Genomic DNA, 144,179 nt, shown 5'->3' on the forward strand with positions numbered 1-144,179 from the left:
CACAGCTCCCTCCATAGGCTACACGACAGGATGGCTTCACAGTCTGTTGTGTCTTGACTGTCATGTAGTCGAAGAGTCCTCTGTCCACAAGTGCCACACAGAGAGAATCAAAGTCACTCTCTGTACAACCTTTGAGGCCACAGGTGGGAGATGTTCTTCCGGAACTCGTGGAACCCCGAACCACTGTAAGGGAAACACCGGTTAAGTCACCGGTTAAGTATCAAGCCAAAACAGCATCAACAACCAATCAACAAGTAAGTGAACAGTCTTACTAAGAGGTGTCCGTGGAGTATCAGTTGTACCTATAGGGGAGGTTCCGAGACCCAACAAGGCTGTTCCTTCAGCAGTGTAGCGATCCCAGCAGTGTTGCAAGAGGGTGCCAGAATCCGCACAATGAAGGCGGAACGTAGTGGATAGAAGTCCGAGAGGCAGTCCGTGATCGTAGCAATGAATCCAAGAAGCAGAAACCAGAGCCAGGGGTAATCCAATAACAGTCCGTAGTGAAATCCGAGTCCAAAATCCAGAGGTGACAAAAGATAGGTATAGCGCCGTACAGGAGTCCAAGAGAACAGCTGTGAAGCACCGAACCCTTACGATGCAGCCGTTTAAATACTAGCGCTGCTATTTCCTCCCGGTCACATGAGCCGCAACCGCATCACGTGAGCGTAGCTTAGAAACACGTGAGCGGGAGGCGGTGGTCATGTGACACGGAAGAAGCCGGTCTCGCAACCGCCAGGGAAGACGCCAATGGAGCGGGCGTCTGCGTGAGCAAGCAGCATGCCGAACCTTGAGCTGTGGCATTTGGCGCCGTGGCACCTGGGGATTCGAGGAAAGCACATGTGAGTCCCGGAACCAGGCCAGAGGACGGAGGGAAATGGAGGTACGGGGGCGGGAAATGGGAACCCTAGAGGAACTGACGGGAGAGTGAGTGGAGTGTGTGACAGTCTTGCAGGAGATTGTGAAAAGCAATGTTCTCCTTGCCCGCCACCCTTGTCCCCCCTCCCTTTGCCAACCAGCAGTCCAACGCAGGGCCTGCCACCGAGTTAAAATCCCCCCTAGAATCGTGGCCCCCTCTGCCCAACCTTCGAGCAGTGCAGCAAATATCTGACTCTGGAATCTCATTTGCCCTGTGTTGGGGGTGTATAAAATACCAAGTGTGACCTATACCCCCTCGTAGACACCTTTAACCCACAGGAACCGGCCTCCAAAACCCCTCTTAATCTGGATTTCCTACATCCCGAATGTCTTTCCTATTAAGATACGCACCCCTCCTTCTTGCGGTCCTTATGGGAAGCCCAGTAGGTTTTGCCTATATCCTTATCCTTTATTTCAGACTCCACCAAATGTACTACATCTGCCTCCCTTCCTCCCCTTGGATTGCTCTTGTCTAAATCCAAGGACCCCTCCATATCGGGTAAATCCCCTAAGAGCCCAAATCCTGTTGCACTCGAAAACCACAACTCCCAGAATCCCTGTTTTCTGGCTTCCTACCCGAATACTCCTCATCGTTCTTCTCCACATCCCTCTGATTATTATTTCCTGAGTACCCCGTTTACTTTGACAAAACACTAACTTCCCCACAATACCCACCCTTTTCAATTCACAATAATAATCCCTGTTATTCCTGTTTGTGTCACAAACCCTACACTGTAGGATACCTGGAAACCATATCACAACCCTTTTCCAATACAAACACCTTCCCATACCGTGAACACGATGGACTAACCACAGAGCCGTTTACCTAACATGTCCTATCACCAGGTTCAGGCAAAGTCAGGCAATTGATCCGAATCTCACACACCTGACGGCCCTTTCCCTTCCCCACAGGGATAAAAAGTGGAGAACAAGCACACAATGCGAGCAAGGCAGGCTGCACAATGAGACAGCTATCCAAGCACAGCAGTTCAAGAGGAGGGTAAAGACAGTAAGAACCAAAGGGACAACAAGGAGAGAAGCGACCTTGCCCTTTCAGACCCAGACCCGCAAAGCCTCAGTGAAAGGAATCGTAAGACCGCAAACAATAACCAGTGTGTGTTGCAGCAGTTGTCAGCAGTACACAGAGCCCACCTACGCTGATGAGCAGGACAGAGAGAAACGCCTGCTACCGTAGTACCGTCCTTGACTCAAGATACAAGAAAAGCCAAGCGGTCCATCACAGCCGTTGAATCAAGGGGAGAGCCGATAAGAAACCGAACTGTGTTGAACGAAAGTTGCGAAGTGGCAAAATAAGAAAGGTTCAAAGAACTGTTAACATTTAGAGAAAACCAGCTGCAGAGGGGTTCAGCACCGCGTGGGTGCTCACTCGAGGGACTCTGGTTGATCCCAGATTTATGGAAACTACCGATAGCAGAAGGCCCTACGAGAACCGTAAGGAAGAGTTCAAAGTGGTCATACAGGGGTCTAGCAAAACCCCCTGTACAGTCGAAAGTCTTTGACCGGCACGTAATTAGAAAGCTAAGGGAAATGAATCCTGCATAGTGAATTCAAGAGAAAGAACTGTGTGATTGGCAAGAGTTGTCACAATTGAACCCGACAGAGGGATGCTGATGGAAAGGGGTGAAGTCTGAAGTCCTGATGAACAGTGTGTTGACAGGAGTAAACCCGACAGAGGGATGTCCATGGTGAACTGTTTAAAAAGACATTAAGCCGTACATTATTTTGGATATCAAAGCCATAGTGAACCCAACAGAGGGAGGCAAACATTCGAGAAGTGTCTGAGCAAGGAAGAGGGGGATCCAGCGGTGAAAAACCCATCACCCACCGAAAAAAGCTGCAATTAACCCGACAGAGGGAGACCGGAAGGGTCTGAGACCGGAAGAGGGGGAACCAGGGGTGAAACGCCATCACCTAACGACACGTGAATATAGCAGATGAAATATTTTGAATTCAAGCCGTAGTGAACCTGACAAAGGGAGACCGACATTTGAGAGGGGTCTGAGCCCAGAAGAGTGGGACCAAGGGGTGTAGAATTATCACCCAAGTACAATCGGAGAGGAACTTTTGTTGAACTTTTATTTTGAACCTGTCGGGCCCTTGGAAGCAAGAACCCTAACTACCGAAGGTCCTGCTATCGCTAAGAACATATGGGGGATCTGAGCCCAGAAGAGGGGAGATCCATGGGCGAAGGGTCATCACCCAACATGCATACATCAGGTCCTCGGCGGCAAGAGAGTTTTTGTAGAAAAGAGACTTAACCACTGAAGGTCCTGATACCTGAGAACTGAACTGTCATCTTGTGCTGGGAAAGCTCGAAAGTGTGTTATGCTCAAGAGTTCTGCCTTGTCCCATGCTCAAAACATGGGGAAGGGAAAACCCCGGCTAAGACATCCTGATTTATCATTTGTGAACACTTCTTTCTTTCTTGTCCCACACTTTTTGTATTTAGTTGTAAGGATTGGCAATAGTTTATTTTACTATAGGCCCTTTTATTTGACAAGACGCCACTAGGACTGCCTTATTATTATTTGATGGTCGTAGCTTGTTCCCATCTTAGATTTAGGTTTAGATTAGGTGTTTTCCCAATCTGCCTGTACAGTTTAATAAACACCCTTGAACTGTGATCACTTGTATCTGTCTTTACTGTTGCCACCATGAGTTCCTTACACTTGCGGGTGGGCTGAGAGGTCCTGGAAGATAGCCACCCTAGGGTCTCTGTAATAAATGTCCCACATACGTCATGCCTTCTCCAGGATTCTTGCCTTATCACTGTATTAGTGCAACTGTGCTAAGCTTGTTTATAAATAATTTCAAATTCAAATTGTTTTGGAAACTTACACTTTTTTTCTATTGGTTTGGAAATTTGCAGCTGATGCAAGCTATGAAGAGGTTAGGCCCAAGGACTAAATCAGAGGTGGTGGCTTGACGCGTCGTGAAGTAATAGTCTTTCTGACAATATACCCCTCAAGAGTACAAAAGGACAGATTGAGGTGAGTATTGCCTGAAAATTGAGTACACCCTGGTACAACAGCTGGCTGCAAAAGAAAGCAAAGGATTAGTATAATGTCAGTGAACAACACCAAAGACTTAAACAGGGATAGGAGACAGTACTCACTAAAATAATGACTGATGTGTCTAACGTTTCCAGCAAGAACGTGATGAGTAACCCTGGGAAAAAGAACAGAATGATTACAGAGACAACAGAACTAATCAAAGAAACTTGATTGCTGCCGTGCAATCTGCTTACCTATAGAACAGTGTCAAGAGTCGTGAAGTGTCCCAAGGAGAAGTAGTCATAGCAACAGAAGTAGAGGTTCCAGGATAACAGTATCCTTCTATTCCCGCCGGCACGAGGACGCCTAAACCAAAAGTACTTGATCCTTATGCCGATGCGCCAATGTCCCCCAGTGTCTTATAAATCCCAAAGCCGATGTGTATAGTCCCAAACACCATAAAATTGAAGAGACGTGAAGAAGCGTGGCAATCGGGTGAGCGTTCTGAGTCAGCAGCAGGTGAGAGCAAAAGTACCAAGGAGAACCGTGACGATCCAGCAAGCGTTCCGAGTCTGCAACAACGAGAGCAAAAGTACAAAGGGGAACCGTTACAATCCAGCAGCGTTCTGAATCAGCAACAGATGAAAGCGGAAGTACAAAGGGGAACCGTAGCAGTCCGTTAAGCGTTCTGAGTCAGCCAGTTAAACAAAGTAGAGCCAATTCAGGAGACAGGACAGGAAATCCGATATACAGACCGTGGAGTAAAGAAACCAGGTATCAAGCGTTTCGAAACGTAGAGCAGCTTTCAGAAACAAATTCATAAGTGGCGCTGTGCAGGATGGGCAGAGTTATATCATGAACAACTGACAGCATGCACGACGCCCTGCCGTAATCCAGGAGGCATACGTCTGTGCATTGGTAGCCAGCATTTCCATGACAACCCATAGCGTTCTCTGAAAGAACGAACACTCTTAGATGAAGCTGTAGCCTGAGGCTTTTGCAAACGGTGTTTAACTCTCCAAGATTCGGACACGATAACAGAGTTGCTGGGAGCACGGGCCTATTTCCTTCCGTATATGGAATGTCCGAGACGTGGGGAAGAAGATCTGACACCACGATGGAAATTTCGGAACAGAACCCTGACTGAAGACGAGGACTGTGAAGCTATGGTTCTACAGGCGGCGATGATAGCGGAGAAGGATTTCACCCCCCGGGGCCTTGATGAAAAACAGGGGCAGGTGTGGGGGAATGAGGAGAAACAGCCTGCGGCAGAGACTATTAATATTTACTGCACTTGCTGTTCCAACCAACTTGAAAACACTGGGTATTCTGAAAGTAGCCTAGGTAAGGCATGTCCTTCCCTGATGGCGACCGATAGCCTTAAAGACAAGGCTATTGTGCATTGTGCTGCTTGTTCAGAACAAATTTAAAGCCCGGGGGATAGCAGTCTGTGTAAGGAATGTGTTGCGCTAATGGAGACCGATATGGACATGATGGCTCCTCTTCGTGCTGATATTCATGCCACCCAGGGGATTATGGCCACTGTGACTGGGGCGTGTCTAAAACAATACTTTTAAAGATGGTGATACGGACATAAAATTAATGATCCCCAGCAGGATGCTCACAAATCTTTGGAAATATCTTACGGGGATAATTCACTACATAAAATATGTTTCGTGTTGAGCCCTAAACACATTGTAGAAATGATGCGGCTGACACAGCTAAGGATTGTTGCAGGAACTAAAGAATATGTAGCTTAAACATTATGGGCTTTAAAAGCAGCAAATAACCCTCGTTTGAAATTGAAGCAGTTTAGACACACGTGTCTGATTGGTGTTAGAAACATCATTGAGAAAAACTGTTCCCAAATAGGTGGGGATAAAGTTTATATAGCTGAGCACCTAATGGAGTGTAACATGCTTGCTTAACGAAGCGGGGGCATGCAATGTGTTTGTGCGGTATTCGCATGTATTAGGAAATCTATAACCGGACCGATTGTGTTTTAATGTGAATATATTTTGCATAAAAAATGTTTTAAATGTGAATGAAAATCTGTTATTTATAAAAAACGGACTGTCTTTATGTTGAGCTGTTATGGGCAAACATGTCTGGTCAGAAGCTGTTGCAAATATATTATGATGAAAGAGATGTCGGCAGTTATGAAGGGCCGTAAACTGCGAAGCAATGGTGATAAGGTATCACGGGGAGACATTAACACGTGACTTGCAGGGGGAGGAGGTTTATACGCTGCATAAGCCGGCCCGTAAACATATTAAATGGCAAATGACCGCAGTATGTGACGTTGATCAACAATGGCAGGGAAATATTATGGATTTGAGTCAGTTTCACGAAGGTAACAATGGTTTTAGTTATATTCTAGCCCTCATCGAAGTTCTATCAAAATACACCTATGGTGAGGCTTTGAAGAACAAGGTGGGCCATAGCGTGGTGATTGCTTTTAAGCACATATTTACCAAAGGCAAATTTCCTGCTAAACTACAAATGGATGCTGATAAAGAGTTTTTAAATAAGCTGATGCAGAATCTTCTAAAGCAACACAGGGTGCATCACTTTGTTACACACTCTGAAGTTAAAGCCTCTATTGTAGAGCATTTTATATGCACCTTTAAAGCACGGGTCTGGCGATTTTTAACTTCTAAAAACACCCCTAGATATGTGGAGATGCTACCAGCATTTATAAATGTTTATAACAACACGCATCGCAGATCTATTAAAACCACCCCAGCCGCTGTAATACCACTGAATTCTCTGGAGCTCTGGAAAAAACTGTACGGCGTAATACTTTTTAAAAAGACAAAACGTATACCCCTTAAAAAGGAGGATCATTTGCGTATTTCAAAACACAAGGCCGTATTTACAAAGGGGTATGAGCAGAACTACAGCGATGAGATCTTTTTTATAGATGGAGTGGCACATCAGGAGGGTCTTTATATATACAGATTAATTGATTATTTGGGGGGTGGGTGTTCAAGGTGTTTTCTAGCGGGAGGAGATCCAGAAAGTCAGTAAAGACCAGGAGCATATTTATAGAATCAAAAAAGTCATACAAAGTAAAGGGCGTGGCGCCAGAAAACAATATTTTGTTAAATGGCTGGGATGGCCTGACAAATTCAACAGTTGGGTGTCAGCGAGATCCTGGGTGTGTAACAGTGGTTGAAATGGCGTCTACATTCTTTTATATTATGCTAACCAGCAAGGCTTCAGCTGAGACATTTCCAGGGAACAAAATATCCAAATTTACTGTGAAGCTGGCCAAACCCATAAATCTGGAGGGTCAATGGACGGTGGCACTCACCGAGGTTCAATATGTACGATCATGAGACACTCTAGTCCCGGGGGAAGCTACGTTTATCATAAAATGAACAAACCCTCCGAGGCTCTGGTCGGGTGGATTTCCTGAGGGGCATTATTCAAATATACAGGAACTTGTTAGTCATCAACAAGGCTGCATCATATATACCTGAATATGAGGACCCAATGCTACATCTACAAGGGCCAGACCCATCAACGGGGAGACTGCGCAACATATTGTGAACTGTGCAACACATCTAAAGTAAATAAACGTGGGTCAATACTTGCGCTGACATTAATAGAGGTTTTTATAGCTTATTGCTTTATGGCAATATCGTGGAATATCAATGGGTGGAGGATAGCTGTGCTCCACTGCTTACAACCGTGGGATTAAAGGGAACAACAACGATATTCTAAGCATTCAATACAACAAACCCGATTACGTCCCTGTGTGCTAAAAACATTTTTAAACCATCAACATAGAGATAAGAGATGATAGGTACAGTTTGTATCATTTAAATATGGAAAACTCTGGCTGTGGTTGCACTTCAGACCACTCTGGCTAAAAGACTATTAAAATCTGCTATATAGTGGCTGTGATGAAGAACTATGGAGATCCGGGGTCTTATATGGAATGTATGGGACGAGCCTCTGCTGTATCTTTAAAAGTATTTTTAGACGTGTGATGCCCTTTTTACATCGCAGCTTTGAATTAACTAAACCACACATGAAAACGGCAGCCAGCAATATTGGAAAAGACGTTGCGCGAAACGTGACAACTGCGGTTGCTGAGCGGCTCGACAGAAAGAAAAAGGAGGGTCAGGACGGATCGGCATCATTTATAAACCACATAGGAGCGTTAAGAAGAAGAGGTCAACATCTCTGCTGCGTGGCTCCCCAAAGTCCACCAGGAAAAGCATATATAAACCCTGTTGCGCACAAGTGAACACTAAGAAGGAAGCATGTTATTTCCAAAAGACACAAGGGCTGTGATATTTTTTAAGAACAATGGCCTTATTACACAGAGCCTCGGGGGAATGTGTAAAATCAGAGCGTGATCTCTTTGTCATACCCCCGACCCAGACCAGCGTTGTTAAGTTTCTTTATCGAGGTCTCGCCACTTGCGACTCCAACACTGCTAGCCCCCATAGAATTTGTAGTATCGGGCTTGACCGACATGTATCTGAATTTGAATGATACGCTGCTACATCTAACCTGTAAAATACCAAAGGCGGATGGAACCGACATCACGGCCACAGCACGAGTGGGCACGATCGCTTACCCGATAGCCACCATGTTTTACCAGGTGGACGTGATCCTATGCGAATGATAACACAGAGCGATAATATGTACGTCTAGAGGGCCTATATAGAGAGTCTGTTAAATTATGGCCACAATGTCCTGGATAAGCAACTCTCAGCAGGTCTCTTTTATCACGATAGCGCAGAACATTTTGATATAACCGCTCTGGACAGTGATAACAAGGGATTTGCGAAGAGAGTCCTTCACACCAAGACCACTAAAGTATTTGATTTACTAGGCTACGTACACGTTGACCTTTTCAAAACTACTAATTAACGGCCTTGATCTTAAAGTGAAACTATCCAGAAGCATGGATGCTTTTTGCCTCATGAGCAGGGCTGCATAGCAATACAAACTAGTCATCGTATTGGCCAGTTTATTCATTAAGTATCAGCATTTTGCCAACTATTCGACTGAAGCATGCAGAGTCGCTGTAGATATCTAACGGAAAGTATCCTGTGGAGCAAGTCGCTCTCAAAGTCTTCAGCATTCCTACCTGCTGCCACCTTATCAATCGGGTATGTTTCTGGGGCAGCTCCCAAAAATAATCATCATGGGAATTGTTGAAACAATGTCTCTCTGTGGGGCATACGATAAAAACCCATTTGAGTTCAAACACTGTAAGTTGAACTATGCGACGCTGCGTAAGGACGGAGTTCTGATTCCTGCCAAAGCATGTACCCAAATGTTGGACTTCCGAACATAATCGGAGAATACATGGGGGGGAGGGGTGGCTGTCACAGGAAAACACATGCTGATGTACCGGTTTTATTCACACACGAGTATGCTCTCAGCTATACCCTACTGGACTTTGATCTAAGACCCGATAACGCATCAGTGGGGCATTTAAAACTCATGAGGACCGGACACCAACGCGCTTAAATGAAGTTTGAAAGAAACCTAACCGCCGCACACTCCCTGCTAGTGTGGAGCATTTTCTATGCCGTTCTCGAGATCAACGCACAAAGAAACATACTTTTTGATATTTAATGGATACTCTACAGATAAATGGATTCCTCTGCAAGCATAGACACGCTTGAAAAACATTTTACAGTCCGTATGCCATTTATTCATGTCGCTGACGCCTACCCAGAAATTGCCCGATTAGCCTGGTGGTGAATACCGATCCGCAGGCCCGGGGTGGAACACATTGGATATCTCTGTGGCTGGAGGGAGATGTGCTGACGGTATTTGACAGTTTGGCGCGGTTCCTGCAGCACCCCATATACTCAAGAGTTCTAACAGACTATGTAAGAAACATAGCAACGTAGTTATGCTATATTACTTTACCAGTTCAAGACTCTAAAGCCATGACCTGGGGTCAACACTGTATATTCTTTATCAGTCAAATGTCAGATTGGAAATCGCTGTCGGCTGTTTTGAAAATGTATTCGAGCAATTCCATGCAAAATGATAAAATGGTAACCAGATGTGTTAACAAGATGCTACATAATGTGCATAGATCTCACACATTTTTTAGTGTGTCAAAAATGTTAATATGGATCATCGATTTTTTTTAAAATTTATTTATAGTGTGACTTAGAAGAAAATCAATCTTTATACACATGTAGTCAACAATACATACAGAATAAAACACAGTTAAAACAGAGAGATTTCATTCAGTGATAAAAGCAACTTCAAAATATTGGATACATTAATTGACAGCCTATCGTTTATCGTTTGGATTGTTTAGCAGATTCCACCACAAGTCAACCCTGGTTAAAAATGGGCGAATACTAAAATACCCTTTAAAAGAACAGTTAAGACCAAACAATCAGTAATTAGGTGTTTCAAAGTTTCAACTCTCATTTTACAACAATGATATAAACGATCAGGTTGGGGTACACCAGAATGGCCACCTATAATATAATTTGTTAAAAGGAGATTTAATTTAATGTCTAACCAGAGAATTCTGAGGTATTGAGAAGCGTGCTTAGTCAAGAATTTCTGTAAAACGTTGCATGGTTTGATATCCATAGAAAAGTGATCAAATACTTTGTGTAGTGAAAACGTATCCCTATTTTTAATCCTGTCTGCCTCAAATAACAGCTGCTTAACCTTACCTGGATTACAGTCCAACTTCCTAAGGGAAATAGATTTCTCAGTCAACATTAACAAGACAGATTTGACCCAATGTTCAAAATCCACATAGTTCCACTGGTTGAAGAGTACATTAAGTTGAGTTGACAAAGTAGATACTGAGGGAAACAGTACAGATTGCAAAAGCAAACTTATTTTCCAATCAACCTTCGAGCTCAATGAAGTGATGCCCAAAATATGCTTTATTAGAGGAATGGGATGCCACCCGGAAGCTTCAAAAACATTTCCACATGAAAGCCTCCTCCTTATCCCAATCTAATTTAACATCTGATTATATAGTTTTAGAGGAGGGGTCATTGAAAAGCGACCATATTTTCTATTTAGTACACAGAGTTGAGCTGCCGCTGCAATAGTACTCAATCTTAATTCATTGGTCACCAGCAACCTTGAATGCTTGGAGCTAATAATAACTCCCAAGTATTTAAACTCGGGGACCACCTGTAGCCTTTTACCATCAATGTGACATATAAAATTAGCTCTACCCGACACGCTTTTTCTACGGTGAAGATCAGGAGCTTTGATTTCAGGACACTAATCTCCAGGCCCAATTCCCTAAAAAAGTTATGAGCCTGCAGAAGAGACCAAATGCTGTATGGTCAATTAACACAAGGTTGTCTGCATAAAGAGGATATTGGATTGTGACATGACCCAACCTCGCGGGATTAACCCCTGGCACTTCAATGCAGCCCTAATACCCAGAATATACAGATTGAAAAAAAATAGGGCAAGAACACAACCTTGTTGTAGACCACGGTCAACCGAAATCCCCCCTGAATAACTACCCCGCTTGTCTAGCCTGATCTTGATCCTCAAGTCTTTGTGTAAAAATTCCAACATTGAAACAATGGGCTCCGGGCAACCTCACAGCCTAAGCATCCCCCATAGCTTATTACAATCTACACAGTCGAAAGCTTTGGTTATATCGAGAAAACAGAGGCTAATTGTCTGTTTCATTTGAAACACCTGATTTTTCAGAAACTGAAGAATAAGACAGTTGAGGGCTGTACTTGTACCCTTACGAAAGACGGATTGATTACAGTCCAACTTATTTGCAAGTGTAGCCCATCTCTCCAAGGCGTGCAATAAAAATCCAGAGAAGATTTTATACGACGTGTCCAAGAGGGAGATAGTTCCCCGGATTTGCCCTTTCCCCATTTTTGTATGTTACAACAATGATGGGCTCTCTCCAAGTCTCAGGGCACACATTCCCCTCTACCACATTACGGTACACCTGCAATAAAATAGCAGCCCATAGAAGGGGCTCAGATTTGAGCATTAAGTTGGATGTGCCATCAGGACCAATTGAATTTGAGGACTTAGTCTTCTTGATAGCCTTTAAAATTCCTGCCAGATCAATGTCTAGTAAGTCCCAAGCATATATGCCTCAGGAGACATCAATTGTGTTGTTAAACACCCATCCTTGGAACCTTCTGAGATAGACTGGTGCTGTAATGAAAATTGCCCCCTCCCACCCCCTCGAATAAGGGTCCAAAAATTGGCCGTCTGACAGGAGGACAATGCTCTAACATAGTTTCTGCATCAGCTTGAAGAAGGGCTCAATGCCATCTTAACCAATTTCTAAAGGATAGTTTACGTTTAGCAATTGTTCGTTCAACGTTCATGCCCGTTTTTAATGTTTTCCTGATGTTCCCTCTCAACTCTCCCTTCATGTCACAAACGTCTGCCTTGTATCCATGTCTTATGGTTGTAAGACAATTCAGCCTTGTGAGATTAGAGGCTTGTATCAAAGCAGTAATTGTGGACTGAAGATAGTGAGAGAATGAATGTGGACACATCTCAACAAAAAGACTCTCCAATGAATCCTGATCAATACAGGCGTTATATCTGTGGGCATACTTGGGTTCCATATAACTGTGTGGTTCTGCGGATTCATTACCAAAGCGTCAGAAAGCAGGTCCAACGCGGATGTATTAATACCCCCGACACCAGCCGTAAGACACGCATGGTCGCTGGGAGCGTCAGACTCCACATTAAAATTGTCAATGAAGGGAAGGAGGGACAAAGACATGAACACACAATCTAGAGTAGATCTAGACTGGACACTTGACCAAGTGTATCTGGGCAGCACATCATCTTCGAGGTTACCATTTAGGGGAACAAAATCAAAAGCATTGAAGCACGCTCGAAGCAATAACCCTCAGGCTATGGCGGAATGAGAGAAACACCTTAAGAATCCCAGGTGATACCACTTGGAATCTAAACACTCTGAATTAAAATCACCCAAGACTGCAAAACATACATTAGGTAAAAGGACATAGTCTTTGAATACATTAGTAATTGCTGCTAAACAAATCCGTTATGATGGCAGTTACAGGATTAAAATAAACATTTAGGACAACGAATACTCTGAACACTTGCAACAATTGATCAAACCATGTTATTTTGCATCCCAGCATGTCAGGCTGACCAACACATGCATCCACAATATTTTAATTCTGAGAGATACGCCAAGCACTAAGTAGACCACCATATGATTGGCCCTTTAAGCCCTTCCTTGCGGGTTCATGAATAAGCGTGAATCCGTCTACCATGGGAACATCCAGCATAAGCGATTCCTGAATACAAATTAGATCTGCATCAGACCAAACATTCTCATTTGTACTAAGATGGCTCCATGAAACCAGCCTCACTGTAAAAATTCAGCGAGGACACCTTTGCAGTGGATTATGCTAGTGCAATGAATTAATGATATGGGACCAATCGTGGATCACATGGCGATTCGTCATCAGTTGAACAGTATCATTGGTCATTTGCCCAGCACCCACTTGAACATTTATCTTTAGGGGTTCACGCAGGTTTGAGTGGATACCCCCCTCAACACCCTGAGTAAGTGAAACAGAACCCTCCTGGGGCCAATCTTTAGAAAGCAAATAACCCATATTAACAAACATTCTCCCTCAGCCATAACTAAGTTGTAAACAGGTTTTGAATAAAAAACAATTTTTACCACATCAACCCAGTGAAAATCTAAAAAAGAAATAGTCTATAAAGTAATACATGTATCAATAAAATAACTTTTTTTTAAAACAAGCATTGTGCGTTAATATACATACTAAATAATATGACATAATAAACAACCAGTCAGTTTTATGACTTGAAAACATTTATTAATAAAAAATACATATTTAATACAGAAAGAATGTCTTTTATATCATAATATAGCAAAGGAGAAACATATACATTCAACAATGGGTGCCCCCGCATTGCTCGGATAACCATGTAGGCCTGTCGCGTCTTCGGCGTGGCCTAGACGTTTCAGAGTCGTGCATGATGGGCATGGGTAAACCAGCTGGTATTCCATTCCTTTTCGGGGCTTGCGGAGCAGGGCTTGCTTTTAGGGATGATAAGAAGGCTGTGTTGTTGGTGAGGAGTCCCAGTTTTTAGCTGTTCCAGAAGGCGTCGTGGGGCGTCATTACCCATGACTGAAGTCGGAAAATTTAAATCGGCGACTGCTTGCATAAACTCATTCCAGCCCATGGGGGCATTTATTGTAGCAGTGGGGTATCGGTTTGTAGTACTCCGTACTAGATCATGCAGGTTCGAACCCTTAAAACCATGCCTTTGTACATAAACTCTCCCTTTTCAGTCCACGCGGCCACATCCTTTGCAAGTTTCATCCTATGTAGCAATAAAGTTAGTTTGTTTTTCTCTACAACACTATGTCAGGCGTGGCTTAGGTATTTATGCAGAAGATTTGAATATAACACTGCTTTATCATGCACCGAAAAATCAGATCTGTTTAAAACATCCTTCATTTCAGAGTCAAGACGCATGGTAACAACCTTTCGTATATCCCAATCCAGCGTGGGTGTGGGAGTCATTAGGCTTTCTAACTGACGCATGTCCACCAAATAGATTTAATGGGTGTGTTCCATTATTGTCCCCTGAGCAAGCTGGTGATTAGCAGTAGAGCTATGCCGATGAGCGTTCCAAGAGAACCCACAGGCCTATGAGACCACTTTTCTTTGAGCCCTTAGCGATATTTGCTTATTGCTCAGTTTCCTGATGACAAACTTATTTGACAGTGTGTTAGGGGAACGTGTCCCTTTAAAGTGTTCTGAGCAATCTCTGCAATAGCGGCCACCAAACCGTCAGAGGCCGCGGCTAGAATGGCCTTGCATTGTTGAAGGGTGGCATGTACAAGCATTTTCAACAGCGCAATGTTTCTTCATATGCGTGTCAACATGAGAGCGCGATTGGCTACTGACAAGATATTGCGCTTAATGTTGTTTTTTAAATGTCTTTTTCAGGATATAAACAGCATTTAATCCTGGCAGGAATAGATGTCTTGAACCGTTTCCGATCCAGGCGCATGTTTCCCCGGGTTTGCTTACACACCCCTTGAAGCGCCTTTCACGTTCACTTCTACGTACATCCAGCAGTCTAGTTCTTTTTCCGCTTTCGGGTGTACGTAGGTCTACAATAGCCATGCCCCCCCTCCTGCTCGTCGTGTTGCAACCATTTTGGTCAGCTGTTCTGTTTCGCTGCCGCTGTTGCTGTACGCTCGTGCCTTTTTTTTTTTCCCTGCTTTCGCTCTGGTTCTCTTGTGGAGCGTCTTCTTATCTGTTTTAACCTTTACCAGCTTCCCTGTTTTCTTTCAGCCCTTCTCCGTACGGCTCATTTCCCGTTTGGTTTCTTCCGCTCTTCTTTGTCTTCCCTATTTACGGTCTTGACTCCTCCCTCTCTTTTCTCCTCCTTTGTTTTGGCTCCTGCTGGCTTGCTCCGTCCTGCCTGTTTATTGCTGCTGTTTTGGAACTCTTAGCCTCTGGATGCATTGTTCCTTGGGTCTTTGGAATCCATTTCCTGTATTCAAAGACTACTCTTCAAAAGGAGCCCAATTTCCAAGAAAATTCCTGTCTGCGCCATCAACAGGGTTTTTTTCTGCCATTACCGGCTTTTTCCCCTCATTTGTCCCTGCCGGGAAAGGGGTCACAGTGGGGTGCTCTTCACCAGCCTTCATTGTGGCTTCCTCCCGTGTGAGACACAAACATCAGTCAAAAAAAGAAAAGGATTACAGAGCCAGAAGATCCCTCAGTCCAGAGGACGAACATTACAACAGTACAGGTGAGGAGGAGGAGGAGGGAAGTTGGGACATTACAAACACACAGAACACAGAGCCTGACAATAGATCGGTGCGCAAGCTATAATCCTCTATGGTGTTTTTTTTTAAAATCAACCAGGAGATATCCGTAAGGCTGACTGGTCGCATCTTCAAAAGGCTCCATGAAAAAATGCATTTTGGACGGATACATTTGTCGGGCTATAACTGCTAATTGTTTATCTCAGAGGGGTTTTAAATAACACTATATAACTAGCGTTTAGTGCTATAGATCTGTTGCTCTTGGCCTTGTTAAATACATTTTGCACAATATAGCAAATGCTCAGATTGCAGTGTTGGGAATATTGAGTAAAGGCTTTTTCTAGTTCGGTATTCTGACCCCCCTCTCCCTCAGTCATTAAATCATCCACGATGATCATATCCAACAAAAAACAATCGTCGCTGAGACTCTCGGAATACCTACTACAAACTGAAGGTGTTTAAACTGCTGTTGCAAGGTATTGTAAAGAGGTTGTCAGCAACTATGAAACCAAATATTATCGGGTACATGTGATATCACAGTGTGGACGTTTTCTAAACGTTTTTTGACAAAATGACTCTTGCCGCGGCTAGTATGGCCAGCCAGCACACACGCAAAGGGGTGTTGTAGCCTGGTTTCCATAATGACAAATACTTGAGCATTAACAAAACATGTACAGATATCTAAGTGTGAGCGCCACGGGTGAGGTTAAATCACAGCAGGTGTTAAGCCTTTTCATCTTCTAGAAGTTGATAAACATTACTGTATCTGCGCATTTCTATTTACCATTTAAGCGCGAAGTAGAAACTCACAATGAATGGTCATGGTTTAATTCAACTAAAAGCTGTAAATAAAAAACATGATGCCGCGCTTGAAAACTGTATAAAACACATGCAGTATTTATCACACACAAAATAGCTTTAAAAGTTATAATAAATCGTTCCGCATAGAGCATCCCATCACACCTGTAAAAAAGAAAAAAACAATGGTTTTCCGTTTGTCAGCAATTCCATAACACCTGTTTGTCAAAATTAAAGAACAATTCTGCTTGTTGGGGCCTCAGGCAATCCAGCGGCCCATTGATGAATCAAAAGAACACCTCCATGCTTCCGGGCCCCCCAGACATTCATCAGGCCCCTTTGGATGAATCAAAAGAACAACTCCACGCTTTGGCCCTCCCAGACATTCCTCAGACCCCTTGATGAATCAGAAAAAAACTCCACACTTTGGAGCCCCCAGGTATTCCTTGGGCACCTTGATGAATCAGAAAAAGAACAACATCGATCGTATGGACCCCCCATACATTGTTCAAGCCCTTACGATCGAACACCAAGATGAATCCGAACGTTGCTTCATATTCTGTAGTGCCGGTTGTCAAAACTCTGTGATTGATAGCTGCTCCTCTGGTGTATAACCCATGGTAATGATGAAGCAATAGGGGCCACCATCCCCTCTATACCTCGTGCCTGCAGATAGCAACAGCATCCAAAAACCCTGTTTTATTCCTGAAATATTTCAAAAATCCTTGTTGCTGGGGCTCACCAAACTAGCCTAAAAGCCATTCTCCATTGGCAGTATCAACCCCTGCCTGTTGTGGCTTGAAGCCCCCTGAGAACCAACGAATGGCAGACTCCACCAATCTTTGCTATGTGGATCCATCCACGATGATTGTGTTAACCTATTAAACACATCCATGAATAGCCCTAGATCCGTTCCACCAGACCTTGGTGTTTGTGAGATTGCACAATCCACGCTATATCCTAGATCCTGGCATCAGTGGTCGTCGGCTGCAAAAGGCCACATGCCACGCACAGTGCTGGAACAGGGCAGTGGTTGTGATGGCTTGCCGGTCCACCAAACACCATTCTTGGGTCCTCAAAATAGCCGTTCACGCAGGCTGCTTTTTCACAAGCGACCTGTCTCATCATCCAGTTGTTGAAAGCCATTTCTACAAAAAACACACAAATTTACAATCACTACATTCTAATATTGATATTCACACCCTGAGCCAAAATAAAAAAAATACTGTATCTTGGCGGCCTTAAAAAATGTCAACAGTCAGTGTGATCTGTGACACATTGGCAGAATCCTCTATAAAATGGACTCAAAGCTGCAACTATATTTTTTAAGATCGTGACACACAATTAAGAAAACATCACATGGCCACGAGGCACAGCTGGACCACCTGAGCTACACCTCGGACACAGAATCAATAACCCTGTTAGGACCCATTTATTAATGGTGCCATAGCTGCTTTAATGTTCCAGCTGTCCCTGTGTCTGGTGGTGTTTGGAATACACAGCCACACGGACCAGAACCAATAAGACCTTTAGGACCTATTTATCATTGGTGCTCTCCAACCAGGCTCTGTGCTGTAAGCACAGCCCTCCTCATAACTTGCAGAGCTTGCATAACCTATATTTGCTGCAAGACCTGTATGCAAATTCAAATAGCTTCAAAATACAGTTTTGCTTCACCATGTCTATATAAAGGACACAGTTATTGGCTTTATCAATGTCTTTTTTAATGTCTTTTTTTCTTCTAAAATGTGTTCATACAGGGCCCAAACTCACAAAACACCTTTAGCGTGTGTACACATCTGCTTTCCTATAACCAAAAGTGCTGTGTACTTTCTAAATACTTAAATTCAAGAGTTTTCATTTACACACAGAATGCCCCCTTTGCTGTAAGAGTCTGCAGCGAGCTTCCTAGGACGGCTATCTTAAAAATACTGATAAGGATTAAATGTCTAAGAGACTCTCCAGCAAAACAAATATTTGTTTTAAAACAAAAAATGTGTTCTAAAATAAAAGCCCTGGTATAACATTATTTCTTTGTTTGCTTTAAGCAATCTTCACTATACCTATATAAAGGCCATGACTACTCGCTTTGTCAATGCCTTTTTCTTCCAAAAATGTGTTCATACAGACCCATCCCCGAATACATTTGTAACGGTGTTTAAACCAGCATTTTCATTTTTGGTGGTGTGCAAGAAAGTGGCATTTTCTCCACACAGGGACCTATTCACACTGCCCCATATATCTTGTGCTGAGCAAAGTGTGCACAGTTGGTTACAGTCAAGCCTGAGCATTTTAAAAAATAAATGCATGAGCAATGTGGCTTGTCACAGTTTTAAAATGAATATTTACAGAGGTTTACAACTGCCATTATTCTGTGTGCTGTGCCAGCTTTGCATGTAGAGGTAAGACCTAGCCCTGAACTTTCATTTACACATAGAATGCACTCTCTCCCTGTATCAAACCTGCCGCGTGTTTCTAAGCAGGCTATCTAAAGAAAAACACTGATGAGATTAAAATGCAGGCTGCCCAGTTAATCCAACCTGCCCCAAAATAATAAACACAGTTTGTTTTACATTGTCACAGTTTGCCCTTGTTAAATAAAAATACACAGTGCCACATTCTATAAGAAACTTTAAATAATATGGCTTTTAAAATTCACATTTTCAGCCCCTGCTGATACAGCATTTGATACATTGTCTGTTGCTTAGCAGAAATGGAATTTCATTCCTGCATGACCTCACAAAATGCCTACATTACGTTTATACTGCACATTAAATAGCTTGACTATAAACACTTACAAATATTTGTACAACTTTTCCACAACAAATGCAAAGCCACAAGCAGATGGTAGTGCCTTCTCAGCACTGGAAATACTATTCTTTAGATTTAAAGACTGTATAAATATTTCACACTTTTAAACACAGGTTGCAGCGCAAGGAAAACAGCTATTTATTTGCAAATAATTTCACACAGCTGTACACGCGTGCATAAAATAAATAAAACATCCATCTTACCAAAGAAGGGTGCTACCATCACTGGCAGTCCACAGGGTCTTCACTTCCACCTAGGGTCCACAGGGCCTCACTGCCACCAGAATTCCACAGATTCTGCAGTTCTCCCAGAAATCCACAGTGCTATTCTGGCTGGCTTCCAAAGCTTGGGTTTTAAAGGCCCCACAGTTGAGCCCCCCCAACTCCCATCCCCTTCTTATCAACACAGCCCCCATGCAGCATATTCCACACACGTTATGAGCCAACTCACTATAGTTCCTTAGACATGCTGACTTTGCAAATAAAATGGGCTGGATCATCCTGTATGTAGAATAAGCAGGATGGGTTGTAACATGATCCTCATGGCTTGCTAGTCACCATGCGTGGGTTGCATCACCTTGCTATCGATTTCAAATATTTGTAATGCTTAGAATATCACAGCTGATTGGGGTGTGTCACCAAATAGCTGAGCCAGACCACATGGGCTGTGTCGTCAGCTGCTGCCAGCTTCATAGATAAGAACCAGTCTGTTAGCTTGTACAACACTGTCAGCTAAATGGCTGTTTAAAGTACAGCCAACATTTTTCAGAGCACATTTGTCTCTGAATCAGTCTAGCCCCTCACAACTCACTGAGCTCTCGACCGAGTAACAGCGCACAAGCGCTGATCCCAGCCATATTTTATATAAAGTTTATATCAAATCATTTTAATATATATTCACTTTATATCAAATCATCTCAACATTGTTTCAAAGTACACAAACACTTTATATCAAAAAATATACATTTGATATAAAATACGACAAGGGCCTTCCCCCCCAAAATTGGCAAAGAAACTGTTTCGTGCATTTTGTATGCTGATGATTTGATCTTACTAGATCAGACCCACATTGGTTTACAACGCCAGCTAACAAACCTTGCGCACTACATGGAAGTAAACAATCTGGAAATCAACAAATCGAAAACAAAGATTCTGTTCTTGGAAAAAAATATGTCAAAGAACAAATAGAACTTAAATTGGTTTCTGGACAGCATCAAAATTCAAGTGGTGCCAGACTTTAAATATCTCGGGGTCTCAATCGACGGCTCTACCAAAGAGAGCAAAATGCAGCAGGTCCTTTGGAAAAAACAAGGAACCTAGCAGCTCAAATGAGAGCGACTGATAAGAAACACGGCAGGTTTTCTGTACTCCCGGTCATTAAGTTCTACAAGGGAAAAGTGGTGCCAACCCTACCATACGGGATGGACGCCACACTAAACATGCAGTCATCACTTTGGCCCAAACTAGAAGGTCACCTCTGGAAAGCGGTTCTCGGATTGCCCAACTCTGTATCTGTGGCTGCTGTTGGGAGAGAACTGTCTTCTGTCCTAGCGGCAACAGTGGAGCAGAGCACCATGCAACTATACAGGAAGACTCTGCTTCCTGACAGCCTACCTATATATAGGGTGATTGCTGACGAGATCAAAAGCCACCGCTGCAAAATACTCAATACATGGGTGAAGGATCTAAAAGGCAAGCTGAATGACCTAGCTTGTACTGAAGAGGACCTGAAAGTAAACCCGCAAAGAGTCACATTCAAAATGGAATGCCAAGACTGGATTGTAACATCTGGAAAAGCAGCAGCCAACAGACTTTTAAAACATCTGCCAACAAACTTTAACAAACTAAAAACTCTATTGGGGTACTGCATTAAATTTCCAGATAAAAGGTTGATGAAAATCTTTATGAGAGCACGTTTGAACTTGCTCCAAACTCATGAAATCTTAGCCATCAGATTACAGACCAACATCAATGAGTGCAGACTATCTGAGGCTTCGAATCAAATAGAAACTCTAAGACATCTCCTGATGCATTGTCCTCCGATGTGACAAGAGAGAGCAGCATACTTGACTCCGCTATGTGTAGACTTGTCCATTGCAGAAGAGGGCGTATGGGGGAATCCTTTGATCGCAGGGGAAAACACCAAATGGACTATTACTGCGGCGTAGCTGTTGGAAATTGCCTTTAGAAAGATCAACGCACGCTCTAACTTGCTGGACTAACATGCGATGCCAACTGCCTCTTAACATTTTTTGGTGATCTTTGTGCTGGGGTTTGTAACCCTGTCTTTATGACTTCACTGCTCCGTTTTGGCTTGGCACGCTTTGGTGTGTTTGCTTTCTCCATGTCTCTTCAACTGTTTCTTCGTCTGTTTTCATTGGTGGTTTTTTTTCCTCTTATTCTCTATGATCTTTATCGCCTTCGTCAAGGTCTTGTAAAAATCATATTTTGATTATACACAAGTAAATAAAAAAAAAAGATATCTTTCATATTAATTTTATATCAAATGTATATCAAACCCATATCAAAAGAGCAGGATTTATACCGGAAGCAGGGGGCGTTCCCACCTGTCAAAATGTCATCTCTTTAAAAGGAGGACCATGTTACTACTCTTATGTAAAGGCCAATTTCCATTAGCATCAAACTCCTAGTCTATGCATTTATCACCTTGAGCACTTTTTAAACGTTGAGTTGATTCCATTGATAGAAAATTGACTACTTACAGTATTATGTGCATTCATGTAGACCTGTATTTCAGTCGGCAGAAATCAGGATTTTGCGGTAACCTGCCCTCGCTGCCTCTTTATTCATACACATTTTTGTTCAGATGCAGAGTAACTTCTTTCACTCACGTGTGGGTGCAGATCCCAAATATGTGCTTTTGTGAATCAACAAATTGCACAATGTAGCACTTGCACATAAGATGTTTGCACATGCACATAAAGAGATGTTTCTTTTCAGTTGTAATCAAGGTATTTAAAATGATCAGTAATGTATTCAATGTACATTCTTGATAGGTAGCTTAATGTGTCTCGTCATGTGTAGAGTGCATTCATTGTTATTGGTTTTGGTGCTGGCCCTCTGCTGTCGTTTTTTCCTCTCCCTCCCAACCCCCTGATTGCCTCTCCTATCATTTTATCATTTCATCCCTCCTATGCTGTCATTCTTTAGGCATGACCCATACCCTAACTGTAAAATGCAATCAACCGTGACAAACGCCAAAACTATTACCAATGCTTGTTTTTCTAAGGTGGGCGCAAATGGTGTTCCCTGCTTAGGAAAATAGGCTAATTGACTTTGCCTTGATCCCACTTCATAACTGTGATAGCCTGGTTGGGAGGGGTAAAGGCTCTGAGAGACAGTTTGCACGTGCAGCTCCGACCCGGAAGCAGTCCCTCGTAGCAGCAGCTGACTGGTTTTCGGTTTAATTTCGGGGAAAACATGGGGAGAATGCTAGAGAAAATCATACCACGCATCATTCGCCAGTGTTGTGGCAGATTTACTGCCAGAATACTGTCAAACTCTTAATGAGCCTCTATATCCTGATTATTCAGAGTCTATCTCATTCAACCATCCCCGTTTGTGCTTTCCCATTACTTTTTTGCCTTTTTCAGTACCTGCCGCCATCTATCCCCGTTTTCAAGTACCTCTTGCACCCTTTTTTATTTGTTCAGCAAAATAATCAGATGTTAATTGTTGGCTAGCAGGGAAGTTGCATCATTGATTCCACCGTCACACATCATCCACATTGATTTACTCTTATTGAATGCATTTGTTTCATTGCTTTTGTATATTACCTTCTATATGGGGGCCTTGCCATGCCTAATTTCATCCACATACTTTCATTGAGTAAACATGGCAATTTGTATTAGTTTTTTCAGTGTTTAGTAGTGTGCAGTGCTGTAGTGACATTGGTCGGACATTAATGAGTAGACTGAAGGTGTGCGGGCCTATAGTCACTTACCTGGGGGTGCTGTGGGTTTCACTGTAGGGAGAGTGGAGATCTTGGGGAATGCATACCTCGCAGAGGTACTAAATTTTCAGATGAGTGCTTTCGCACTACCTGAGATTTTGGCAACCACTTGCGGGAGCAACCATCTATTCTTCAGAAAACAACTGAAGACACTTCTCTTCAAATAGGAGCCTACTCTTAGTCACTTCCGTTAGCCCAACATCTCTTTCTACATGTTCTGTTTTATGTGGCCCTCGCCATGTCCTGTTCTCTTACATTTCCAGTCTGTCTTTATATAATGCGCTCTGATGCCCGCGGGCTGCAACGCAATATAAACATATAAATAAATAAACTAGTAGGTCGGGGTGTAGCGCTGTCCCTTTAAGGGCGCGCACGCGACGGAGTGACGTCTCACTCCGTCGTGTGCATCTATAAATAAACAGGGTGTTCCCAGTGGCATCAGAGCCACCGGGGAGCCTGCACTACCAACACTGCGTCTGTGTGTCTGTGTTCAGGGAGTGGGGGGCTCACGGGGCGGTGGTTCTTCAGAGACCGCCAACAGTGGCGACGAGCTGCGAATCATCACCCGGGAAAGGCGGTAACTTTCGTGTGTGCGCGAATGATCTACTGTGAGGCGCACTTCACGAAACATGCCGTGACTGATCCACGCGGTCGTCAGGCATTTCTATCAATAGGCCGTGGGAGGTTACGGCTTCCTATGAAGCGTCGGTGAGCCATCCAGGCTTCATTTTTGGATACTCTTGTGGCAGACAGCCACAGGATGCAGTGACTGCATTTTGGAAGTGAATTTTTCACAGTTTCACTGTTTTTTCGTCGAGTGATTGGGTGTGGAGCCAGGGAAGGCCTGGCTCACCCTGCTCAATTTTTGGAACCTCTACACTGACTGGCATCTGCTCTGCCATACTGAGGAACGTTGTGACTGTGGGGTTGCCGTTGGCCACATCTGGTGCCTGTCTACTACTGAAGGACTACCTACAAAAGTGGTGCGGCCCCTATCATCCATGTACATCTGGGGTGCATGTGCACTCGCCATCATGAGCCAAGGACAACCTGCAGCCGCTGACCAACAACAAGCCACTCCAGTAGGTCAACAGCCACCACCAGTACTACCGCAATGACCACTGCCAAAACGACCTGGCGCCCTGCAGCCAATGCCTGAGTTTGATATCTCGGGCACGCCATCAAGTCTGGGGCCAAGGTGGAAGATGTGGATGGACAGGTTACAAATGTACTTTAGGGCCACCATGGAGACTAGTGATGACAGTAAATTGGCCACCCTTCTGTACTGTGCTGGCCCTGGGGTACATGAGGTGTTCCTGTCCCTGCAACCAGCAAATGGGTCGTATGCAGCAGCCAAGGACGCTCTCCACAATCATTTTCTGCCCATGGCAAATACAGATTACGAACGATTCCTCATGGGTGCGGCACGTCAAAAGGACGATGAGACACTAGGGGCCTCATTACGACTTTGGCGGTAGCCATGCCCTTAATAATGTGGCTGCCACCAAAACCGAGTACGGGTTCCGTGAATGGGGAATTACCGGGCCATTCCAAGTTTGGCGGGCCCGGTAATTCCTCCTTCAGGGAACCCAGGCCCGGACCTTCCCCATTCCCATTGAGCCCTATAGGGCTCAATGGGAATGGGTACACGGAGCTAACAATGAGCCGATTACGACCGGCCCGTTGTTAGCTCCCTGGTCCCCTCGCGGGACCCGGTAAGGACGTCTGGTTTCACCAGGCGTCCTTACCGGGTCCCGCAAGGGAACCTCGTAATCAGGCAGAATGGGTTTAACGGGTCCGTCTCCATTAGCAGCACCCATTAACCCATTCCGCCAGGGTCGTAATGAGGCCCTAATGAGGCCTGATGAGGTCGTAATGAGGCCCTAGATGTGTTTTATGGGAGGCTGTGCAGATTGGCAGTCCCCTATGCTTAGAATGACCCTGATACAATGATAAGAAATCAACTCATCCAAGGGTGTGTGTCTGGCAAACTGCGCCGTCAGATCCTGAGGAAACCGGGTATCACCCTTCCCCGCATCATAGAACTGGGGAGGTGCCATGAGGTCTCTGAATTGTGGGCGACCAGAATGGGGGCAGGAGTGCGCCCCATCAAGGTGGAAGACATCTCTGCCGCCGGCAGGGGCAGAGGGTCTATACGCCCAGCTGGCAACCAAGGAATAAGAGGACAATCAGTAATCAACTCATGCCTGAAGTGTGGGTTTGACCGCCCACATCCGGCGGAGTGCCCAGCCATAGGAACGTCATGTGGCCGCTGCGGAGGGGCTGATCACTATGCCCGCATGTGTAGGGCCGTGATACTGACCGTTGTTCCCAGAGGGCCCGTCCGGGCGAGCTTCTTCCGCCAACAGCGATCATCAAACGTGGCTCATGTGGACCGAGGGGACGACGGCAACGGTCCCGAGGGTGACAAAGAAGAAGAGGAAGAGCAGAACGTATTCTTCGACTCCAGCGTGCGCGTCCTGAGATCCAACTCCAAGCGACAGCCCAGGTGCCACGTCCTGGTGAACAGGGATTCGATACCGATGCTGGTGGACACTGGTACGTCAGTTAACATAATGGCCAGGAAACATTATGATACTATGCAATCCCCACCTGGCCTGTCTGCCCCAAAGGCACGCATCTTCACATTCGGGGGAGAACAGCCAATCCCATTTGACGGTGCTTTTGTCGCAAATGTGAAGTATGGCGAGACGACAGTCCGAGCCACGTTCTACGTAACACCAGTGAGTAATAACACCCTACTGTGCTTTGCTGCCGCAGAGGCTCTTGGCATTGTAACCTTTGCATACTCATTGTACCTAGACGACATCATGGTGTTATTAAGCAAGCACTCTCTGTTTGAAGGCAAAGGACAGACGGCTGGTGAACCTGTCCGGCTACACATAGATGAGTCCATCCAACCGGTGGCGCTCAAACATTGACGAGTGCCCTTCCACCTCAGAGACCTAGTGGATCAGGAACTAGATAACCTGGACATCATCGGAAAGGTGGAAGGCCCTACCCCATGGGTCTCTCCTATTGTGACTGCCCGGAAGCCCAAGCAGCCTGACTCAGTGAAAATGTGTGTGGATATGCGCCTGCCCAACAAGGCGATAAAGCGGGAGAGGCACCTAATCACCACCATTGACAACATCATAACTGAGCTGCAGGGTGCCAGGTTCTTCTCCAAGCTGTACCTCAGGGCTGGGTACCATCAAGTGGTTCTCCACCCTGAATCACGCTACATCACCACCTTCGCCACTCACCGGGGGCTGTATAGGTACAAAAGGTTCCGTTTCGGGGTCTCCTCAGCGGCAGAGGTGTTCCAAAACATCATCAGAGGGGCCCTTGCAGACCTGGAAGGGGTACTCAATATCAGCAATGATATTCTGGTGTTCGCAAGGTCAGAGGCTGAACACCTGGCCCGTCTAGCAAAGACATTTGAGCGCCTACGCTCCTTGGGACTCACATTGCACAGAGACAAGTGCAAATTTCTCAAGACCACTATTGAGTTTTTCGGCTTCGTCTTCAAGGCGGATGGAGTGTCCCCTGATCCGCGCAAAGTGAGAGACTTTAAGGATGCCAGGCCGCCGGAGAACGTGGCCGAGGTGAGAGGCTTTCTGGGCATGGTTACGTACTGTTGCCGGTTCATCCGGAACCTAGCTTCCTGCTCTGAGCCGTTGCAGACATTAACAAGGAAGGACGTAACCTGGCAGTGGGGACCGCTTGAGCAGGCTGCCTTCGATTACATCAAGGGCGCCCTCACTGCTGAGGACACCATGACGTTCTTTGACCCAGCTCTACAGACTGAGATAATCGTAGACAGCAGCCCCTACGGCCTTGAAGCAGTCCTCACACAGGTGGGGGTTGACCAAGAAGTCCGCCAGATAGCATATGCCAGCAAGGCACTCTCTGAGACTGAGCAGCGATACTCGTTAATTGAGCAGGAGGCACTGGCGGTGCTGTGGGGCTGCAGACATTTCGGCCTTTACATCCTGGGAAGGCCAGTCACAGTGGTCACGGACCACAAGCCCCTACTTCCCATACTGGTGGGCAACTCTTCCAAACCCCCGGTGAGGATCGAGCGATGGATGCTGGCGCTCCTAGAGTATGGTGTGTCGCTGATCTATCGCCTGGGCAGTAACGACGCTGCTGACTATCTCTCCAAACACCCAAGAGGGGGTGCTCAGCCGTCTACATGCGCTGATGAGGCAGATGAGCATGTACGACTGGTGATCGAGGCGGCCGCGCCAAATTCTGTGCAGGTGGAAGAACTGGAACAAGCATCAGGGACAGATGAGTGCTTTGGGATACTGAAAGCAGACATGGAGCAGGGAGCCTGGAAAACAGTGATGGAGTCCCTGGACCGGAGGACAAATGAGACAAAGGTGGTCCTGGAACAGCTCTGGCGGGTTCGCTAAGAACTGGCATTCTCGGACTCGGGACTGTTGCTCAGAGGGGACAGAATCGTAGTCCCCCAGGCCAATATTCAACAAATCATCGCTCTGGCTCACCAGGGACACCAGGGTGCGCCAAAAACAAAGGCTTGCCTCTGGCAAAAAGTGCTGTTCCCTGAGCTAGAAAGGAGAGTGGAGGAGTGTGTGGCCTCCTGTGTCTGGTGCCAGGCAGGCTCACCATCGTAGCGTGAGCCAACCATCGAGACCATGCCCAGAGGAGCAAGGCCGTGGGAGGTGGTCCATGCGGACTTTAGATCCACAACCAGAGGCACCCATTTCCTGATGGTAGTGGACGAGTGGTCCTTTACTCGGAGGTAGCATTTGTGGAGTCTGTGGCGTTTGAAAGAGTGGTGGTAGCACTGGAGAAGATCTTTGCCACCTATGGACTCCCTAGAGTGCTATGCTCCGACAACGGGGCCCCATTCCAGAGCGAGAGTTTCGCCGACCTCATGAAGGAATATAGCATCCTCCACAGGAGGGTCACTCCGCTGTGGCCTCGTGCAAATGGCAAAGCGGAGCGGATGATGCACACGCTGAATAAGCTATTCCGGATTGCACAAGGAAGAGGCGAGTACCTACAGAGGGCACTATATGTGTTCCTGCGAGGGTACAGAGCCACTCCATACTTATCCACAGGAGTGGCGCCAGTGGAGGCACTGTTCCAGCGATGCCCAAGGGACATGATACCGGACGTGGGGGAGCGAGAGCCGGGCCATCATTAACAATGACCAGGTGGAGGAGGAGAGAAGGGCGCAGACAGAAATGGAAAACGCCCAGAGAGGTCTAAGACCAGCAAGGCTCGCCCCGGGCGATGAAGTGATAGTGAAAAATCGTCACCCGCAGGGCAAGTTATCTCTCACCTATGAGCCAGCTCCATTAGACGTGGTGGCGGTCAAAGGGTCCATGGTGATCGTGTCTGATGGAACAGCATCTGTCACCAGGAATGCCAGTTTCTTTAAGAGACTGGGTGAGCCAAGGGCAGAGACTATGGTGGACATGGACCTGGAGGAAGCACCAGATGAAGGAGGGGGATATTCTGTCCAGGTGGAGTCCCCGACCCGAGAGGTGCAAGGCGAAGGAACACCGGTCAGAGAGAAAGGCAGGAGGTACCCCCTGAGGACAGGGCGAGGGAAACCTGCCTGTCTTACGGACTATGTCACGGACTAAGTGAGAACTGTTGTGTGATGAAGACTCCTGAGCCGGTCAAGCATGGTGCCACCGGGGGATCCAGGGTGGGTTCCAATAAACGGGGGTATCCGAGTTTGTTGATATTGTGTGCTGTGATGTTTATTAGTTAGGTCCTCCTTTTCGGTTTGTTGTTATGGAAAAGGAGGAGTGTGGTGCTGGTCCTTTAAGGGCGCACACGTGACGGAGTGACGTCTCATTCTGTTGCGTGCATCTATAAATAAACGGGGCGTTCCCGGCGGCATCAGAGCCACCGGTGAGCCTGCACTACCAACACTGCATCTGTGTGTCTGTGTTCGGGAAGTGGGGTACTCACGGGGCGGCGGTTCTTCAGAGGGGGCACTGTAAATGAGGGTTTAGTTTGGGGGACAGTGTGGCATTTGAGGAGAATGATTAGGTGAGGGGGCAACTTAAGTGGACTGGATTGAATGGAGAGGCATTGGGAGCGGAGCATGGAACCCTTTTGGTTGTTGAGTCACAGTTTTGGGGAATACACCAATTTGATGTTTCTCTGGCCAGTCCTTGGAAATTCCTTGTGGCAAGTAGAGAGTGTCTTGCATATTTACGAGTGACAGGAGACTTGGAAGACTGGTGCCCAGCAGTTTTTCTAGCGTGTGTTATGAGGGCATAAAGAGAATCTCAATATGCGCCCGTTCTTCACACTAGTATAACTTACTTGGACATCTCTAGTGTCATTTCTACAACTTCTTTTGTAAACAGCTGCTTAGAGGGCACTCCGTGGAGATGTGTTTCTATAATGTTATGTCCCGCTCCGGGACACCGGAGTGGGACATATAGTTACAGAGATCACCCAGATGACAGAGCATGCTGCGATCACGCAGCAGAGCGGACCGCTGGGTACACCATTAGCAGTCTGGAGCACCATATCTGATACCAATGCTGGGGTCCCCCAGCCAACATTGTAGGACAGGGGGCACCCTGTCAGACCGTGGTCACACAGGCTTCTCCATGGCCTGTGGGCACCCAGGCCAACACGTGAGACAGCCGGAGTTGCCCAGCAGGGACACAGGCATTATTGGGCAGAGTTGCTAGCCAGGGGATCTGCTGCTGCAGTATGACATGAAGGACAGCGTTGCCCAGCAGGGGTGCCGTCTCAGTGCATGGCCTCACAGGGTAGGGCATCTGCCTGCTGCGCGCTCCAAGGACGACAAAACAGGCAGGAGTCAGTTGGTTCCAAGACTGATGAGCGGGAAGCCGCTCATTACTTTTATTGTTTTCCAAAGTCACCTGGTCACTAGCACGAGACATGGGAGATACCATGCTCCCAGGAGGGGTGCCACACTCTTCCTTTTCCATAAGGAACAAACAAAAGACACGCATCAGTGGACATCAAAAGAAATTAAACCACTAACAGCAACACTTATAATTATGGGTTCAAACAACACTCACATACATTTATGCTCTGACAGTTACACACATAAAACATGCGTTTAGCATGTACACATATTTGTGGGTGACAGTCAGGGTTGGTGGCTCGTTGGAGGTTTCACCACATTATCAAAGGACCCTTTATTAACCTGGGTGCGTGAAACCTAAAGCCACATGAAGCCACTGAAAGACACCAATGGCACCTCCTGGCACCACCTAAAGCAGGTCCACAATACGGATGTTCACAGCTTCAAATAGCCCATTGACTGGTCCATTTTAAGCAAGTCCAGGGTCTGTAGGCTGCCAGTCTTCATGGGGATGTCTACTGAGTCCGTTGTACGCACTTGTGGAGTTGCTGGACACCAGTTCATACTTTCACCAATATCATTTCAGGACAGATACACCACAATTCACGGCTGGCAAAGCCGCACCTGGGGGGCACCTGGGTCCACATCGGCACAGTTTATGGATGGTGGGGGCAGGAAGCAACACTGGTGGCAGGGTGATGGGCCACTCATTTCTTCTGGCGCTCCCCTTGGCAGGAGCACTATCTGTATAGGAGGGCGCACAAGCACTCGTATGGAGCTGCAACCCTCCACTTGTTACACTTCCACGTTCCCTCTCACACCTCTTGCAGGGGGGGTTGTAGCTGCGCACGCACCATCATTTTCTGTTTCCAAATCACTGCCGATGGTCCCTGGGTCTTCAGAGGGCTTTGTCAAACTTTGTTTCATGTTCCGCCGTGAAGCGGCCCATTTATTTCACAGCACTGTGATAGAGTGCTCTATTTCCCCTCTCGCTCTGGACTGGAACACAGCAGCATTTATTTTGCATTTCGCTGGGCACCCGGATTGACTTTGGGTGTTGCCCGCATGATCATTTCTCCCCCAGCAGGTGGGGCCAAAACCTGTGATGCATGGGCAAGTGGGCGGGTGCAGAGTTGCCACGCTAAAATCTGAAAGGACTTGTAATGTAATTTTTTGCTACCTGTCAGAAAATCCTACCGGCAGCAGGCATTGGGCAACCCACCCAGGGGTAGGAAAAAGTGACCGGGTAGGAAAATCTGACAGCCTGACCTATCATTTCGAGCATTTATTTTGAACTTCGCTGGGCACCCGGATTGACTTTGGGTGTTGCCGACATGATCCTTTCTCCCTCAGCAGGCGGGGCCAAAACCTGTGATGCATGGGCAAGTGGGTGGGTGCAGCGTTGCCATGCTAAAATCTGAAAGGAATTGTAATGTCATTTTTTGCTACCTGTCAGAAAATCCTACCGACAGCAGGCATTGGGCAACCCACCCAGGGGTAGGAAAAAGTGACAGCCTGACTTGTCATTTTTTCCTACCCGTCAGAAAATCCTACCGACAGCAGGCATTGGGCAACCGACCCAGGGGTAGGAAAAAGTGACGGGGTAGTAAAGTCTGACAGCCTGACCTGTCATTTTGTCCTGCCCGTCAGAAAATCCTACCAACAGCAGGCATTGGGCAACCCACCCAGGGGTAGGAAAAAGTGACGGGGTAGGAAAATCTGACAGCCTGACCTGTCATTTTTTGCTACCCGTCAGAAAATCCTACCGAGAGCAGGCATTGGGCAACCCACCCAGGGGTAGGAAAAAGTGACGGGGTAGGAAAATCTGACAGCCTGACCTGTAATTTTTTCCTACCCGTCAGAAAATCCTACCGACAGCAGGCATTGGGCAACCCACCCATTTGTTGATGGGTAAAGGAATGACCGTAAGCGCCACGTGTGGTGTTTGTCACTCAAGGACCAGACGCCAAACTCTGCACTGAGCATAGAGACACTGAGCAGACACAGGCAGTGATGTAAGTACAAGGAGTCCATAGTAAATATATAATGCTGAAATTCAGCACCAAAGTGTGAAAAATAGTTCAGTTTGTTTCAACATTACCAACAGCATTAACATTGGTGTGGTTCATTCTGTGTGTCCAGTGGGAAAATGTCTGAGTGGAGACCTTCCAGTGGCAGTGCAGCAACAATGGGAGCAGACTTGCTGGCCAATAGCTTAGCATTCTACATGATGCAGCAATATGTGTCTTAACCTGTAACTACCACCGACTGAGATTGCTGAATTTGGGTGTTGTCTCCAGGAAAAGCAGGAACACAGCGCCCCCTCCTCCCCCACTGCCCCTCATCCTTATGCCCCATACAGGCCCTGACTGCCGCAAATGTGTCCTCCAGGCCCCTCTGTTTCTTTCCCCCATGCCTCCAATCGACTTTGCTTGTCTTTTCCTGTGCCCTTACGCCTCAAGAGTCAACCCTGATCCAAAACCCTCCTTCCCTAATCCCTGAATCAGTACTCCCTTACCCTCCACAATACCCCCCCTTTAAGCCCGCTGCCTGCTCCTTTTTCATAACCCCTACCACTGCTTCTCCCCCCCTTTGAAGTCAGTAAGCCTTCACAAAGAAATGATTTCCGTTATTGTTTGGTCCTTAACGGAAATAATTTCTTTATGAAGTCAGAGTGACTTCAAGAAGAAACAACGGGCATCATTACAGGTTTGGCGTTAACCGTGCCGGTGCTACCTGCAGGTTCCCGCTGCACCCGTAATGATTTACTGGTGCCTGACCCTCTTCCCCCCGTCGCCCCCAAACCTACCGATTAGCTTAACTTGGCTTTGCTTAGCATGTGATGTCTACTTGAGCACAGTTTTGCAGAACACTTAGATAATAAGTATTTCTAGAACAGCCGAGAACTTTGCTTCATACGTCAGAAACCTAAATTACTGTGCACCTTGTTACGTCCCCCCCCCCCACGTTAGGTACATGGGATAAGTATTCCACTAATTCAAAGGTATATTGTCCAGTCGGGTAATTATGTGAATACATTGACAGTCACTGTGTGACTGGTTTTCTGGCCAGTTTGGGCCAGCCTGCCGAGCCACTTCGCCATGCAGCTGAAAGTTTCGGCCAGTCTTTTAACCGGGTTGTTAAAAAGATCAGTGCTGTTGAATAGATCTTCTTTAACTTGTGCAGTTTGGATCACTTTTGTCAACCTCATCCCGTGAACCCCCTGACAGTGCCACAAAAGGAATGAAACCCTACATGCCACTGTGTATTGACAAAATGAAAACAAACGGCCAACCCTTAACCAACCTATTCCAAATTGCCAACAGTCAAAGACGCACAGCCCCAACAGAGAAAGTGTGGGCTCTTTCCTTGTAACTCCTTTTCTAGTTCGTCATTCTTAGTTGACTGTGGTGTGTGTCAATGCCCCGTGCTACCCGGAGCCCGCATGGCGCGTTAACAACACTATGCATGCCTAATGCGCGATCCTTTAATTCTGCATGACACCAATATTGGCAAGTACCTTTTCCACTCTCGGTAGCCTGGCACATGAAACCACGGAGACCGCATGTTGCTATAACCTCACCATGTATGCCTATTGCCCCCTTGCTTAATTATGCCTGGCACCAGTATTGGCAGGTAGCCTGGTGCATGATTATGCAGCTTGGGACTGTGTCATGATGCCCGCTCCCGGGGAGCCGGTTCAAGCCCTGCGTCCCCGAAAGCGGACATCCAGTCCCCAAGGAAGGACCCAGCAACCCCATATAGGGGCCCTTTGGACAGTGTCCTGGCGCCTATGGTGACAGGCTCATAAAAGACATCACTCCTGGTGCCATAGGCGCCAGGCTCATTATGAGAGTGCTTGGGTGCACTTACCTGATGCAGACCATGCTGCAGGATCCCGGCCTCCTTCAGGCCTGAAAGGAACTACTTTACCTGTGGGACTAATTTACCATCTGGGCGTGGTCGGGGAAGGATACATACCTGATTGGAGGAAGGATACATACCTGGAACTTCTTCCAAGGCTATTTAAACCCCACCCGAACAGCCACACGTGCTTCGAGTTGTTCTGCATCTAGCAGCTGGACGCTCACCGTGTCTGCTCCTGCATCTTGACTTCTGCCACGCCTGCCAGCATCCTGGATCACCTGCAAAGGAAGAGAAGAAGAGAACAGAAGAAGGAAAAGTCCTTACCTGCTAAAACCGCATCCCGGAGACATCTCGCCGACAATCCTGAATAGGAAGACTTATTTAAAAGCTCATCGCGTCGATCGCTGCAGCGCCGCATTCCACTCACCTTTACAGGGCGCCTCCATGTTCAGCAGCGATCATCCGGATTCGCAGTCACGCCCCAGCGCCTAGGGAGAAAAAGACAAGAACAAAAGGTGAGAGAGAGAAGGGAATAAGGAAAGCTAAATCTCCATGTTAAGACTTCCCTGTTGATTCATTCCCTCTTCATTTCGGGTCTGCGCCGCATCCTGGCATTTCCGGACCCCGGCCCCTAAGGGGAAAAAAAGACATCAGCGTTAATGAGCGAATGAAAAGACATTACCAAAAAAACGCTCATTAAAGACTCACCTGATTTCTATAAGGATTTCACCTCTCATCTCGGTTCGGTGCCTGTTCCCCGGCATTCCGTACCCCGGCCCCTATGGGGAAAAAGACACTAGCATTAGTACATTAATGCATGGACACAAGGGGAACCTCTTAACAAAAAACTTACCTGGATGCCAAGCAAGTTTGGTTCTCACCAATCTGAAAATCCAGTGAAGTAACTGGATACCAACGCGCCCCTGCATCAGAAGCAGGATGGAGAGCTCGTCCTTCCAGACCCTAAGGTGAGACGCTACGGGGAATCACAGAAGGGTTTCGAGGAGGGTGAGAGGGGAAAGTGGGAGGCCGATTGCATTACCCCGCAGACTGTTAATCCCCTATTTTCGCCTACAGAAGGATACTTCTGCGAGCCAGACAAGCCAGATTTGGGGGCCCGGTCCAGTCCGTCTTCCGAACCCTGCGCATCACCTTAGAAGAGGTCACAGCAGCGCGAACCAGGCCAGCGCCTCCGTGGGAGTCAAGTGAGCGTTACAGACTGCCCCTTCAGAAGAATGTTCCAATTAGGTCTACCCATCTATCTACACATCCATCTCACTGGAGCTCTGTGCCCCTATGCACTTGCACGTTCTCAATGTCACTGGGCCTAGTAAAATTGCAGTTTCGTTCCCCCCTGTTCCCCTCCCTAACTTGTCATGGCAAAACATGTAAACTTCCCACAAGAGAGGACCCCGCACCTGTGAACGGTCCTACAAGACCCCAATACACAAGTACTAACACCTCGAAAATGTGATGGAAAGCACAAATGCTACTTCCAAACAGTAAACACGCTTCCCCACAGATACGGGGAGGTAAGCAGACACTGATCGCATATCATAGCATCGTCCATTACCCTCCAGGCAGAAGCAGAAAACACATAGGCACAGTACTGTCACCCCTAGGTGCACTGGCCTATAGGGAACTCTGGAGATTACCCGTTGGGCCTCTGCACCCTGGCCCTCTTTTTGTGGCATTCCCACATTTTTCGTAGGAAAAGCCTTGCGCTTGCTGAAAATGAGTAATATGGGGCCACTTTGAATATTACTTCCAGGGCCTCTTTTAGTTCCCAGTCCACCCCTGCAGTGCCATCTACGAACAGACCAAAAGCATTCCATACGCAATAACTGATAGGCGGAGTAGTGTGGGCCCCCCTTTGCACCTGTCCCCCCAACATTCCCTGTTACCTGCTAGTAGGCAAAAATAACACAGACAATTCTGTACGTGGAAAATTATTGGCCGTAGGCTTGTTTTTATTTTCTACCGAAAATAACAACCACTCACTCATCATAACAAACCAAAATGACATAATTCGCTTTTGGCCACCTCGTGTCCAGGGTTTGTGGATGCCCAGCCTGGTCCTAGGCTGTTCTTCGTTACCCAGGGGCATCCGTTCCTGGACACGTGCCGCCACACCTGAGTGGGTGTTACCTAGGCCGCTCAGGTCCCCCCAAAACGAGACCTATCTACAACCCCGGTCTGCTAGGGCCCTAAAAATGTTAGCTGTAAATAATGCCATCCCTTTGTTGGACAGGTGTATTCCGTCTTGGTGGAACCATTCTGGATTGTTCTGTGACATACTGTGTTTTATAAACTGGAGGCCGGTACCTCTACAATACTTTTCTATTGTCTTGTTCAGCTTTTTCCTTGACGTCTCGATGGAGTGCCTCCTATGTGCACCGTACCATACCCTGCGGGGTAAGATCTCTGACATAAAAATCTCAGTTTTCCACCAGCAGTGCGCAATGGCCTTTAAAGATTCGCACATGCTACGCATCAACGCCCCTCTGTTGGTCCTGACTAAGTCATTGCCCCCCAAATGTATTACCAGATATTCCGGCGGGTCCCTGAACCCGATCAGGTCGGATAGCCTGTCGTGGATGTCCTCCCAGTGCATTCCTGGGAGGCCCCACCATGATGTGATTGTCTTTTTGAATTGCAGCCCCTCCTTGTAGTCTTCAATCCACCTGCCTGCCCTTGTCACAAAGGAATGGCCGACTATCCACGCCGACTTGTAAGGGCCTGTATCTGTGAGGGGTGGGAGGGAGAGGAATCATGTTAAGCTTTCCCTCACGTATCTTTTGAAGCATTGCGATCTCCACCCTCCAATTCTTTTCACCCGGTTCTGTACCTAGGCCTCCTACCCATGCTGATGTGGCTGCCCCTATTCTGAAAGAGTGGGTGCCAAATTCTGCTGCGTCCCACCCTGCCCTTGTGATAGTTTTCTTTAGCACTGTTTGGAATTGATATCTGCTGAGTGCCCTTCCGTCTTTATGAATCAATAGCTGTCCCCCAACTACTGGTCTTACCTCCAGGAACTCCTGTGTTATGCATCTGGGACAATGATCCTGCTCTTTGATGAAATTTAGCTCTATTAGTCTCCCTTTCCCTTTCTGGTCCGTTTTTGACTTCCTAAGTAGTATTGACATACCTTTTGACCCGATGCTTATGTCATCTTTTGCCAGCCCGTCCCCTGATACCGTGTTACTGGCTACTAGCTCCCCAATCCTGAATGCCCCATAGTAAGCTAGTGCAAAAGCTGCCCTAAACAATCGTGTCTCATACCCGTTGCTGCATGTGGCCTGCAACAACTGTAACAGCCTTATCACTTTCCTGAAATTTAGTGGCCTTCTGCTGTCTGCTTTCTTTCCTTCCAATTTCCCCCAACCTTTCATAGCGTATTTTAGCCGTGAGCTATCTGTGGGATCTGGCAGCCCGGCTACCTTTGTTGTGTATGCCACTGCTGTCAAATGTGCAGCAGCCCAGCTCTTCCTTCTACCTTGTTCAAATGCTTTTTCCAAAAATTCACACATGTTAGCAGTTGTAATATCACCAATCATTTGTACCCCCACTTCTTTTAACACCTCCATGACATGTTTCTTGTATTGCTTACCAGTCTTATATGTTATGGCGTTTGCTGCCAACCGTTCATTCACCTGGCCTTGCTTTTCCTCTTCTTTTGAGTCAACCTTGTAGTTGACCGTTTTTTCTCCAGTTTTCTTAATGGGACCCATGCCTTTTCTGGCGTAGGTGTTCCTATCCTGCTTGCCTCTGGTCTCAGTTTTCTGAATTTGTCCCACTGGAAACGAGACAAAGCGTCAGCAACCAAGTTTGTTTCCCCGACGATGTGTCTCGCCCTTAGACATACATTATTCCTCAGACAACCCAGCGTTATTGCCCTCATCAACTCCAGCACCAACGGGCATGATGCGCCTCCCTTATTTATGACCTGCACTACCGCCATGTTGTCTGACCATACGTTCAACTCTTTATCTTTCAGGTCTGCCTCCCACGCGCATAGCGCTACCCATATGGGGAACAGTTCTAACAATGTAATGTTGTTTGTCCATGCTGCCTCCCGCCTTCTTGTTGGCCATTTTTCTGCACACCATTCTCTACCCATGATAGCCCCGAAGCCAAAACCCCCGGCTGCATCCGTGAACAACACCCTCTTGCACTCTTCATTTAACGGAGAGCGCCAGATCACCGCCCCATTGAATGACATCAGAAAATCTTCCCACACTTCCAAGTCTTTCTTGATCCCACCACCTAATCTTATTCTGTGGTGTCCTTCTCTGACCCCCTTGGTTTTTAGCTCAATGCTCCTTTGGAATATCCTGCCTTGGGGGATGACTCTACCCGCAAAGTTAAGTTTCCCCGCTAGGGACTGCAACTCTTTTACAGTAGCTTTGTTTCTTCCTTTCATGTTTTTGATTGTTTTTAAAAGATCTACCACCTTGTCCTCCGGGATCCTGCACACTCCCTCTTTCGAGTCGATTTCTATACCCAAAAATTGTATTGTTTGTGTAGGACCCTTGGTCTTTTCCTCTGCTAAGGGAAAACCCCAGTCTTCTGTTACTGCTATGAATTCGTCTAGTGTGGCCTTGCATAGGTTGGATCCCTGCGGACCCACGAATAGGAAATCGTCCAGGTAGTGGACTACTTGGGCCTCCTCCATCTTTTTTGTGATTGCCCATTGTAAAAAAGAGCTTACTTTCTCAAAGTAAGCGCATGATATTGCGCATCCCATCGGGTGACATTTGTCCACAAAATATTCTCCCTCCCAATGCATGCACAACCATCTCTGTGACTCTCTGTTAACTGGTAGCAGGCGAAATGCAGATTTTATGTCGGCCTTCGCCATCCATGCCCCCTTCCCTGCTTTCCTGACCACGTCCACTGCCACCTGAAAATCTGAATAGGTCACTGACACCACATCTTGTGGTATGCCATCGTTCACTGATGCCCCTGGTGGGTATGATAAGTGGTGAATCAATCTGAATTCACCTGCTTCTTTCTTTGGGACCAGCCCCAGTGGTGAGCACATGTACTCATTAAACAGGGGGTTTTTGTAAGGGCCCCCCATTCTCCCCAGCTCTATTTCCTTCCTGATTTTCATGCTGACTAGCTTTTTGTTTTCTGAGCCGGATTTCAGATTTTTAGGGGTGTTTTGAGACCCCTGGCCTTTGAACGGGATGGTGAAGCCTTCCTGGAAGCCTCTCCTGATTGTCTCTGCCCCTTCCTGGTCTGGAAAAAACCGCAGCCACTTCTCCATGTTCCCAATCCTCACTGGTGTGGCCCCTTTCTCTTCACCTCCCTTAATTTCTTTTCTCTGGTCCTCTCGGTGTGCTTGCTCTTGCCCTGGTGCATTTTGCGGTACTGTGCTCTCCCTTACAATTCTCACACCTGTGGCTGAATTTACATTTTTTTCCCCAACTGCATGGTGTCCCGCTCTCAAAGTTGCGGCATTGCCCTGCCTCTGTTTTTGTTGACCCCTGCGTACCCCTACCCCCCCTTGGGCTATTGGAGGTATGATGCTCTGCCAACTTCTCTGTGACTCATATTGCTTACTCCGAAAATTGTGCTCCCTTGTTCTATCATAGCTGTTATCATATCTCCTGTTGTTGTATTTGTAATCCCTTCTGTACTCATTTTGCCAGTATTGCCTCCTCTGATACCCTCCCACATTCTGTTCCTTGGTGTCCCATTTCTCCTTCAAAACATTAAATATATACAGATTGTAATTCTCTTCATCCCATCCTATATCGGGAAAGCAGTCCATCTATTTCCTAAATTCATGATCATATTCTTTCTATGCATCCCCCCCAAATGCTTTGTACACTTTCAACACCCTCTGCTGGTATGTCACTAATGCTACCCCGTCCTCTGGGAATTTCTGCAGAATGATATTGGACATTATTTGAAAAGCGGCCAACCAGTTGTCAAAGTTCCTTGTTACTGCTGGCCTCTTCAATAAGCTTTTCTCATCTTCCTTTGTCTTCTATGGGTACATCCTGTCCTCTCTTTTGGCAATCTAACCAAGTATATACATCAATGAATTCCTTCCTCCATATTTTCTCCTTTATCTTTTCGCTAATATACCATGTTTGTGCCTTCATAGCCCTGCCTGCCGTGTCTTTGCCGATTGTGGGCCTGCCATACTTCGTCATCTCTGTGTCTGTCCCCTGTGTTTCTGTAGGACTGTCCTGCCCAACCTTAGTGCCTTGTGGTGTTCCTTGCGCTAGTGGGACCACATTGTTTGCTGCCCCTGGCCCCCCTGCCCCTTCACCACTTTCTGTTTCTTCTTCTTTATTATCCCCTTCCCTTTTACCCATGCTCTCCAATGCTCCCTCTCCTCGTCCCCACTACTTCCTGACTCTGTTGTCTCCCCTTCCTCTGCCTGTTTCCTGTGCTTGTTTTTCTTTGCTCCACGGTTCTGGGTACCCTGAGCCGTGACGCATTTTTTCAACATTTTTAAAATCTTGTTACCCATTGCATTATTGATTTTTACAGTACCTTCATCCTTGCTTTTCTTTTGTTTTTTCTTTGGCTCCTCTGTTTGTTGTTGCGATCCTCCTGCCACCTCTCTCGCCCTTTTCTGGCCTGATGGTAATCCTGCTTCCTCTTCGCCACTGCTGGAGTCCTCGAGTAGCAGAGGCGACATTGCCCTTGCCTTGCCCTCCTTCTGCATCACCTCCTGTACCCATTCTGCTCCATATTCGCTTGCCGCTTTTTTCACCCAAACCGCAAATTCCTCTGCCCTTTTTGCCCTTTCTTCAGCCATCCTGCTTCCTTGAAAAAAGGTATTGTCGCTTCGCGGTGCTCCTTTGGGCTTTATAATGTCTTTCTCTGCCTTTTGGGTTAATAGAGGAAAAAGTGGTCAATACGAGGATTGAACCGGCGCCCTTGGTGTTGTTAGCTCCACGCTCTACCCACTTGAGCTAATCTGCCCTTCTTTTACTGGGCGGTCTGCCCCTTTAACTCAGCGTGGCGCTCCTATCGTTGCCGGTCACGCCCTTTCTCCGTCGCGTCTCTCCCGTTCTTTTCACGGGCTTCCGCGACGCCGAACGCCCGCTTCTGCGATCCTCGTTGTCCCCGGCTCTCGGCGGTCCTGCAGCTACTTCCCTGATGTCCTCCGACCGCCTCCACGCCTCCCGCTGTTGCTCGCCGAACTCCTGATTATTTGCCCGATGGCCGTCTCCTCGCTTCCCTGGGTCGGGTTTTTCGTCCGTGGCCGCCGTCCGAAGCAGAGGTGAGTCCTTGTTCTCCCGACGAGCCGCTCCGTTGCTACTGCCTTACTAGAGTACAAGAAAGCCCGTAGAGGCAAAATCGTCTCAGTAATAGTAACAGGATAAACGAAAAAGCCTGTAGAGGCAAAAACGTTTCCTTATCCTTCTTCGCCAGGTCTTTGGAGCCTACCCGAGTGAGGTGAGCTCCTTGGCCTGGTTGTGCTTACCTGCCTAGCGTTGGGGTCTCTTATACCCCCCTGCCTCTTTGTTGTGCCTTGGGGTGGCCGGATTTCCTGCCGCCCCCCCTGCTGCTAACACCTCACACCTATCCTCCGCTGCTATTGTCCTTCCCTGGCTGACTCCAAGGGTGGGGCGCCATTCGGCTGCCCCTCCCCTTATTTTCGCGCCGTTTGTCCCCCACCCCGCACCTAACACCCCAGGCCCTCCATCGTGTCGTGCTTTGCACACCACGGGGCCTGGGGCACACTTCCAAATAGATTCGAAAACCTTGAGCGGTCGGAGGCAGCACTTAGAAACAGATCACCAAACACTAGCTGTCTACGCCCCACAGTATGACGACGAGCTGCGGCCATTTATCTTTTTGCTGTTGCAAGCAGCGCAGGATACCGTACCGTGCAACGCTGTGAGCTTTGGTAGCGCCTTGCAGCTAAGCATCAGTTTTAAGCGCTATACAAAGAAGCCTAAGGGCACATCTTCATGCACTGCTCTGGTGCCGGGTAACATGGTACTGCCATTTGCAATGGCCTACTGGTGGCACATGTTCTCTATGCACTGGTTAATAGGTGGTCATGTGTTTCTTGTCAGTGCAGCTCCAATTTCTGTGCTCATGCGTGGGCGCACAGGTCACTGCAAATCGTCTTGCACTAGTGCAAAATTCATGCCAACGGGCAATCTAACCTTTGGTGTTTACGTTTAAAGTTAGGGTTACCATCCCAGGTACAACTCAATCTCTGCGGACCCATTTGTTTCTAGCCCCACGCCTTCCTTTTGCAAACCCTGATAATCTGCTAAATGTCATTGAAGTAAATGAATACCACAACTCCCAGAATGCATTTGGTTCTTACACAAAACCCGGACCTGTCTGTATTTACTGATTCAATGTATATACCATGCCCTAAACCTCATAAAGGCACACTGCCTTGGCGAACATTCTACAAAACCAGATGATGAAAAGTTTCTCCCGTTTCTCATTCCCGAATTCCCACCCTCCACTCTTGCTCCGCCTGCCCATAACTCACTATGCCCTCTACATTCCAGATTTCTTGATCACCACATCTTGACGCCACTAAGTTCTCCCTCCCCTACTACAACCTGAATTTCCTGCCGCACGCACCTGGTCCCTGGACCACATGTATAACTACGCAACCTGGCTAGGTGCGTTGCCACGGCCATAAACTTCAGGTGCCAAGCCATACCGTTCGGTTTCGGTTAGCACTCACAATAATCAGTATAAATTCTAGCACACAGCCGAGTGTGTTTTAACGGCCAAAAGGCCATGCACTCCAGAACGTGCAATGCGACAATATTGCTTCGAGTATAGCGCTCAGGATGAAGCGTCGCAAGTCCCTTATAATATGCTACAATCCAATACAAACAATCCTGGCGAGTACCATAAATACTCTTCGCCAAAGTTGAGTCCCCAAAAAAACATTTACCATGGAGCTGTATGTATGCAGGTCTGCCACGTTATGTGCGCCTTATGTCACCACCAAGGCAGGAAGGTTACTTACCTGCAACAACAGCGCTTGGCATTTGCGCCTAGTACGGGTGGCTATGAGGGCAACCAACTGCCCATTCTGTAGCAACGGGGTCTCAGCCACACTGTTTTCGTACATTTGTTTACATTCTCCACCCTTTTATTTCCCTCTCATGTTCCCGGGCCAGGCCATTAGGTGGCCAGACCCTCTCCAAATTTATGGCCTGACTTTATGGCCCAAAATGATGGCCCTGCGCGGTTTGCCCAAAGTGGCACCGAACACTCTCACCCTTATCTCCCACTTGGCACGCCCTGCATTACCCAACGCTGACCCCCCAACCCTTGCCCCTTGGTATGCAATCTTGTGTTCCCAATCACCCCCAGGACATACCGAATACCTCGGCCCAACCGTAACTAAACCACCAACCGCCCCTGCTGCATATTCCCTGCACCGTCCTACTTTTTCCAGCCCGACCCTTCTCCCACCAAGCTGCCTTATGCCCCTCGCACCATGCCTCCTTCTTTCCTGCCAGAACATCCCTGTTCCCTCCCTAACCTTCTACCTCGTCTCCCCTCCCTGCAAACTCCACACCCCATGCGTCTTGCTGGTCCCATACCAATTCCCCCATTAAAACCCTTTGTTATATTTTTTGCACGTTACCTTTGCACATCACTTCCTGCGATGCGGCATAAAACGCCACCCTTATGCAACAGGCAACAACCCAATCTTTTAGTTCGTGCTGTTCACCGCACAACCGTGTGACCCAACTTTTACACCCCCGCTCCCTGCTGCATCCCGCTTACCACACCGTATTCATGCGTGCACCTATCCGCTCATCTATACCCCCGCCCTTGCCGTGTCCACTACCTAACCTCAACTTACCGTTCCCTTTTGCCCAGCCCTGCACCCCATCTCCTCCCTCCCGACAATTCCCCCTATCCCCTGCATGAATCCTGCTCATCTGCCACCTCTAACTCCCGCTGCCCGTATCCCCAGCAAAACGCACCTACCCCCATCTGCAATGAACGGCTTGGAGACTGCGCGCCTTGATATTTGAACAAAGTTATATCACCACCCTAAATCATCCAATGCCCAATAACCTTCTCGCCCCCTTACAGCGCTCGCCTGGATCCCCTAAGGAAACCCTAACACTGATAAAAACCTAACCATCTTTGAGGCACCGTTGCCAGCGCATGAAAGTGCCAAATTGACACGGGACCGCCGAATACTTATACTGGTAAAACATATTCATAAAGGGGTACCACCACCCCGCTGCGATCAACTAACGTATGTATGTATGTATGTAATGTATATGCTATGAGCAAGGGTACCGCGTGACGTTCATCCCCCATTAATTGACGCGCCCAGGATGACGCTTGCGATATCCCTTATAATATGCCACAATCCACTACAAACAAAACTGGCGGGTACCATACTCACTCTTCGCCCATGTTGCTTCCCCGAAGAACATTCCACCACCGTACCCTAATGCCCAAACAATAATTGCCGCAGGTGCTGTCTTGTAAATAAATAGCCCATGGTGCCCGCCCCATACATCGCTTGTGCTCCACCGTGCTTTCCTACTGTAGCGCCCCCTCCGTTCCCGACTTGCATGTCCCCACTTGAAATATCCTTGCATGCAGAGTGCATTTGTTCATGTTTTCTTGTAATTAATCCGCAAACCATTGATTTTGCATATGTCTGCGATTCATTCAGGAGTTTCTAACTCTTACATAAGTCTGGTCACACAAAGCCAGATCGTCAACATATGGAACAGAGTATTCCCGACTTGCATGTCACACTTGAAACGCCCAGTTGTCTTACAATCCTACAAGCCCCAAACCCTTATTATGAGTTTACAGTCCCTTCCCTCGAGTATTTACCTCTTATAAATATTCTAGCACTACACAGAACTTTTTCCTCATTGGAACCGACCCCTCTTCGCTGGAAGTCACTAGTCCGCCACATATGCCCTGTTCTTGTACAGTTGCAGAAAAGATAGCTCACTGTGTTGGGTACCTGCTGCTGAGATCTGTGCTCAAAGCATATATATTACACATACAATCGTACTAAGGAACAAAACAGTTTTTTTCATTCTGGTGAATGAGTATTCACACCAGTGATGCTAAGAATCACTATATTGAAGTGTTTACAGCTATGTTTATTTTTGTTATAGCTTGTGCACCCTGCTGCCAGTGCAGGGTCCCCTCTGTGTAGGGTATTCAATTCAGGCTTCTTCACACGCGCTGAGCATGTGCACGGGCTCCTCCTTCTTAGCGGGGGCATCCTAACGCCATTCACCTCCCCCCCACTGCACACCCAACCAACCCCTAGTCCTGGTGTCGTGTAGGCCGGCACATCCACCCCTGCCCCTCCCCCACTGCCCCCCACCCTTTCTGACGTGCCGGCCTTCCCTCCTCAGCATTCCCTGTGCAAGAAATAATAGGCAGAGACAAGTTGTACGATTGGAAGTGTTAATGCCACAGCAGCTTTATTTTGCATAAAGTCTTGGAGTTATCTTACATACGATCCGTAATTCACCACACCACAGGTTCTTCTACTCCGTGTGAGTTTACCTAGGGTCTCCCCCCTCCCTCCGCCGTCGTACGGACGCCTCCGGGGTACCCCGGCCCTGTCTATCTTCTCTCTACCCCTTGGTCATCTGTCGTTGATTGCCACTTGCCCCCCATCCATATCGTTTTGTTCTCCTCTTAACTTTGGTCCGTTGACCCAAATGCAGCTCTGCCCGCCCCCTCCCCTCTCTGAGTCCCCAACGTCCCCTTCTATCTACCGCAGGCCGCGCCTTGCGACTGCAAGATTCCTATACAGACACCACCGACAGTGTCCCAATGCATCTCATACTCCTCATACATACACCGGGCCAACCCCGCCCTCCGGTGCCGACCCACCACTTTCTCCCTGCCTAAAAAGTCATCGTCCTGCGATGTCCATATGTACTAGTGTCCCATACTACTTTGACTCACAGTCCCACCTTCTTCTCTAGCACAGCCTCTACTCGAGACCCTCATCCCCAAATTCCTTCCCCCCCCGGCGGGCTTCCCTTGAAGACCTTTGTTGTATTTTTGAGCTTTGTTCTTTTGATCCCACCCCGCCCCTCTCTTTTGGGTTTGGAATGGTTTCCAAGACCCCTATCTCCCTCCCCTTTTCCCAGGGCCTCCCCTGACTCTAGTACTCCTGGGGCACCGTAAGATCTAATCTGTTGGCTGTGCATTCCCCTATGGGCCTGACAGCGCTTTGCTACAGGGATCACAATGTAACTCCTCCAAGACTCTCTGCGGGCTGCCAGCGGCAGAGAGTTCCCCTCTTTCCCCTTCGGGCATCTCATCCCCTCACCCTGCTAATCTCCTGCTCGACCCCACCACCCCCCCCGCCTCATTACCCGTGCCTCCCCCTTGGCCGCCCCTTATGTGCAACCCACCTTTCTTAATGCTTCCATCCATTCCAAGCACATAAGTGCTGTCCCCACTTTGTTTGAGTGGGTTTGCAATTAGTTCCCGTGAATTCGAGTGGATTCTCTACTGCCCCCTTCAGGAGATGCCTCTCCGTTAATCCGCACTGAGCTCTTGCGGCACGTTACCTTGTGATGCTTAACTGTCTTGCCCTACAGATCATGCTTGAATGTGGTATTTGTGCTCTCACCCTTGCCCCCCCCCCAATTCCTGGTGTCTGGTTCCGTACCCCTTAATACTGTGCCCCCTTACTCCCTCTTTCGCCGGAACGAGCACCCCAATCCCCAGCCATTCTCTGCACGGGGTGCGGGGGCTCGAATCGAATGTGTGGTGCTCCGTGTGGTCTTGCTCCCAACATTGGTCAAAACTATTGGCCGCATAGTGAAGTAACTCGTCAGCAGTGCCATGGAAGTGTTTTAAGGTTGAATTCATATATAAAGAAATTGCGCTGTTTTAAAATATTATTTTGTACCTTTCCTTTGGTTGGAGCTCAACTTAGTTCAGTCTTAACACTTACCCACCAGGCATTGCGAGCTCTTTGTCCCCCCAGCTCTTACTCTCGTCTCCCCCCCCCTGACATAACATTTTCTTACCCTACAACGCCACGCGCCCCCTGAATGAGCTCCATGCCAGGTAATTCACCACAAGCCCTGCGCCGAGTTTGAATATTTTTGCTATAGCATTTTCCGCCCACAGAACATTGGTCGTGGCGCTGCTATCCCCCGCAATTTTTTTTTGCCTTAGGGAGAAAAGGATCCAACATGCGCGCCCTACCTTACTCCTTTTTGCCCCGCCATTGCCCTAGCTGTTTGAGTACTCTGCACCATTGTAATATCTAACAGCTCCGTTTGGGTGACTGCAGGCATTTTCCTGTTTTACTTTACCTGTTTTCGGGCTGTTGTGTCTCTTCGTCTTCCGACCTATATGCGTCCTATTGCCTAAACCTATTATTAAATCACTAAACGCAAGTGCATTTGCCCTTCTGTACCCAGGACCGTCGTCTTGTAACTGTGGGCCCACCTTTGCCTTATGTTGTTCCCACACGTGGCCACCTTGAAAACAAAAGACAAATTGTGTTAGTATAGGTCATGAGACATTAATTTACTTCAGCCTCATAATGGCCACCCTCTGCAAACCAGTGCTACCTCCTTTCCTCACTGTACACTAAACTCCGACTGAAAACCCGGACTGAAAAGCCCCCGTCCAGCCGAACAGTTAACAAAACATTACCATGTGACCTTTTCTTCCTTTGCACAATCGTTTGCTAGCAATACCCTGCATTTGTGATGACTTGTTTGATCCTTGGTACATATAATCTCATACAGTAATCCTATCCGTGGCTAATCCGTATGTAATACACAACTTTCCAACCTTTTGGAAACCCCCGCCAACCCTTTGCACCTCGGTCCCTGCCACGCAGCCACGCCGACTACCCATGCAGCCCACCGTCGCTTGGACCATGTGCCCCTGCCAACTGGAGTGTGGTGGCTCCCAACTACCCGCCATCATGCCTCTGGCCGGGGGTCCCCGACAAAGGCCATGTTCTCCCGGTTCCTCCACTTTGCAGCCTCTCTTCATACGCTGAACTTTGCTCGCATTGGTCTACTGTCTGCACTGCCCACCCCCCACCCCCATCCACCTTCTCCCAAACTAGACGCCATTGGCCCCGAGGTTACGCAACCGGGCCTCCGACCTCCGCGGGCCTCTCTGTTACCCGTTCATGTATATATACCATTTGTGCATTTCACTCATTGCGCTCCATATCTTGCTATGATGCCATTTCCTCCCCCCCACATTCACTGCCAACCCCATGCACCTCAGCCCATGGAAACCGGCCCCCCTTTGCAACAAGTTCCCATCGACTAATGCCTGTACGTAATCCAAATACAGCTGCACTCATTCATCTCTTTAAAACGACGTCCAGAGTAGCACAACAATGAGGCATACCTTGACAATGAGAGCCCGCCTGAAACGCAGGTGCCCATACAATGATTGGGCTCTCCGCAGAGCGCCCCACTGTCCGTTGGCCTATTTTTTTTTTTTTTTTTGTCTTTGGAAGTCAGTGCCCGACTGAGCGCGCTTTCAACCGAGGCCCCGTCCTTCATGGTGCACTTGACATTAATATTTACCATGTTAACCTAAAGGCTATCCCTCTCACTGGGGCGAGCCTTCAGGTGAACTGCCATCTCCTTCACCCGCCTCAAACCTCGCGTTTGGACCAGCTGTGCTGTGTGCGCTTTCTGTGCCAGTTTAACTGTGTGCATCTAACATACACTTGTGTATAGGCGCGTTATAAATTCCGTATCATATCATGCTTTCTTCCACACTGTATGGTGCCGGTGCCCCATTGGAAATGACACCCTCTCCCTAACCCGTTCCTGCCAGGCTACCTCACTTTGCTGTGCCCCGCCACCAACATGCATTAAAGTAAACAGTCCCTAGCGAAAACCCTGCAGCCAGCTCGGTGGTTCCCCTCCTCCCCCATTTCCTTATCTCTGGCGCCAGCACAGCATCTGGCACCTGGGTTGGTCGGAATTCTCACCTGCATTGCCCTTCCCCCATCTAACTCACCACCCCCACCCACCCCATCCCCCTGAGATTTCTCTGCACAAATCTGATCCCAACTACAACCCCCGCAATGCCCCACGCTGCAGAACGTATCCAACCATATCTGTTTGCATTTTCTTTCGGTAAACCGTACCTGCCATGTTAGTGCATGTTTGCTGGCATCATACATACAAGCCCCGATTTTGTATATGCCCGTTGTGCCCTTATTTCCCACGGCGAATAATGCTCGCTTTGGCGCCCTAACACACAATTCTTGGTCACTCAAATCTCTTGTTTGACCCTCGCGCTTGCCGCCCTTACTTACGCGGTTCCGCCCCCCCCCCCCACTACCTTTGAAACTCCATGCAAAACTCCCGAAGCGACACACACACACATAGCCTTGCCAGCACCAGTTTTATCTCAAACTTGCTATCCCCTGCGCTCGGGCCCCAAACTGAGGTCACTGGGTGACCCTTTAATTTCCTGCCCGCCATGAAACCACAGAGCCGAATGATGACCATAACTATGGCCCTGTGCGGCTTGTCCAAGGTCACATCATGCGCACACCCGTTTGCCTCACGGGTAAATTGCGTTTGTGTAAGTGTAAAGGTAGCGTGGACTAGGCTTACCCTCATGCTGTTCTAGCCTGTGGATCACCCCGAACGCCGCAGCGCGCGCATGACCCACTGAGCTATCCTACTAGTTCTGAGCTCGTGGGGCCACATATTCATCACATTAAGCGCCCCTTCTTTCTCTCAACGCCCTGGCAATATTCGCTGCTCACACAAAATTTCCGTTCTTCCTAGAATTTGACTCTGATCTTATGGACCCCCCCACCACGAAGACTTCCTACAACTTTATTTCTTTCAGGTAACGTCATTTTGTAAAAGCAAGGCGCAATAACCACCTAGCCTCCCCTCATACGTTTAGGTAACAATGCTATTGTTGCGCTTTAATGCAGCAAAGAATACTGCGAGAGATGCAGGAGCAGCAGAGGGACCCTTGACCTACCACGCTACCCGCCATTGCCCACGCGGTGCCCAATGCAGTAATCCCCTTGAACCTTCCTCAACCCTACCTCATAGCCCTACACGTGCTGCCTATCACAGGACTCCTTCAGCCACCACTTGCATCGACTGGAACTCGGCCCACAGTGAACACCGACCCGGGACACCTTCCCCTTCTTCCCGGAACTGGTCAACTCCTTCACTGGAACCGCAGGAACGACCCGCCCTGGACCGCTTCTTTCTTCGCACTGGCACACGAACACATCGGCAACGTTGGCGAGGAGCCGACAAAGAGATAAAACAAAATCCATGCTTCTTCTTGAAGCACACGTGGCGGGAGCAGGAACCGGGGGAAGTGATCGCTCGTGCGCTTGTTCTTCTTCTAGCTGATAGATTTTTATCCATCAGCGGTGATTTTTTGGATACCGAGGCTTGAGCCTCATTACTCCATCTTCTCGGGTTGAGTGTGTAGTCGTGGGTTTGCATTCTTCTTGGTCTGTGTGGTCTTGTCACAGTAGGGCTGGTTTCACTGGGTCTTCGCAGTGATGGGCCGCGGGTAGCGGTCGAAGGGGTTTGCAGTGGTGGCAGTGAGTCTTCTGATCAGAGGGTTCGGGTTCTGATCCAGTTCTTGACAGAAGTTTTTACTCAGCTTCGCTAGATGTTCATCCAACATCTCGATGTCCAGGTCTCTGTGAAGGTCTGCTATCCTTGTGAAGATTGGAGCTCCAGATGATATCCGCAGGGCCTTGTTCTGGACTATCTGAAGACTCTTCCGGTGTCGCTCATGGCAGGTCATCCATGCTGGTGAGGCATAAGTCAGGGTTGGTCTGATGATCGCCTTGTAGACGTTGATCTTTGTCCGGAGGGGCATGGACTTGCTCTTCAGGAGTGGGTACAGCGCTGCCATCTTTCCTGTTGCCTTCTGCTGAGTATTTTCGATGTGGCTTTCCCAGTTGAGTTTGCTGTCCAGGGTCACACCGAGGTAGCGGCTGCTGCTCAGTTTGCTGTCCAGGGTCACACCGAGGTAGCGATCGTGTGACGATCCTACCCTTTTGTAGGGTCTTCTCCCCTCCCCCAACCAAGTCCATGTTCCCCAGCCACTTCCGGGGCGGCCCCCTCCCCCTCCGTGGTCGTGAGTTGGCCCCTCCTCCCACTCCCCCGTGGGACTGCTGGAGGAGGAGGAAAGGGGAGAGGGGGAGTCTCTGGCCCGGCAACCCCCACTAAGGGGCGGCGCCTGCCATGCCGCGTCCCGCGGCGCATTCGCCCGCCATTCCTTGCAGTGAACACGCCACCATCAGTACAGGGCATGGGGGCCCTCACTCCTCGTCGCCCGTTTTATGTCCCGCTCCCTTAACAACGGAGCAGGACATATAGTTACCGTGATCACGCAGATGACAGACCATGCTGCGATCATGCAGCAGAGCGGACCTGGGGCCACCATTAGCGGTCTGGAGCACCAGACCTGATACCAGTGCTGGGGGCATCCAGCCAATGTCATGTGACAGGGGGCACCCTGTCAGCCCGTGGTCACCCAGGCTTCTCCATGTCCTGAGGGCACCCAGGCCAACATGTGAGGCAGCTGGAGTTGCCCAGCAGGGACACCGGCATTATTTGGCAGAGTTGCCCGCCAGGGGCTCTTCAACTGCAGTATGACATGAAGGACAGCGTTATCCAGCAGGGGAGCCATCTCAGTGCATGGCCTCACAGGTTAGGCCATCTGCCTTCTACGCAGTGCCACATGCTGCAAGGATGACACAGCAGGCAGGAGTCGGTTGGTTCCTAGACTGATGAGCGGAAGCCGTTCATTACTTGTATTGTTTTCCAAAGTCACGTGGTCACTTGCCCAAGACCTGGGAGATACCATGCTCCCAGGAGGAGTGACACACCACACATAAGATGTCTAAAATGTTACATATTTCACTTCAGATTTTTTTACTGCCAATTCTTTTACTGTTTTTTTTTACCACAAAATGTGGGTGGAATCCCCCAACCGAATACCTCACCCCACGTCCGGATCATATAAGCCATCACTTGGAGGGCATCAGGGAGTTCCTTACTGAACGGGAGTCCTTATTCCCAAGGTGGGGGGAGGGGGCTCTCCCGTTCAGGTTCCACTTGCCTCAACCCCTAGGGAGGGTGTTGCAGAGAGGGCTTACCTCCGTAGCCGACACGGGGAGGTGGGGGCGGCTCACCCTTTGGGAGAACGGGCAAATTCAGTCACAGTACACTATTGTAAACTTGAAGCAGCATAAACCATTGCATCTTGGTTGGCTGAGGGGTTCTGTGCACTGATTTGCTAACTCGAGATAGTTTCTCCATGTATCGAGATACCACGGGCAGTTTGAAATAACCTCTGCGTTTTGTCAAACAACACAGGTTCACAACTGCTTGAAAACAAATGTCAGTTCTGGCTTTTGTGCAAAATAATTATTGCTACAGTGTGTCTTTATTGTGGCATCTTAATGAAAATATGTGCTACGGTTTGGGCTGTTTTTTTCATTTTCTATCTTTCTTAGAGTACCTTTTAAATATTGGATTTTGGTGGCTCCTGCACAGAGTTTAATACTGCTTTTTCGCACCTTTCCAAGTTGGACCGAGTTGTTGTCAGGTGTGGCCTGCTGGGGGAAGGGATGTAAGCGAGGTGAGGACAGTTTGAGTACTTACAGAAATGTTAGTTAGCCCTAGAGGGGGCCACCGGGGGTGCACAAGTTATGGCAGCCTGAGTGCCGCGTTCCCATCAGGTTGGGCTGAAAAGGGAATTGAGGCACCCTTCAGGACCCCCCCCCCCGGGAGCAACGGAGCCTAGGACCCGTGAGGGGAACACCCAAGGCACCCCAGTCCAAAAATCGGCGCTTGGGGCCCCTCCCGGTCCAGAGAACGAGGCACCCCTTACCTTGGACACTGGCGAAAGGAAGAACGCACTGTGAGCCCAACACAGAAGACTGTGTTGGAGGAGAGGTGCAGTGGAGTCCGCGGCGAGAGAGAGTGATTGACCGGAATTGGGCGCCCTGCAGGCCCCCCCCCCTTGTGATTGTGTGGTGGTGGGGAGGAGAGGACATAGGGGCCAGATACCGCAGCCTCGAAGCGGGCCCCCAGCCACAGTGAGAGGTGAGGTGGCGGGTGCGGAGGGGGCGGGACACGGGTCAGCCCGCGCCCAGAGCTGCTTCCTCACCCCCAGAGCAGAAAGAACGCTGGGACGCTGGACCTGCAGTGGGGGAAGACATGCGGGCAAGAGGCGAGGCGTGGAGTGACGCCGCGGATGTCCCGGTGCTGCTGCAGCTTGGACAGTACAAGGGGAATTGAAAGGAGGTTCTTCCCCAACAGACCAGGACCCACGTGGAGCAGCAGGGGAGAGGAGTATTGTGAAGCCGAGAGGCAGCAGGCAAGGATGCCACAGGCCCCGTGATACACGAAGGGCGGCACGATAGAGGGCCTGGGGAGTTAGGCGCAGGGTGGGGGGGACAACCGGCGGGAAAACAAAAGGGAGGGGCAGCCAGAGCGGCGCCCCCACCCTCGGCGTTCCCAAGGACACGCAAACAAGAAAGACAAGGTGTGAAAGGAACAGGGGGGGGAGGACAGGAAGGAACACCGGCCCCCAATCAGCACAACAAAAGGGGGAAGGGGTATAAGTACCACATGGTAGCAGGGCCAAGTCACAACCAGGTTAGGAGCTCACCTCACTCGGGTAAGCTCCCAGGGCCTGGAAAGGCGGACAAGGAGACGTTTTTGCCTCTGCGGGCTTAGGCGTAGTCCGTGTCGTCGGTTCCCTAGTCAATTTCGCCTCTGCGGGCTTAAGTGGCGGGAAGGACAAAAGAACGTAGGAGGAGCGGAAGAAGGAAGACCCACCTCGACTTGGCGGCGCATCCATCGGCGAAGATCGAGACCCCGGAAGGCGAGAAGCGGAACCAACGGCTTCGTACCTGGGAAGCCGGAGCTGCATCCAGTCGGAGGTACGGGAGAAGAAAGAAGACCGCTGCACCGGCCATCAGGGAAGACCAGGCAGCGAAGGCGGTGGACGAAGCGGGAGAAGCCGGACAACACGTCTCCGAGTAAGAGAGCCGGAGAGCTGAAGCAGGCGCCCACGACAGCCGCGGAAGTTACAGGAGAAACGTCGCGCCTAGGGGGCGGGGCGAAGGACACGCATCAGAGGCTTTAAAGCGGCAGTACATACTGCCAGTCGCGGTGGAACTGTCAAGAAGGGTTGGAGGCTGACACCTGGAAGGTTGGGGGTTCGCGCCAACCCTCCAACTGCAGACATCGGAAAGTTTTTTTTATAAAAAAAAAAAAAGATTTTCGGCAAACAAACAGCACGTGCTGGGACAACAGCCGGGGATAACAGGCTGGTGGGGCATTGTGGCCCGGGACACAATTAAACACCGGAACAACAAGAAGCGAATTAACTGGAACAATCGGGAGGAGCAGGCAGCACAGGAAACCAGACGCAAATAAACCCGAAGAGGCAAAAAGTTGAGAAGGATGGAAGAAAAAATAAGAAGAGCGCAGGAATTCAGCGCATGGGCCAAAAAAGCGGAAAAAGACTATGGGGCCAAATGGGTCCTGGAGGTGATGCAAAAGGAAGAAAGGGCTAGGGCAATGTCGCCCCTGCTGCTGGAGGATTCCACAGACAGCGATGAGGAAGCGGCAGTACCCCAAGGTCAGAAGAGGGCAAGAGGAGCAGCGGAAGTGTCGCAGGAGCCAGAGAGGCCGAAGAAAAAACAGAAAAACAAAGGTATCGTAAAATTAAACAGCAGCATTAACAAAATGATTAAAGTATTAAATGCGAATGTCAAATGCATGAAGGCCCAGGGTATGTCGCCCAGAGCCAAAAAGGGGAAGAAAAGAGAGCAAGACAACACGGGATCTGAATGGGAAAGTAGCGAGGATGAAGAGAGAGACCACCTGCGAGCCTGGGTGAAAAAGAAAGGGGTAATAGGTAATGGAAGGAATACTAAGGACAGGACAGGTGGCGGTAGGGGGTCAGGGGGGCAGGGGCCAACAGACAACGGGGCTAACACCCCTACACCGGGGCTACCCCAAAGCCCAAACCCTATAGCAACGCCAGAGCTGGCTGTAGTAACAGTAAATGAGCCACCCACGAATATGACAAAGTATGGGAGACCCACGATAGGCAAAGATGCACAGGGGCGGTCATTGAAAGCACAAGCCTGGCATATTAGTGACAAAGTTAAGGAAAAAATATGGAGAAAAGAGTTAATAGACATATTCACCTTGCTAGATGTACAGAAAAGGGGCCACGATGTAGCAAAAGAGGACATAAAAGAGGACGAAAAAGGGTTATTGAAAAAATCAGCAGTAACAAGGAATTTTGACAATTGGACAGCAGCATTTCAGATAATGTCGTCCATCATTTTACAGAAATTCCCCGAGGACGGCCCATCGTTGGTCACCTATCAGCAGAGTGTACTGAAAGTTTACAAAGCATTTGGGGGTGATGCATGGAAAGAGTATGATCATGAGTTTAGGAAAGAGATGGATTGTTTCCCGGATATTGGGTGGGATGAAGAGAATTACAACCTGTACATCTTTAATGTATTAAAAGAGAAATGGGACAGCAGGGAACAGTCAAATACAGGCAGCTATTACAGAAGACAGTATGGGTACAACGATTATAGAAGCGATTACAGATACAGCAACAGGAGGTTCGAGGGTAGTCGCGACAGGGCCAGCGAGCAGAATTTTCGGAGCAGGCAGTACGAGGCACAGAGAAGTTGGCAGAGCAGCATACCACCAACGGCACAAGGGGGTGGCAAGGGAGAGAATGGGGGTCCAAGAACACAGCCAGGGCAATGCAGAAATTTCGAGAAAGGGGTGCCATGCAACTGGGGGAAGAAATGCAAATTCAATCACAAATGCGAGAATTGTGGGGGGGAACATACCACCATTAAATGCACAAGGACAGCATACAATAAGTACAGGGGGCCAGAGAAGCGGAACTAAAAGGGTAGGCGAGAAAGGGGTCACTCCAGTAAAGATAGAAAAAATGGAGAAATGGCTACGGGTGTTTCCAGATCAAGAAATGGCAGAAACGATCAGGCAGGGGTTTCAAGAAGGTTTTAAGATCCCTTTTGACGGGCACGGTTCGACCAACATGCCCAAAAATCTGAAATCGGCATTAGCAAACAAAGAGTTAGTAACCAAGAAAATCAGCAAAGAAATCAAGCTAGGGAGGATCAGAGGCCCGTACAGTTCCCCCCCATTCAAAGAGTACATATGTTCACCACTAGGATTAGTTCCAAAAAAGGAGGCAGGTGAATTTAGGCTGATTCACCACCTTTCATACCCAACAGGGGCTTCAGTTAATGACGGTATCAACAAAGAGGCAGTGTCAGTCAGCTACTCAGATTTCATGGAAGCCGTACACATAGTCAGAGAAGCAGGAAAGGGAGCATGGATGGCAAAAGCAGACATAAAGTCGGCATTCCGCCTATTAACAGTGAGAGAAGAGTCTCAGAGGTGGCTATGCATGCAGTGGGAAGGCAAATACTTTGTGGACAGGTGCCTTCCGATGGGTTGCGCCATTTCATGTGCATATTTTGAGAAAGTAAGCTCATTCATGCAATGGGCACTTACAAAAGAATATGAGGGGGCGCAGGTAGTACATTACCTGGATGACTTTTTATTTGTGGGGCCACATGGTTCCAGACATTGTCAAAATACCCTGTAGAAATTCATAACATTGGCGAAAGAGTGGGGTTTCCCATTAGCAGAAGAAAAAACTACAGGCCCAACACAAACGATACAATTCCTAGGCATCGAAATAGACTCACGAAAGGGTGAATGCAGGATCCCAGAAGAAAAGGTAGCAGACTTATTAAGTAAAATCAAAGACCTAATAGGGAGAAACAAGGCCACAGTCAAAGAGCTACAATCACTGGCAGGAAAACTGAACTTTGCAGGAAGAATCATACCGCAAGGGAAGATATTTCAGAGAAGGTTAGAACAGAGGACAAGAGGGGCCAAAGAAGGACACCACAGAGTAAGAATTGGGGAAGGTATAAAAAGGGACCTGGGGGTATGGTCAGAATTCTTAAAATCCTCCAATGGCTCAGTAATCTGGCGCACACCTATAAACGAAGAAAACGAAAGGGTATTGTTCACAGATGCAGCCGGGGGTTTCGGCGCAATTCTAGGTACAGAATGGTGTGCGGAAGAATGGCCAGAAGAATGGCAAAAAGCAGCATGGACTAGTAATATTACATTGTTGGAAATATTCCCAATATGGGTAGCGCTATGGGCATGGGAAAAGGAGCTGAGGTGCAAGGATTTAAAGGTATGGTCGGATAACATGGCAGTAGTACATGTCATAAATAACGGGAGCGCCTCATGCCCACTGGTGCTAGAAATAATGAGGGCTATAACCTGAGTTGTCTTATGAATAATGTCAGCCTAAAGGCAAGGCATATCGCAGGTGAAGCAAATGTGGTCGCTGACGCCTTATCTCGCTTTCAGTGGGTCAGGTTCAGAGAATTGCGCCCGGATGCAAGAAGGAAAAAAACGCCCACGCCAAGGAAGGCATGGGTGCCTCTGGAAGAATGGGAGGAATCATGGTCAACTACAAGGTTGGCTCAGAAGAGGAGGAGGAACCACAGGAGCAGACAGTAGAGAAGTTGGCCAGAAACGCCATAACATACAGAACTGGTGAGCAATACAAAAAGCATGTGAATAATGTGTTAAGAGAAACGGGAGCAAAAAAGGTCGGGGATATCACAGTGGCAATGTTATGTGACTTTGTGGGGAGCGCGTTTTCGCAAGGAAAGAGGAAAAGTTGGGCGGCAGCACATCTGGCGGCAATAGCATACACGGTGAAAGTGGCCGGGATAGCAGACCCGACAACAAATTCACTAATAAAATACGCAATGAAGGGGTGGGCAAGGTTAGAAGGAAAGATACCTGACAGCAGGAGGCCTTTGAATTTTGCAAAGATGACGATACTGTTGAAACTCCTGCACAGCACATGTAACAGCAGCTACGAGATCAAACTGTTTAGGGCAGCATTTGCATTAGCATATTATGGGGCACTAAGGGTCGGGGAGCTAGTAGCGCGTAACACAGCGGCAGGGGATGGCTTAGCAAAAACCGACATCTGCATAAGGGCCGAAGGAATGGCAATACTACTAAGGAAGTCTAAAACAGACCAAGAGGGGAGAGGGCGGACAATAGAGCTAAATTGTATCAAGGAAAGTGAGCACTGCCCGAGGTGCATCACAAAACAATTCCTCAAAGTGCGTCCGGAAGTAGGGGGCCAACTATTGATACATAGGGACGGTAGTGCCCTCAGCAGGTATGAATTCCAGGCAGTACTAAAGAAAACTATAGCAAAGGCGGGGTGGGACAAGGCAGAGTTCGGGACCCACTCCTTCAGAATAGGTGCAGCCACATCGGCATGGGCAGGTGGGCTGGGGGCAGATGGAGTAAAGAGAATTGGGGGTTGGAAATCGCAATGTTTCAAAAGATATGTGCGAGAAAACATGATATGATTCATTTCCCATTTCCATGCAGACAAAACACCCTACAAGTCAGCATGGATAGTCGGCCATTCATTCGTGACAAGAGCAGGCAGGTGGATCGAGGACTACAGAGAGGGTTTGCATTTCAAACGGACAATAACTTCATGGTGGGGCCTCCCAGGGATGCATTGGGAGGACATCCACGACAGGCTGTCAGATCTGATTGGTTTCAGGGACCCTCCCGAGTATTTGGTCATCCACCTCGGGGGGAACGACTTGGTCAGAACGAACCGGGGCGAGCTAATGCGCGACATGTGTGAATCACTAGGGGCGATAGCTCAGTGCTGGGGTAAAACGAAAATCTTTATGTCAGAGATCATAACCCGCAGAATCTGGTACGGGGCGTGCAAGAGGCAGGCTATTGAGACGGCACGGAAAAAACTGAACAAAGCAATAGAGAAGTACTGCAGGAGCACATGACTCCATTTTATAAAACATGGGCTATCGCAGAACGACCCCTCCTGGTTCCACCAGGACGGGGTACACCTGTCCAACAAGGGCTGGGGGAGATTTGCGGACACCATCTTCCAAGCACTAGCGGTACAGGGTTGCAAATAGGGGGGCGGTAGGGTCGCTGTTTTGGGGGGACCTGAGCGGTGTAGACAAGCAACCCCTCAGGTGTGGCGGCAAGTGTCCAGGAAAGGATGCCACAGGACAACGAAATGGAGGCCAAAGGAAGGTGGGCATCCCAACCCCTGGACACGAGGTGCCCAAAAAAGCGTTGGCTATTGTACAGTTGTCATAACCAGTGTGTAGCGTCAACTTGGTATATAATAAAAAGGCCTACGGCCACTAATTTTTCCACGTAAACATAACTGTGTACGCATTATCATTTCTGGGTCAGGGCATAGAACAACAGGGACAAGAGCAGGGGGGGAACCCACACTACTCAGCCTATGCCACAGGCCCTGTGATACACGAAGGGCGGCACGATAGAGGGCCTGGGGAGTTAGGCGCAGGGTGGGGGGGACAACCGGCGGGAAAACAAAAGGGAGGGGCAGCCAGAGCGGCGCCCCCACCCTCGGCGTTCCCAAGGACACGCAAACAAGAAAGACAAGGTGTGAAAGGAACAGGGGGGGGAGGACAGGAAGGAACACCGGCCCCCAATCAGCACAACAAAAGGGGGAAGGGGTATAAGTACCACATGGAAGCAGGGCCAAGTCACAACCAGGTTAGGAGCTCACCTCACTCGGGTAAGCTCCCAGGGCCTGGAAAAGGCAGACAAGGAGACGTTTTGCCACCCAACCCGCCCTACAAGAAAGGAAGGAGGAAAGCCGGAACAGGAACGCCGAGTACTTTTCTTCGGTACACAGTAAAAGAAAAGTCGTAGGCGGCAGCACGTGTCCAGGAAAGGATGCCACAGGACAACGAAATGGAGGCCAAAGGAAGGTGGGCATCCCAACCCCTGGACACGAGGTGCCCAAAAAAGCGTTGGCTATTGTACAGTTGTCATAACCAGTGTGTAGCGTCAACTTGGTATATAATAAAAAGGCCTACGGCCACTCATTTTTCCACGTAAACATAACTGTGTACGCATTATCATTTCTGGGTCAGGGCATAGAACAACAGGGACAAGAACAGGGGGGGGAACCCACACTACTCAGCCTAACCGGCTTCACCTGGAGGGAGCGTGGTGAGAGGGCGCCACGGACCCCCACAAAGGGGGAGAAGGAGAGGGCGAAGGACACACAGAAGGACCCTTGAAGGCAGCCTTGAACACTGTCTGCACGAGTAGTAACCTGCGGTCCTCTCCTTCCATATTCACATCCCCACCCTCCCTCCCCCGGAGGATGTGGCCCTGTCAGTGTGGCCTGACCCAAAGTCATGGTGGAGGGAGTCCAACTGCTCCTGGACAGTCTACCTTGTGGTGGGCGCTTGTGGGGGCTACGAAGAGGACTGAACTGGTGTGGCGCAGCAGAAGTTGGGATTGGGACAGTGGCACCCTCCTGGGCTACAGAGCAAGTGAAAGGAAGGGAGGACATACTACGTACTGGTGCCCAGGGATGGAGCACCCCAATACCCAACAGGTGGGATAAGCATACAACAAGACATTGGCCCTGGACGTGGACAGTGTCTTCGGCCGCAGAGCGAGGCCCCTGAGATCTGAACCCTCAAGGGTAGTGGCCCCTGAGCCAGTGCCCAGGGCGTGTGCCCGACCAAGAGAGGCGCAGCAGTGTGATTTCAGCTCCCAGAGAGGGCCTGTCGACTGGACCATCGGAAGAAAGAGCTCTACTTTAGTGGTGAGGCGAGGCCACTTTGCTCACCCCCTCCCAACATTTCCCTCCCCCTGCCATGCAGACCTTCAGGGTCCCTGTGGAGATGAAGGTGAGCCAAGAGGGGTAAAGCCTAGTGGAGCTGCACTACACCACCATCAAGGTCCTCTGAACAGGGTGAGGGCCCCCGGGAGCCAACGCTGGGGCATGTGCCCACCCTGGTCGTAGCAGCACTCCGCAGAGCTCGCCTCAAAGGGTGAGTCCAAGGGAAGCCGGACCAGGCCAGCGCCAAGGGAAGGCCCGCAAGAACTCTTTCTGCATTTAGGGGCCAGATATCCAGAGTCCCGGAAGCAGACCCGTAGGTGCTGCTTGAGCTGGAAGAAATCTTTCCAGGAATTTCGGTTCCGGGAGACAAGAGAGACCCAGGAAAGGACCGCGCTGCACAGGAGGATGGACCAGATTGTTGAGCCGGCGAAGGACACCGCGACCATGCAAAAGGGGTTTGCCGCCGTGCTACAAGAAATAAGGAACATGCGTTCAGGCATAAGTCAAAAACTTGAGAAAATGGACCAGAGAGTGAACAAGGTGGAAGGCAGGGTATTCGAGTTGGAAACCAATCAGACCTCTATCTCTAATTTAGAAGCACAGATGGAGGCCAGACTGTCGACCCTGGAGAGGAAAGATGAGGAAAATGCCCGCCAAATGGACAACTTTGAAAATAGGGAGAGGAGGAATAACCTCTGATTTTTTCGGCCTCCCCGAGGTGGAGGGGGAGACGGAGGGGGACATCTGCCAGATGGTAGAGATGTGGTCTGCCTCCTGTTCGGCAATGAGGGGACAACGGAGCCCACGATAGACAGGGGACACAGAGCAGGGGGTACAGCGGCGGGTCCCTGCTCCATCCCGGCGCGCTTCCACTAGTATGCCAAAAAGACAAAAATCCTGGAAGAAGCCAGGAAAGCCAACAACATCACGTACAACAACGCGAGAATATCAATTTTTCAGGACCTCTCTGCCTTCACGCTGGCCAGAAGATGCCTGTACCATCCCCTGGCACAGATCCTTCAGGAAAAGGGGGTCCACTACTGATGGGGCTATTCCTTTTCCCTTTCTTTTGAATACATGGGCCAAAGAGTGTGCTTGGTTACTGAAAGCGACATCAGGGGAGCAATCCAGAACTATGTGGAAAAAGTGGATGACCAAAGGCTGCCACGGGGGAATAATGTTGATGTAAACATTTTGGCCAAGGTACTGGGGAAACAATGGAGGGGATCCTACCATCCTTGGTCCACGGAGACCAAGTGGGCTTTAAGGGATGCCAAGGGACAGACAACATCCGGAAGACCATAGACATGATCCATTACGCACAGGGTTCCGATCTCAATGCCAGTCTTCTCTCTCTTGACTCGGAGAAGGCCTTTGACAGGGTGGAATGGCAGTATATGATGAACCTCCTACAGAAAATGGGTTTCGGGGCGCGCATGAGAAAATGGATAGCCGCGCGCCCACAGGGAAAGTACAAGTGAACGGGGAACTTACAGACCCGTTCGGTCTCTCCCGGGGTACGAGACGGGGATGTCCTTTGTCCCCTTTGATATACGCCCTCACTATGGAGCCTCTTGCGATAGCGGTGAGGACCCACCCAGGAATACATGGGATTCGAAGGGGGCTGGTGAAATTTAAACTCTCCCTCTTTGCGGATGACATCCTGGCCTATATAGTAAACCTCTGCACGTCACTCTTGCGCTTTTTTCCCTGATTGACACCTTTGGGACCTTTTCGTGGTTGAAAATTAATAAGTAAAAATCTGTGTTGCTACCGCTCTGGGTACATGACCCGAACTTAGACCCACTACATACATTCTTAGGGGTTAAGGTTGAAAAATCAGCCCTCCCAAATCTTGGGGTACATATCACCAGGACACTCTCAACATTATCGACAACCAACTACGACCCTTTGATAACTGTAATTAAGATGGATCTAAAAAGATGGTCCAATATGATTCTTTCGTGGTACAGTCGCATGATAGCAGTGAAGATGAATATCTTACCGAGAATACTATACCTGTTCACTTCCCTCCCCTCGAGGGTGCCTGACTCCACCTTTACAGAACTCCAAAAGGCAGTGCAGAATTTCATCTGGCAGGATAAACCCCCGAGAATCAAGAGATCTGTGCTCACCCTCCCCAGGGAGGAAGGGGGGCTTTGGCCTTCCCGACTTCCGACACTATCATAGAGCTGCCCAACTCCGGGTTCTCTGGGAACATATGCAGGATGGGAGGGACACCTACTGGACATATCTTGAAGATATGGACACGCATCATCTCAAAGTGAGGGACCTACTATGGGCCTCTCGTAAGGACATCCTGGCAGAATTCTTGAACACTCTACCTCAGGGGTACTGTGGTCACTATGGAGGGAGGGCCCACAAACAAAACACCTATCCACATGGCCTTCCCCAATGGTCTCGCTATGGGGCCCCGTACTCGGACTGGGGGATATGGGTTTCCGCAAGGCACAGACATAGTCGGACAAGGGTATGGAGAGGGTTGGGCAACTGTTTCGGGAGGGGGAATTCCTATTATTCCAGAAGTTGAAGGAAGTCCTGGGTCCCGACTCGATCACAGTCTTTGAGTATCTTAGGTTGAAGGGGATCCTATGCGATCAGAAGTGGGATGATAATCCCAAAAGATCACTGACCCCCTTTGAGAAAGTGCTTGACTGTGCCAGCTCAAGGAAAGGAATGGTATAGAAACTATACAAAATTATAAACACTAATAACCTTGCTGAAAGGTAGGGGATCTGACAATACTGGAATGACCTGGCGGGAGACGAACTCACAGAGGAGGAATGGGGTAAGATCTTTAAAATAGCCTTCCACAGGAACCTCTTCACAGCTGATATGGAACATAATTTTAAAGTCCTCCAGGGATGGCACAGGGACCCTCTTAAAATATCTAAAGATGTTTCACGGGGCATCTCCACAATGCCCGAAGGGGTGCGGCCAGAATGGGTCGAGGGTCGACATGTGGTGGCATTGCCCGCAGATATAGGGCTACTGGGACAACGTGCGAGAGTAGATGGCCGAGGTAACTGGGGAGCTTCTCCCCCACGACACGTTGACAATGCTGCTGGGCCTGCCACCTAGAGACTCAGATATTTACAGTATCCCAGAATGTGGGAGACAAAGTTACGGATGGGGAGGGTGACCTTGGCGCAAAAGTGGAAGACCCCCTGTACTCCCAATAAGAAAGAATGGCTGGCCAAAGTGAAGAATATGTTCTTAATGGATAATCTAACGGCCCTGGTAAATGACAAAGCGGGCGCCTTCCGGGCACCATGGGAAGGTGTTAGACAAAAGTGGGGATGGGATCTTCATTGAGTAATCAAAACGGCTTGGAGGACGAGCGGAAAGGGGCAAGATGATGTGCGAGGGCTGGGGTGAGAGGTTTTAGACTCACTCTCTCATGGAATCTGTGAGAAGGGGGGGGAGCTTACAACTGTGGAGCTCTACATTGGGAAGCTTCAGGATACAGTAGGATGATCAATGACAATGGTACCTTGGTACTGAAAATAGCATTCCCCTGTGTGGGGCGTGGACTGAGAGCAATCTCTTCGCCGAATCGACATTTTTTGGAGGATCAAGAAACCACCATTGTTGTTCTTTGGGTAAGAAGGATGCAGGGGAGGTAGGTGGGGGAAATGTTAAGATTTTTCAGGACACAACTTGCTGTTGATTGGACATGTATATGTGGTCCTTGTTATGTTTTTCTTCTAAAACTGCTCATAAAAACTTAAAGTTTAAAACAATAAGCCCTAAATACACAGTCGGGGACTATCACAATTTAAAAAAAACGTCTATGAGGTTTGGCTCCACCCATCTATAACAAACAGCTTTTAACACGCAACAATGGGTATGGAGCACATATTCATGTACCAATGATTTACATTAGAGTCAATCTGTCATGTCACTAACACTTTCCCTATACAGAAGCACACCCTGTCCCTCTTCGGGGGTGCTCGCCCTAGGTCACCGGTGGTGCGCCGCCTATCTAATAGAAAAGGGTGATATGATATGATAGGTTATTTATAACGCACTTAATACCCTATTTATAACGTGCTTAATACCCAGAGGTTTCTAAGCGCGGACCTGGGGATCGTACATGTGTCGTCTTTCTTCCAAGGCAAGCACATTGCCCCTGAGCTTTCCTTATCTCTACACTATGTGCAATACACAGAACGGCGCAGTTGCAGTTGCCTAACGTCAGCAAAAAGAGGTGAAAACAATTAACATCTCGTAGCATCCTGGACATCTTCAGAGGGGATTATTTGTGCGGCACACATGCCTTATTTATTCACCCATACTGAGGTGTGTATATTTGATGTAAGGTGGGGGCAAGCTGCTGATAAAATGCTGCCTAAACCCACAGTTTATACTTCCTAATTCCTAGATGCCCACTTCCACAACAGTGGGCAGGTCTATCATCAGATTTCTAAATAGCCGTATTAGGATTCCCTTGTAAATATCGGCACTTAAAAAACGTCGCCCGGTTTCGATGACTTAGCTCATTGGTGCCATCTTCTTCAGGACCAGCAATTTATTCTACTGGAATCAATCACTTTCATCCATTATAGGAGAACTGGCAGCCATTCCATGACCTGGGGGAACATTTATAATTTGTTCACCTTAGGGTTGTGAGTGGACTTCTATTTCTTTCAATCCGGCTGTAATAGCCGCATTATAATATAATTACAAAGAGCCGGTTGTCATCGTAGCTTATGCATCTACCATTTCTGCAATGGGGGTCTCACCCCCCTCCCAGTGAAATGTTTTACTTGTATTAGACTTTAAAAAATACAACCAATAGTAAGTGTAGGGTGTGACAAACCTTAAAGCCCAATCAATGTCTCTGTGGGCTCGCAGGGCATCATCTTGCCAGATGTATGAAAAGCTTTTTTTTTGGCCCATGTCTCACTACTGTAAAAACGAATTCCAGAAGTAAATTTGCTTCAAAGACCAATTGTGTGATTAAACTGTGCTATTCAATGAATTGCGTGTGTAATTCAAGCAGTTGGTCATCATGTTTGGTGGGATCTTGTGTCCGAATTGCACGGACCACTATCCCAAATTAGGGGACAAGGACCGTCCAGCAAGTGTCACCCCGTTACAGGTTGAACCGTGTCTGATAATTGTAACTGGGCATACCAGGAGTCAAAAAGGAGTGTGAGGCTCATATTTAAACGCTGGTCGCGGTGGACGCGAGCCGGCACAGAAAAGTGTCACCACTTTGCCTTGTTTGCGGCAAGATAATATTTAGAAGAAGCTTACCGTAATATAGTGTTAGTACAAGCTCCAAGGGGATGACTTCTGTGCTTCACTGACGCGGCTCGTGTGAGGTCTTGCGAGATCACTGCGCTCTCGCGCTGACTATAAGCTGTCCTTTAAATGGGCGTGGTCCGGCTATGACACTGATTCGCAAATCGCGAGGTGGCCATCTTATATAGGGGAGTGAGCGTATTCCCCTCTCAGGATTATGTATATCAGAGGCCAAGCTGGCCAGTATAAAAAATCAAGGAATTTGGAGGTGGCGCTGTTGAGCAGCCCAAGATGGCTGCCTAGCTCCCAAGCTCTGTGTGGGATTGTCAAGTATCCAGCCACATCTGCAGATTAAAGCATTACATCGCCCTGATACTTTAAATACTGGTAGCTTTTGCCCTCCTGCTGATTCGCTGTGATTTTGGGCCGAATCGGAGCTCTGGGAACCGATATCCCATCGGGCACCCCGGCCCCTCTAGGTGCCTGGCCTCCTGCACCTGCCTGCCTGTGGTGACGGGGCCCGTTGAGGCGGCTGGTGGTGCGACCGCTGGCGCTGTCTGTTGGGGTCCTCAGTCGGGGCTCGGCCTGAGCGCCGTGGCCTCGCCCTCTGTGGTGCCTGCCTCCTGAGCGGTGCGTAGCCCTGTGGGCCGTGGCCCGGCGGAGACGCGCTATGGCTGCTCCTGGGGCTTTCCCGCCTTCATCTTCAAACGTTGCGGGCCTCAGACTTGGGTCTGGCGGGCCCTGAGCTGGGCCCCCCGCTGTAGCTGCGACATCCGGGGCCGCTCTGCCCCCCCGAACGAGGCATCCCCGACCTCCGCCTTCCTGATCCTCAGCCTGGGGTGGCCGCGGCTGCGGTGGTCCCGGCCCTGTGCTCCGGAGCCGCGCCCGCTGCTCTGGGCGGCCTGGGGGTCGGACTGGTATCTCGGGCCCGGGAGGTGTCCCGCACCTGGCTTCTCCGCTCCTGCAATTGGGCCCACTTCCATCCGGATTCAGCGGTGCAACGATCCTGCAGGGAAACTACTGCGGGGCAGGTGAGGAGCGGGGGCCTGTGACTGTTATGTGTGGCCTTGCATGCCAGCTGACCCCACGAGACTATTGTGACTGAATTACCCTGGCAGGCCGCACTCTCTCAGGGCCGTAGCGTGGCACCCACTGTCAACTGTGTGCCCACCTGCCTCATTGGGGGTGCATGCTCCCACCTGCTAAATTCCACATCAGATGACTGTGCTCCTCAGTGCTATTACTCCCCTACCAAGTCCCATTCTCCTATTCGCTGCATGCCCTGAGGACCCTGTTGGCCTCCACATATACTCTGCGAGGAGCGCCCATCCTCCTACTGTGATGGCTGGCGAGCCCCTGGAGAGGTGTACCCTGGCGAGCTGGCCCCATACAGCGCCTCCCGACCACATGTAGGAGAATAACCGCACGCCATAACTACCACTTGCTACTGCTTGTTAGCTCCTCCCCCCATTTGACTGCACGAGTGGCCCAGCACCCGCTACCTAACTACACCCACCTCGCCTCGGCTGCTCCTGGAGGCTGGTCTCCTGTCTGCCACCGGTGTGGTGACCGTGGTTCTTCGACATCTTAGTCCATTGGCTGCCCATTCTTTCTCATTAACTTCTCTGGGGGCCCCCCACCCGCGCCGAGTCGGTGTCAATAATGCCAAATAGATCCAAGGGGGCTTCTGGGAGGGGAGCCATGGATACATTTGCCAAGTCTGTTCCGAGAGCGGAGACAGGGCACACATCATCCCTGCAGGAGGACCCTGAGAATGATGCTCCCTGTAGGGCAAGGACCCCCGATTTGACTACACTCATGGAGTCCATGGACAAGAATTTTGCCTCCTTCCATGAGAAATTAGACGACATTAATGCAAATGTTGCCTCCCTAAAAACCTGAGTGGATCAGGCAGGCACCAGAATTACTGAAGCTGAAAGCAGAGTATCCACGAATGAAGATGAGATCCATGTGCTACAGAACACCGTTGCCTCCCTGTCGCGCGACATGAAGAGTGTGAGAGCTAAGTGCGATGACCTCGAATCGCGCTCTCGTAGAAACAATTTACGTATAATTGGGGTCCCTGAGAACGCTCTTAACAGGCGCATGGAGGACGCCGTCGAGGCCCTACTCAAGGATTTACTAGGCAATCCGGCTCTCTCTCCGTACTTTACTGTCGAGTGTGCACACAGAGCCCTATCACCACGCCCCAGGCCGGGGGACATCCCAAGGGCCAACATCGCGAGGATTCTCAATTACCGGGACAGAGACCTTATCCTCCGCCTGGCGCAAGAAAAGGGAGACCTCCGCCTCGAGTCCCACACCATCAGGATTTTCCTGGACTTCTCAATAGCGGTGCAGCAGGAACGGCGCCAATTCCTTGGGGTTAAGAAACTGCTTAGAGAGCGTGGTGTCCCATATGCCATATTGTTTCTGGCACGCCTCAAAATTACTCACAACGGCAAACTGTACTTCTTCACTGTCCCGGAAGAAGCGGTGAAGTTCATTGAGGCGCACATACCACTTCACAACCCGGCAGCTGACCGCGCCAACGATGATTAACTAAATGTGACTCAATCCGACGAGGCTCATTTTGGCTGGTAATCCTTCATGCATATGTGACGATGGCAAGAATCTACCACTAACCATGCGAACTAGCCCCCCTCGACACGCTTCCAAGCCGTGGCTCAGCTCTGGCGCTGTGGTCATTGACCTCCTTCTCCCTGCCGGGGAGTGGAGTTGGTTTCTGGCTCTGGGCGCCTCTTCAGTCTCGCCTTGCTTCTGATAGCTAACTGGCTTTGGGGCCCTACACAGACTCCGTCTTCCACAGAAACCCGTTTCTGACAGCCTACGCTGTCTTTCATAGCGTTCAAGTAGCCGCCCACACGGCAACAGCGCACCTCACTGCAATTGCAATGCTTCTGTTTTGTTGGTTGTTACTGCTTGTTGGCCCTTGGTTGGGGCATATCCCCGTTGGATTTTGCCCTCTGACCTCTCCCTTTCAGTGAGAGTCGGTTTAGCTGGTGGCACCTGCATCCGGGGGGTGGGGAGGAATTTCCACTGCAAGTTGGGGGTGGGCAGTGAGGGTGGGGGGTGGTATTGTTGGGGATCTGGGTAACGGTATTATAAATGACAGGGGTAGTTTGGCAGAACGCGCGACATTGGGGCACTGCCGGGGGGCTTCCTTCACTCTACATGTAAGTTTCAACGACAGTTGTGGGATGTACCCTAGTCTCCTGAAATGCCTACAACAGTGATGTCATGGAATGTACGGGGTTTAAGTAACTACACCAAGGCCCGCAAAATTATGGCCTACGCCAACAGGCATGGATGTAAAATATTACTCTTGCAGGAAACACACTCTAAGGGCCCTCTGACCAGATGCATGGCACCATCATGGGTTCCCCATAGATATTCCACCTCTTACTCGACCCTTGCCAGAGGGGTATTGACAATGATCCGTAGGTCACTCAAGTTTGTACTCCACAAGAGCTATATAGACCCAGAGGGAAGATATATTATCCTACACTGTGCAATAGCTAACAGGGAATACTTACTGGTTAATACGTATGGCCCTAATGTGGACTCCCCTGATTTTCTTGACCAGGTGGCATCCATATTGCTGGGCTATGTGGGGGTGGAGATCATCTGGCGGGGGGACATGAATTTTATATTAGACATCACACTGGACAGAACAGGCACAGTCCCCAGACCGTTTTCAGTGCGGCGCGCAGACTCCTGGCGCATAGCACAACACTTGACATACGAGATGCGTGGCGGGTACTGCATCCGCAGACGCATGAATACACTCACTACTCCTCTGTCCATGACAGCTCCTCTAGAATTGACATGTTCCTGCTGTCTAGTACACTGCTGGGGAGGGTGGTGGATACTCAAATATTGGCTCGCACCCTATCAGACCGTTCACCGATCTGGATATCCTTAGAATTAGGAGTGCCTGGCCCTACCATCAACACATGGCGTTTCAAGTCCTTGGCCTTACAGGACATAGTATTTAAGGCCGACATTCTTTCCGACATCCAGTCCTGTTTCGAGCTTAATACACCCCAGTCCACCCCCTTGGGGGTCCGGTGGGAGGCCTTCAAAGTCTTCATCAGGGGAATGTCTATATCTAGGGAGGCAGGAGTTCTCAGAGCCGTAAGAGCGGCCCTTGCCCGCTCCAAAGCCAAATTACGCGAACTAGAGAGTGCTCATCCTACATTTGTTGACCCGCCCACCCTCTCTCTGATCAGCAAGGAACTCCAATTCTTTAATGGCCAGGCCACCAGGGAAGTCCAATACTTCAGTCGTCCACAGGTGGCTCGTAAATATGGAGAGGGGGACAGACCCGGCATGACGCTGGCGGCATTGGCTAGGGGTGAGTGGGGCCAGGCACAGATTACTTGCGTCAAGGATTGCCTGGGGTCGCAACGGTGGTCTGACCAACAAATCCTGGAAGTCTTCACGGACTTCTACTCAGAGCTGTACTCCCAACCCCCCGAGCACAGTGAGTCCCATATGCGTGACCTCCTCGAGCAGATCCCCACGACTATCGTCTCCCCCTCAACCAGTGACCTATTGGACTCCCCCATCCTGCTGGATGAAATAGTCGAGGCAGTGGCATAACACAAAATGTGGGGGCCCCCCTGCGAGCCATGCTGAGGGGGGCCCCCCAACTCAGCAACAAATCACTGGTCACGCCACACTCTGGGCCACCATAGATCACGCTTGTGCAATACCCACGAATGTGCTGCTGAAGGTATATGCCGCACACTGCACTAGCAAAACGATATAAATGTGTTTTAATGCACACACCCTCGCTCCAGCCTTGGCCAATTTCTGTAATCACACTTTCACCACTGGCACGTTCCCCTCTCCACTTAAGCACTCCCTTAGGCATCCACTCCTCAAGAAGCTGTCTGCCGATCCTGCCTGCCTGGCAATCCATCGCCCAATCTCCATCTCCCCTTTCCTGGGCAAACTGTTGGAAAATCTGTCCATCTCCCAGCTTACTCTCCACACGGAATCTGTTGGTTGTTCTCCATGACCTTCAGTCTGGCTTCAGAGCAGCCAGAGTCACGGAAACTGCTCTCCTGAACACCTGTGAAGATCTGCTCTCTAACCTTGTTTCCAGCATTCCTTCTGTCCTCATCCTCCTTGATCTTTCCTCTGCTTTTGACACGGTCAACCACGCCATCCTGATCAATCCTGATCAATCGACTCCATGAGAACATGGGCATCACGGATCAGGCCCTTGAGTTGCTGACCTTCTTCCTCTTGGACATCCCCTCCCAGGTCCAACTTGGTCCCTTTCTCTCTGCTCTATCCTCTCACCCTGGTTTTTCAACCTCTACTTGGCCCCTTTGGCCCACCTGATCTCTACCTTCGCCTCTAACTTTCAGTATTATGCGGATGACACTCTGCTTTCCTTCAGACTCCCCTCAGACTCCTCTCCTCTCTCGGTCATTCCTGACTGTCTATCTGCGATTCAGGATTGGTGTGCCTCTAATGATCTCTGCCTTAATGTCAGTAAGATGGAGATCCTTCTCATTTGGACTTCTGCCCCTGCTTTCCCTCTCTCACTCTGGCCATCCACCTTGGGCCCTCTTCCTTCGACATTCTGTGAGGCAAACAACCTTGGTGTCATCTTTGACTCCACTCTCTCGTTCTCTCCTCATATCTCGGACGTCGCCAGGAAGTCCCACTACTAGCTGCTCCTCCTCAAAGGTACTTTTCCCTTTCTCACTTTCCCCCAGAAGCTCACTGTCTCCAGAGCCTTGGTTCTTGTCAGGCTGAGAGGTCCTGTATCCGCGGAAGCTGCTGAACCCCCGACAATCCCCCTGAGATGTATTTCCCAGAACTAGTTTTCAATTCAGCTCTATAAACTACACCCCAAAGGGAAAGGGGGAATGGGACAACAAAACAACACCAGGCAGACTGCGTCAAGGCTAATCAGTGCTGAACCTGCAGAGGATAAAGAATAGCATATACACTTCCTTAATTCACTTACTTAACCTTATGAATGGGAAGACATTAATCCTTAACTAATAATTAATAATCATACCTGGTTCTTCTCTTGAAATTTCTTAGAGAAGCGGATAAGAAGCTGAAAATCTCTCTTACTTGCGATACTTGAAATTCACAGCAACTTCTTACATTAGGCAAAACTGGAAGTCTTAATTCTTTGTTTGTCTTTTTTCCAACATGCACTGGTAGTTCAATTAGATTGTCCTTAAAATGTTCTTTCTTGTCATTTCAAAACTTTTCAAACTATTTATAATTATCTTGAGTCGTTGAATCCTTGAAGAAAGAGGAAACACATGCTAAATGCACACGCAGGTTATTTCCATTTAAATTATCGATGAACTTCACATAGAAATCTTCCTGGTTGAAGAACACGCGCAAACGGATGAAGACGCGCGATCAAAATAATCCACACGCGCAAAAAATCCACACGCGCAATAATCCACACGCGCAATAGTCCACACGCGCAATAATGTTCTCCTGCGAGACACGCGAAATAAAAACACCCGCGCTATTGAGTTCAAACGCGACGAAGTGATTCTCACGCGCAAAATCACTCGCGCTGGAAAAAACACATGCGATCCTTGTTCCATACGCGACAAATTGATACTCACACGAAGAAACACTCGCGCTAGGAAATACACGCGCACTCACATGGCACGCGACGAACAGATTCTCGCGCTTTGAACACCCGCGCTAAAAATCACACGCGCTTTGTATTTCACACGCGCTTTGTAGTTCTCACGCAGCGTATAGTTTCTCGCGCTAGGGATCACCCGCGCTATGAAATCGCACGCGCTCTTTAGTTCACACGCAGCGTATAGCTTTTCGCGCAAAGGATCACCCGCGCTATAAAACACACGCGCGTTTAAAATTGCACAAGACCAACATCTACTCGCGCTCGGAATACACACGCTAGAAAGCACGCGCTCACTTGAATTCGCACGCGACAGTCAAAATCTCGCGCTAAGGAACACCGCACTGGAAACACAAGCGCACTCCGGGAGTTCAATAGTTTTAGTAGAAACACTACTTTTAACGAATTTTCAAGGAGAATGTTATTAAGATGAACAGATTTACAGTAAAAATAAAGTCACTTATCTCCTGAGCGAATTCACAAAGATTTCCTGCTTTTCCTATCTTCAAAAACGAATTCCTGCCAGCTGATGACTTCTCCTGTAACCCCCAAGAAAGTAGCCGCTCAACTGCTGAGATCTGAAGGATAAAATCCACCAGGCCTAATACTAAAGCAGGAGCAGCCACTAAACACGTCCTCTCAGATGGGGTTTTGATGATGAAAGGCACAGAGTGACAGTTTAGAATGTTCATTGTTGTTCAGCATTGTCTTCTAGCCAATCAGAGCTGTCACTGTGAGGCTCCATCTTGCCTTGGGTCAGAACCAGGATTCTGAATCAGCAAGTTAAGGCCTAACCAACTATAATGGAAAACTTCCCACCCACACAAAGCTAATCTGAAAAGGATAAATAATAAAAAGGAAACTTGAATAAGAGAAGGAAACCTGACAGTACCCCCCTCCTAATGCCCAGTCTCTGGGCCTATCCTGTGTGGGTTTTTAGCATGAAACTTAGCCACTAAACGGGGGGCATGTACATCAACTGAATCTTCCCAAGATCGTTCCTCCGGTCCATATCCCTCCCAATCAATCAAATACTGCAACCTTCCCCTCACTTTCCTAGAATCCAAAATTTGTTTAACCACAAATTCCTCAGATGAATCCTCCAAAATCACAGGGGAAGGTGGTGTTCTGAATCTAGTTCCTGAACAAACTGGTTTTAAAAGACTAACATGAAAAGTAGGATGTACCTTCAACTGCTTGGGTAATTTCAATCGTACTGCCACAGGGTTGATGATTTTCTCTACCTCAAAAGGGCCCACAAATCTTGGACTGAACTTATTCTTCCCCTTAATTTTCAGGTATCGGGTAGAAAGCCAAACTAAGTCTCCCACCTTATATTCAGGTCCAGTTTTTCTTCTCAAATCGGCATATCTCTTATATTTCAACTTATTTTCTCCCAGAACCTTTTTTGCTCTATCCAAGTTATTTTTCATTATCAACAAACGATCTTCCACTCTAGGATTCCCTGAATCTTCCCCCAACACCTCAAAACTCAGAAAACGAGGATGAAACCCACGACCCAACAAGAAAGGGGACATAGAAGTAGCATCTTTTCCACAATTGTTGTAAGAGAATTCTGCCAACCACACCAAATCCACCCATTCCTCTCTAGCTTGTAAATAACACCTTAAAAACTTCTCCAATTCTTGATTTACTCTCTCCACTTGTCCATTACTTTCCGGATGATACCCAGAAGTCAAACTAACTTCCACTCCAAGTTTCTTACAGAAGGCCCTCCAGAATTTTGAAATAAATTGAGATCCCCTGTCAGAGATAACTTGACTTGGGAGTCCATGTAGTCTAACTACACCTTGCAAAAAACTATGAGCCAGTTTTTCCGCGGTAACCTCTCCCTCTATTGGTAAAAAATGTGCTTCTTTAGTAAGAAGATCGACCACAACAAGAATGGTAGTACAACCCTTATCTTGAGGGAGATCAACTATGAAATCCATAGAAATTGTGTGCCAAGGACGAGGAGGAACAGGTAACAGCTCCAATAAACCATGCGGCTTCCCAACTTGACTTTTCGCTTGTGCACAGACTACACAAGTTTTAACAAAATTCAATGTGTCTTGGCGAATTTTTTCCCACCAAAAATTCCTTCGAACCAGTTCCAGAGTTTTTCTGAACCCAGGATGTCCTGCTAAAATGGATTCATGACAATTTCTCAAAACCTTTTCTCTCAACTCATCAGTAGGTACATAAAGCTTGTTATCAAAAAAAGGAAGATTGTCTTTCAACTTTCTAGCTGGATCCAGTCTCACCCACTCCTCCATCTTCTGCAAGGACATATTTTGACGAACTTCATTCAAAAAATCAATTTCTTTAGGCTCCAGCTAACAAAAAATGTTCTGGAGCAATTATAGGTTCTGGTTCTATAATCTCTTTGTCTTCACTTCCAGGAAATTGGCGAGATAACGCATCAGCTTTTTTGTTTTGACTTCCGGGTTTAAAAGTCACAATGAAATCATAATCTGCAAAGAACAAAGACAAACGAAGTTGTCGTGGAGACAAAGTTCTTGCAGATTTTAAAAACAATAAATTTCGATGATCAGTAAGGACCGTTACTGTATGTCTTGCTCCTTTAAGAAAATGTCTCCATTCTTCAAAAGCGGACTTTATTGCTAACAGTTCCCGATCAGCAATTGTGTAGTTCACTTCAGCAGCAGAAAACTTTCTAGAAAAGAATGCAACTGGATGTATTTGACCAGTAGTTTCATTCCTTTGAGAAAGCACCGCCCCGAACGCTAAATTTGAAGCGTCCGCCTCCACAAAAAAAGGTTTAGAAAGATCTGGATGAATTAGAATTGGACTAGAAGTAAATCTTTGTTTTAACTCTTGAAAAGCCTTTTCTGCTTCAAGGTCCCAGTCAAATTTCACTCCTTTTTTCAAAAGCCTCGTTATAGGAGCAACCAGCCGAGAAAAACCTTCTATAAATCTCCTATAAAAATTGGCAAACCCTAAGAAACTTTGTATTTCTTTAACCTTAGTAGGAGGGGGGCCATTCAAGAACGGCTTGCACTTTTTTAGGATTCATTTCTAAACCCTTAGGTGAAATTATAAAACCTAAAAACTCCACAGAATCGGTATGGAATTGACTTTTTTCCAATTTGGCAAACAAATGATTTTCTCGCAACTTTTGTAACACCAAGCGCACATGTTTCTGATGTTGATCTAGGTCAGAAGAGAAAATCAAAATATCATCGATATAAACGACAACAAAAATATCCAAGTATTCTCTAAAAACCTCATCAATGAAAAATTGGAAAGCCGCTGGAGCATTACATAGACCGAATGGCATAACTTGATATTCAAACAGCCCAAATCTGGTCTTAAACGCTGTCTTCCATTCGTCCCCTTCCTGCACACGTACAAGATGGTAAGCTCCTCTCAGATCTAATTTTGAGAAAATATTTGCTCCTTGTATTTGATTAAGCATTTCTGAGATGAGAGGAAGAGGATACCGGTTCTTAATAGTGACTTTGTTAACTGCTCGATAATCTATGCAAGTTCTAAGCGAGCCATCCGGTTTTGGTACAAAAAATAAAGGAGAGGCCGCAGGTGACTTAGAATGACGAATAAATCCTTTGGCCAAATTTTCTGACAAATATTCTTTTAAATAATCATTCTCTTTCTCAGTAAGAGCATATACCCTACTACTAGGCAAAATTGTTCCTGGCTCCAGTTCAATTTTACAATCAAAGGATCTATGGGGTGGTAATTCTCCTGCCACTTTCTCATCAAATACGTCCCAGAAATCTTTGTAACACTGGGGAAGTTGACCCACTACAGCTCCCACATCATGACCTCCAATTCCAGTCTCAGCCAGAAAACTAGACACGGAATTACTTTGTTTTACCTCTTCCTCTAAGAGACTTCCTGAAAAGCAATTCTCTTTACAAAAATCGGATTGCATGTCAATTGTCCTAGCACTCCAATCAATTAGGGGATTATGGAGAGTAAGCCAAGGCATGCCCAAGATAATCTTCAACAAAGGGGCATCAATTAACTCAAACGAAATTATCTCTCTGTGACCTCCTGATAACTCCAAAGTTAAAGAACCAGTTCTATGAGTAATAGGACCAGAAGATAAACATGTACCATCAACAGCCCTAGCCTGCTCTACAACCTCCTTCAGAATAATTGGAATTCCCAACGATTTGGCCAGACCCCAATCCATGAAATTCCCAGTCGCACCCGAGTCAATCATTACAGGACCATTTCCCTTACACTCCAAATCAAAAAATAAGGATACATTTATGGTTATATGAGGAACCGCTGTCTGCACCGTATTAGCGATCTGTTGTACCTTGACTGCTGAGGAAGAAGTCTTCTTGGGAGTGTAAGGACAGTTTCCTAAAAAGTGCCCACCTCTTCCACAGTATAAACACAGATTATTATCTCTCCTCCTAGTCTTTTCCTCCACTGTTAACGGGCCTCTGATTCTTGGAGATGAATTATTCCCTTTGGGTTTACTCTCTATTTTAGGTCTATCTACTCTAAGTATAGACTTTACATCACTCTGACCATGACGTCTCTCTGCCTTCCTTTCACTCAAACGGAAGTCCAATTGAATAACCAAATCAATCAGACCTTCACAAGTAGGAGGGCGTTCAACTACTCCAGACCCAGACAAAGCATCCTTTAACTCATCTCTAAGGCCCCGATAAAACAACGAGGCCTGTTTAACCTCGGGCCACTTGCTTTCTAACACAAGGGACTTAAATTGTGTTATATAAGCAATCAAGTCTCTATTACCTTGTTTTAATTCTAAAAGTTCACCATCTACTTCCAGAGATAACTGTCTTCTATCAAACATTTTTCGGAATATCTCTAAAAAACTGGTATAATTTTCTAAAACCGCACTCTTTTGACTCACCAACAACCCAGCCCAAGCAGATGCCTCCCCAGAAAGATATGACAACATAAATGTTATCTTAGAAGCATCCGATGGAAATAATTCTGGTCTACTCATAAAATGTAATTCACATTGTGTTAAGAACACCCTAAATCTCTTGGAATTCCCATGATAACGTTCTGGGGGCGCCAAAGGAACTGGCATAATTATACTCCTTACCCCTTCTGCCACTGAAGGCGCCCGTTGTATGTGTGGTAACTGATCTTCTCTTTCTAACTCAGGTGGAGAACCTGCGCCCCCTGAAACCTCATCCTCTCTCCTTTCTCCCCTCTGTTGAATTTGTGTAACTTTAACACTTAAGTCATCTACCTTTTGACTAAGTAAGGCATTTTCATTCCGAGAAATTTTCAACTCCTCCCGTAACTCCCTAATCAAAGATCCTAACATCTCCATGGATTCGTCGGGGTTCATGACAGCTCGGGCGGACTAAATTATTGGCCTTTCATTCTGTCAGGCTGAGAGGTCCTGTATCCGCGGAAGCTGCTGAACCCCCGACAATCCCCCTGAGATGTATTTCCCAGAACTAGTTTTCAATTCAGCTCTGTAAACTACACCCCAAAGGGAAAGGGGGAATGGGACAACAAAACAACACCAGGCAGACTGCGTCAAGGCTAATCAGTGCTGAACCTGCAGAGGATAAAGAATAGCATATACACTTCCTTAATTCACTTACTTAACCTTATGAATGGGAAGACATTAATCCTTAACTAATAATTAAGAATCATACCTGGTTCTTCTCTTGAAATTTCTTAGAGAAGCGGATAAGAAGCTGAAAATCTCTCTTAGTTGCGATACTTGAAATTCACAGCAACTTCTTACATTAGGCAAAACTGGAAGTCTTAATTCTTTGTTTGTCTTTTTTCCAACTTGCACTGGTAGTTCAATTAGATTGTCTTTAAAATGTTCTTTCTTGTCATTTCAAAACTTTTCAAACTATTTATAATTATCTTGAGTCGTTGAATCCTTGAAGAAAGAGGAAACACGTGCTAAATGCACACGCAGGTTATTTCCATTTAAATTATCGATGAACTTCACATAGAAATCTTCCTGGTTGAAGAACACGCGCAAACGGATGAAGACGCGCGATCAAAATAATCCACACGCGCAAAAAATCCACACGCGCAATAATCCACACGCGCAATAGTCCACACGCGCAATAATGTTCTCCTGCGAGACACGCGAAATAAAAACACCCGCGCTATTGAGTTCAAACGCGACGAAGTGATTCTCACGCGCAAAATCACTCGCGCTGGAAAAAACACACGCGATCCTTGTTCCATACGCGACGAATTGATACTCACACGAAGAAACACTCGCGCTAGGAAATACACGCGCACTCACATGGCACGCGACGAACAGATTCTCGCGCTTTGAACACCCGCGCTAAAAATCACACGCGCTTTGTATTTCACACGCGCTTTGTAGTTCTCACGCAGCGTATAGTTTCTCGCGCTAGGGATCACCCGCGCTATGAAATCGCACGCGCTCTTTAGTTCACACGCAGCGTATAGCTTTTCGCGCAAAGGATCACCCGCGCTATAAAACACACGCGCGTTTAAAATTGCACGAGACCAACATCTACTCGCGCTCGGAATACACACGCTAGAAAGCACGCGCTCACTTGAATTCGCACGCGACAGTCAAAATCTCGCGCTAAGGAACACCGCACTGGAAACACAAGCGCACTCCGGGAGTTCAATAGTTTTAGTAGAAACACTACTTTTAACGAATTTTCAAGGAGAATGTTATTAAGATGAACAGATTTACAGTAAAAATAAAGTCACTTATCTCCTGAGCGAATTCACAAAGATTTCCTGCTTTTCCTATCTTCAAAAACGAATTCCTGCCAGCTGATGACTTCTCCTGTAACCCCCAAGAAAGTAGCCGCTCAACTGCTGAGATCTGAAGGATAAAATCCACCAGGCCTAATACTAAAGCAGGAGCAGCCACTAAACACGTCCTCTCAGATGGGGTTTTGATGATGAAAGGCACAGAGTGACAGTTTAGAATGTTCATTGTTGTTCAGCATTGTCTTCTAGCCAATCAGAGCTGTCACTGTGAGGCTCCATCTTGCCTTGGGTCAGAACCAGGATTCTGAATCAGCAAGTTAAGGCCTAACCAACTATAATGGAAAACTTCCCACCCACACAAAGCTAATCTGAAAAGGATAAATAATAAAAAGGAAACTTGAATAAGAGAAGGAAACCTGACAGTTCTCTCTAGGCCGGACTACTGCACTGGCCTCTTTCTAAATCTGCCTTCCTCTACTCTCCACCCTCTGCAACTAATCCAGAACAGGACTGCGAGACATATCCTTGGCCTCAAGCCCAGGGAATCGTATCCCTCCAGCCCTGAAATCTCTCCACTGGCTCCCAGTTGCTGCAAGGATCAAGTTCAAGACCCTTTTCATTGTCCACAAGGCTTTCTGGGCCTGGGGCCCACACTACATCCAACGCTCTCTTCCAAAATATCTTCCTTCTCAAGCCCTTTCATCTGTTACCTACAACTCTCTAAGGGTTAAACACTTTTCCAGGCAGAGTGTGGGTGGTAGATCTCTCTCCTCTGCAGGCACCTCCAACTGGAATAGCCTCCCTGCTCCTCTCAAACTTGAGCCGGACCACCTGAAGTTCCGGAAGCAGCTCAAACCTTTCCTCTTCTCTTCTGCTTTCTCTCTCTCCCTCCACTGCTGGCCTACCTGACCTACCTGTCTGCTGTACCGACTGGTTGCTTGGCTACCCTCAGAGTCTCACTGAGTCCAGACTCTTTCTTGATCAGTCACTCTTGCACTGCCTCTGGGCCTACCACGCACTTAGGGGTTGTAACTGTAACCCTACAGTCCCTTGTTCTCCTTGCACTACCCAGAGCCGCGCTGCACGTACTCAGAGCATTGCTGCCCTGTTTTTCCCTCTCCTCTCCCTTGCACTTCCCCCCTCGTTTTCCCCTTGCACTTCTCGTTCTTGCACTTGCACAATCTGAATGACACGAGGCCTAGTAAGATTGTTTGTCTTGTCCTCCCTCTATGTTCCCGCCCTTGTCTTGTTGCGCCTAGAAACACTTGTGTACAGGCGCGTTATAAATGACTTATATCATATTATTTGATCACAGATGCCCAGAAACACATACAAAGCCACAGTAAGAAGCGGCTAGACTGGCAGCACCTAAATGGCAGTCTAGCCAGGTAATTCACTTAGCAGGACTGCTTTATTAGAATGCCCAGTTAAAAAAATGTCATACCAAACTGAGGAATGACTAGACTGGCTACACCAAAATGCCTCTCTAGCCACTAATACCACATATCATGCCTGATTAGTCTGGACATGGACAACCTTTATGATTTGTTGCACAATCCTGCACACCCCCACACATCCCCTCTCCCTCCCAACCCTATCCCAACCTCCAAAGTCAGCTTCTGGGCCCAGAGTTACCTCCACGTCCCTCTTCCTTGTCCCAGAGCTTATGGATGAGGATCTTTGCCTCATAGGTAAGTACTGGGATGAGAAAAAGTGGGACTAGGAGTAATGATTATTACAGGTAGCTAAGTCAGGTATTACCTCCATGTACCTCTACCTCATCCAGTACTTGTGTATAAGGCACTCTGCCTCTTACACAAGTGCTGTCTCATACACACTGGGACGAGGAAGAATAGGGCTAGGAGTAATGAGTAATCAAGGCATTAAACGCAAGTATTGGTGCAACACCATTGAGTTGACTGGGATTCAGCACTCCCTCCCCCTTCCCCCTGAAATTTTGGGCTATGATGACTCAACCTGGTCGACCTTCACAGCAGTTGCCATACAGAACAGGACACAGATGTTAAATGGCACCTGGGTTTTGCTGTTAACAAGAGCCCAGCAATTACTAACATAAAGCATTCACTGTTAGCACCTGCATTCAAATGCCACATTTTTTAGGCAATTGAAATTGTGATGTGGGTTTAATACTTGCATGCCAGCGGAGTGATTGGAAGGGTAGGAAGGCAGCAGGAGACCGCTCATTCTCACAGCAGTCCATAAGTGGGTGCTTTTAAACTTAAAGCAGAGTTAACTGCTTGTAACATTGAAGCTGCACTAGAATAATCTAATTAAAATGTGTGAAGAAATGAGATGCCCCAAACAAATAAGTTTGCCCCTCCCTCACCGCTCATGAAGTTAGCGCCTTTCCCAACATTTGAAGGGTTAGCCCCCCGAAATGTAGATTTGTTGAGCCCCTGAACACAAGCACACACACCATTCGCCATATATACACACGCGCCATCCATATATTTAAGTGTGCACCCTTTCACCATAGAGGCACACACTACCAGGCACCCACCCATACATTTAAGTGTGCACTCTTTCACCATATGCTCACACAGGCAGCCACCTATACATTTAAGTGTGCACCCTTTTACCATACAGGCACACCCATGCAGCACCCGTACATTAAAGTGTGCACCCTTTCACCATACACTCACACGGGCAGCCACCTATACATTTAATTGTGCAGCCTTTCACCATACACCTACACACACACACACACGTCATGGGGTTGAGGGGAGCCCTAATACTTCCCAAAAAATTGGGCCTCATTACAACTATACTGGTCCGGAAACAACGGTGACGGTAAGCTTACTGGCGCTGTTGTTTCCGGACCGGCATATTACATCTCTGCGGGCGGTTGCTATCCCACCCGGCAGGTTAGACCAGACCTGCCAGGTGGAACGACACCCACCCGCAGAGTTTTCACAGAAGCACCCTGCTTCAGTGGACCCCATTCACATAGAGTCCAATGGAAATGGGGACTTATCATTTGCCGGTGCCTGACTTCCTGGACCGACGGGCTTGTAATCTCCCTGTGTTCCCGGGAAGTCGGCACCGGTAAATCATTACGGGTCCAGCGGCAACCTGCCGGTAGCACCGGCACGGTTACCACCAAACCCGTAATAAGACCCATTGTTTCTTGTTGAAGTCACTCTGACTTCATAAAGAAATTATTTCCATTAAGGACCGAACCATAACGGAGGTAATTTCTTTGGGAAGGCAGAGTGACTTCAAAAATAAACTATTTGTTTTTTAAGTCATAGGGCTCCCCCCACCCCATGACATGGAGGCCTTCAGCCTAGGGTCAGCCATGCCATGGCGGGGCGGCGCCCTCGGACTTCGAAAAGAACATTTCTTTTTGTAGTCACTGCCTTCATAAAGAAATGATTTCTGTTATAGAAATCATTTCTTTATAAATGCAGAGTAAATTGAAAAAGAAAAAAAAAAATGTTTTGATAAAAGAAAAATATGTGTTTTTTTTTTATCCAGGGGGCCCCCACACAACATGTGCTGGGGGGCCCCCCTGTTACGCCAGTGAGTCAAGGCGATATCCAAACTCCCCAAAGGAAAAGCACCTGTCCCTGACGGGTTGACAGCAGAGTTCTATCAAGAGCACGTGGCTATCCTGGCCCCCAGGCTTCTTGAAGTTTGGGACGAGTCACTCCGGCTGGGCACCCTTCCCCCAACACTGCGTGAGGCCGTCATTACGGTCTTGCTTAAACCCACTGATGAGTCCGGGTCATATAGGCCCCTCTCGCTAATGAATTTGGACACCAAAATCTTTGCCAAAGTGATTGCTAACTGCTTCCTCCCGGTCATGTCATACATGGTTCACGATGATCAATCAGGCTTTGTGCCTGGGAGATCAACTTCCCACAACATTAGAAGGCTGTTTAATGTAATGTCGCGCATTGACCAAGGTGCGAGTGCAGTGGCGGTCACGCTGGATGCCCAGAAGGCGTTCGACATGGTATCTTGGAAATATGTTTGGTTGGTGTTGGAAACTATGGGTATAGGGCCTACTATGATTGCATATATTAAGCTGCTGTACACTTCCCCGGTGGCCAGGGTTCGAGTTATCTCTCAGACGTCCAGACTGTTCCCTCTCTTCAGAGGCACCCGACAGGGATGCCCGTTTTCCCTGATCCTGTTCTCCTTGGCAATAGAGCCAATGGCCTACTACGTCAGGGAGCGGCACGCGCGCAAAGGGATACGGCTGAAAGACTCCCCTGAGATTATTTCCCCCTACGCGGACGATGTTTTACTCTTCATAAGAGACCCAGCTTTTCATCTAGACCCAATCCTACGTGATATCACCCGGATAGGTACGTTCTCCGGGTTTACTACAAACTATACCAAATCCAAGATCTTCCCCCTCACTAGCTCCACGCTACAACCCACCAATGAATACCCACTCTGTTGGTCCTCGGATGGGGTCAGGTACTTGGGAGTCCAGGTGTCCCTGACCAAAGACTCGCTACTAGCAGACAACTACCGTGCTGTGCCAGAGCAGGCTGAGGCCAAAATTATGCGCTGGCGCACCCTTCCACTATCACTGGCTGGAAGACTCTCTCTGGTAAAGATGATCTTGCTCCCCAAGTTGCTATACATATTCGGTTATGTCCCTGTCTGGCCAGGTAGGAAATACTTCACGAACCTGCACAAGCTGTTCGCTCAATTCTTATGGCACTCTGGCGCAGTGCGTAAAAAGTGGTCAGACATGTCACTACGCTACGATAAAGGGGGCTTCACCGCCCCGGACTTGCTGTGATATTGGACTGCATCGCAGGCACAGTTTGCATCATACTGGTACACTGGGCCCCCACCCCGCCCTCACGTCAAACTAGAAGCCCTGGCAGCGGCAGAAACCAATGTAATGTCCTTGATTCTAAAGCGGCAGTATGAACCGGATTTGCCCATTGACCCGGTCCAGACCACGGTGCAGGTCTGGGGCCAGATGTTCAAAACTTGTGACGAACTATACCCGTACTACAAGTGGCTCCCCGCCTGGAACTTTCCCGGGTTGGAACCCACACATGACGCTGCCCTGGCGCGACACTGGGAGGCCCTGGGATACCGCGCCCTCACTGATTTCTATCCAGAGGGGCAGTTTATAACACTGCAGACATGGAGACCAGGTCACTCGGGTTCCGTCCTGGAACTCCTGCAGTTCTACAGACTCAGCGCTGCTTTCCGAAATGCATGGCCTGACTTCCCCAATGTACCCCAGGACTCCCCTGGGATTGCCTACATCGCCAACTCGGGTGGCGCCGGAGGGGTGGGGTTTCTTCACTATACAAACTCCTACTGACCACTGCCTCCCCCCAGCTATCCAGGGCTCGGGACGACTGGGCTTCTGAGCTGGAGCTGGAACTCACTGATCAACAGTGGGAGAAGATGTGCTCTCATACCAACAGGGTGTCCCTGAACTTCCGCTACCGCACCATACAATATAAACTGCTCAACAGGCTGTATTACACTCACGTAGAATCTCAAGGTTTACACGCTCTGATCCTCGGCTCTGCCCTCGCTGCGGTGCGGAGGAGGCCGATCATTTACACATGTTTTGGGATTGCCTGGAACTGGCCACGTTCTGGAGTAAGATCATAGAGACACTGTCTGCAATCACTGATTCTGTTGTTGATCCTGACCCGATGGGGGTTCTGTTTCGGGTGCGACAGCCTGGGCGGTCTAAGGACATTGTGAAGTTCCTGAACGTGAGTTGAGTAGTAGCCAAGAAATGTGTCTTGCAGAGCTGGAAGAGCCCCACCCCCCCCCCCCCTTCATTCCAGAAATGGTTAAATTTACTCACGTGGTCCCGAAATTGTGAAGACGAGTTCCTGGGTATGCTCCCAGTCCGCTCTCGTCCCCAAAATATATGGTCCGCCTTCAGCAGCTACTTGAATAGCTTAAATGACATTTCGTCGGTGAACGAGTCCTCCCAGCCCTCTCCATTAACAGTTTGAGAATTCTCTGCTCCGTGATATGTCGTCACCCAACTACTGTAGTCCTACTGTTGATCATATGCCTTTGTATTCATCTATACATGTACCATATTCGTTTTTATTGCTCCGATGTATGTGTGTGCTACATGCCTCTGTCAACAAAAATAAAAGTTTAAAAAAAAAATATATCAAGGAATTTGAACAGGTCCAGCAGGGCCGCAAATCCATATGCTCACAATGTGTATATAGATTTTAATTTTTAATATTCAATATTTAAATATTGAAATATTGAAATTAAAATAGACCTCAGGGGAACCCACAACACAACTTTAGACAAAATGGTGTGTCTTCTTGTGGATCACATTTTGTCAGGAAAAATCAATGATCTGCCGCACAGTTTAAACCCCCATGTTGACAATTGGTCGATGGATTTTCCAGGGGGACCTAGTCCCCCACTGCAGGGCAGTAACCATAATGGTGTTTAATGGTTACCATTTTACTTCATCACAACTAAGTCATGCCACTGGATGGCTTTGATGAGGCCATTCTTGCAGGTGTTCAAACGGGAGATCGAAAGTTGTTCTCATTTTAAAAGATCAGCAAACTTACCTCCCCGGCGTGGGGGATGAATTTTCTAAAGGACTGTCCATCTAAAGTCCTCTGTCGTGTGGCCCATGGCCACAAAATGTGACACAAGTGGAGCTGTCGGTCTCGAGGTTCTGATGCACGATTTGTGTTCAATTAGCCTTTTTTTAACCAGTCTCACTGTCATGCCTCCATACTGCAAAGAGCATGGGCAGGTTAACAAGTATTCCACGACCATGCTGGTACAGTTGGTGAACGATCTTTGTTGCCAAGATGTCTTCCATTTGATATCAATATCGGTACTACGTGTAGTTTTGGCACTCATGGTGCAACTGCCACATGGGGCATGCCCAGTCATGAGAGTGCTGTCCCATAGGCTCTCTTGTGTATGTCTCCCATTTTCGGAAAGAGTATGAACTAGCTGATCCCTCAAATTCTGTCTCTGTTTGATGGCAAACGCTGGCTGTGCAATGCTTCTGGTGCCAGTATTTAGTATTGGTCAGAGATTCCTTATTTCTTTTTTTTTAGTCTGTCGAAGAGTGGTGAGTAACTGAACACAGCAGTGATGTTTTCTCATGCTGCTGTTTTAGGATGCTGTGGTAATGTAATGTCCCTAGGGATATTCATGGCTCTTTTATAGGTAGTGTTCACACTCTTCCTTGGATATCCTCTTTGTATCAGTTGTTTTTTTAGGGTATCAGCCTGTGTACTACACCCACCAGGGCGGGTACATGTGTGTCTGTACCTGAGGAATTATCCAAACAGTAAGTTATCACAAAGTGCTTGAGGGTGGTAAATTGAATATGCCAACAGTGAGTTGCGATCTGTCTTTTTCTTATATACTTTACAAATAAAATGGCCATCCTGTGCCAGGATATGTAGGTCAAGCAAGTGTGTTTCAATTTTGCTTGACTCAATAATGAAATTCAGATACGCGTTACAACCATTTAGTCAGGTGTGAAAGAGTGTGAGTTTGTCTGTTGTTCCTTCAAATATAACCAGATATCATCTATGTATTGGCGCCACATCAAGATCTGTAATTTGAAAGGGTTGGTCTCTGGATATATATGTTCAACTGCAAATTGGTGTACATATAGAATGGTCAGGCTGGGGGCAAACATGGCCCCCATCGTGGTACCTGGGGTCTGCTGGTAATAGGTCTCTTCACACAGGAAAATGTTTTGGGTGAGTGTGATCTCTGCCAATTGTCTGATGAAAGAGTGTCACGCTTACCTGGGTCTCTGCAGGAGCAAATGGAGCCCCTCGGTCATTTTCCTGTTCTACACCTCCCTTCTGGTAGTGGAAGTCTGGCCTGCCAAAAGAGTGAATAGTTAGGGGTGAACTCAAAGGGATTACTACCCTCCTTCTCCTCCCCAACCCACCTAGGATGTCTAAGTTCCCTGGTGCATGCCTCACCTGTGTGTTTAATGTGGTGCGCCCTCCATCCTGCTCTTGCAAGGGTGCTATTTCCTGGAAGCTGCTGCTCAGTGCGCTGCCTTCGCTCCAAGAGTTTGTGTTACCCAGTTTCTGTCTGCACTGGGCCTCCAGTTCCGGCAAGTTCGCAGGTAAGTTCAGGTAAGTAAAAGTCTCAATGTTCGTAACTGCCCAGTTACCTCACTGAGCAATTCTGGTGTTTCCGTTCTGCCGCGGTGCTAAGTGTCAGTTCACAGCACTAGCCTGTAGCTACTGCAGTAAACGGAGATGGCGAAGAAACTAATGTCTTTTCTCTTTCTTTGCAGGTTTCCCGAGGCGGATCTTAGCTGCACGCAATGAGGATCATAGCTTTCTGCTGCAGCGACTAATGTCTTTTCTCTTTCCTTACAGGATACCCGAGGCGGGCCGTAGGTGCGCGGGCTGAAGAACAGCGGTTCCTGATGCCAGCGATGTTCGAGGTGAGTATGAAGTGTTCTGCTTCCGAGCGCGTGGCGCAGCAATTTGCAGGCACGCGTAACTCGCTGTGAGCTGACGGTTTTCTTTCTCTCCTTCTTCTCGTTGCAGTGCTGACTCCAGTCGTCGGATGGAACAAATCGGGAAGGCTGAAGACTGAGAACCAGGTGGTGGTAAGCATGTGCTCTCGAGCTTAGAGGAAGCACACGAAGCATGAGCTGCTCTTCGGGTGTGGCTTTTATAGCCAGTAGCCACGTCCAAATACTAGAATGCCTTGTAACTTCCTGTATGCCAGGATGTTCTTCAGTGCCCATTTTGGAGTGGCAGGAAGTGATGCAACAACCAGGAAACTAGTATGCTGTTGCTCTGAGAGATAGGGGTGTCTATTCAGAGTGATTGCTGTGAGTGTCTTGAATGCCAGGCTCTTACCCACTTGGCCCCTACCTGATCTCCCCATCTACCTCCACTTGTCCCTAAAGGGGGTAAGGGGCTGAAGGAGATCTTCTGGCCAGTAACCATGACAAAGCGGCATGTCCATTATCCATTCCAATGTCTGCATCAAATAGCCTTTGTACAGCTGACTGTGTATTCATTTGTGGAATCGTAATATAAAGTGACTTGATATCCATGGTCACTAACCATTGGGTTTTGGCATTGAATGTCATTGTCTTCAAGAGATTAAGTATTGCTGTGGAGTCCTTAACAAAAGATTAAATTGTAGGGATTTCGTCTCTCCTCTCCTCCTCTCTGCTGGTTGAGGAGAGCTCTGGGATGGAGCGGCGGCCATTTTCTTCCCAGATTTCAGGGCGATGTCGGACAATTACGCCGCCTTTCTTGCTCAGATGCCGGTGTGCTGTCATTTTGAGTCTTTGTCAGTTTGCGCTCCGTCCATTCCTCATTCTCTCTTTTCCGATTTTTGCTGACTAACTGAGCGTTACGCATGTGGTGTCGCTCTCGGTGGTCCGAGCATGACAGGAGCCTCTACGGAGCCGTACCACTCATGGCAGCTCCAGGCCACGCTCCCCAAATACCTATGTTTTGAACTGCATCTCGTGGCAGAGAAGCCAGAGAGTGTGCGAAGCTCGTGTGTGCCACCTTGTCCCGTGCTGAAAACGTAGGGAAGGGAAGCCAACTGCTCAACTATCTCGATATATTGTTTCTTGAACACTTTTCTTTTTGCATACATAGTTTTCCCACACCATTTGTATTTAGAAATAAGGCTTGGCAATAGGTTTATTAGTATAGGCCCTTTTATTTTGACAGTGACTCAACTAGGACTGCGTTATTATTATTTGATGATCGTAGCTTGCACGCATCCTTAGATTTAGGGTTAGATAAGTGTTCAATCAACCCATTGAAGTTCAATAAACAACCTTTAACTGTGATCACTTGTGTCTGTCTTCACTGTTTGATACCATGCCTTCCTTACATGTCATGTGGTGTCAGGAATGGAATGTGAGTCAATTGAGACAAATTGGGGGACCATAAAATCCCAGAAACGTAGTCAGAGTCTCAGATCCCTCTACCACCACAAACAAATCCGTAGGCTTTGATATTTGTAGCAGCAGAGAAGCTCCTATCCCTCCAGGGAAAAGAGGGATGATTCCCACAGACGTAGTCCTAATACCCCCTGCGTGTATGGGATTGGCCCCAAATTCTGGCCTGGAAATTGGTCTTGATGTCCTAGAAGGCATCATATATCCAGACTTTCGGGGGCGGCATAAAGGTTCTCCTGGAGAACCATGGCGAAACTCCACTTGTAATACACTGTGGGGACAAAATTGCACAGGGTTTTCTTGAGAAGACTCTATTTCTGTGTTGTAAGGAAGAAAGTGAACCAGGGGAAACTGAGAGAGGTAACTTAGGCTTTGGAGAGGCTGATGACACACCTATCACTGAGACAGAGGGATGAAGAACCTACCATCCTTCCCGATCTAGCCGACGCCCAGAGAAATGATTCAGCACTCGCAGAGGCTTTCATACAAGTGATTCCCGAGGAGTAGGGACTGGAAAAGGGCCGTCCCTTTTTCTTCCCGAAACAGAGGCATTACTGTATAGAAAGGAAACCTCCAGAGAAGGCCTAAGTAAAACCCATTAATCCCCCAAACCCATCCCAACACCCTGCTAGAGATTGCACATTCTCATTTGACAGGGGGACATTTAGGACAATCTAAAACCCAAGCTCGCATCAGTCGTAAATTCTACTGCCCAGCTATGCATTCTGATATAAAGAACTTCCATCAGACATGTAAAATATGCCAGAAAACTAACACACATATTCCCTTACCTGTCCCTCTAAACCCCTTACCAATTATAGAAGTCCCTTTCTCCCGAATTGGGATGGATATCATTGGACCTTTGGAAACCTGAAGGTTGGGTAATAAATATGTTCTCGTAATCGTTGATTACGCTACCTGGTACCCAGAGGCTTTCCGCATGCGTGAACAGTACAACCCAGCAAATCCTAAAACACCAACTATATTATTCTGTAGGGTTGGCTTCCCTAAGGAAATTCTAATGGATCAGGGATCCAATTTTATGAGTGAACTCATGGGTGAAATCAAGGAACTATTACACATTACCACCTTAATAACCTCAGTTTATCACCCCCAAACGGACTGATTGGTAGAGAGATTTAACAAAACCCTTAAAATTATTTTGAGAAAATTGGCAGATAAGTATGGGAAGGACTGGGATTGCATGATCCCCTGGGCCCTATTTGCAGTAAGATAGACCCCTCAGGCATCCATGGGATCCACTTCTTTTGAACTACTTTACGGTAGAGAACCAAGAGGTGTCTTAGACATGCTCTGGGAGACCTGGAAAGAGAGAGAAGAGACACCTAGTCCCCTCTCACAAACAGATACGCAATTGCGTGAGTACATGAAACTCATTCTGAATCTAGTCCACACTGACATGGAAAAAGCTGGAGCCCAACAATCCACCTATGACAAGAAGGTGAATTTAAGATCTTTTTCGGTAGGAAAAAAGGCATTAGTCCTGTTACCTACCTCTGAAAATAAACTTGTCCCAAAGTGGCATGGGCCATATGAGGTAGTAGAGCAAACAGGGACATGAACCTATGAAATAGCTGAACCTTATAGGAAGCAAAAGACCCACCTTTACCACGTAAATCTCTTAAAGGAGTGGAAAGAAAATCCTTCCTCTACCATCGCCTCAATATGGTCTTGTCTGGTACCGGAGGAGATAGTTCTTGTGGAATAAGATTAGAATTGTCTATCTAGACAGAAACAAGAAGATTTAAACAACCTTGTTATGGCATTCCCCGATGTATTCTGCGAGAATCCAGGGAAAGTACATGGCACTTATCATTATATCAGAACTCCAAAGGGAAAAGTGGTCCATTTTAAACCAGATAGACTCCCAGAAGCCTGAAACCAAATAGTGGTTGAGGAAGTGAAGAAAATGCTGAAAGCAAACATTTTCGAGCCCTCTTCAAGTCCATGGTCCTCCCCTATTGTGTTGCCAACTAAAGCCAATCATTCTTGGAGGTTTTGCATAGACTTCAGGAAAGTCAATCACATTTCCGCCTTCGATGCATATCCTATGCTGTGCATCGATGAGTTAATAGATAAACTTGGAAATGCCACATTCCTATTAACCCTAGATTTAACCAAGGGATATTGGTAGGTCCCAGTACATGGACCTGATGAGGAAAGACAGCGTTCTCGCCACCCTTGGGACGATTCCAATTCAAAGACCTCCCTTTTGGCCTGCATGGGGGCCCAGCCACTTTCCAACAAATTATGGGCAGGATATTACAGCCCTACTCTAATTTCTGTGGTGCCTATATTGACGACATAGTAATTTATAGTAAAACATGGGAAGACCATCTTTTTCATCTTTCTACTAATATGAGAACCCTGAGAGAAGCCGGCTTAGCTGCCAATCCATCCAAATGTAAGCTGGCTCAATCAGCCATGAAATACCTTGGCTTCTTTGTAGGGAATGCCAGTGTCTAGCCTGTAAGGGACAGCATGGCATCAACAGTTTAAGGGTGTTTAGTGAACTTCAAAAAGGGTATGATAACTGCCTATCTAAACCTAAATCTACAGATGGGAGCAAGCTGCAACCATCAAATAATAATGCAGTCCTAGTGGTGTTGTCTCAAAATCGAAGGGCCTATACTAAAAAACCTATTGCCAATCCTTACCTCTAAATACAAATAGTGTGGGGAATAATGTTATGAAAAAGAAAGAAGTGTTCAAAATGATTTGTCAGGTTTTCAGGCCATTAGCCTCCCTTCCGCACGTGTTCAGCACGGGATAAGGCGGTTCACTCGAGCGTAGCACAGTCTCTAGCTTCTTTAGCATGAGGTTAGAGTTCATTAATCAGCATCAGGGCCTTCGTAGCGTAAGTCTCCTTGCTTCTCAAAGTCTGTTCGCTAAAAGGGCCTGATGCAACCAAATAAACAACAAGTTATTTTCCCCCTCCAGATTTTCACAAGTATTTTCATCGGGTGGGTCACTATCCACCCCGGGTCCCCTTCGGCAGGGCTCAGATCCTTTTAGCATAACATTCTGCACAGGCTTCCCTCTGCTGGGCTCGAGCCTGTCTTTCACTTTTCAGGTGACTTACGGTTCACCCCGGATTCCCCTCTGACAGACTCAGATCCCTTCAACACAATTAGTCTCTCATAGGTTTGATCAGGATTCAGCCAATGAAAAGGCATATACTCGGAAACTTATTAGAGAGGTTCAAGTACTCGACATTGACTGGGATAATAAAAAAGCCAAAATTAAAACAATCCGCCAAAAATATAAAAATTATTGCAAATCTAGGAAATCTACCCTGCTACAAAATGATGCGGAGTCTATGCTTAGAGTACTTGTTAAGGGAGATCTTAGGGCTTTTTGGGCCATTTTCTCTAGCCAAGATGAGGTGATGGTGGCTGACCAGTTGAATGCCATTCCTGAGGATCAATGGGTCGAGCACTACACAGAACTCTATGGCACAGGGTGAGAGGGGCTACAACCTTGTACAACGGGGCAGAATGATCTAACTTTTCCTTGGGTCCCCCTCATTGACTGTGAGATAATACTTGGTCTCATTGCCAGAGCTAAGAATTCAAGGACCCCTGGGCCCAATGATTTAACAAATAATACTTTTAAAGCGGAACCGGAAACTTGGGCAAAACTTTTATGTTTGTTATTCCAAGATATTGTTGTCTCTGGCAATGTTCCAAACAGTTGGCAGACGGCACATATTGTCCCCATCTTTAAGAGAGGCCAACGAACTTTGGTCAAAAATTATAGACCAATCTCTCTTATTGATGCAGACTGTAAACTCTTCGCCTTTATGCTTCCCTCTCATCTGACTGTCTGGAATAAGGAAACCCATATTCTCCCGAAGCAACAAACAGGTTTCAGGGCTGGCCATTCTACCAATCTCAATGGTTTTATTCTATCTGCCCTCCAAAGCTCAACCTGGGGTAAATATGGTGCTTCTTGTATGTTGCCTCAATTGATCTGTCAAATGCTTTTGACTTGGTAATCAGGTCAAGACTTTGGTGAAAGGTGTCAAAGTGGGGGATTCCCTCAGGTCTTTTATCCTTAATAATGGCAATGTATGAGAATTCAGGGGTCCGTATTAGGATTGATCTTGAAGGAACTCTTTCCAGAATGATTAGGATTCGTATCGGGGTTAGACAGGGCTGTTCTTTAGCCCCATGCCTTTTTATCCTCTCTCTTGCAGATGTTGAGGAATTCCTTGGAAATTCAGGCATGGTTAATGCTAAATTGGGGGATCTTAGGCTCTCTTGGTTGGCATATGCTGATGAATTTCTTCTTTTTGATCATACTAAAGTCAGCCTTCAGAGGCTTATTTGCAAATTTGAAGAATATGCCACCCTTAACGGGTTAAAAATCAACCCGTGTAAAACTTGTACAATGGTCTTCTCAAGGGGGAGAGAAGGGAACAAAAAAATCTGGAAAATTGGTGGGGAAAAAATAATCAGGGCACATAAAATTGTCTATTTGGGATTCCTTATTCTAGCTCAGCCATCAGCCATTGAATTAAGGCGTTCCCTCAGACATAAAATGCTCCGGCTTATTTCCATATCGATTAAGCTTGATAACAAGTATGGTATGTTCTCATTTAAGCCTATTGTCGATTTCTTTAAGGGTAAGGTGACCCCAAAATTAATCTATGGAATGGAACTGCACTATCTACCCCTTTTGACCTTTTGGATACCCTTGAGGGTATTTATTGGAGGAAAATTTAGAAATTACTTAATTGTGTCCCAATAGTGGTTATAAGATACGAATTGGGCTTGGTCTCTCTGCGAGTTAGAATTCTCTGGAGAGTCTTAACCCTTTTTTCTGCCTTGCTCTCGCCAAAACAGGACACCCTCTATGTTGATGTGGGTAAAACCCTCTTGGCAAAGGGATCTTTAGACCGTAATCCATATCTTTCTAGTTTCTGTGATCTCTGTGACAGGACGTTATCAGACCTTTCCACAGATAGGGATACCCTGTTAACAAATCCCAATAAAGTCAAGGAATCCCTTTTTAGTGCCGATTGGAGTCATACGCTTGAGAAATTGCATGTTTATCCTTCTCTTAATGACTTACAATTTGACCATAAGAAGAGAGGTTGCTTGTCCTTTATATTGACTCAATTCCCTAACCGTCATTATCGCTCACTTCTTCTCAAGCTCAGATGGAATCTCCTCCCTACCAGGGAAGTTCTTCATAGAAGGAAGGAGATTAGTGATTCAGATCTTCTATGTCTGTTTTGTCATACTCCTGGGGTAATTGAATCTACTCGACATCTCTTTCTAGATTGTACAGCTTTGAAAGGTCCTAGGGATCTTTATCTAGGAAGATTCAATACGCTGGGTATTTTAGGGGCAGAAAATCTCATATGGTCTCGGTGTCTTGCCATCTCTAATATTAAAGATCGTCTTGCTGTGCCTGGATTTGTCAAATTTTTAGATTTGTATGCGACTGCCCTTTGATTAAACTGTTTGATAATCTGCATTAGGAAATTGTTGTAATTTTACTGCTATCTTTTTAAGATTGATGTTATGTAAAGGGAAACTGCTATCTAACCAGCAAAATTATTTCGCATTTTAACTTGCACTGAATTCTTTTTTATTTAAATGATTTGTTATGTCTTTCTCATTCTTAAAAAGGGATAAATGGGTCTTTAACTATCTTTTTAATATATATGAAATGTTTGTTACTTAATGTATTTGTAAAGGTTTCTTTTTGTAAACCGTATACAATAAAAAATAAATTAAAAAAAGAATTAGTCTCCCTCAGCTGGGCTCCGACCAATGTCAATTTTACATCAAGTATCGAAGACTTTCGATTGTGCACAGGGTTTGGCTTGACCTGTTGCAGCACCACTTTGATTTCACAATTCTCTTTCGTTTAAGGTTCACATCCATTCGGTTGGATGCCTAACTGAGACTTTCAAATGAGCACCCATGTGATGCCAGACCACTCGGTCTATGGTATTGTATCTTAGCTTCAAATTTCATTCACTCATCTGCTGTCTTAATAATCTTCTTTATACAATGTTGCTGCTTCTAACCTTGTGTTTTCTACACAGACCGTTCTAGTATCAGTCTCCCCAATTCATCGACTGTGCTGACTTCACTGGTGCTGCTTTGTTGTAGGAGCTAAGGACAGTACCATGGTGGCAAACGATTCTCCCCGCCTTGACTACCAACAGAGCAAACCCTGGCACCTCCGAAACACAATGCAGGATTCTTTAGCTTTAATTCCAGGTCTATTGTTTCCTATTCTCGAAGGCTCGTGAAAGATGCAGTCGTTTGGTGAAAAGGTCAAGGGTACTTCCCTCCTTGCAATCCTCTTCAGTCTTGCCATCTTCTGCCTTGTATTAAACTGCCATCTTGGAACTGCTGCTTCCTCATGCGCTTTGCCTTGCTCAGAGTGTGCTTTCGTGCTCCGCCTTATATCTGTGTGTGGAAGTGTGATGCAAGTCAGGTGTGTGTAATGATCAGTAATTGCCTGACCCTGTCTGACCATTGGAGTGTGAAACATGAGGTATACGGCTCGGGTGTTAGTCAGTTGTCCCTCACAGTGAGTTGTCTGTGAGAAAGTGTTCATGCCGGAAAAAGGGTGGGGGTTGGGTCCCTACCTATCGGTGTAAAGGTGTTACAGGGATGGGGATCCCGCGTCTCGTCGTCCGGTGTCCCACTTCCACTCGCCAAAGACCCCTCATCCAGGTGATTCTCCCGCACTGATCCACCCCCAGGAACTGGATCCAAAACCGATGGCTGTGTCCTGGCCACCTGGTTGACAGATCACCGGGGGCTAGTGGGTGAGACACCTTCAGGTTTCTCACAAGCCCCAGCAAGAAAAAGTGAAATCCATCCTAGATGCCCCCATGCCCATGACCAAGAGAGACCTCGGGGCATTCCTAGGATTGATTGGTTATTACCATAGGTTTATCCCAAATTTCTCAGATGGAACAGCCAGGCTAACAGACAAATTAAGAAATGCCAAACCCCAGAAGATTCATTGGACTGATGAGGACGATGCATGTTACAACAGCCTAAAACAAACTTTGTATCAGACCCCAATACTAAAAGTAGTACACTTTTCAAAAGAATTTGTTACAAACTGATGTCTCTCTCACAAGGTTAGGAGCAGTTTTATCGCAGATGTGCAATGAATTAGAACACCTCATCCTATTCACTAGTTGTAAACTCTTCCGACGTGTTAACTACTCTGTGTTGGAATTAGAGGCCCTTGCCATCAAATGGGCAATTGTCCATCTAAGATAATATCTTCTAGGAAGGAAGTTCACACTTGTCACCGACCACTCACCTTTAGTATGGATAAGTCAGTGAAAGAACTCTAACTCTCGAGACATGCGATGGTTCTTAGATTTGCAACCCTACTGTTTCACTGTGGAACACCAAAAAGGTAAAGACCAGGGGAACGTCTATTTCCTTTTCCCGGTTTCCCTGTGAAACAGATGTGCTACATCGCATAGAGGAAGGGTATGTGAGAAACCAGGTGGTGTCCCACCCGCTAGTCCCTGGGGATCTCTCTCTCAGGTGGCCAGGGCAGGGCCATCGCCTTTGGATCCAGACACTGGGGGTGGACCAGTGTGGGAGGATCACCTGGGTGAGGGGTCTTCAGGGAGTGGGAGTGGGACACATGATGGCGAGATGTGGTATCCCGCCGCTATAGCACCTTTACTCCATCGTACCAGGTAGGATACCTGGGAACTGTAACGCCCCCCTGTTACCTACACGAACACTTTCACACAGACAGCCAGCTCTGGGAGAAAACCTACTCATACCCGAGCATTGCACCTGACATGTGCCACTACTATGGTCAGGGAAATACAGCCAATTACTGTTAACAACTCACACCTGACTTCCATTAAGCTTCCTCACACGGATAAAAGGCCGAGCAAGAGAGCACACTCAGAGCGGGGCAAAGCACACAAAGGAACAGTGTTTTCCAGGTGGCAGCTGAATGAGGGCAGAAAGGCGGCAAACCGAGAAGGGAGAGCAAGGAGGGAAGATACCCTTGACTTTTCCGGTGTGAAACCGTTACTTTCCAGAAACCTTCAGATTAAAAGGTAAAAGGCTGGGAAACCAGACTGAAGAATCCTGCATTGTGTGCCGGAGATACCCAGGCCCTCCTGCATGACTGGGCAAGTTGGGGAGGAGCACCAGCCGCTGTGATAGCGTCCATGGCTCCAGGATCAAAGCAGCGCCAGAGAGATCAACACAGCCGGTGAGTTGGGGAGACTGATGCAAGACCGGTCGGTGTTGAAGTCAAGGTTGAAAGCGGCAAAATTGTATGAAGAGGGCAAGAGTGAAGAATATTAACATGTGTGATGAAAGACGCAAGTAAAGCTCAATTGCTGATGGGTGTTTGAACTTTAATATGAATCTGAGATGGTAGTAGACAAAGAAACAGTGGTCCGGCACCATGGGTGTGCTCAATCGAAGGTCTCTATATGATGTACCCAGCCAAGAAGTGGCAGAAACAAAAGCAATAAAGTGAAACTTATGAATGACCGAGCCCGATCAAGGCAGACCAATTGTGAACTTGTGTTTAAGGGGCTCCTAGTCCGACTGAGAGAGACCCGTGGTGAACACTAAACCTGAGAACTTGTGAATGTGAAAATCCTGATGATAAAGGAACTTTGGTACTTGTTTGTTATGCCAGGCACTCTGCAATAAGAGACTTTTATTGGGAAAGAGACTTTGGCGCAGAAGGCCCAGATACCATACCTATGTTTTGAACTGCATCCTTGTGGCAGAGTATGTGCGAAGCTCAAGTGTGCCACCTTGTCCCGTGCTGAAAACGTGTTGAAGGGAAGCCAACTGCTCAACTATCCTGACATATTGTTTCTTGAACACGTTTTCCCACGCCATTTGTATTTAGAAGTAAGGATTGGCAATATGCTTATTAGTATATGCCCTTTTATTTTGACAGAGACTCCACTAGGACTGCGTTATTATTTGATGGTCTTAGCTTGCTCCCATCCTTAGATTTAGGGTTAGATAGGTGTTCATTAAATCCATTGCAGTTCAATAAACACCCTTGAACTGTGATCACCTGTGTCTGTCTTCACTGTTTGATACCATGCCTTCCTTATACTGTCGTCCAGAGAAGGGGTCTTTGTGAGTCCAGAAGAGAAGTGCTTGGACATCTTGATCCGAAGAAGTCCAGTTGTGTTGCCCAGGGTTCCGTTGAGTGTTTGTAATTGCTGGAAGCCAGATTGCTACATATTGGCCAGAAGAGGGGTTACCCTGGCATAGCGCTGCTTGACACCCGGAGCTGCAAAAGTTCCACCTGATCATTGTATCTTTCAAGGGAGGTCCCTGACACAACATCTGACCACATTTTCCCACCGAAGATGATCCCAGTTTGCTGTGTGCAGAGGAAGATCTGCCAGTGGGTTTCCCACTACCAAAAACTAAAGAAGACGTCCCGAGGGTCCATCCTTGGCGAGGGTCCTTAGTCCAGTCCACTGGTCGAGTCCAAGTTGCCAGAAGCAATCCAGAGATCTGTGCTGTGGCTGCAGCTCCGAAGAACCAAAAGTCGGTAAACCGCGAAATCCTAAAACCCGACTCCTACTTCTGCCACTGCACCCGAAAGGTCCCCAAGGGTTGTATCCTCTTTATTTATTTTTGCATTTATTGCAGTGCACAAAACCCTTGGGTATCTAGGTGCTAGTTATATTGAGGAAAAAGAACGGGGGAGATGAGAAAAGAGGGTGGATATGGATCAGGATGAGTAGCAAGTCTTAGAAGGTACTGTATTAGTTGAAGAGCCAGGTCTTCAGCCAGGCCTTTTCGGAGTCCACAGCAAGTTTCACTTTCGTGGGACATCCACAGCCGGAGTAACGACCCACCAACGGAGACCACTGCGAAAACCAAAAGTGCTGCTTTTCCGGCACGGTCTGGTTCCTCCTTTCTCTTGGCCTCCACATCCCAGCAACTCCTTCTTGCAAAGGGGGTCCATCCTCAAGAGGTCCCTGTCGAGTGAAGCCAACAACCCCCATCTCTTTGCATGCCAAGGAACCAAAGGTACAGTGACAAGGAAGAGCATCTTCCAGCCTCAGGAATCATCCAGGGTTCCCAGATGCGCCTTGGATCCTTTTCTCCTGTGGCATCTCAGGTACTTTGGGGTGGTGGAACCTGTAGAAGTAAATCAGAACGTTATTGAACAATTAGGGACTGGGCTGTAAATAAACAAGATAAGGTACACCCCATCGTTTCCCTTACAGTTTGCCCAGGAGAATGGATCTTCACACAGTATCACTATTTAAGTCTACAGAAAGTATACTGCCTATGTTTTTAAACTAATCTGCCTTTCTTCCCAGATCTATGCAGTTACACCTTGCTTATGATTGCTATGCTTTTTGAACTGCCAGTTATGGGTGGATTTTAAATTGAATCTAAATGTATTGTGTGGTACCACATAGAGAATATATATTTTTGCCATTATTAGAATAGTATTACCAAAGTACGAAGTGTTATTATTTATATGTAAATATTTTACTTAACCTTATTTTATATAAAGGAGCTGTGTTATCACCTAACATAGTGTGTGGACATTCCTTTGTGGGGGTTTGGGGGTTCGCTGTACTTAAGAACCATCCTGAATCACCTCCTGAGAGCTTAACCCTGGCTGCTCGTCGAACGTTACCAATTGAGAGCATTGGCTGGGGTGCTCTCTGCCCTGTCAGAAGTACAAATACTCCCCTGCATTCTTTACAGTGCTCGCACCCAGCCCATCAATGGCAATATTTGCTCCATGCATGCACACCAGCAGTGGTCCAATCAGGGACCACTGGGGTTCTCATGCTCTCTTCACACCAGACACCCTTGGACCAGTAATGTGTATTGGGACCAGACAGTCTGAGCCCACTTCCTGGGTACCTACACACGTAACCTCCAGAGACCCGTGAAAGAAGCAACTTTTGTGGGAAACTGCATGCCTAAATAAGGAAAACCCGGTCCTGAAAGGGTAGGGGGAAGGCCAAGAGACGAAATGGCCAAAGGAACAGACAAAACACCTCATGGCACGGCCATTCTAGACGCTAGCCACAGTCTTGAGCCAAACGCAGTAATTTTTGCACAGGAGCATTTTATCACAATCCACCGCCCCTTGTTGGTTGTTTGGACTGATCGTTTCATAATTCCCTTCTCTTGGGAATTTAAATCCCCTGCCTCAGGTTGGAAAATTCCTCTCGCTCCTGAGTGGAATTGGAGCACAATATCTGGTGCCGATATTCAAACCCAGATGAAACTTACTGTGTGAGCACTTTAATGCCTGATCTGCGCTGCATTTCACAGGCCTTGATAGCATCTTCTGTTGGTCTTGCCCCTCTTAAATCCCCTCAACCGAGGTCTTGTCTGCCTGAACCATGGTTTACTGACCATCTTCATGCTCTCTGTTTCCAAAGACGTCAGGCGGATCAGAAAATGATGTCTATTGCCTTTGGCTAAGGGGCTCTTCTGTCAAATCACCTCTCTGTATCACATAGCTATTCGCAAAGCGAAATGTGGTTATATTGCGCATCCGGTTGAAGTCTATGTCAATCAACCTAGAGAACTCTTAGGGTTGTGCGCTCTCTCCCCTCCCCTTCTTTGGAGGTTATCTCATCCTCTCAGTCTCACTGTGACTCCCTGTCTCGCTTTTTTATGCAAATAATTGAGAATATCCAGGCTGGGATTTGCTCCTCGGACTGCAGACTGTTGAGCTACGTGGTCTGGTTTCTTTGCCCAATTTGTCTCACCCGTGGTCCCTGTTCCCTGTCGTTATGCTTCATGACATCATCATGGCAGTAGCTGAACTGAAGTCCTCCTCTCCCATGGACCCTATTACCCTCCAAGTGTTGAAAGAAGTCATGCTCCGTATCGCCTGCTAGTTACGCAGGCAGTCAACCTATCTTTTAGTTCTGGCACTATCCCTGCTATTCTGAAGCACGCTTTAGTTATCCCTCTTCTGAAAAAACCCTCAATGGATCCTGCTGTCTCTTCTAATTTACGCCCTATCTTTTTACTTCCTTTTTTGATGAAGTTGCTAAAATCTCTAGTTGGTCCCATTCTTAGTTCCTTTTTGGAGGTCTCTTCCTTCTTCGACCCCTCTATCTGGCTTTTGTCCAGGCCGCGGCACCGATGGTATGCTGGTCTCAGTTGTTGACCTTGTGCGCCTGCATGTCCAGGGTGGCATGGGAGCGTTGATTCTACTCGACCTCTCCACCACCTTTGATACCATCGATCATGCTATTCTTCTTGAGCGCCTTGCTGGTGCGGCCTCTCTGGAGCTGTTTTATCCTGGTTTAGTTATTTAATTTCTGACCAGACCCAGTCTATCTCTCTCTTCCCCCTTTTTGCTCCGCCCCCACCCCTCTTACTTTTGGGCACCGAAAGGGGTCGGCCATTTCACCACTGTTGTTTATCATCTACAGTCAGCCTCTGACCAAGCTCATCCTCTACCATGGCTTCCTATGCTATTCATACGCGGATGACACAGAAATCATTGTGCTCCTTGAGCTCTCTTGAGGAGATTACGTCTCGACTTAGAGCTTGCTTGGTGGCTGTGGGGGAGAGGAGGTGCAACAATTGGCTCAAGCTGAATGGTGGCACGACTGTGATGTTAGTGGTGGGCTCTTCTGTGAGCAAGGCTCTCTGGACTCCCCTCTCCTGGCCCCTTAACCATGCCTGTATTGACAGTGAAGGACTTGGGGGTAGGGAGAGGGGTGAAAATCTCTGCTTCTCTTTCCACCGAAAAACAGATTAGTGCTCTGTGCCAGAAAGGTTATTTCCAGCTTAAAATCTTGTACAAGGTCCTTCCATGTATTCCTATTCGGTTTAGGGCCCTGTAGTCGCGTCTCCTGTTCTGTCCTCTTTGGACTATTGCAATTCTCTCTATCTGGCACAACCTGCCTATCTGATTCAGCGTCTTTAGGTTCTGCAGAATTCTACTGCTAGAGCAGCCACTATGACTTCCAGGCGCTCTCATATTAAAACGGTAATTCGCCGACTGAATGGGCTTCCGGTGGATAAGCGCATCCTCTTTAAATCTGTGTGCTTGATTCACTGTGATTTTTATGGCACTGGTGCGGAACACCTGCAAGCTAAATTCCATCCATATATTCCAGCTCTGGCCCTTCTGCTGAGTCCTGTTTAGTCCCGGGACCGCACGTTAAATATTCTTGCATTGGAGGTTGAGCATTCTCTGTGTCAGCTGCTAGACTCTGAAACTCTCTCGCTGATATTTTGTACTATGGAGAAACGCTTGCTATTTTGCCGGTCCCTGATGTCTTATTTGTTTTAATGTTTATTTTCTGGCTTTTTCCAGCTGTTTTCGCCTGCCTGCTGTGTAGTGCCAAGATGCCTCTGGGCGTACGTCGCACTTTATAAATTCTTTTAACATAACATGTGTTCAACAATTAAGCTCTCTAATGTGCCTTCCCTGGGTCACGCTTTAAAGCAGCGCCCATTCAAAATTATATTTTAATTATTTTGTGTGTGTGTATTGTGGCAGTTTAGTACACACATGCTCAGAGGGAGTCTCCATTACTCCAATCAGCCACTTCCCCTCCCCTCTGATGTCCTCTGACGCTGCTCTAATAGAGTGGTGTACTTCCTGTTGTAAATTTAGACCCCAATTTTGCCAATCGTAATTCTTTCACTTGTACAAGACTCAACAAATATTTCCAATGTAACACAAATACAAAACACCTCAACAGACCATACCACTAACTTCTTACTCTGTCAACTGCACACTTCTCACTTAATCCACATCATCCTCTCATATACCACACTAAATCCACGCACCTAACCACAATATTCTCTTTCCACAAAAAATACTCACATACACTTCAATGCTATATACAGGTTTTGGCCCGCACTCATCGGGCCAACACAATATCTCTAAATCTGAGCTGAGCTGGGCTTCTTCTTTTTTTTTTAAAACTTTTATTCATTGATTGTGGTACACGTCGCCTCATCAACACAACATTCCATACATTTCAGTAACTTAGATGTCAAGTACAGAAACGCAGTAAGACATATAATATTTACAAAGCTGGCTCATTTCAAGGCCCTGTCGGGCTACTACTGGCCAATCCCAACTCACACAAGTACACGCTGAACGGAGCCCAAATGTCTTTAGGTTTACTTGCCCTCGGGAGTGAAATTACATACTGTTCCTCACACTCATTGACATACACCAGTTCCTTAAGAAAGGGATTTTTGCGTGGCGCGTGTGCACTCTTCCAGTTCTGTGATATACATTTTTTAGCCACTACGCACGCAACGTTAAATAGTCTTCTAGTGACTTCTGACATCTTCGAAATGTCTCCGAATAGGTATTTCTGGGGTGTTAGGTCTCTTGGGACTTGTGTGATTTCTATTAGAATGTTCGCCACTTCTCCCCAGAATCTGTATATAAGTGGGCAGCTCCAGTACATGTGAAATGAGTCGGCATGTCCGCTCCCGCATTTCTGACAGCTGTCAGGGCCGTTCCATGTAATTAGCCATTTCCTCGGGTGTGTAGTGCAACTTATTTAATACCTTAAATTGGATCAGGCGGAAGCCTGCATTGATGGATACCCTCTTGGTTAGTTCACAGTATCTTTCCCATGACTTATCCGATATGGTAGTTCCCAGGTCAGCTTCCCAGGAGGCTTTAATCTTATTTACCGTCGGCATGTTTGTCTGTACAACTGTGTAGAGCCCTGAGACACTGACTCCCACCTGGGTGGACAAGGCCACGAGGCATGGGTGTGGAGGGGGTTCGTCTGGGAATAGTGGCCATCTAGCCTTAAAGGCCATTCGCATCCTATGATATTGTAGTATTTTCAACTGATCGCTCCCCATCCCAACCTTGAATTCTTCCAGTGTTATGAATTTACCATTGTTGAAGATGTCTTTAATTTTGAATTCTCCCTCTGGATCCCATGTTTTCTGAACATCAGGGTCATAAGATGCCAGGGAAGTTCCAGAAGGGGGATTCCGAGTAATAACGAGTTTCCAGTTGGAGCCTAAGATAGATCTTAGACCATGCATGTACTGTTGTGCTGACTGGGTCGAATGGGCAGTCATCTTTATGCTTAACTTTAAAGATGATGGATCGTAAGGCGGTCGGATGTGCTGCGTGTCTCTCTATGCAGATGTGAGGTGAGGTGTTCGGATCATCATACCAGTATCTGGCAAACTATGCCTGCGCTACCAGGTAATATAATTCAAAGTCCGGGGCTGCCATGCCCCCTTTGTTGTATGGCTCCACCATTTTTTCCCATTTCATTCTGGCCGCCCCCCCCCCCTGCACCACCCAAACTCTACAACCATGGATCGGAGGGCTGCGAAAAACTGTCCACCAGGCCATATCAGGATGTTAGTAAAAATATATAATAGCTTCGGTAGGATTACCATTTTTAGTATGGTGACTCGACCAATAAGTGAAATGGGAAGTTTTGCCCACAGGCGGATTTTGGTGGAGATAGTACTCAATAGGTATTCATGATTGTCTGAGTATAGGGAGGTTTTATCCCCCGACACGATAATTCCCAGGTATCGTATTTTAGTGGAGGACCATTGCAGTCCATGTGTGTTGTTCGGGCACCGCGTTAGGGGAAAGATTTCGGATTTAGATCTGTTGGTTCTATAGCCTGAGTATTCGGCAAACTCGTGTATGGTTTCCATTGCCGGACCTAGATGTATATTAGGTTCCCGGACATAAAGCAATGTATCATCCACTTATAAGGATATTGATTGGGTTAGGCCAGATATCTTTATGCCCCTCTGTCCCTGATGTTCCCTGATGGCTGCTGCAACTGGTTCCATTGCGAGGGCGAACAGTATGGGGGAGAATGGGCATCCCTGTCTCGTGCCCCTGCCCAACCCAAACCAGTCAGACAATGTACGGTTAGTTAGCACTCTCGCTCCGGGGTCAGAGTACAGTAGCCTTACGCATCTCAGAAAGTACGGGCCAATTCCGAATTTCGCAAGCACTGTAAATGGGTACGTCCATGACACTGAATCAAATGCTTTTTCAGCGTCGAGGGATACAGCTACTGCCTGGGCTTCAGGTTTTATCTGGGCCATGATTCCAAACAGTCTCCGGAGGTTTAGTGCTGTTGACCTGGTGGGAATGAAGCTGCACTGATTTGGGTGTACTAATGTGGGCATATTTGGTAGGAGTCTCGTGGCCAGGATTTTAGCAAAGATTTTGGCACGCAAATTTATTAGGGACAGGGGTCGGTAGGAGGACATCTCGTTGGGTGGTCGCCAAGGTTTCAAAAGCACTGTTATTATAGCCTCTCTCATTGATGTTGGGAGGGTTCCTAATTCTATATTCTATAGCTTCCTCCCACACCGACAGTAGCACCGGGGCCAGTTCCTCATTTAGTTCCTTGTACAACTCTACTCCCAATCCGTCTGAGCCCGGTGCTTTTCCGTTGGCTAACGACTTGATTGCTTCTGTGATCTCATCAGTCGTTAGGGGTTGGTCGAGCGCAAGTTTATATTCTATGGGCAGCGTCGGGAGAGTGATATTATCGAGGTACTTTCTTGCATCACTGGCTGATTTCAAATGATGATTAGAGTATAGTTCTGAATAAAAACGGGTGAACTCTCTATTTATCCCCTCTTCACTAGTGGTCACTGTGCCGTCCCCTGTTAATATGCTGGAGATCATTGTATGCTGTCTCTCGGCCTTTAACAGGTTGGCTAAGGTACGACCTGCTCTATTCCCTTCACCGTACCTGCATGCTCTGAGCGGAGTTGACATATATAGTAGTTACCTAGTTACTAGTTTATTGAATTCCAGTAGACTGCTGTTAATGTCTGACGGGGTTTTGTCTTCATGTGTAACTGTATACCGCGCTTCGAGGTCTGCCAAACGTTTCTCTACCTCCACCAGTTCTACCCTGACTGACTTCAACATACCCTATCAACTGATCCCCTGTTGGTATCAAGGAAGTGTTCCACCTCTATATGCAGTGCGTCAGCTACCGCTGGGTCCTTAAGAATGTCTGGTGGCATCCTCCATGTCCTAGCCGGGGGTTTTACATTTTCTAGTTTCATTTCCACTATGATGGGGGAGTGGTTTGACAGGGTGCGGGGAAGTATCTCACAGTTATTGATCTGGTGCATGAGGGAGGCGGATACCAGCCAATAATCTATTCTTGACTCAGTGTCGTGCACCGAGGAGTAAAACGAGTATTGTCTCTTATGTGGATGTAGCGATCTCCAGGCATCAACCATTGTCAATTGTAATAGGATTTGTTGTAACATTGCTGCTGCCTTGGAGGGATTTCGGTGTTTGGTAGTGGAACGGTCTAGGCGTGATGTCCAGGATGGTGTTAAAGTCCAATCCCCACAGTATCTGTTCACACCCCGTGTAGCCTATTTCATGTACCATGTCTGTGTAAAAATCAGGGTCATCTAAATTCTGGCCATAGGTATTTACTAACACCATCTCCCTCCCCGCAATGCTGCCCCATACTATGACATAGCGACCCTGAGTGTCTATTTTGCTTTTACCAAATTGAAAGCCTACAGAGGGGTGAATCAGAGTAAGAACACCTCTTGCCTGTGTGGAGTATTCAGTGTAATATCTATGTTGCCCCCAGTTCATCAAGAATTCTGTGTTTACCTTCCGGAGTGCGTGAGTTTTTTGCAGCATGATCACCTGAGGGTGGTGCCTAGTGACATAGGCTCCCACCTTGCTTGATTTAGTTTGGTTGTTCAATCCTCGAACATTCCATGTAAGAAGTTTTAGCTTCGGCCTCTGAGTCATCGCTCTAGTGTGTGCCATGACTGTGTGTCTTTACTGTGTTCCTTATCTCAATATTTCTTGGGGAGCATGTCATATACAGCGGCGCAACCACATATTTTAACTTGTAGGACCCTTCCAACTGGGTCCCAGAACCTCATCCCCCCAACCCGATTCCCATACAGCTCAACATATCGAAGTCTCATATGGAAATTTGACCCCCCACCCGCATCATCTCCCCCAGCATGACGATGCTGCCCGATAACTCTTGAAACCTTCCCCATGGGCATTCCCCAAAACCGATGGAGCTTTCATGAGGGTAGCCTGCTGCGGCCATCCTGCTTACCCTGTCAGGAGCTCACGGCTCGAAACTACAATAAACCTGTGTCCTGGCCGTTCTTTGCAAGTATTCCTTTCTTCCTGTGACGGGGAGTAGATGGTTTGCTCCGGTCAGTCTGCTGAGTCTCGCCTCTCCTCTCCCGGCTGTGGTCTAGCGTTTTGATCAATTCCCCGGTCTCTGTGAGGCAGTGGGATAGAGGCCTCCACGTATGCCACGGCTTCTGTGGGGTTTTTGAAAAAAGTGGGCTCTACCACCATGTTGGATTCTCATCTTCGCAGGGAAAATGAGGGCATATGGTACGTTGCGCATCCGCAGTTGTTTGTTCACCAATTCGTAGGATCGTCGCGGTGCCTGTATACCAGCGGAGAAATCTGGGTATATGTGAATTCTGTTGTGCTCAAAATGTAAAGTGCCTTTCTCTCTGGACAGTCCGAGTATAGCTGTCATGATCCACAGAACACGCCCCTTTTGGACTTCATGGTCCTTGTCACAACGGGGCTTGCACTCCTTGATACTCCCAAAATGGCCGTCTAACGTGCAACATCTTCGTTGTTGTTACGTCAGACGTAGCGTATTTACAAATAGGCTGCGCCCCCGCGGACCCGCGTGTCTCAATGCTACTGCAAGCAGCGACTAGACGTGTGCTCCGTAGTTCGCTACACTGTTATCCTTGTTCCTGGACCTCCTACTTCCATTCCCATTACCCTCTTCCTTCTTCCTTGTTTCCCGGACTCGTGTGCTGTGTGCTCACCTTCTTCGTTCCTGGATCCCAGGGTGTCTGAATCCTGGAGCTCTGAACGCATGCTGGAGCCAGAAGAGGCTCGCGCAGGCTTATGCAAGACCAGGTCCGTGCGTAAGAAGACACCGCCCAAGAAATCCTGCAAGGATCGCTCCCAGGTGAGAAAGGGGTGATTCCGTGACAGTTTGAGACGCCAAACGCCCGAAGTCGAAGCCGACATGGAAGCGGCTGTTCAGGATCTCATGCGTGGCATGCAAGAACTAACGACCGAGGTACAAAATTTAAAGGAGGAAAACGCCGCTCTCAAACAATTAGTTCTATCCCGTGTTTCTGCCACAAAGGAAAGCGTATTGCTGGGCGGCATTGTTGACAAGTATGATGGGTCGGCAAAAGTCCTTCGTGGATTCCTTGATTCTTGTTTGGTTCACTCTACTTTTAAGCCCTACTACTTTTCAACCCCTAGGGCTAAGGTTGGCTTCATAATTTCACACCTTTCCAGAAATGCTCTAAGTTGGGCTACGCCCTTAGTCAATTCTAGTGATGCCCTCCTGGATGACTACGATGGGCTTTTTACAAGCCCGTAAAAACATGTTTGACCGCCCTGAGCAGGTCTATAGTGCCCAGGAGAGCCTGCTAGACTTTCAACAAGGATCCCAGGATATGCTTACGTATGTAACCCGATTCAAGCAATTGACCAAGGAAGCTGACTGGTCTCCTGAAGCAAGTTTTACACTTTTCAGAAGGGGACTGAATGAGGAGACCAAAGATGAGTTGGCCAGAGTGGCTTGCCCAAGCTCATTCCAGGCTCTTTTGGACCTTGCCATGCAAATAGATTTTCGTATCCAGGAAAGAAAGGCAGAAAAAAGGAATTCCAAAGTAACCCCCCGAAGGCATCCTTCGAGATTACCTCCAAGACTGACACAAATCCAGGGTCAGCTGCTGAGCCAGAACCTATGCAGATAGAAGCCTTCCGTGGACCCATATACCTGCAAGAAAGGGTGAGAAGGATTCATACGGGGTTATGCATGTACTGTGCCTCGGATAAACACCTGGTTAGAGAATGCCCTCTAGCCCCTCCTCGGCGCTCGGGAAACACCAGCTCCCGATCCTAGATGGAGCAAGTCTTCGGGAGAGAGATGTTTGCTCCACGTCTATTCCATCCTTGAACTCTCCTGGACAAAACAGCCTAGTGATTGTACAGGCCCTTTTATTGCCATCCAAGAATAAGACCTACTCCATTTTGGCCTTGGTCGACTGTGGAGCTATGGGAGTATTCATTGATCAAGATTGGGTTAGGTGTCACCACATTCCGTACGAGACATGAAGTACCATGCAACCGGTGGAAGCGATCGATGGAAGACCCCTCACTTCAGGGCCTATAAGCCTGCAGACTAAGAAGATCCAACTATCAATAAACCATCACCAAGAGCTGATCAGATTTGACATCATTAAGTCTGCTCATTATCCCATGGTCCTGGGTATGCCCTGGTTACAGAAGCATAATCCTTATATCAACTGGGCAGCAGGATCCTTATTTCTTGGATCTGAGTTTTGTATGTCTAACTGTCTATTTTTGGAATCATCCGTGACACCTTCCAAAGAACCATCAATAGATCAGCAAGTTCCACTCATGGTTTCCAATATCGTATCGGTTCCAAAGGCCTATCAGGGTTATGCTGATGTGTTTTCAACTGCCATAGTCCAGGCTCTACCCCCTCACAGACCTGAAGACTGCGCCATAGACACAGAACCCTCAGCAGTGATTCCCTTTGGGAGGATGTTCATCCTATCCAAACCTGAAAAGGGAGCCCTACGAGAATACTTGGATACCAACCTTGAAAATGGCACCATAAGATCATCGAAATCCCCAGCTGGAGCCTCACTGTTTTTTGTTCCCAAGAAGGACACCAAGGAACTTAGACCTTGCCTCGATTATCGTGGATTAAATCAATGCACCCTCAAGGACCGCTACCCTTTACCCTTGATCTCGGATATCCTGGAAGCGGTGAGAGGAGCTGTAATCTTCACGAAACGGGATCTCAGGGGAGCCTATCATCTGATTTGTATCAGGGAAGGAGACAAATGGAAAACAGCCTCTCGAACACCCTTTGGACACTTTGAATATATGGTAATGCCCTTTGGACTTGCTAATGCCCCTGCCGTCTTTCAATGTTTCATGGATAGGGTGTTCTCCCATATACTGTTCATCATTGTCATCGTCTACCTAGACGATATCCTGATCTATTCCAAGGACCTTCTAAGGCATGAAGAACATGTTAAGGCTGTCTTACAACGATTACGTGAACATAGACTCCTAGCCAAAACCGAGAAATGCCTGTTTAATCTGACCTCTGTTCATTACCTAGGATTTGTCCTTAGTCCAGAAGGAATTGGTATGGATCACTCAAAGGTAAAAGCTATATTATCCTGGCCGGCTCCCACTTCTGTGAAACAAGTTCAATCCTTCCTGGGGCTAGCCAATTTCTACCGGAAGTTCATACCCACCTTTTCTGAGATTGTTCGGCCGATCATTGCACTCTTGAAGAAAGACACTCCCTTTCTCCGGTCTACACCTCAAGACAAGGCATTCTAACGTTTAAAGACAGAGTTTACTCAAGCCCCCATCCTAGCCCAACATGACATAAATCGACCATTCATAGTGGAGACGGATGCTTCTAACTATGCCATAGGAGCAGTGCTGAAGCAAGAGTTCGAGAACAAGATGGAACACCCCATTGCTTATCTTTCAAGAACTCTGACTCTCAGTGATACACATTACTCTGTCCTGGAAAAGGAACTGTTAGCCATCCGTCAAGCCTTCACTGAAGGCGACACCGACTCCTGGGAGCGAGACATCCAGTCCAGGCCCGCACGGACCATAGGAATCTTCAAGTTCTACAATCCTTGGAGTGTAGGAACAGTCGTCAGGCCTGTTGGGCCTTTTTCTTTGCCCAGTACCAGTTCCACATCCATCATGTCCCCGGATCACAGAACATAATTGCTGATGCCTTATCCCGACGTCCTGACTACGAAACAATTGAAGATCGGACCTATCCCAAGATGTTTCCCCACACGATTTTTGTAGCTCAAGCGGTCAATCTCCTCGAAGACATTCGGATACAAACCCAATGCTCTGAGCTCTGGAAGGATATTTCAAGGAAGAATCAATGGCACCTAAGAATCAAGGATGGATACTTGTTCAAGGATAATGCTCTAGTCATCCCCACACAGAAATTACAACAAAGGATAATCAACCTGTGCCACGATACCCTTCATTCCAGACATCGTGGCCTCACCAACACCCTCCATCTTATACAAAAACAATTTTGGTGGCCCAGAATGAAGACAGACGTACAACTGTATATCCAAGCCTGTTCTATTTGTAGTCAGAACAAACACAATAACAAGAGACCAGCAGGTCTCCTACTACAACCTACTCTACTAACAAAACCATGGGAATTCATCGCTACAGACTTCATTGTGGAATTGCCACCTTCCAGGGGATACACGACTATCCTGGTTACCATTGACTTGTTCACTCACATGGCTCACTTTACACCCTTGTATAAACTACTGTCCTCATCAGAGCTAGCTGGAATGTTCCTGCAACACATTTTCCGCCTACATGGACTTCCTTCCAAGATCATATCAGACCGAGGACCCCAAGACGTCTCACAATTCTGGAAACATCTCTGTCGCATTCTGGGAATCCAACGCGCTCTCTCATCAGGTTATCATCCACAAAACAATGGAGCTACGGAACGTGTAAACCAGACCCTGGAACAATACCTTTGTTGTTTCGCCACAAAGGTTCAGGACGACTGGTCACTCCTAATACCCGTGGCTGAGTTTGCGTACAACAATTCCGATCATTCTTCAATCAAGACCAGCCCCTTTTATTGCAGTCAAGGATTCCATCCATCAGTGTAACCCTCTGTTCTTCCACATCCCACACCTGTTCCTACCGTTGACTCCTGGATGGAAACACTCATCAATGTACACAAGGAAGCCAAGGAACACTTAGAGAAAGCCAGAATAGGAACTAAACAAAATTCTGATTCTAAAAGAAGACCAGGGCCTTCATATGCAGTTGGTGATCAAGTCTGGTTGTCCTCGTAGCCACTACCCCGACACTTACGGCCAAACAAACTGGCCCCCCGGTACTATGGTCCATTTCCCGTCAAGGAAATCATAAATCCTGTCTCATACCGACTCAAGCTACCCGACTCCTGGAAGAAGATTCACCCAGTTTTTCATACTTCTTTATTAAAACCCTACATCCGATCTTCCCGGAAATCTTGCAGACCCCCTCCGGTGGTGATGGACGACCAAGTGGAATATGAAGTGTCCCGAATATGCGATTCCAAGTATAAACGAGTTCAGCTTCAATACCTGGTTGAATGGAAAGGATATCCTCCAAGTGAAAGAACCTGGGAACCGGCTTCTAACCTGAATACCCCTCGATTGCTCAGAAGATACCATCTCATACACCCGGGCAAACCCAGTGGAACGAGTCTTCGGAGGAGCCATGCTGTCATGATCCACAGAACACGCCCCTTTTGGTCCTCATGGTCCTTGTCACAACGGGGCTTGCACTCCTTGATATTCCCAACATGGCCGTCTAATGTGCAACATCTTCCTTGTCGTTACGTCAGACGTAGCGTATTTACAAATGGGCCACTCCCCTGCAGGCCTGCACGTCTCAATGCTACTGCAAGCAGCGACTAGACGTGTGCTCCGTAGATCGCTACACTGTTATCCTTGTTCCTGGACCTCCTAATTCTATTCCCATTACCCATTACCCTCTTCCTTGTTTCCCAGACTCGTGTGCTGTGTGCTCACCTTCTTCGTTCCTGGATCCCGGAGTGTCTGAATCCTGGAGCTCTGAACGCACGCTGGAGCCTGAAGAGGCTCGCGCGGACTTATACAAGACCAGGTCCGTGCGTAAGAAGACACCGCCCAAGAAATCCTGCAAGGATCGCTCCCAGGTGAGAAAGGGGGAATTCCGTGACAATAGCATCCCTGTAGTTGAGGAGACATTCTATTATGGTGCGAGGTGGGGCCCCTGACTTCGGGGGTGGTGCCAGAGTGCGGTGGGCCCTCTCCACGAGGAAATGCTCCGAAAACGATTCTGCTCTCAGGATATCTTTCAAAAGGTTTTCCACTTGTCGCTCCATGTCACCCTTGCCAAAAGTTTCCGCAACTCCAACAATCCGGATGTTATTCCTTCGAGATCTCGATTCTAAATCTTCGCACTTACTTTGGGTTTTACGTAGCTCTGTTTGGAGTTGGGCTATGTTGCGGCCATGTTGTGAAATTATGTCTTCGTTTGTGCTTATTCTACTCTCCGCTTCCGTGATACGCGTGCTCTCCTTCTCCACTCGAGCTTTCAAAGATCCAATCTTTGCCACTATGTCATCCAGTTTGACATTGACCGCCATAAATCCGTTCTGGACTAGTGTTGCTAGGCGCTCTAAGGGATCTTCTGCCGGTCTGTCGGGTGCCTGTTGCACCCCATCGACTGCCCTGTGTGGTTGGGAGCTGGCGAAGGAGTCCATTGGGCCGGTCTTTTTCCCTCCTGTGCCCTTCCTCTCGGTGCGGCCCAGGTGTTGTGGTGTATGGCCTGAGAGTGGACTGTGTTCTCCCACGTATTAAAGTCCACAGTGTAATTGTTTAGTGGAAAGAGAGCGGAAAGTATGGAAGCGCTTTCTCTTTTGCACCCCCTACCCCACAGGGTATTTTTGCACTTATTTTGTTCCTTCTATGGAGCCGAAATCTTTACCAGAAAAGATTGATCAGAATGTTTGTCTTAATGTGGTTCTCAGTGGGGCGTCCCTCCGCACCACTCCTGGGCGAATGGAGTTTAGCCCGATGGGGACGCCCAGCCCTGCCCCCTGTATTTCAGGATGTCCTAAGGGCACCGGTAGCCACGCCACACCAGGGGTTTATTATTATCCAATCAATGTTTTTCACCATATGTTGGGGGGTGCAGCCCCCTGCGCCTCCTCAGCAGTGCCAGCACTGGCCCACAGCGTCCACTGAGGGGCACTCCCAGTGATCCCCACCACGTTCCATGTGTTATATACCCAGGGCCTTGTGTTTATCCAGTCGTTGTTTCCGAAGTGTCAGTACTGGCTTATGGCGTACATTAAGGAGCTTTCCCCGTGGTCCCCACCACGTTGGGTTTAGTTTCCGCCCTGGTGTTTATTGTTGTGGGGGAGGGTTTCCTTCCCTACCTCGTCCCACTTACTTGGTGTGAGGGATGGAAGTTGCCACCCCCCGCGTGTCTCCACTCCGCTCCAATGTGCCTCCGGCAGTGTGCCTTTGTGCGGGGAAGTAGGGGCCAGTCCCCCGGCGGCGGCCGCAGCGTCCCTCGTCGCACACCAGCGAGAGCAGTGCACAGCTCCTCCGGCAGCGCTGCCGGCTTCCCGCTTCTGTCCTTCTCTGCCCTCTCAGCTTCGGTCGCCCGTGTTGTCCTCCGGCGGCAGCACAACGCACCAGGCTGGGGGCGACCGCACTTCGTTTTTCTTCCCGGGCCCTGCAGTATGGCAGTCACTGCGACGCCCTTCCCCCAATGCGGCCTGTTCTTTCCCACCGCACCTCCGGCACACAGTGAATGTCCTGCAGAGCTGCTGGGTGGCTACGTCAACTCCTCTTGGCCGCCAAAGCGCTTCAGGCAGGATAGCACATCGATCTCATCACGTATGTGCGCAGTTGTTTCAGGGTGTGTCCAGGAGGCCCTCCGCCACAGGGATCTTCCTTCTTTTAGCGTCTGGAACGGCATTGGGAGGATTTATTTAAGGCAGGATTTTCGTTCGAGACGGAGCTCGCCTTTCAGGCAGCCATACTCGATGTACGCAACAGCGCCCCCCGAGCTGTGCTTCTTCTACTGATGAGATCCCCATGTTTATCTCTAACCAGCATTCAGCCTTTTCTCTCTCGAGAAGTTTCCACAACATTTCAACTACAAATGACGTCACCTTTACTTGGTAAAAAAAAAAGACGACAGTGAGCAGCTTACTTACACACTACTATGATGTCATATCACTAATAAGCATTTTTTAAATAATTAATAAAATCCCAAATTCCATCAAACTCAACCTCATTACAACAACCCCAATGCGCTACTGTGCTTTTCATGCACTGGTACACTCACGTGCTCTAGGACATCTGAATCCTCTCTGTGCTGAGTCTCTCCTCAACGGCCTGCACTTCCCCCAGCAATGGTCGGCCCACCGGGATCAGGCAGACAATTCGGGAACTCGGTCGTCTGCTGGACCTCCTTTTGAGTGCACATTATCTGGTTTCAACAGGCCACACCGCTCCTCCACAGAGTGTGGCAGAGAGCACTTTCAGGTCTCCGAGAAGACTGGTTTGGTTATCTCGCTGGCGCCTCCAAATGTAGGCATGGGGTTTACAGGGGCGATCCAAGAAAAATACAAAAGTAATCCAAAAGAAGAGCACACCGTGCAAAAAAACAGCTTTATTAAACAGTTAACTGGGAGAACAAACAGCTCAGTGGACCTGAACTGTAATACATTTTCAACTCCACCCAGAAGGGCTGCAATATTTATACAAGGAAATCTCATATTGGCATTTGTCAATTGCTACCATTTTGGGGATGTGCTAATACATAATTGGTGGATCATCATGGCACCCATCTAGGTTCATATACATTACACGTCCTGATTGGATACAAACATTTCCTGGAACATCACCCTCAACACCCCTTCATGACATCATGACCCTTAAGCGCCCCTCTCCTCAATTACATTATTATCTGCTGACCTGCAGAAACTCTGGCATGCCATTGGTTGCCATCTGCTAAGGTACAGGTATATAACTCCCTCAATGCAGATTGGTTCCCTTCGTTGGAGACATTGCGAGCCACAGCACTCCACCAAATCTATCCAATGGAATTATGAGGTAACAGCAGCAAGATCAGGGCCATCGTTATAGCCTGTGCAACACCATATCCCAGTCCCCCGATTGGCTTGTCTCTTCTGTCGCTCACCTGCTCGCTTCTCGTATTCTCTCCTGCTACGTGCAAGCTTTAGATCAAAAAAACTGTGCTGGTCACTGTTGATGAAAGTGAATATCCTCAATTGAATTCTCTTTTGCTATTGTGCTCGCTGCCTGGGCCCTTGGTACCAAGCCCAATGACCTTCAAACTATTGTGTGGGACTGCACCTGGTATTCAGCTGCAGTTATATTCCCATGGGAACCTTTTCCTTCTGCAGCAATTAATTAGCTACTGTGGGCTTCTTGGTGTCTCACCCTTGGCGAGCTGATCTAGCATTTCTGCAAGTGTCGGCAGAGCTTCATTTCTACTGTGAGATGTGACCTTTCAAAAACAAAACAAAAATGGGTTCTGTCTAGCCTGCCCTGGGCCTACTAAAATAGGGCCAAACTGTTATTCATAAATATACCTAAGCCTTAAAATCCCTACACTTCTAAGTTATGTTTAAATAAACTATACAACTATTGTACTTGCTGCACGTGTACATTGATATACTTGTCAGCTGTGTTTACCTATCCTAGTTATCTGCTGATTAAAAAAAACACATAAGTTCTGTGTTTTCACGCGTGTCCTTTGCTGCGCAGTGCCCTACTCCCTAACATGTGGCGCACTAGATGTAATATAGGTATATCGTGACGTCACACGTCTCGTTACTTTTGGTGTTACTACTTTATCTTGTACGTGCGCCCCACTTTATGTGCATTGAATTTGCATATTCACAGATTGTAGCTGCATTCTGATGGCAGAGATATTGTGTAGTGAATAAAACTCCTGCTACTATTAAACCAGCAGAGATCCAAATCATAAATGTGTAACAGGCACAGCCCAAAAGGTATACCTACTTCAGATCTATGTCTAAAAAGCACTGGCATAAGAACAACAATGTGGAATGTGGCCTTCTGACGGCCGCTCCCCCACAAAGTTGCGCTCTGCCAATATTCCACTTTTGTGGGTGCAACCAGCACCTTCTGTCCCCGCTGTGCAGCATTATCCTCCGCCTTCCCTACCCTCCTCTCCCACATCCCACCCACTGCATCAACCCTGCTGACCTACTTACCTGCTCCTCTCTTTGTGCTCTGCCAGCCTCCAGGGTAAAGCATGCCACGCTTTTGTATGTCAGCCCACGCACCGGGCTTCACACTTGCGGCCACCGAACTGCAAATGCCTCCTTCACATTTTAGGGTAGTACAAGCCAAGGACAGGCAGGCTATACTCTTCAAGAAGGTTGTGAGCTGGTCCAGAAGCAAAACAAACAACAATAGTACTGTGGTACCAAAATAAGAGGGTCCAACCATGAGTCTATAAAAATAGGGTACTTTATTTAAACCATCAATACAAACAAATTAGTTAAAAACCATGTAACCCACCACTGTAAAGTAAAACCCAAACGATGCAGACTTTGTAATAAAGGGGACACTCTGGGTTTGACGACAGGGTTGCACAGGCAATGATCTCTGCAGCAAATGTCAAAGTTATTGAAGATATCTTTTAGAAAGGTAAAGAGTGGGGCCTTGCAATTCACTAGGGCACTTTAAGGTGGGACAGGGGGACAGAACCACTTCTAATTACTTTTAATGCTTTTCTTTTGGGTTAAACAGTGCCAAAACAGGTTGCTATGTGCCTTAAATGGGTCTCATCTGTATTTAGGTGTTTTGATTTAGCAATTCCCACCTGATTGCGGGCGAGTCGAGGCAGTCGAGTCGGTTAGAGATTGCACAACAATGAAGTGCAGTACTGGAGACGTGATCATCCAGATTCAAGTCGAAGAAACCAGGTGGTGATGGGTAGAGTCAGCATCTCAAATCGGCCCAAAATGGTCCACAATGCAATTTCTTCAACAGTAATTGACTCAAATGCTGGAGCACCGGCAAGCAATATATTGAGTTGGCAGCTCAATAGGGGATTGAACAAACTTTGATGGTCAGAGACCGCTCTGGATGCCTACAGTGGCTTGAAAAGCATATTGAAGCAGTCGAACTGGCTTAAAAAATGATAGGCGCTGGAAAGTAGTCTCCAGAGCTGGTGCTTTACTTGACTTCTGGGAGCTAGGGGAACCCCCGTCCAGGGACAAGGTGAGTCTTTTCTTCTGAGCTTCCTAACAAGGAAGGTTTGTAGAGAGCACTTACAGGATTCTGTCAGCTCCAGTGAGCACGTCCTCGCTTCCAGTGGCCTCGGCTGTAGTAGACTTTGTCCAGCCATCATTCATCCTATATATTACGTTTGGTTGGTTAGGGAGAAGAGCTTTGCTCTTCCTTGGCGATCTTGGTCTTCACCTCTATAGCAGAGAACTTCAGAGTGGACTGTACTCCCAACCAGGTTCCAGATTAATTATTTTTCAAATGTCTAAAGATTAATTAACTAAGGGGAAATGTCTCCCCTCTTTTACAGGCAAAGGTCACAGAAGATTGGCTCCCTTCTATCCTTTGGTATGGCGTACAATTCTGGTTGCTGTTTCTGAATTTTCTTGCTTGGTGATGTCATACCCAGAGTGCTTTGCCTGCAGGAAATGGGGTGAGGGGAGGAGGTTTGGGAGCCTTTTGGAAAATCCAAGATGGTGTAACCCTCTCTAATTGCAAAGTTCTCTTTTGAGCTACTCTATTCCGCCTCCTTCGGACTACATCAAACAGTCTATGTTAATTAACACGTTCATGTGATTTCCTTTGGCTTGGCAGAGCATTTGTCTTCAAAGCCCTGGACTTCTAAGCAGATTCTGCCTTCATGGGGGGTGGCAGACAACCCTTTTCCAGGTATGGCAAAGGTTTTTGCTGACACCCAGCCAAATTGTTTGTTCTAGGTAAAACTCAGTACCTGACAGTAAAAACAGGAAGATGGTCACAAGTAACCAAACTGATGATAAAATGACAACTATAGGTTCTGGCTGGTATAATGGGGAGTCCCAGAAATCACCATGTCATAACCAGACATGGCTTATATTTAGGTGTGTCCTCTGCCAGCAAGCCCCAAGGCCCACAATTATGATTCAATTTAGATCAGGCCTGCCACAGAAAAGGCAGGTCCAGCTGTTGAAGCTTTGTTCTCCAGCAGTCTGTTGGCAGGAATATACATCTCACGTTGTTCTTTCATTTGGCTAACCTACAAGGCAACTGCTGAGTGATATTGGTGGACATGCCCAGCAGTATTACATACTTGCACTATACTTTGTAAGCATGGAACTTTGTAAAAGGAGAGTATGATGAGCAGACTTCACTTTCAGAGACACGTCTATGGACAATATTTTAATGATAAAAATAAAAACAGCTGATGCTATTCCACCCTCACAGATGGCATTGTCATACAGTCCTCCGCAAGTGTTGCATCCAACCTCCTCCTCCTCCATGTTACTCCTCTCATCCTCCCCAACACATTCTTTTGCTGCTCTGATGTCACCCCCAACAACCTTTTACATTCCTCTAGCACTCCCTTGATGTTACTTCCAACATCCTCTATACTCCTCCCTTAGGTGTACCTACAGCCATCTCACTCCTCATGATATTTTGCCCTCACCACCTCCTACTTGCTATTTCTATTCCTTCTTCTCTCTGGCCTCAGCTTTCCAACCTCTTTCTTCCTCCTCTGCCTTAGTCTCTTTTTGCCTTTGCCTTCAACTCTCTCAGAATCTGCTGCTTCACGTCCAAACACCCACAGCATTGTCAAAATGGCAGTGGCTTATATATAAGGCTGGCACCAGCTCTGCGCACGGCCCTTCAGGTTTTAGTCTCAGAATCAAATTGGGTATGCTTAACTTCCTTGTTAGATATCCTTCCTCTGACTTCTGCTCTATAGTGGAACAAGACAATTATTCTCAGAATGTGATGCGGTCTCCAGCTCTGATGGTAGTTTATGAGGGACAAAACAGGTACTGGATACTACCCATAGTGGTACTCTGAGTGGGCTGACCTCTTCTCTTCACTCCTTGCCTCTTCCTCTCAACTTCTCCTCCTCAGAGACTTGAACATCCACCTGGATGCTACCAGCCCTTCTTAAGGACTGTTTCACAACCTCTGTGATTCTCTCTCTCTCTCTCTCTCTCTCTCTCTCTTGCTATTTTTCCCTCAGGCCCGACTCACTATGCAGGGCACACCATGGATGTTCTGATCTCCTCAGACTGCCCCTTCTCTAACTGTCTCACCACTCCTCTCTCTTGGAGTGATCACTTTTCTCCTTTCTTTCCACCTCTCTCTCTCTTCCCCGCAGGTCAAGCCGACTCCAGCAATGCCACCTACCTTCTTGGTCACACGACCCATGAAGCGTTTGTCAGTTGAGGCTTTCACCGCTACTTTCTCTCCTCCTCCTTCACCTTTGGCTGACTCGCACCTTGAAACAGCCCTCTCTAGCATTCATCTCTTGATCTCTAACTCTCTGGATGTCCTTTCCCCTGTCATGATGATCCGCTTGAAGCCCAAATCCAAGTGTAACTCTTGGTACGATTACAGCCTTGCCGTTCTTAAACTTAAATACAAGTTTAGGGGTGACGGAGAGGAAGTGGAGGGTATCGGGCGCACCCCCTGACAAACTGGCCTGCTGCCTGCTCCGAAGGCAGTACAGACTCTGTCCTCTTTAAGAAGAGAGCCTACATCCAAGCCTGCATCTCTGCAGCATCTAACAACTCAGCTGAACTTTTCAAAATCTGCAAGAAGCTGGCAAATCCTGCTGCAGTCTCTACCTCTCCTGTTCCCTCCCAGGCCCTCTGCACGGCCTTGGCTTCTCATTTCACTACTAAAACTCAGAACATCCTGTCAACCCTCTCTTCCTCCTCCTTCCTCCTCCTGTACCACTCCTGGCCCATCTGAGGCCATCTCGCCTCCTCCTTTACTCTGTTCACCCCTGACGATGTTTCTAGACAATTTTGATCTATGAAAGTCTAGTCAAAGCAGGTTCTCCCCTGCTCATCCAGAACCATCAAGGATCATATTGACACCCTTGCTCCCGCCTGGCCGATTTCTGCAATCACTCCTTTGCCACTGGAACTTTCGCCTGCCCCCTTAAGCACTCTCTTGTGCACCCCCTGCTAAAGAAGCCCTAGGCTGATCCTTCCTCTCTGGCTAACTATCGCCGGATCTCCATCACTCCTTTCCTGGGCAAACTCTTGGGAAAGCTGGCCATCTCCCAGATTAATCTACATACTGAATCTGTTGGTTGCCTCCATGACCACCAGTCTGGCTTCAGAGCTGCCAGAAGCACGGAAACTGCTCTCCTGAACACCTGTGAAGACTTGCTCTCCAATCTTGACTCTAATCTCCCTTCTGTCCTCATTCTCCTCGATCTTTCCTCTATTTTGACATGATTAACCATTCCATCCTGCTCAATCGCCTCCGTGACAATCTTGGTATTACAGATCAGACCCTGGTCTGGTTGACCCCCTTTCTCACTGACCGAGCCTCTCAGGTTCAACTGGGGTCTTTCCTCTCTTCTATCCCTCTCTCTAATTGTGGTATTCCCCACAGGTCTAACCTCTCTCCAACCACTACCTGGCACCTCTTGCCTACTGCATCGCTACTGTCTGCTCCAATTTTCAATGTTATGCGGATGACACTCTGCTCTCTTTCAGGCTCCCCAGGCCACCTCTGCTTCTTCTCCCATACCAGACTGTCTGGCTGCAATTCAGGAATGGTGTGCCGCCAATGATCTCTGCCTTAATACCAGTAAGACTGAGATCCTCCTCATTTGAACACCCGCTCCCTCCTTTCCTCTCTATCTCTGGCTGCACACTCTGGGCTCTCTTCCTGCTCCTTCCTGTTAGGCTAAGAACCTTGGTGTAATCTTCGACTCCACCCTCTCCTTCTCTCCTCACATCTCTGACGTCTCTAAGAACTAGAACTATCAGCTGCACCTCCTCAGAGGTATTCTTCCTTTTCTCACTTTCCCCCAGAAGCTCACTGTCCCCAGAGCTCTGGTCCTCTCTAGGCTGGACTATTGCAAGCGCCTCTTTCTAAATCTTCCTGCCTCTACACTTCGACCTTTAAAACTGATCCAGAACAGGAGTGTGAGACTTGCCCTTGGCCTCAAGCCCAGGGATTGTATCTCTCCAGCTCTGAAATCTCTTCACTGGCTCCTGGTGGCTGCAAGGATCCACTTCAAGACCCTCTGCATCGTCCACAAGGCTTTATGGGACCTGGCACCGCTTTACCTCCAACTTTCTCTTCCAAAACATCTTCCTTCTTGAGCTCTCCGCTCATCCACCTCCAACTCTCTGAGGGTCAGACGCTTCTGCAAGCAGAGAGTTGGGGGCCGATTAATCTCCTCGGCTGGGGTCTCCCTCTGGAACAGCCTCCCTGCATCTCTCAAACTCGAGCAGAACCACCTCTGGTTTGGGAAGCAACTCAAGACCTTCCTTTTCACTTCCGCTTTCTCTCTTCCTCTCCCCTGCTGATGCACCTGACTGCTCTGTGCACTAGTCACCCTGTGAACTCGGGCCCAGGCTCCTGCATGTCCAGTTGCCCTTGCACTATCTCCCCAGCACTTAACAGTCTGTGGGCCTCATCACGAGTTGGGCGGTAACGCCGGCGCTAATAGTGCTGGCGCTATCTGCCCTACCACCAAACCCCCCGGCGTTATAAGCGCCGGATCACGGGTTTGGCGGTATTGGAAGTCCCCATTCCCCATTGAGCCCATCAGGGAATGCCCCATTGCGCATTGGGCTCAATGGGGAAATTTCGTGCTCAAACCGCCGGCGGATTTCCCGCCGGCGGTATGAGCGCGAATTTTCGGCAGATTTCCCCCCAGCTCAGACCTGGGGAGAAATCCGCCAAAGCCCTGATTTGGCGGACTCTTAAATCTGGCGGTAATAGCGCTACCGCCGGATTTAAGGGTTACCGCCAAACTCGTGATGAGGCACTGTATCTGCAACCCAATAGTCCTTCGCTCTGCACTAATGACCCGCTGGCTGCCATTGTGAGTTAACTGCACTTACCCCTTCCACTCTCCCCTAGCACTTCACCCCTTCCCTGCGCTTGTGCGATTTGAATGACACAAGGCCTAGTAAGATCGTTATTTTGTCCTCTTTGTTTGCCCCTCCTTGTCTTGTCGTGCCTAGAAACACTTGTGTACAGGCGCGTTATAAATGCCACATTGTATATACTTGCTACCCCTAATGATTTAGGCAGTAGGCGGCTGCTTTTAAGCAGTCCTACCGCCTACAGATTTGGGTGATAGATCCTACTGCTTTTTACAGGGGCGGGTAATTGAGTGCTGCATATGGCGTTGGTGATTACCTTCACTGTATGTGGGCCATAACCTGCTCGATGCAGGCTTTGCCTGTGTTCTACTACGAGGTTGCCCCTCGTGTACTGCTGGTTGCAACACCCTGCTAGGGTGAGCAGTTTGAGGTACACTTGCTCAGTGTACTCTTTTGATAAACTATATTTTAAGCTGTGCATGAAGCACATTAACATTCCTATTGGCAGTACACCGAATGGCTCAATAAGCATCAGCTTTTATAAGGGGCCTGAGTTCGGACCCCTGTTGGAACGTAACGCCACTTTCTAGGGGTATTTAGTTTGTATTTTGTATTTATTTTATATTAATTTTTATGTTCATTTATTTAGTTCTTCAAAGGAAAGAGTGTATTGAGGGTTGTTAACAGACCTATTGGGGGGCCTACCTTTCTCTCTAGCCATCCCCTACTCGCCTTCATAAGGCGTTAAAATATTAGGCAGTCATGGTATCCTTCTTTGCCCAGGAAAGGGAAAGACCCCCAAAAGGGGGATAGATGAAGTATAGAAGGATTGTACCGTGTGTTTTGGGTTACTGAGTTTTTTCTCTTGACTAGCTGCAGAGAGAAATATCCACTAATTTCCCTAATGACGGGCTGTGGGGCATGATGTGCGCATGGGGTTTGCCTGCTCCACAACACCGTTTCCAGTCCTTAAAGGGTGGCATGTTTTCCCTTTTTCTGTTTGTCCCAATATGTCATTAAACGAGCCAGTATTAAAAAATGTTGGCGGGGACAAGGTCATCTCAAAGGCAACTGTTTAGTCTTGTAAGCAAGACAACGTGGATCAACCCAGGGTCTCACCCTGATGTAGTGTTTAGGAAACACTGGCTGATATCAGAGGTAAGATGACCTAATAATAATAAAGTTATAGCACTGCCCCTATAGCCTTTTTTCTGTTATGTTATGTTATTTTGCATTTATATATATACCATTGGTATGGTCTGAAGACGCTGGTAGGTTGAATGCCCTTGGGAACCGAAGTTCAGATCAGTAGAGAGAGTAGGCAGAGTCAAAGGTGCGTGTGAGCACCTGGTATGTGCGCAGCTGGTGCGGTATTCATGTAATAGCTGCTTCTTAGCGGTAGGTGTGGTGGTTGAGAGATCAGGAGTATGTGTTCGTTCTGGCAGGATTTATCCAGACCGATTGTGGCTGCGTTAGGCCTGAGGAAAACACCTGGCTGGGGGGTGTGTAACCAGCAGTGTTTACTTAGAATGACGGGGAGTATGCGGCGGATGTTGGTATGAGAACAGTTATACCGAATGGTGTCATAGTATCTCTGTGTTCTAGTTGAGTGGTGGTGTAAAGGAGAGAGTAAGCATGGTGGTGTGATATGATGGGTTATATGCTCTTTCAAACGTTCTCTGCATTCCAAACCATACTATATACGTCACGCAATTCTATGCGCTCCAACTCCAGTCCTCCACGCGCGCTCCAGTCCGCCCCACATACTCTTGTCTGCCCCATGCATGCACTCCTGTCTGCCCTATGCATGCACTCCTGTCTGCCTCATGCATGCACTCCTGTCTGCCTCATGCACGCACTCCTGTCTGCCTCATGCATGCACTCCTGTCCGTCACACGCACTCCTGTCTGTCACACGCACTCCTGTCCCTCACACGCACTCCTGTCTGCCACACGCACTCCTGTCTGCCACACGCACTCAACTGCGCTCTATTTACTCCGATCCGTTTCGTGTATTCTAAGTTGTTTTATGCACTCCATCCACATATTTCACACTTCTAAGTTCAACTTTTCACAGAGAGGCTATTGGGCACACTTATAAATTCAGCTTTCACAGAGAGGCTATTGGGCACACTTCTAGATTCAGCTTTCACAGAGAGGCTATTGGGCACACTTCTAGATTCAACTTTCACAGAGATGCTATTGGGTCCACTTCTAAATTCGACTTCTAAATGTACTTCTAAATTCAACTTTTCACAACGAGGCTATTGGGAACACTTCTAAATACAACTTTCCATGAGCGGCTATTGGGCATGCTTCTAACTTCAACTTTCACAAGGAGGCTATTGGGCACACTTCTAAATACAACTTCTAAATGTACTTCTAAATTCAACTTTTCACAACGAGGCTATTGGGCACACGTCTAAATTCAGCTTTTCACAGAGAGGCTATTGGGCACATTTCTAGATTCAACTTTTCACAGAGAGGCTATTGGACGCACTTCTAAATTCAACTTCTATATGCACTTCTAGATTCCCTTTTTCACAGAGGGGATATTGGGCACACTTCTGGATTCAACTTTTCACAGAGAGGCTATTGGGCACACTTCTAAATACAACTTTCAATGAGCGGCTATTGAGCATGCTTCTAAATTCAACTTTCACAATGAGGCTATTGGGCACACTTCTAAATTCAACTTTCACATAGAGGCTATTGGGCACACTTCTAAATTCAACTTCTAAATGCACTTCTAAACCCAACTTTCACTTAGAAGCTATTGGGCACACTTCTAAATTCAACTTCTAAAAGAACTTCTAAATTCACATAGAGGCTATTGGGCACACTTCTAAATTCGACTTTCACAGAGGGGCTATTGGGGACACTTCTAAATTCACAGAGAGGCTATTGGGCACACTTCTAAATTCAACTTCTAAATGCACTTCTAAATTCAACTTTCACATAGAGGCTATTGGGCACACTTCTAAATTCCACTTCTAAATGCACTTCTAATTTCAACTTTCACATAGAAGCTATTGGGCGTACTTCTAAATTCAACTTTCACAAGGAGGTTATTGGGCACACTTCTAAATTCAACTTCTAAATGCACTTCTAAATTCAACTTTCACAGAGGGGCTATTGGGCACATTTCTGAATTCAACTTTCACACACCAGGTTCCTTGCCAAACTCATTGACCGAACCGCCTACTCCCAACTAAATGCCTTTGTCGAAGCCAACAATCTCCTAGACCCCACACAATCAGGTTTCAGAGCCCGTCACGGAACTGAAACCACCCTAACCTCAATCTGGGGCGACCTTAAAATGCCGGCAGACTCCGTGGGATGCGCCGCACTAATCCTTCTTGACCTATCCGCCGCCTTTGACACAATCAATCACTCAATCTTCCTAGACCGCCTCCACTCCCTAGGAATTCGTGGAACCACGCTTAAATGGATAGCTTCATTCCTCAAAGATAGGTACCAAATAACGATACTCTCCACCTATACCTCACAAGCCCGACCAGTCGACACAGGAGTCCCACAAGGAGCATGCCTATCCGCCCTCCTGTTCAATCTCTACTTGATCACCCTCCCACCAATAATTCGTTCACACAACATCCTGTGTTACAACTACGCCGACGACACTCAACTAATTCTAAAACTCCTGAACTCAAAACCCAAGTCCCGACCTGACCTGACCTCCTGCCTCCTTGACATAGAACTCTGGATGACCGAAAGCCACCTCTTGTTAAACCCCTCCAAAACGGAAATCATGGTATGTGGCAACTCCGAACTTCTTCCGCACCCACTACCCTGGCCATCCGCCATGGGCAACTCACCGACCCCCTCCAACTCAGTGAAAAATCTTGGATGCACCCTTGACTCTGACCTAACACTCTCGCGCCAAGTCAACAACGTCTCAAAGTCCTGCCATCCTGCCACTACCACCTTAAAACCCTTAGGCGCATCTTTCCATATCTCTCCTTTCCCAACAGACTCTCTGCGGTCCAATCAATCGTTATATCAAGACTGGACTACGTAAACCCCCTATACCTCGGAGTCCATGCGTACCAACTGAATAAACTCCAAAGGGCAAGAAACGCGGCAGCCAAAATGCTGCTTGCGCTCGGCCCAAGAGACCACATCTCCCCAGCCCTTAAGACGCTGCACTGGCTTCCAGTAGCCCAAAGGGAGACTTTCAAAACCTTATGCATCTCCCATCAAGCACTGCATAAAACCGGACCTCAATATCTTCAAGACAAGCTAAAACCCTATCACCCCCCACGCACCCTAAGATCAAGCTCAGCCGGCCTCCTAGTCATACCTAAGACAAACTCAGTCAGGTTAGGCGTATCATCATTCTCAGCCTTGGCCCCCACGCTGTGGAACTCACTCCCAGCCCACATTCGCCTAACTGATGATTTAACATCTTTCCGCAAACTGCTGAAAATCTGGCTCTTCCCCTAAAACCAACCCGTACCATACTAACCCAAACAGACTAACAGCATCTCTCTGACAGCAATCCAACAAACTACCTGATGCGAGAAATTGACAGCGAATAACCCCTAATATAAACTAGAAGGACTAACAGAATTAAACGAGTAAAGTATATCAAAGCAGTGAAGTGGTTAATAAGAATAAATCATACGGAAACAGTAATGAGATTTAAACTCCTGAAATGGACATAATGCATGAGGAGTGAACGAAGTGAATGGCGTGGATGAAATAGTTAGAATGGATGAAGCGTGTGGAACAGATGAATGCGCTGAGTGGAAGAATGCATGAGTGGAAGAACAGTTGACTATATAGATCGAATAAGTGTGTAAATCGAATGAGTATGTAGATCGGATGAGTGTATAGAATGGATGAACATGTTGAGTGGATGAGTGTGTAGAGCGGACGAGCGTGTAGAGCGGATGAGTGCGTAAATACTAACAAGCGAGTAGAATGCAGGAGTGAGTAGAACAGATGAATGTGCAGAACGGAAACGTAAATCGAATGAGTATGTAGATCGGATGAGTGTATAAATTGAATGAACATGTTGAGCGGATGAGTGTGTAGAGCGGTTGGGTGTGTAGAGCAGATGAGCGTGTAGAGCGGATGAGTGCCTAATTACAGAGAAGCGAGTAGAACCCAGGAATGCGTAGAACAGATGAATGTGCAGAACGGATGAGCGTAACCCGGATGAGTGTGTAGAACAGATGAATATGTAGAGCAGATGAGTATGTAGAGTGCATGAGTGTGGATAGCGGATAAGTACGGAAGTGCAGAGAGTGTGTAGATTGCTGGAGCAGATGAATGTGCAGACCTGGCGAATGTATAGAGCGGATGAGTGTATAGAGCGGATGAGCGTATAGAGCGGGTGACTGCATAGAGCGGATGAGTGCATAGAGCGGATGAGTGCATAGAGCGGATGAGTGCATAGAGCGGATGAGTGCGTAGAGCGGATAGGTACATAGAGCGGACGAGGTTACAGAGCGGATGATACTAAGCCTACTAAGCCTAAGACTTAGCCTATTCCGCTAATTTGTCTAGCGGTGTATAGAGATTCTCCTATGCTCGAGGAGTACAAGCACAGTTTTTTACCCTCACGTGCTAACCTAAGTCTTTTAGTAAAATTCTGTTGGGCCATAGTTTAGTTAGTACAGGACAACTCTGTCCTTTTTCCTTAGGCATTTCTTTCACAATAATAATTGCCAGCTAAGTCCTTATTTCCTTATACAAATAATTTGTGATCTCAAGGTGTTTCTCGTTGAAGTTTATAGATGGCTGTTTATTTTCATTCTCTTTCCCTTGACAGTTTTTCTCCTTGATCCTTTCCCCTGATCTCTGGAGAAGCTGGTCAGCCTTTCAGGCACGCGGAAGTCCAGACCTCAATTTGGAAGGGATGGTGGTCTTAGTATTCCTTCCCAGTTTCAATGACTAAGCTTGATAATTATCCCAAGCCCCTGCCCCTTCACATTCCCTCCCCCGTAACCCATTTAGTGGGGGGATTGCCTACTAAGGTTACACGTCTGGGAGGATCTCATGATGGTTTTTCTGTTTTCCCTTTAGCGGAGGTTCTCGTTCATGACCAGTGTGGAGCTCGCGCTGGACAATTTGCTTCCCGTCTGTTCCCTTTCCACTTCACCAGTTTCCTGTTATTTCACTAACGTAGTGAAGCCACTGCAGGCTCACCTCAGGTCCTAAGGGGTCCGGATGATGCTTGTTTTTGTTTCTCCGTTTTTCCAGGGTCCAGTGGAGTTAATGGGCCCCTCTCTTACAGTCATGGGGTTTGGTTTTATGTGCAAGAGTATATATTGAAGAGAGGTAAGGTCTCTCTTCTGGGGGGATTTTCCTTGGGTAAGTGGAGGAAGTTTATCTTTTCCCTAGGATGGGAGAATCTCCCTCGGTGGCATAGAGGGGTCTGGGAGGGATGTTCTTTTGCATTCATGTTATTACGGCCTCTCTATCACTGGGCGTTTCAGCAACTCGGCATTAGCCATCCCCGCAAGTGTCTGTCAGTACGATTGCTCAAGGAGACACTTCGTTAGTGACTGGGTTCACTTAGCCGTCTGCATGGCAGGTAGACCTTTTTTGGTTCCCTCTGGAGATTATTCTGCAATAAAGTGCTAGCACAGTGTGCTGGGGGTGTCTAGATAGTTCAGATTTACTAAAACGAAAGTTAGCCCTCCTCCGAAAGGCAGCTTCATCTTAACTGTCTAGTGATCAGTTTTCTTTGCAGTCTAGAGTTTTCTCAAAACTTGGGGTTTAGTGGGTCCTCCTTCGGTTGCTTTATGGTCCCCTGGGGGTTTTATCAACCATGGGACAGGGGATAGGTCCAAGTACCTAGTGCTTCTAGCAGGGAGTTCAGGCATCACTAGTATGGGAGCAATTGGATGTAAGATAAGTTTCTGTTTGTCAAATGTGTCTCTTATGGGTAGGGTTTATGTAAATATCTCCCTATGGTCATGATAGCAGAGTTCCTTTTTTCAGGTGTTCTGAGGGTCTCCGTCTTTACGACTTGACGAATTTAGCTCTCCTGGGTTTTTTTTTTAATGATTTGGGGAATATCTCTGTCATCAGTGTCCCCTGGTTGGGCTCTTCTTAGTAAGGATGGTATTTAACACCTACCTGCTGGGTTTCAGGTGTGGCCCCTCTCTTCCATCCCACTTCTGCCTCCAGAAGACATAATCTTTTTCTGGGTTTAGAAAGGTTTACTGGTATAAAATGGTGTACTTAAGGACAGGACTTGGGGTACACTCTTCTGGGTGCACAAGGCCTTCAAGTCGTTTGCTTTTTAGCTCCACCTAAGCTAGGTGGTCCTATAATATGTTAATAAGGTGTCCCTTTGATCCCGCTTGGGCCTTCTACCAAAGGTTTGCCGTTCCAATTCTGTTTCTCCAGAGTAGTGATGTGATGTGTTTTGTTTCTGTTATGATTCCTTTCATCTACACATGGGATGGAACCAACAATCCTTTCACCCCTCTGGGGGTAAAATTCTTTATCTCCAGGAGAATTAAGTGTTTAACTACTTTCGTTTATTGTCTAGGTACCATAGGTTGGTATGACTTTAATTGTTTTAAATGTTTGATGTTGAAGACAAAGGAACTTATTATTCCTATGTTTTCTCCTGCCTATTACTATAGGAAGACTTTTGTCTGGTGTCCCCTCCCTCCCTCTTTTTAACCAGTTGGTTTTGGTGGCCGGTGAGGAACGCTGGAATTGGTACATCTTCCTAGTTCTTTGCAGTTAAGACTGCTATGCCTTAGGACAGTTATTGGGGCAGCTTTGCCTGGGGGAATACTTTTGCAATCAGTCCATTGGTCAAAATAGAAACATTTAAAACACTTCTACTATTATTATGGTATTGTCACTATTGTATTGATCATGTTGTAATTAATATGATGCAAGGGCTTCAAACTTGCACAATAGGAGCCTCCTGTCATGCCATAGAATAACTAATCCCCCTCACTAGCGTGAGAAGGAGATTTAGATTCTATTAAAGACAAGAAGGCGAGTATTATCCCACCCACACTTGATATGATATGATATGGCATTCATAGTGCGCCTATACACAGGTGTTTCAAGAGAGAACATTCTTTAGTTTGTTGTTCTTCCCATCCACCCACCCTTCTTTGTTTGTTGTTCTTACAGCTTCGGGCTGAGATGTTCTGTTGAGGAAAGTTAGTAACAGTTACAAGATGTGGAGACTGCGAGAGCTTCGCTGGATTGCGTTATCATCTGGTCTGTGCAGTGGATGTCTGGTTCAAGACAGCTACATGAAGAGGAGTTGGAATTGGAGTAAAGGACTTATATAGTGGAGGGTCCCTGCCCATTGGTCTCCTGCAGGGCATGACCTGTCCCCCATGATGGAATGGGGAGTTTCCCCTTACATTGACATGAACTCTATTTAGTTCCATGTTTAAAACTGTTTTGTTTGTAAAAGTATTTTCTTTGCTGCTGTGGATCCAGAGTAAATATTGTAATGCATAATACTCGCCTCATTGTCTTTAATAGAATCTAAACCCCCTTCTCACGCTAGTGAGGGGGATTCGTTATTATCATGGGACAGGTTAATTGCCCTCTGCACAGCAGAACAAAAGGCAACGGGGGAGGGCGTGGCACCCCCTAAATGACCAGTACACATGGTGCTGATATAGTCAAAAACCAGAGTGGATAGGCAACACGGTAATAAACACTTGTAAGCTTGTTTATACTGCAGTGGAGCAGTGGGGGGATGGAAGGGGGTGTAAGTGTATGTCTGAGGGTTTCGAAAATTAAGGACCGCATGCAACATGCGCTGCAAAGCAGGAATTTGATGTACTGAATTAAAGGAGTACTTTGCTTTATAAGACTGTCACCTCGCTCCCCTCCCCAGGCTTTGAGAGCATTTAATTGAAAACGTTGCAAGGCTCTGGCGCCGTCCGTCAGTGAATATACGGCATTATAGTGCAGTGCATTGCTGCAAGAAAATCTAAAACTCTAGTAGTGTATTAATAATATATGCATATGCTATTGAATATCCCAAAGGTCGACGGTGAGGATAGGAAACTGTAGGCGAATTTATAACGCAACGAGCATTTGTGGAATCCCGTTTATTGCACCTCGTTCATTGACCCTACTGTGTGAGAAAGGCACCCATTCAGTATTTAAAGTTAGCAGTAGACATGAAGACAAAATGTGGGATTTTTTCCGACTCGAATATTTCTTTCGCAGTGCGTCCTTTCGCCGATAGTGGATTGAGCTCAGCTAAAAAGGACTAACAGTAGCATCAATGATGAGGCGGTCGGGGTTACTAGCGGACAAACTTTCTCCCCTCGCCCTCCCCGCTGGAAGTGAGAAATGTTGTTCCCCGTGAACCACGAGACTCACTCTGAGGATTACCACATGATGTAATATCTGTTTAGGACCAGTGACGCAGGATCACCCCATCCTGGCTCGCCCTGCCATTGGTTGATATCCGCTGGTTCTACCGGCAGGGGTTTCCCTGCCGCGCAACCAAGCTTTTGTTTAGCCACATTCCATTTTCTGTTCTCTGATTGTTCAGTTTAACGGCACTCCTCCAGTTCATGGGAGGTTTTCTGGAATACTTTCACTTTCAATGCACTGTTGGCTTGGCTGTGTTGGTTGTCGTTTTGACGGATATTATTGGATTTTTGAGACTAGCGATTCATGGACTGCGTCAGGGCCTGGCTTGTGGGTCAGCAGGCTTGTAACACGGCAACATATGCATTTCTCAATTTTCGATCAAGGGCTCAATATGTGCGCTTGCAACGCTCGCATGTGTTTGTTTTCTCTTCCTTCTGGATATACAGAAGTGTTATCACCTCATTGGTTCTAGGGCTGGTTCCTTCACATCAGCCCTTTGCTGACAAAGAAGGTTTTACAGTTCTTCAGTGCTAGTGGATAAGCTCCCTGCTGGCTGTCTCGTGATAATAGGTGGCTATTAACGTTATCTTCTCCAGGCTTGAGAAATTGAAACCAATTCGATGACAAGACAGTGGGCTTCATATTATGCATTACATCTTTACTTTTGACAACCACAGCAGCAAAGAAAAACTTTTACAAGCAAAAAAGTTTAAACCGTAAACACAGTTTAAAGACAGGGAACACCCCAGTCCAACATGGAGGGCAGGTCGTGCCCTGTAGATGACCAATGAGCTGAGACCCAACCCCATAAAAGTCCTTGACTCTAATACCAACTCCTCTTTCTTTGCTGCTGATGCTATAGCTAAGTCACTACTTCTAGTTCCTTTTAATGCTAGTGAAGTGTTGACTCTGATACTTTGTGAGAATTGTATTTGCTACAGTATTATACTTTTCAAGTGACGAGTTCGCTTTTGTTACCCGTTCGCTTTGGGAAAGTGTATTCAGTTAGGATTCTGTTTTAAAAGTATTGCTTGTGTTAGTGATATATTTATATCCATGAGGAGTGGGTGAAATTTGTTTTATTATGTCCACCCTCACCTCCCCCTCCTAATCCTCCTTTCCTGCTGACCCTCTCTAACCAACCCCTCACCCTCCTCCTCCTCCTTTCCTCTTTTGTCCCCCGACAAGGTCGCTAGACAAGTCCAATCTATGAAAGCCTTGTCGAATCAGGTTCATACATGTTCCTCTAAAACCATTAAGGACCACATTGACACCCTCGCTCCGGCCCTTGCCGATTTTTGCAACCACTCCTTTGCCTCAGGATCTTTCCCCTCCCCTTTGAAGCACTCCCTTGTGCATCCTCTTCTTAAGAAACCCACAGCCAATCCTTCTTGTCCCGCTAACTATCGCCCAATTTTCATTACTCCCTTTCTTGGCAAACTCCTGGAAAAGTAAATACCCATCATCTGATAGAAATCGAGCAAAGTTTTCTATCAGATGATGGGGATTTGACCCTGGCACTCCCTTTTTTGGAGCTACCTCCATGAGATTACTCATACTAGCATAAAGATACATACCCCCTGGAGGGCGGCAACTGTGTTGCTTGACACACTTTTCTGACCACTACACGATTGGAACCACACCTTGAGAACGACCAGATAGGTCGAAACACGTATCGGCTGTTTAGTTACTAATAAATTGGACCAATAAATTGGATTTGAAGCCAAATCTTCAATTTGTGGACTTTCTAACAAGAATTTTTATTTTTTTGGATCTGCGCACTGTGACCACCTTCCATTCTCTAACTTATGTTTATCTGTACTGGTGTTTGTTAGGGGACATCAGTGGAAGATTACCAGAGCAGCAGGCCATCTTATTACAACTAATTTTGGTTTTAACTAGCGCACTGGCTACTTACGACCCCTAGCCTGGTTTATTCTTTCTAAATCTACCTGCCTCTACTCTCCGCCCTATGCAACTAATCCAGAACAGGACTGCGAGACTTGCCCTTGGCCTCAAGCCCTGGGATCGTATCTCTCCAGCTCTGAAATCTCTCCATTGGCTCCCAGTGAATGCAAGGATTAAATTCAAAACCCTCTGCATTGTCCACAAGGCTTTCTGGGGCCTGGGTCCAAAATACCTTCAGCTATTCCTCCTTAAATACCTCCCCTCTCGAGCTCTTTGCTCCTCTAACTCCCTCAGGGTCAGTCGTTTTTCAAAGAAACGAGCTGGGGGTAGATCTCGGTCTTCGGCTGGGGCCTCCTTCTGGAACAGCCTCCCTGCCACCCTAAAACCTGAGGAGAACCATCTCCGGTTCCGGAAGCACCTCAAGACCTTCCTCTTTGCTTCTGCCTTCACTCCCCCTATCCCCTGTTGATCTGCTCTCTCCTGGCACTGTGCACCTGGCCTCCATCTGTCCCCTGTGCCCAGGTACCTTCTCCCCCTGCCACCCACCTGCACTGCCTCCTGGCCACCCCTTGCACATGGGACTGTATTTGTACCCATACAGTCCCCCTCCCACATTTTCATCTTCTTCTGCACTTATCAGACTTACCCAATGTGCTGCCGTAAACACAGCACTTGCCACTTGCTGGCTGCACTACCACTGTTTATTGCCTCTATTATCTATTTATTTTATTTTTCTTTTATTTATTATTATTTATGTTCTGTTCTCCTCTGCGCTGCACTTTCCACTCTCCCCCTTTCCATGCACTTTTCCCACTTTCCTTTTCCTATGCACTTGCACATTCTCAATGTCACTGGGCCTAGTAAGATCATTGTTGTTGTTCTCCCCTGTTTCTGCTCCCTTGCCTTGTCGCGCTCGGAAACACTTGTGTATGAGCGCAATACAAATAAAATATATCATATTTGTTTAACTGCGCATTCACACACGCCGTGACCCGCTTCCTCACAGAGTTCTTTATCTGTTGCCTTCCGCGCGTGCCTTTGAAGCCCTCGCTTCAGGCCGTCGCGTGCAAGCATTGTTTGCTCAGTCAGAATTCACATTCCGAACTACGCATGCAGGCGTATTATTGTTTATTCGTCCGGCGTGCTTATTTTCCCTCGTTAGCTGTGACGCGCGCAGCCTGTCAAGAAGCTTTGCTTCAGGCCTGCTGCGCGTCACTGAAATTCCACTGAACTTTCACTGAAGTCTTTGCAGCATTTTATGGCCAGAGCTTTCACGCTGCTTGCATGTTTTCTGCCTCCTAGGCTTTAGGCGGGTGCCTAACGTTTCTACGAGATTTTATTCTCGTGTGCTGCTAATCTTCACACCCTGCTAGGGTGAGGAGCGTGGAGGTGCTCCTGCTCGGCAGTTTCCTCCAGTGCAGTGAGGCGCTAAAGGTGCCCTGTACCAAATTTTATTTTGGGTTGTTTCGTAGGAATGAGACTCTTATCTTTGTATATATATATATATATATGTAGTTAAGGTTAAGATGTTGTTTCCATAGGAAGAGCACTTTTTGGACAGCTTATAACTTCGCTCCCCCTGGACGAATCCTCACCAAACTTTGCAAAAATAGTATATGGGCCACTCTGAATTTCAGAGTGGCCCATATACTATTTTTGTAAAGTTTGGTGAGAATTTGTCCAGGGGGAGCGGAGTTATAGGGGGGGTCCCAAAACGTCTTTTTTTCCCATAGACTGAATGGGGGAAAAACTTTGCGCACGGCTACAGGTGAAACCGCTGGACAGATTTTGAAAAAATCTGAGGCAGGTACAGGGGCTTGGACCAGAAAGCGTGCTTCTGTAAATGTGGTCACCATACGTGCAGTATGTTTCTTTATAATTATGAAAAAGTAGGTCTGAAATAATTAGTGATATCTATGTTCGCTCCATGGTCACACTTCCCTGTTCGGTCGACTAACAAGAAACAGATTGACTAAGGGGCTGCCGTCATGACCGTGTAGATGCAACGTCTCTGCCCATTGGCTGCTGCGAGACGTGTTCTGCGTCAGATGGTTTGGATGCGCCCGACGTCTTGGATCCGCGGAAAGCGGAGCAACAACCAGCGTACACATGCTTTTTTCATTAACTTATTTTGCTGTGTCACAGAGCACTGGGAAAGGTTCAGACAGTAAGAAATGGGTGATCTATGCATTTGTTTTTCGCGCATCATGATGTAATTTCTATGGATACCTTGTACGTACAGTAAATGTGGGGGGTAATAATGATAGCACTTCAGTCCATGTAGTGGGCAGGAAATTTGTAACAGTTCAGTCCATGTAGTGGACAGCAAATTTGTAACTGCTGAAAGCACACGGGTATAGGTAGGCAACATTGAAATTGACAACATGCCGTGAACGCATTATTATTTCCAATGGCTATTATTATATTCAATAGTACGCCGCCATGGGTGGCACATGCTATGGTGGTTGTGGCCAGGGGCTACAGTCTTAAGATATGGGTGATTAATGCACTTGTTCTGGGGGTCGCTCGTCATGATGTAATGTGTATGGATATCTTGTACGCACACTACACCTATACCTACGTAATGACGTATGTTCTATGGCCTCCTTGTACGCACAGAAAATGAGGGGTCTAATAAGGCCAGTATTTGAGCCCATGCACTGCACGTGGGAGTTGTTACATTTGTAAGGACACGGGTGCTGTTAGGGAACATTGAAATTGCCAACATGCCGTGAATACATTATTGTTTCCAATGGCTATTATTATATTCAATAGTACACCGCCATGGGTGGCACATGCTACAGTGGTTGTGGCCAGGGCCTAGAGTCTTGGATGCATGGCCGTCGGCCGAAGGCCGAAGGCCTTACTTACAAGACTGTAGGCCCTGGCCACAACCACCGCCACATGTGCCACCCATGCACACATCCGTAGTGTTGCATTTTGATTGACAAGTTGTGGGGAATGCGTGCAGTCTTGGGTGCATGGCCAAAGGCCATGCAACCAAGAACAAAGTGGTAAGTACTAGAATTGGAAGACACTGCACACCCATCCCATGCAAGATCTACAGACATACACCTAGGAGGGAAGCCTCTGGGCAGAGGTACTGAAGGATAATACACCTATAGAATAACTGTAACGCTCACCTGACTCCCACGGGGGCGCTGGCCTGGTTCGCGCTGCTGTGACCTCGTCTAAGGTGATGCGCAGGGTTCGGAAGACGGACTGGACCGGGCCCCAGATCTGGCTTGTCTGACTCGCAGAAGTATCCTTCTGTAGGTGAGAATAGGGGGTTAACTGTCTGCGGGGTAATGCAATCGGCCTCCCACTTACCCCTCTCACCCTCCTCAAAACCCTTCTGTGCTTCCCCGTAGCGTCTCACCTTAGGGTCTGGAAGGACGAGCTCTCCATCCTGCTTCTGATGCAGGGGCGCGTTGGTATCCAGTTACGTCACTGGATTTTCAGATGGGTGAGAACCAAACTTGTTTGGCTTCCAGGTAAGTTTTTTCTATAAGTGGTTCCCCTTGTGTCCATGCATTAATGTTCTAATGCTAGTGTCTTTTTCCCCTTAGGGGCCAGGGTCCGAAAATGCCTGGATGCAGCGCGGACCCGAAATGAAAAGGGAATGACCCAACAGGTAAGTCTTGACATGGAGTTTTAGCTTCCCTTTTCCCTTCTTTCTCTCACCTTTGTTCTTGTCTTTTTCTCCCTAGGCGCGGGGCCGCGACTGCGAATCCAGATGGTCGCTGCTGAACATGGAGGCGCCCTGTAAAGGTGAGTAGAATGCGGTGCTGCAGCGATCGATGCGATGTGCTTTTAAAAATAAATGTCTTCCTTTTCAGGATTGTCGGCGAAATGCCTCTGGGATGCAGATTTAGCAGGTGAGGCCTTTTCCTTCTTCTGTTCTCTTGTTCCCTTCCTTTGCAGGTGATTCAGGATGCTGGCAGGTGTGGCAGAAGTCAAGATGCAGGAGCAGACACGGTGAGCGTCCAGCTGCTAGATGCAGAACAACGCGAAGCACGTGTGGCTGATCGGGTGTGGTTTAAATAGCCTTGGAAGAAGTTCCTAGAATGTGTCCTTCCTCCAATCAGGTATGTATCCTTCCCCGACCACGCCCGGGTGGTAAATGAGTCCCACAGGTAAAGTAGTTCCTTTCAGGCCTCAAGGAGGCTGGGGTTCTGCAGCATGGTCTGCATCAGGTAAGTGCACCCAAACACTTTCATAATGAGCCTGGCGCCTATGGCGCCAGGACTGACATTTTCTATGAGCCTGGCGCCATAGGCGCCAGGACGCTGTCCAAAGGGCCCCTATAAGGGGTTGCTGGGACCTTCCCCGGGGACTTGATGTCCGCTTTCGGGGACGCAGGGCCTGAGCCGGCTCCCCGGGAGCGGGCATCGAGACAGCACTCCCCCCCCCAAGGCCCCTCCCAAGGTTGTTCCCTCCGGGGGTTTTGGTTTGTTTGGGAAGAGTCGGTGGAATTTCCTGACTAATCGAGGTGCATGCACATGGTCACTGGGTTCCCACGGCCTCTCCTGAGGTCCGTACCCCTTCCAATCAATTAGGTAGAAAAGCTTTGACCTAAACATTTTTGAATCTAAAATGTTCTTCACTTCGAATTCGGGTTCCCCATCTATTTGAATAGGTTCTGGAGGTTTGAGTAGTCGGGTTCCGGGGACCACTGGTTTCAGAAGTGACACATGAAAAACAGGGTGAATTTGCATATTAGCTGGTAAATCAAGTTTAACCGCTACTGGGTTAATTATTGCCGTAATGGAATAAGGTCCCAGATATTTTGGGTTAAAAGTTCGTGGCCCTTTGAGCGGTAAATGTCTGGTAGCTAACCACACTTGATCCCCAATCTGATACGGAGGTGCTTCACTCCGATGTAGGTCGGCATTCTCCTTGTATTTTCTCTTGGCTTGTTGTAAATGCGTGGTTTGCTCTTTGAAGGCTCGGGTAATGGTAGAATGCAGATGTTCTACTGCGGGCACTCCGAGGTTCTGAGGTGAGTCGAGGTTTGAGGTTCGAGGGTGATGTCCAAACAAGGTATAAAAAGGACTATGGCCAGTTCCAGAGTGTACCGAATTATTATATGCGTATTCGGCTATCCAAAGAATGTCTTTCCAGTTGCTTTCAGATTGCTGTAACATACACCGTAAGTACTGCTCAAGGGTCTGATTTGTCCTCTCGGTCTGACCATCGGTCTGAGGGTGGTGACTGGTCGATAATCTTACGTCGATTTGTGCCATTTGACAACATTTGCGCCAGAAGTGGGAAATGAATTGGCTTCCCCGGTCAGAGATTAGTATAGATGGGAATCCATGTAGCCGAACAATATTTTCAAGGAATTCTTTGGCTAGGACAGAAGCTGAAGGTAAACCTTTCAAAGGAATGAAGTGGGCCATTTTGGAAAACAAATCCACAATTACCAGAATGGTATTGTATCCCGAACAAGGAAGCAAGTCCGTAATAAAATCCATTGATAGGGTGTGCCAGGGTGCTGGCGGTATGTCTAGAGGTTGGAGGAGACCGGCTGGTCTTTTCTTTTGACCTTTATTTTGGGCGCAAACACCACAGGACATCACAAAAGATTTTACATCTTTTCGCCAAGAGGGCCACCAGAATTGTCGTTTCACCTTTTCCATTGTCTTGGCAATACCGGGGTGTCCCTCTATTAATGTATCATGATAACCTGAAATAACTAGTTTGTGTAAATCCTTGTGCGGCAGGAATAAGCGTCGTTGGTAATAAGGTAAACCATTATCTATGGTAAAGTCTGATCCCTTTTGTATCCAATCCTGTAGGACTGTAGGGTCCAGGAGTTGTTTCACTCTGACTTGAATGTCTTCAAGCGTCTGTAACGAAGTCATGCCTAGAATTCTCTGTTCGGGAATTATTGGTACTGGTTCTGAGTTTGTATCAGATTCTCCCATTCCAATTCGGGATAAGGCGTCTGCTTTGCCGTTCTTGCAGCCAGGTCGATAGGTAATCACGAAATCAAATTCAGCGAAAAACAAAGCCCATCGGAGCTGCCGTGATGACTGAGCCTTGGCGATTTTCAAATACTGTAAATTCCGGTGATCAGTGATCACCGTGATGGTATGTCGAGCGCCAAGCAGGTAATGCCGCCAGGCTTTAAAAGCGGACTTTATGGCTAACAGTTCTTTGTCAGTGATTGCGTAATTAATCTCTGGTGCCGAGAATTTTCTGGACCAAAATGCTACGGGATGCAGTTGGTTGGTTTCAGGATCTCTTTGAGACAGAACTGCTCCCATGGCTAGGCTGGATGCGTCAGTTTCGACGACATACGGGAGATCTGGACGTGGGTGTTTCAATATAGGTGCAGAGGTAAACTTGGCTTTTAAATCCTGGAAGGCCTGCTCGGCTTCTTCAGACCATTCAAAACGTTTATTTTTCCTCAAGAGTGCAGTAATGGGTTGTACTATGCGTGAAAATTCCGGGATAAACCTGCGATAGAAATTGGCAAAGCCGAGCATGCTTTGAACCCCTTTTACAGAGCTAGGTGATGGCCATTTGAGGATGGCATCCACTTTTCTTGAGTCCATTCGGACTCCTTTGGGTGTCAGGATGAAACCGAGAAACTCAACTTCTGTGGTATGGAAAACACATTTCTCCAGTTTAGCAAATAGTTGTGTTGGCGCAGTTTTCCCAGAACTGCCCTAACGTGTTTTCTGTGATCAGATTCCGAAGAGGAGTACACTAGAATGTCATTGATATAGACGACAACACAAACATCGATGAGTTCCCGAAGGACATCACTCATGAAGAATTGGAAGGCAGCAGGCGCATTGCACAACCCGAAAGGCATTACCTGGTATTCGAATAATCCATATTTTGTACGGAAGGCTGTTTTCCATTCGTCGCCTTCTTTTACTCGCACCAGATGATATGCCCCCCGGAGCTCTAACTTGGTGTATATGCAAGCGTCCTTCACCTGGTCAAGGAGTTCAGGAATCAGAGGCAGAGGATAACGTTTTTTAACCGTTATCTGGTTCAATGCGCGGTAATCGATACAAGTTCTAAGGTCGCCTTCTTTTTTAGGCACGAAGAACAAAGCCGAGGATGCCGGGGACTTTGACGGGCGAATAAACCATTGGCGAGGTATTGATCCAAATATTGTCTCAAATGCAGGTTCTCAGGTTCGGTAAGGGCATAAATCCTGCTACAAGGGGGTTGTGCACCGGGCACCAGATTGATTTGGCAATCTTACGATCGGTGAGGAGGTAACGTGTTGGCCTGTTCCTTTTGGAAGACGTCCTGAAAGTCTTGGTATTCCGGAGGTAATTGCATGGAGGCAGAGGTTACAGATGCTAGATTAATCTTCAGGTTTTCTGGGTAGCATGTTTGTGCACAATCCGGGAAGGTTATTCTCTTAGCTCGCCAATCAATTCGAGGATTATGTGTCTCTAACCAAGGAATTCCAAGAATAACCTGAAACTGTGGAGCCTTGATTACATCAAACACAACTGCCTCCCGATGGCCGTCAGGACCAATAAGAGTCACCCCAGTAGTGGAATGTGTTACCGGTCCAGAGGCAATTTCAGTTCCATCGACTGTGGTGATGACATCTTTGCTGGTTTTAGGACGGAGAGGGAGGTTAATCCTAGAGGCCAATTCACGATCCACATAGTTTCCAATAGCCCCACTATCGATGTATCCCTTTATTGCATGCAACCGCTTAGGCTTTTCTGGATCTACGAGAACCATTGGCACAATGAAATGCGAGGTCTGAGAGTTAGTTTTCAAGCTCGGCAAGCGGACCCCTACGCTTGTCGGGCTGAGTCGTTTCCCGAAACAGAGTCTTCATGGTTTTTATCAGCGGCTCCTATCGCTTTTCGGGGCGTTTTTGCCGGGCAATCTCGTAGAAAGTGTTCAGAGTTCCCATAATAAAGACATAATTTTAACTGCCGCCTCCTTTCACGTTCCTTTTGAGTTAAGGGTTCTTTAACCCCTCCAATTTGCATAGGCTCAGAGACATCAACTCCCTTGGGGTTAGCGTGGGTCTTGACCAACACCCGGGTCTCAAACCTGGACCGATCTGTTTTTCTATTTTGAAGTCTGTGATCCAATTGGACCACTAAGTCTATATATTCTGTGCATTCTTGGGGCAGATTTACAACTTGGGCCAAGACATCTTTAAGTTCTCCGCGTAGACCTCGATAAAATAACGTGACTCTTTTATCCTCTGGCCATCCCGTTTCCACAATTAGTCTATTAAAGGTTGCAATATAGGATAGGAGGTCCTGATTGCCCTGTCGCAGGGATAGAAGTTCGTCATCCAGAGCCTGCCCCTGAGAGTGTCGAGCAAATACCCTTTCCATGCTTGCTTGAAATCCTTGAAAATCACGGAGAATCGGGTCATCTTGAGTAACCAGTGGAACTGACCAATCGGCAGCGCAGCCGCTGAGATATGACAATACAAAGGCTACTTTGGTCTGATCATTAGGGAAGGCCCCAGGTCTGCATAGGAAGTGCAAACGACACTGATTCATGAATACGACGAATCGTTTGGGGTCCCCAGCAAAGCGTTCAGGTGGGGCCAGCGGCATGTTTCCAGGTAGATTAATCTGCACATGGTTACTGGGAACCACAGGAGCGGGGTTCCCTCCGGAACAGGGTAGAGGAGTTTGTCCAGCTTGACCTTGCAAAAGCTGTCTGGCCAGGTCATCAGTTCTTTCCTTTGATATGATTAATTCCCTCAGTAATTGGGCCAACTGATCAGTCTCAGAAGTTTCCATAGCGCCTGGGTGGGAATTTGTAGGAAGGCTTCGCGTTCTGTAACGCTCACCTGACTCCCACGGGGGCGCTGGCCTGGTTCGCGCTGCTGTGACCTCGTCTAAGGTGATGCGCAGGGTTCGGAAGACGGACTGGACCGGGCCCCAGATCTGGCTTGTCTGACTCGCAGAAATATCCTTCTGTAGGTGAGAATAGGGGGTTAACTGTCTGCGGGGTAATGCAATCGGCCTCCCACTTACCCCTCTCACCCTCCTCAAAACCCTTCTGTGCTTCCCCGTAGCGTCTCACCTTAGGGTCTGGAAGGACGAGCTCTCCATCCTGCTTCTGATGCAGGGGCGCGTTGGTATCCAGTTACGTCACTGGATTTTCGGATGGGTGAGAACCAAACTTGTTTGGCTTCCAGGTAAGTTTTTTCTATAAGTGGTTCCTCTTGTGTCCATGCATTAATGTTCTAATGCTAGTGTCTTTTTCCCCTTAGGGGCCGGGGTCCGAAAATGCCTGGATGCAGCGCGGACCCAAAATGAAAAGGGAATGACCCAACAGGTAAGTCTTGACATGGAGTTTTAGCTTCCCTTTTCCCTTCTTTCTCTCACCTTTGTTCTTGTCTTTTTCTCCCTAGGCGCGGGGGCGCGACTGCGAATCCAGATGGTCGCTGCTGAACATGGAGGCGCCCTGTAAAGGTGAGTAGAATGCGGCGCTGCAGCGATCTATGCGATGTGCTTTTAAAAATAAATGTCTTCCTTTTCAGGATTGTCGGCGAAATGTCTCTGGGATGCAGATTTAGCAGGTGAGGCCTTTTCCTTCTTCTGTTCTCTTGTTCCCTTCCTTTGCAGGTGATTCAGGATGCTGGCAGGTGTGGCAGAAGTCAAGATGCAGGAGCAGACACAGTGAGCGTCCAGCTGCTAGATGCAGAACAACGCGAAGCACGTGTGGCTGATCGGGTGTGGTTTAAATAGCCTTGGAAGAAGTTCCTAGAATGTGTCCTTCCTCCAATCAAGTATGTATCCTTCCCCGACCACGCCCGGGTGGTAAATGAGTCCCACAGGTAAAGTAGTTCCTTTCAGGCCTCA

This window comes from Ambystoma mexicanum, chromosome 2p (assembly GCF_040938575.1).
Source record: "Ambystoma mexicanum isolate Mex_15411 chromosome 2p, UKY_AmexF1_1, whole genome shotgun sequence".
Lineage (NCBI taxonomy): Eukaryota > Metazoa > Chordata > Amphibia > Caudata > Ambystomatidae > Ambystoma > Ambystoma mexicanum.